The 144179-nt window shown below is 38.0% G+C and overlaps 10 protein-coding genes across 13 annotated transcripts in view; 8 read left to right on the forward strand and 2 right to left on the reverse strand.

Moving 5' to 3' along the window:
* The first annotated feature begins 1773 nt into the window (after positions 1-1773).
* Positions 1774-4972, forward strand: LOC130411907 (collagenase 3-like). The gene is made up of 10 exons (XM_056736908.1): positions 1774-1895; positions 1982-2223; positions 2364-2512; positions 3285-3413; positions 3498-3659; positions 3735-3864; positions 3946-4079; positions 4170-4329; positions 4415-4518; positions 4607-4972. The coding sequence occupies exons 1-10, from the start codon at positions 1794-1796 to the stop codon at positions 4705-4707; spliced, it is 1413 nt and encodes a 470-aa protein (XP_056592886.1). The 5' UTR covers positions 1774-1793; the 3' UTR covers positions 4708-4972.
* A 4241-nt stretch (positions 4973-9213) lies between these two features.
* LOC130411905 (collagenase 3-like) lies at positions 9214-12772 on the forward strand. The gene is made up of 10 exons (XM_056736907.1): positions 9214-9367; positions 9488-9729; positions 9813-9961; positions 10402-10530; positions 10622-10783; positions 10860-10989; positions 11086-11213; positions 11579-11738; positions 11908-12011; positions 12126-12772. The coding sequence occupies exons 1-10, from the start codon at positions 9269-9271 to the stop codon at positions 12245-12247; spliced, it is 1425 nt and encodes a 474-aa protein (XP_056592885.1). The 5' UTR covers positions 9214-9268; the 3' UTR covers positions 12248-12772.
* Positions 12773-13303: 531 nt separating this feature from the next.
* mmp30 (matrix metallopeptidase 30) lies at positions 13304-20028 on the forward strand. Its single transcript, XM_056736071.1, has 19 exons — positions 13304-13491; positions 13567-13811; positions 13889-14037; positions 14116-14241; positions 14321-14482; positions 14587-14788; positions 14885-15012; positions 15102-15261; positions 15359-15462; positions 15568-15626; positions 17653-17915; positions 18096-18244; positions 18321-18446; positions 18526-18687; positions 18822-18957; positions 19226-19356; positions 19437-19596; positions 19695-19825; positions 19901-20028. The coding sequence occupies exons 1-19, from the start codon at positions 13390-13392 to the stop codon at positions 20026-20028; spliced, it is 2823 nt and encodes a 940-aa protein (XP_056592049.1). The 5' UTR covers positions 13304-13389.
* Positions 20029-20943: 915 nt separating this feature from the next.
* Positions 20944-24345, forward strand: acat1 (acetyl-CoA acetyltransferase 1). The gene is made up of 12 exons (XM_056736520.1): positions 20944-21080; positions 21276-21323; positions 21482-21599; positions 21793-21888; positions 22287-22387; positions 22494-22637; positions 22920-23070; positions 23171-23266; positions 23383-23496; positions 23575-23639; positions 23720-23877; positions 23956-24345. Exons 1-12 carry the CDS (start codon positions 21030-21032, stop codon positions 24074-24076), a joined length of 1263 nt encoding a protein of 420 aa, XP_056592498.1. The 5' UTR covers positions 20944-21029; the 3' UTR covers positions 24077-24345.
* A 1756-nt stretch (positions 24346-26101) lies between these two features.
* Positions 26102-33617, forward strand: tmprss2 (transmembrane serine protease 2). 2 transcript variants are annotated; one of them, XM_056737358.1, is made up of 14 exons: positions 26103-26495; positions 26614-26685; positions 27940-28210; positions 28287-28379; positions 28474-28587; positions 29744-29873; positions 30089-30208; positions 30295-30338; positions 30440-30602; positions 30684-30853; positions 30950-31045; positions 31383-31525; positions 31624-31776; positions 31902-33617. In XM_056737358.1, exons 2-14 carry the CDS (start codon positions 26671-26673, stop codon positions 31908-31910), a joined length of 1521 nt encoding a protein of 506 aa, XP_056593336.1. In that variant the 5' UTR covers positions 26103-26495; positions 26614-26670; the 3' UTR covers positions 31911-33617. The 2 variants fall into 2 exon arrangements, with proteins under 2 accessions (XP_056593335.1, XP_056593336.1); XM_056737357.1 differs by having other exon boundaries at positions 26102-26495; positions 31624-33617.
* Positions 33618-42678: 9061 nt separating this feature from the next.
* On the forward strand, positions 42679-96570 carry dscama (Down syndrome cell adhesion molecule a). The gene is made up of 33 exons (XM_056736013.1): positions 42679-43295; positions 53226-53543; positions 53929-54075; positions 74823-74969; positions 75056-75334; positions 75453-75728; positions 75830-76126; positions 77007-77282; positions 77458-77736; positions 77817-77936; positions 78016-78195; positions 83713-83924; positions 84286-84382; positions 84497-84625; positions 84998-85165; positions 85532-85602; positions 87366-87606; positions 88001-88147; positions 90082-90237; positions 90463-90596; positions 91030-91183; positions 91672-91789; positions 92203-92363; positions 92474-92572; positions 92717-92905; positions 93034-93324; positions 93427-93603; positions 93762-93792; positions 94758-94873; positions 94978-95145; positions 95241-95438; positions 95551-95853; positions 95984-96570. Exons 1-33 carry the CDS (start codon positions 43253-43255, stop codon positions 96331-96333), a joined length of 6072 nt encoding a protein of 2023 aa, XP_056591991.1. The 5' UTR covers positions 42679-43252; the 3' UTR covers positions 96334-96570.
* Positions 96571-100546: 3976 nt separating this feature from the next.
* Positions 100547-113714, reverse strand: pcp4a (Purkinje cell protein 4a). The gene is made up of 3 exons (XM_056736016.1): positions 113571-113714; positions 103690-103738; positions 100547-101337 (listed from the first exon to the last, which is right to left on the reverse strand). The coding sequence occupies exons 1-3, from the start codon at positions 113712-113714 to the stop codon at positions 101204-101206; spliced, it is 327 nt and encodes a 108-aa protein (XP_056591994.1). The 3' UTR covers positions 100547-101203.
* Positions 113715-119432: 5718 nt separating this feature from the next.
* On the reverse strand, positions 119433-129443 carry igsf5a (immunoglobulin superfamily, member 5a). 2 transcript variants are annotated; one of them, XM_056736014.1, is made up of 10 exons: positions 127875-129443; positions 126910-126977; positions 126109-126417; positions 124955-125239; positions 123291-123581; positions 122355-122474; positions 121779-121806; positions 121542-121630; positions 121164-121216; positions 119433-121056 (listed from the first exon to the last, which is right to left on the reverse strand). In XM_056736014.1, the coding sequence occupies exons 2-10, from the start codon at positions 126950-126952 to the stop codon at positions 120988-120990; spliced, it is 1287 nt and encodes a 428-aa protein (XP_056591992.1). In that variant the 5' UTR covers positions 126953-126977; positions 127875-129443; the 3' UTR covers positions 119433-120987. The 2 variants fall into 2 exon arrangements, with proteins under 2 accessions (XP_056591992.1, XP_056591993.1); XM_056736015.1 differs by lacking the exon at positions 123291-123581 and having other exon boundaries at positions 119434-121056; positions 127875-129437.
* hmgn1b (high mobility group nucleosome binding domain 1b) lies at positions 122455-138214 on the forward strand. 2 transcript variants are annotated; one of them, XM_056736018.1, is made up of 6 exons: positions 122455-122592; positions 136702-136728; positions 136819-136848; positions 136943-136978; positions 137058-137168; positions 137260-138214. In XM_056736018.1, exons 1-6 carry the CDS (start codon positions 122578-122580, stop codon positions 137302-137304), a joined length of 264 nt encoding a protein of 87 aa, XP_056591996.1. In that variant the 5' UTR covers positions 122455-122577; the 3' UTR covers positions 137305-138214. The 2 variants fall into 2 exon arrangements, with proteins under 2 accessions (XP_056591996.1, XP_056591995.1); XM_056736017.1 differs by lacking the exon at positions 122455-122592 and adding an exon at positions 135325-135559.
* Positions 138215-139699: 1485 nt separating this feature from the next.
* mipepb (mitochondrial intermediate peptidase b) overlaps positions 139700-144179 on the forward strand; it is a 5925-nt gene continuing 1445 nt past the window's right edge. The window contains 15 exon segments of the mRNA XM_056737496.1: positions 139700-139993; positions 140286-140459; positions 140631-140719; positions 140825-140911; positions 141088-141151; positions 141267-141449; positions 141743-141899; positions 142066-142114; positions 142604-142664; positions 142751-142803; positions 142887-143040; positions 143399-143476; positions 143682-143886; positions 143969-144078; positions 144175-144179. The exon segment at positions 144175-144179 is cut by the window's right edge and continues 70 nt beyond it. Coding sequence (XP_056593474.1) covers positions 139868-139993; positions 140286-140459; positions 140631-140719; positions 140825-140911; positions 141088-141151; positions 141267-141449; positions 141743-141899; positions 142066-142114; positions 142604-142664; positions 142751-142803; positions 142887-143040; positions 143399-143476; positions 143682-143886; positions 143969-144078; positions 144175-144179 — 1595 coding nt within the window. The 5' untranslated portion in view covers positions 139700-139867.

Genomic DNA, 144179 nt, shown 5'->3' on the forward strand with positions numbered 1-144179 from the left:
TGCAAGTTAACAGATCTCTATTGATGCTCAAAGCGATGGTGCATCATAAAATGTTTGAAGTGAACCCCATATTGTTCTGTGAGGAATCCAGGAATCTGACGTTGCAACATTTGGCATGTCACCTTTTAACGGGAAACAATCATTTCAAAGGTTTACGCAATAATATTTGTGACATATGTGAAGCAATTTTAATAAACTGCAGCTGATCCACATAATTATTTTAGAAGATTAACTGTGTTTGATATTAAATAGTATTGACATCAAACAACTAATAGTTCAGTACTCTCTGTGTAGATCTAATGTCATATGTGGTGTTTATCTTTTAAAAAAATCATTGTGAATACATTGAATCGCAGAATGCAGCCATCGCTTCTTAAAATAAGCATTTACAAGGAAACTATGATGTTCATCTGCTAAAGTGACACTTTTAGTATAAGTAAAGATTCAACATCTTGGTGTTAATATATATCAGTCTAAAACAATAAAGACAACTGATTAAATTCAATTGTTTACAAAGTGATCTGTAGAAAGATGCAAAACCTGTTATTTCACAGCCCACTGATGAAACGCTGTTTCAAACCAGCTTATTCTGGTCCCCCTTACACACAGATGTGTCATGACCACATCTGCTCATGTAACGCATCTCATTACAACACTACAGATGACTGTCAGTGTTAAACACAATGGGGAAACCCTTATGTGGATGAACATGAGAAAAATAGATGTTTTACTAAACTCATCTGTACGTCACTCTTTCATTGTGGAGATAAATGACGGAATGAAAAATAAATACACTTTTTACTATATCACTTAACGTAATGCAAAATCTATTTTGGTTTTATATAATAATCACTATGTGTAGCAGGAATGTACATTCATACAAAAATAACCTGCATTACAATGTGACAATGGGCAATGTGGTGGTTATAGTTTTGAAATGTTTTATGAAACAAATTAAATAAACCATGTTTTAATGAAGCCAGGATTTTGGGAGTCCACAGATTTATATATAAAACATACCGCATATAGAAATGTATATCCAACACACTGGAAGAATTTTGTTGTCTTGTTTTCTAGTACATATATTTAAAAAAATCGTATAGAAATATATATATACTTGACAAAGAACGGTTTGAAAAATGATTGATTATATTATTGAAATATTATTAATTCAAGCTTATTTTCTTTTTTTTTAGAAAACAAAACTTAATTTCATAAATGATTTTGTTTCCGAAGAGAATCTAATCAAACAACACTAAGCCCGATGACTTCTAATGTATGGACACAAAACCAAAAAGACATTTCTCAAAATATCTTTTTACATGTTCCACGGATGAAAGAATCATGTATATGTTTTAAATGACATGATGGAAATACAGTTACTGATGACAGAATTTATATTGTTTGTGAACAACAATTTTTAATGTGTTTTTCTGGGTGCACCCCTAACAAGGAAAAAAAATCTAGGTCAAAACAATATACCATAAAGTACTTTTGTTTGTTTATCTTCATAATAAAAGTGACTATGCAGTGTTGCTCAGAAAGGTAGGGGTGTGTTTAAATCGAGTCACCGGTCCATAAAATATGTAAATATAGTCTTTGCAAAGCTTAATTTTCTATTTAGTTGATAAAATCATGCTATCTATGTTTATTCAAGGTACCTTATATGGTCGTATGTGATAGCGTAATGTGTTAATGTGACTCAGTCTTCTCTTGCACAATCGCTCATGCTGATGTGTATTTAAGAGGGGAGCAGAACACAAGCGGCATCAGTTTCTTGAAGGAGAAGCAACATGAAGATCTACAACCTGTGCATTCTGATGACTTTGGTGGTCGCTGGTCACACCAGCCCATTACTGACATCTATTGATGAAGAAGAAATAACCATGGCTGAGGTAACAATCACACTTTGAGTCTTTTCTGTTAGACACAAAAATGCATTTTATTCAATTTACAAATTAACTTTTTTCTGTTTTTTTAGGATTATCTGAACAAGCTGTATGCCCTGCCAAAGAAAGCATCTAACGAAAAGTTACAACGCTCCAGTTCAATGAGTATGAGACTGAAGGAGATGCAGGAATTTTTTGGACTTGAGATAACAGGAACGCTGAATGAAGAGACAGTGAACGTGATGAAGAAGCCCCGCTGCGGGGTTCCAGATGTTGCAGCCTATTCTGTTTTTCAAGGGAACTACAAATGGAAAAAACACGATCTGACCTACAGGTAAGAGCCACTTAAAAATACAATTTCGACTAAAATGACAGAAAACCTACTAAACAAGACCATCTTAGACCAGAATGAATTGCTAAGTTGGGTTATGCCAATATTGGTGATACCTTTGAACATTTATGTCTTTATTTTAGAATTGAGAACTACACACCCGACATGTCAGAAGCCGAGGTGGACGATTCCATTCAAAGAGCCCTGAAGGTGTGGGCAGATGTCAGTCCTCTGAGATTCACGCGCATCTACAGTGGAGTTGCTGACATCATGATCTCATTCGCGGTTAGAGGTCAGTTTTGTGAAATATCACATCAGAAGCATTACAATGTTATGTGGATGTATTTTATATGAATAATGTGCACGGATGTTAAATACGATGATGATCTTATTGCAAGATGCTATATCTACATGAGACAAATTTGATCTCATTTTATCACAAAAATACTGCACGTTTATTCAATGCTGATTTTAAAATACAATATTTTCATGTATCTTTTGTATAACAACACAGAAATTGACTTTATTAGCATTATGATGTGGGATTCAGATGGGTGAAATCAAATGATTACATGGCAAAATAATTTTATGTTAAAGGGACAGTTCACCCAAAAATAAAAATTCTGTAATCATTTACTCACCGTCAAGTTGTTGCAAATCTGTTCAAATGTTGTTGTTCCGCTGAACACAAAAAAAAGATATTTGGAAGAATGTTTGCAACTGGACAGATCTGGGGCACAATTGACTTCCATAGCAGGAAAACAATGGTAGTCAATTTTTACTGACAATTTTTACCTCATTGTCTTACAGTGAGACAAACTAATGTTTAAAAATAGAAATATTCACTTTATGAATACTGATCGGGGTAAAAAATCTGCATGCATAATAATTATAAAACAAAGTTTAGTGCAAAATATCTTACATAAAGTACAGCAGATAACAACTGTGTTTCACATACAGTCATTTTTGTTAAACATTTAGATCAATGTAAAATATTTCATAATTTGAAGTTGCTCACAGGATCGTACGATAATGGTTAAAAGCGAATATCTGCTTATTTCCAGATCATGGTGACGGTTACCCCTTTGATGGACCAAATGGTTTTCTGGCTCATGCGTTTCCTCCCTTCGATGGTATTGGTGGTGATGCCCATTTTGACGACGACGAGATCTTCGCCTACAAATCTTTTAATGGTAAGCACAGTCTCCTCTGATAAAACCTTCAAGTTCAGTGAGACGGAAAAAAAACACGTATTCACATATTCTCCTGTTGCACAGGATACAATTTATTCCTGGTTGCTGCCCATGAGTTTGGACACTCGTTAGGCCTCGAACATTCTCAGGATCCAGGTGCACTGATGTATCCCAACTACGTCCACAGAGACGTTGATACGTTCTCTCTCCCTCAAGATGACGTCAATGGAATCCAGTTTCTTTACGGTAAGCTTTTACAAATGACAAAAACACAGATGATGAATCAAAAATACATCCGTCTAATGATGGATTTCTCTGCAGGCCCGAACCCCGATGTCAACCCTGATGAAACAAAACCCACACCACCCACCACCCCAGACAGATGTGATCCTAATATGGTCCTGGATGCTGTCACCATGCTCAGAGGAGAGATCATGTTCTTCAAGAGCAGGTAAGAAAAGACAGAAAGGTTTTTGTAACTTCAGCCTGACATCATGAGGTCGGATCTGAACTGTTGGTCTTTTTATTGCAGCTTTATCTGGCGCAGTAGCCCCTTTAGCAACACAGTGGAGCAACATCTCATCAAAAGCTTCTGGCCAGAGATTCCAGACAACATCGATGCAGCATTCGAGAGTCCATTTGATGACAAAGTCTACATTTTCAAAGGTAAGAACCATAAAACCATACCTGACATAGGTTCATTAAATGCCATTAAAAATATAAGATGTATCATTTGGAAATATTGTCGTTCCCCAGGTCAAAAGGTCTGGGCTATCTATGGCTATGATGTGGCACAGGGATATCCCAAGAGTCTCAGCAGCTTCAATCTGCCGAATAAAGTGAAGAAAGTCGATGCAGTCCTTTATGATGAGGAGAGCTACAAAATCCTTTTTTTCATTAACAATAAGATTTACAGGCAAGTAAATCACGTAAACAGATCAATTATTCGAATTGTTGTTTTTTAAGAGACTGTGAAGTAATACGGTAAATTATTTTTGTAGTTATGACGAGCAGACACGGGAAATGGACAAAGGTTATCCTAAACCGGTGGAAAAGGTGTTCTCAGGAATGACAGCGAAGGTGACAGCCGCCTTCCAGTTCAAAGGTACTGGTATAAAAACACAACACAGCAAATCCAAAGTAAATTCTTATGTAGCCCTGTGTTTACATTCTGTCTTTTGTTGTCATTTTAGGGTTTAACTATCTTTTCAGTGGATCCAAAATGTTTGAGTTCAGTTCTTATCACAAGAAGCTGTTCCGCGTCCTGAACAACAACTATTTTCTGCCCTGTTAGTTTGTTGAGATTTTTGTCTTAGCACAGCAATACAATGTCTGCCTGCCTGAAGGAAAAACATACAGAACCTGTCAGTATTTTTAGGAAATTGTTTAAGTATTTAATTTATTATATTTATGTATTTAATTTCCTGAAAAGACTGATGTTTTGTACAGTGGAGGTAGTCTGTAGTAACCTTTGAAACATTGTTTTTGTACTCCAGTTTAAAGATCCTTGCTGTGATTGCCTTAAAGTTATCATTACAAAATAAACACTTTAATCTGAATATTGTGTGATCTGTGAATGCAATAGCATAAGACATTGTACAAATATAACATTATGCACGCACACAAACTTGTTTGGACATGATACTGCTGATGTCTATATATTCAGCCGAAACACTTTCTTGTTTCCAAAAAAGGACAAAACTGTATCATGTCAGATGATGAAATCATAGATTGTTCAAGGGTGCCACGCAAATGTCCTCTTTATTTACTGACAGCTACAAAAACACTACTGCTGTATACTTAATAAAGCTTGTTGTTGTCACAGGGGATAAGATAACTGTACAAATGCTTAATAGCCTTTCATGGTAAAAAGATCAAAGATAAAATAGAAAGTAATTTAATAATAAGATAGAAAGCAAGTGACAGTATGCCTGTTTGCCTACATTCAATAGCAACCAAATGAAAAATAAATGGAGACATTTACAACTCATCTTCTCAAACCGCATCACTTAAATGTCCCATAATTCAGTTCGACAACTGATGATGTTGAGTCATTTTCACAGTTCACATCAGATTTGCACTACATTTTTGTTCAAAAACTACTCGACAATATTCATATTCATATTATGTTTTTTTTAATTGCAGCATATGGCGAATTCAGGACATTTTTTGCAATTTTGAAATCTGCCATTTATATCGATATCTATCACATTGGATCAACACATAGACTTTTCTGAAATCCCTAAGATGTTTTCTAACCACACCAGAAGAAAGAATGTTTGTATTATACCCAGAGGAGACATGCCACATCGATCAGTGTTTTGTGCCAAAAAAATTAAATCTCCCTAAATTTGATAATTTGGGAGATGTCACTTTGTAATCTGGGATATATGTATTAGCCTAAAAAAGCCTATTTGCCTTACTTTATGCATGCCAATCACAATATCACCAATTTTTAGAAAGCACTATGACAAAAAATGACAAGTACAGAAATCTCAATAGGAGAATGTAAATACATTTCTATATTTACACAATTCATTTTAATTAATTTAAAACTCTCTTAAAATTGTATAACATCTGTTTAACATAGTAACATTTAAGCAACAGTAAAAATCAATTATTTATTGGGTTGTTCAAATTCTCCCTTAAAATTGTGGCTACTCAGGGAACAAACGCTATTTGCAGGCAATAGAGACCCATCATCATTTTTCTAATGTTATAACCTCCAGTAGTCCACATTAACACCCATTTCTCATTATGGCATACATTAGCACTGTCACTAGACTTATTAAATCCCTAAATGCATATTTCCCCCATTTAAAGACTGTCCCAGATTACCCAAAGCATGCTCTCACATTGTCAATCATATTTGATCATGTTGGACAACTAGAAATGTTTGAAAGAAAAAAGTTCAACACTTTAATACATATTTTGTTGCTAGCTAGAATAGATCACAAACCTAATTTGACAACAATTGGGAACAGTGTCATAATTTGACAGATCAGAATTCTACTGACCCTCTTGATGGACTGGTGCCCCGCCCCTTTCTGTGCAATCACCGCATGATTTCAGTCACATGACATCCATGCTAATATTACAGTAAAAGTCCCCCTGACTAAATTTTGATAGAACAGGAAATAAACACGCTGGAGTTTATTTACCCAATTGACGTGGGAGAGCGTGACAAGTCGTAAGACAACAGTGTGCCGATATGAAAATAAACAAAGCGTTGTGGGGTATTCGATTCCGGGTAACGTTATTTAGGAATCGACTCCCATTCTCGTCTCCCATTTTTAGAGTCGATGCAATTGACACTTTGGCTCCATTTCCTGTTGTTCAAACTGGGCTCAGGAATACGAATATAAACATTTTTTATTTATTTTCGCTTAAGAATTGTATTATTCTTGTCTTAGTTCAACTCTTTTTTAAAAGAGGAGAAAATACGTTGAGCCTTTCTTAATCTAGGCCTATATCGTTGCCTTTCTGTGTTGGGCATTTAACAATAAAAAGTATTTAAAACGTTTAAAATCATGATATGATAACCCAGCAACAAGAACGTAATATTTTGACTTCCTGGCTGTTGGTGACTTTTTACGTTTTTTAACCGGATGAAACGCTTTATTATTTGTTTTCACAATCTTGATTTTGCTCTGTGTTACATTTATGCGCACAGACTCACTCAACTTTCATTCAAAGCAACTTACAAAGTCTTAAAGGTTTCTTAGAGAAATACAAGCTTGAAGAAAGAAAGACGAAATAAGGATTTGAGAATTAATGTGATCGGAATGAAGGAAATTGCGCGTGCACTTTTGTGAGAGTACCAGTAGGTGTCGCTAATGCACTGATTTCCGCAGTGTTACAGTCAAAGAGAGAATGGACTTTTCCCTTAAACATGATTGTTTTTTTAATGTTATTCGTTGCTTTGCGCCCATCACAAAGTCTATTTAATCGAATTGAGTCAATGACGACATAAAAAATTATCGAATCTGACTTTAGGTACATTAAGAGTCTAGGAATCGACTCTTTTGAAGTGGACTCCCCATCCCTACCTTGTGCCAGAAGATGATCTGCACGAAGCTCCTCACCAGAACATCCAGAACCCATAAATACTTTAGCACAGTAACTCTACCGTAACATTCATATCAGTTACCCACCCCACTATTATCTGTTGAATCAATACTGTGAATGTAGTTGGTTAATTAAAGTTTGTTTCATATTAGGATCACTTCACAAATTAAGAAAAGGACGTGTTAAAAACTGTTTGAGCACATTGTGAATCTTACACCGGCTGTCGCAGTATTTATTTTCTAAATCAGCGAAGGCCCTGTCAGAGCTCCACATAGGCCATGTTTCTATTTAGGTTGTTGTGTATGGCTTTCTACATGTGATGAGGCAAGATGAATGTGTGCTTTCTAATCGAAACAACTTTATCTTACTATTTCATATCTCGACTAACGTTAGTGATGTAGGCTAAAGTAATTTGCATGAGGAAATGCCAAAATATGTTGCTATGACTTATCCGATCTTTCTTTTACTGAAAGAAGGAAAATTGCTGTAACGCTGTGTCCAGATTTCTACACTTGTGACTTGCTGCAATACCAAAAGGTGTAGAAACGCTGTTTCAGAATCAAAACAACAACACTGCAATAGTGTTAACCGCATATGTGCTAAACAGATACAAAACATGCATCTAAAATTGTCTAGATACTGCAGTAAATAAATCATCAACACAACTACAAAAATATATAGGCCTAACATTTAAAATGGTAGAACTTAGTATGTGAATGTACCATATCGAAAAATAACTGAACATAATAATGTTAAGATATCTTAAATAAATCAATTATATTAACATAACAATATAAATATAAATGTCTACATACTAAATTACAATACAAGCTCACAAGTTGCATTGAAACAATCAGAAACATTTCAGTTTTTTTTCTGGTGTTCTGGTTACATTCCACATAATAATTATCATAATCATCGTGATCAACATTAAATATCATAATTTCACTGTGACAATAATCTTATAGATAGTGAAGAAGACCTAATTTTAGAAATGTACCGCTCAGAGAGGGATTAAACAGGACTATTTGCGATTTATGCATTACACTTTATACATATTGTACAGTAGTTTGTGTGCATTTAAATGTATTCAAGTTCAATGATGTATCATTTTAATGAAATAAACGTTTAAAATGTTTTTTCAAATAATTTTTAATAATCTGAAAGTCATTTCTGCAAACCAAATTTGACACATTTCCTTTTAAGGATATTCCTAAACAGATTTTTATTTTTAGATGTAGTCACATTTACAGTAGAGGTGTTTCAGTATTTTTGTTTCTCATCATCATGCACCCATACAAACTGTCTGCCTCCCACATATTGTTGGCAGAGCTGTGATTCATAAACCAAAGTGATGAGAATCGGGTGAAACTTCAAAAGTCTGACTTGCTATCCATGGGTTGTTGTTTGCCTTCCAAAAAAGAGGAACAATAGTTGCATTATTTGGGTGGAATCAGACGGGGTTTAGAAATCAGTTTCACTTCTGCATTTTGGGTGTATGGACATATAGCTTTTTCTCATCAATCTTGAAAAATAAAGCCTTGTGTTTTTGCATATTAAGAAGCACTGGCGTTCAAAAGACGTATGAGGAAGAGAAATACAGTGTTATTTGAACAGGTTGGGTCAAGGAAGTTGAGAATGATTAATTTCATTTGGTGGGTTACTCATAAACCTGTGCCTGGTGATTTCATTGGTTGCTTAATACATTACTTCACGGTCTTAACTGCATATAATCTGCCACCCGAAACCATGTCAAACAAAAGAACCCTCAAGAAGCATCTATCAAGATGATCTGCTCCCAGTTGTGTTTCCTTACAGGTCTAGTCCTAGCGGTTCATGCTGGACCAATATCACAACCTGCCGCCACAGATCAAGGCGTTGCGGAGGTATAGCACAGTTTCATCAGTCTCTATTTTTATAACAGTCTTTCTTTTGATTTATATATGCATGTATGTTTTTTCAATCATACACTATAAAGTCTCTAATAAATCATTTATCTGTTTCAGAGTTACCTCAAAATGTTTTACAATCTAACCGATGAGGCTCCTGGTACCTTTCGCCGAGCATCCACTGAAATGATTGAGAAGGTGAGACAGATGCAGAAGTTTTTCAGGCTTAAGGTGACTGGAAAGGTGGACCAAGAGACCATAGAGATGATGAAGAAACCCCGTTGTGGAGTTCCAGACGTTGCCGCGTACTCCACGTTCGGAGAGAGTCTCAAATGGAGAACCAACAAGCTCACCTACAGGTGAGTTTATTGCTGTGAATCGCTATTGCAGTATAAGAATAAAAGACAGAGCAGTTACAGACCATGATTCTTGTTTTTCTCAGGATAGAAAATTACACACCTGATCTGTCGGTAGCCGAGGTGGACGATTCCATTAATAAAGCCCTGCAGGTCTGGGCCAAAGTCACTCCGCTGAGATTTACTCGTGTCAACAAAGGTGAAGCTGACATCATGATCACCTTCGCATCAAGATGTAAGTTCTGTCTGACTGTCTACACTGTAAAAAATGAATTCCAGCAGAAGTGAAAATAAAATCAAGTTACATTGACTTGACAAGCAAAATTACATACGATATTAAGTTTTGTTTTTCTGTTCTGATTATCAAAATAAAGTAAGTTGCAAGCTTAAATATCTGCCAGTGAGATAAGACAAATGTCAATTAAATTGAGTTTATTTTTCTTTTCTTGATGGGAGAAATTGTAATTAGATTTTTTTCTTCAGAAAACAAGATTAAACTTCAAGTCATTTTGCTTCTTAGATAAATCTCGACTTTAGGAAATGTGTTCATTTGTACTGGAAAACAAGACACAAATACTAAATTACACAAATTTGTTTTCAGTTTATCTGTGTACATATTTATCACAAATAATTATATATTTATCAATGACAGAAAAACAAATCTTTTATCTCTAGATCATCGGGATGCTTACCCTTTTGATGGACCTTCTAACACCCTTGCTCATGCCTTTGCTCCTGGCCCTGGAATTGGTGGAGACGCACATTTCGATGAAGATGAGACGTTCACGTTCCGTTCATCAAAGGGTAATTCTTACTTAATATATCCAGACTGAGTAGACTGCAAACCCATCTTTTAGATATGAACAATGTTTCCTAAATAGTGATGTTTCCGCAGGGTTTGTCCTGTTCCTGGTGGCTGCCCATGAGTTTGGTCATTCTCTGGGTCTTTCTCATTCAAACGTTCCCGGCGCTCTTATGTATCCCACGTACAGCTTCAAGGATGTTGATAGCTTCTCTCTGTCTTCGGATGACATCCAAGGAATTCAGTCTCTCTATGGTAAGTATATCTTGAAAAAAGCTCTAAAATCTTCAAAATATCCATTTTTTAATTTACTATGTGGCAATTCCATCAGGTCGAAACACTGTCGGAACCCGTGACGTTCCTGATGCAGAACCACCAACCAATCCTGACGCTTGTGATGCTAAATTGATCCTGGATGCAGTTACAACTTTTAGGGGAGAAACAATGTTCTTCAAAGACAAGTAAGGCACAGAAAGACTTTCTGTAAACCATACTAGAATTTACGTATGTAAAAGGTAAATGGAATAATCCCATGATCTTTTTTTGATCTCTTGCAGATATGTTTGGCGTAGCTCCCAAACACGTGCGGAGCAACATCTAATCCAAAGCTTGTGGCCCAACCTCCCAAATAATGTAGATGCATCTTATGAGAGTCCAGTTCAGAATAAAGTATTTGTTTTCAAAGGTAAAGAATGAAACCATCCAACATTGGGGAACCTCAGGGGTGTACTGGGACTACCAATTCAGTGGACTGCCGGGTTTGGGTGGTGCGGGGTATTCGTTGTCATCGGTCCTCCACCTAAACTGTTGATGGGGGGGGGGTGGCGGTTGTGGGTGTTGATATATGTAATGTGTGCATTGCGTTACATGCATTCTTACCTGAACGGCTAATGCCTTTGTGTTGCGTGCATTTGCGTTTATAATACGTCGGTGGGAAGGCCGTCCGGGACTTGACAGAATGTCCTACTGTTCAGTCCGCCCCTGGGCAGCCCACAATCTTTCTATCAATGCCTCGAGAAATGTCTTATCATTGCCTGTATTTGTTTACAGGTAAACGTGTCTGGGCACTTTCCGGCTACAATGTTGTCAGGGGCTATCCCACATCTCTCAGCATTCTGGGTCTGCCGTCATCTGTGAGAGAAATAACAGCTGCTGTCCATGATCAAAGAACTGGAAAAACCTTGCTCTTCACTGACAGCTATTATTATAGGTTGGTCAAGTGCTGGGCTTCACAAACAATAAAAAAAAGCATTGCTCAGAGGGTGCTCTTTAAGAGCTTAGAGGATGTGTTTGAGTCCTCAGGTGTTTTGGCTTTGAGAAATGTTGTATTTACTTTAAAAGAGCTATCAGAAAGTTAAGACACTTATTTTTTTGCATAGCTTCGATGAGAGAAGGCGCAGGATGGAGGCAGGGTATCCCAGACGAGTAGAAGATGGATTCCCAGGGATGGCTGGAGTTGTTACCGCAGCCCATTATTTAAGAGGTATGTGTGTTTATAACCCTTATTATTAAATCAAAGCTAAGAAATCACGAACCTTAAAGAAACTTCAGTGATTAAGACATTTCATTAAATGGACAGATTTTTTTCTTTCATCAGGTTACATATATCTCTACAGTGGGACAAACGTGTATGAGTTCAGCTCTAGAAGAAGGCTTTACCGGGTGCTTCAGAACAATCAACTCCTGCCCTGTGTAAATAAAAACTACAATTTGAAGTAACATGAGTGTTTTCAAAACTGTAGCATAACTTGAATGTATGTGTGCACGCTATTATTAATCTATTTAACAGTTTACTTAAATATAAATGTTGTAAGATTATGAATTTAAAATGTCTGTATTTTCAAATAAACCAGATTTCTTTGTTACCTAAAAGGCATGTGAGATTTTTTTTTTTTTTTCGTACTTGTTGACATTATAGTCACTGTGAAATCTTTGCTTCTGGCAAATTCATAAGTGCATGTCTTGACAGCACCTTGGGCATGTAAAAATATAATAAAAGGCTTTATTATTTTGGTGACTTACAGATAGGATAAAGGGTGTGCTGGAGCTCCTCTTGTAAACAGCCTCAGGAACTGCATGTATTTTCCCTTCATTCACGTCAGGATTTAGAATAAAGACTTTTGCGTAGGCACGTGATGTGCCCTGGGGAAAATGTGAGAAGTTATGTAACTCTAACAACAACTTTGCTACTGGCTATATGAGATGAGTTAATATGTGTTGACAACTATGGGAAACAGTTGATTGCAATTTAAAGTATTTAATGTGCATAATAATGTTTATTCTAAAATGTGATGAAAAGTATCAATAAAAAAGTTTGTTGATCAAAATAATTCAATAAATATATAAAGTATCAATAAAAAAACTTGCCAATGAAACACTGCATTCAATTTAATAACAAATTAAAATGTATGTAAAAATTAATAATATAAAATAATAAAAAAATACATAAATGTAATAAAAAGAAACAAGACAATCCTTCCAAAACAGAATTCGGGACAATAATCGATTAATCTCGATTACTACTGTGTTTTCGTAATTGTTGAAAGCCAAAATTTTAATGAAAAATAAATTATGTTTTATTGCACAGCCCTACTCGATATACTGTATGCAGTTTTACAGTAAAGCAATACCATATATGGGTAACCTCATGACATTCTCTGAAAGCCTCCTTCACCAAAACATTTTTTCAAACATGTTGAGACTCAACTAAGCCTTTCCCCTCCCTCACCCCATGGGCTCTGATCGACAGTGATAAGAACTAAACAATCCCTGAAAGTGGCCGACAGACACATAAAAGTCAGAAGAATAACGAGTGGATTCACAACGCCGTCGTTCCACGCAGAGGAAGAGAGTGCTGAAGTATGGAGCACCTGACAGTTCTTGTCCTGACACTTGTGCTATGTACGGCTCTTTGTGACGCTGCCCCGACTGTGACATCACTAGACGACCATCAAAAAGCAGAGGTCAATATCCTTAGAATCTTACAAAATATATGATATGTGAGCAATAATCAATGATCAACGCTTCTCTTTCTATAGGAATATTTGGCACAGTTCTACAGGAATCATGGCACCACTCAAGCACGTGGGAGGAGTATGTACATGGCAGATTTTGAGAAAGATCTGAAAGCCATGCAAGAGTTTTTTGGGCTGGAGGTCACGGGTAAACTGGACACGAACACTGTGGAGGTGATGAAAAAGCCACGCTGCGGAGTCACGGATGTGGCCAGATACGGTCACTTCGAAGGGAAGCCCAGATGGAAGCAGAGTGTTTTAACATACAGGTATGAAGAAATTTAACACTCAACCTTAATTTCAGTTTTTTTGTGGATTTAAAAGATGTTTCACTGTTGTCTTTTAGAATAACAGACTACACACCGCAGATGAGCAGGAGTGAGGTCGATGCCACTATCTCCAAAGCCTTCAAGTTGTACAGCGATGTCATTCCACTCGATTTCAAACAGATCTACAGCGGCACAGCTGACATCATGATTCTCTTCAAAGCTGGATGTGAGTTTGATGCGGCAGTATATTTGTTTCAGATGTTACATGTACAATGAATAACTCACTAACCATGCTTGCTAACAGATCATGGAGATTTTTACCCGTTTGATGGACCCGGTCAGGTTCTGGCTCACGCCAACTCTCCCGGTTCTGAACAGGGAGGAGATACACACTTTGATGAGGATGAGAAATGGACATTAAGCCCCCAAGGTGATGCACAAAGACATAAACGATCATTCCTTGTTTCTGACAGTAGGTTGAATGTTTATACTTGATAAATCTGTTTCAGGTATTAATCTGCTATTGGTGGCTGCTCATGAATTCGGTCACGCTCTGGGACTCGATCACTCCAAAGATCGTACAGCTCTGATGTATCCAAATTACCAGTATGTCAACACGAATGGCTATAAACTTCCCCGGGATGACCGACTCGGGGTCCAGGCTCTGTATGGTAAATGTCTTTGTTGTGAGAAGAGTAGTGAGCAAATGTTCATAGTATGATGACATATATTAGATCACATAACATGGTCATTTGTGTTCATTTTTTCTTGCAAGGGGTTCGAGCATCTACAGTTGAACCAGCCCCAAAACCAAAACCAAAACCAAAACCAGAGCCAAAACCTAAACCAAAACCAGAGCCAAAACCAGAGCCAAAACCAAAACCCGTACCAAGCGTCGCACCGGAACCATGCAAGCGTGACTTAGTATTTGATGCAGCAACCAGCATTGGGGGGGAATTGTTTTTCTTTAAAAATGGGTATGTATATACAATATTCATATAAAAAATAAATGAATAGTAAAATAGACAAAATATTTATTCAAATCAACCATTTATTTTTGTACTTTCTATCAGGTATTACTGGAAGAAAGGATATTACAGTGGACTTTCAAGGCATAAAGTAAACTCCATGTGGCCATCTATTGATTCTGTTGATGCTGCGTATGAATTAAGGAACAAAGGCATCAACTTCCTCTTTAAAGGTAAAGTCAGAATTCTTAAAAGTTTTGTGTAAAGCTGTTGTGTAAAGTTGTCAGTTAATGTGGTCTTAATGTGGTTCATCCGTATGCAGGTAAGCAGTACTGGGCCGTCAAAGGCCGCACAACTTTGTCTGGATATCCCAAACCCATAACCGACTTTGGATTTCCTCCTTACGTGAAAAAGATCGATGCGGCAGTGCATGTGGCATCCACGGGCCAAACTCTGTTCTTTATCGATAGCAACTACTGGAGGTAAGAGAAAATCAGAGTAAATGAACTCGAACAATGAATCTTTATTGTTATCTTGCATTGTTTTTAAACAACTAACACAATTTAAATGCTGATATAGCTACGATGAAAGTACTGGAACAATGGACAGAGCTTTTTTCAAAAGCATTCAGCGTAATATTCCTGGAATCGGTTCACGGGTGGACGCTGCTTTTGAAAATGCTGGTGAGGGTAACATTATACAAAAACACCAACTCTTTTTATTGATTTATTCATTTACTGTGTATCATAGTGGTGTCTTTTAATACATTTTTTGTATTTTTATTTTAGGTTACCTGTACTTCTCAGATGGTGCACGACAAACTGAGTATAATTTTAGTTCCAAACGAGTGAACCGTGTTCTGTTGAATTATGGATGGCTGAACTGCTACTAAACATAATGTACTATACACTGTAACTGAAAATGTACAGATTTCTCCTTTTTATGATTCGGAATTCAAATAATTCTCAATAAATATTCTGTTTAATATGAAAAAATGTGTGTTAAGAAAAATGTTTGCCTTTTTAAAAAAATGAAATGAAATTTTTTACTTATAAAATAAACCTATTACTGACTGTTGAGGATGAATCTTGTTGTGGCTCTTCTCATTTGAAAATCAGAAGATTGGACAAAAGATGGATTTGCCTTGCAGTATGAAACACAGGCTTAGAGTGATGAACCGACCGTGAAATAAAAAATCAAATCAACATTAAAAAACAGATTAGCTGTAGATAATGCACAATATATAACACTAAACACTCTTTTTAGTGTGTTTTTTAATTTTTTATAATTCTCCATGTCCGGTGTTTGTCTCTCAAACATCTTCCATGTTAAATGTGTCGAATGGGCATTGCCTTCAACACTTATTTTTCCAGTAAAGCTTTTAACCTAGTAAGGAATCAAAGAAGGGTTAACAGACAAATCAGAAAATTTATTTGGAACTAATATGACTGGAATATGACGACAATTTTAAAAAGCCTTCTAAATCTGGCCTAGATCACCACTATTTGTCAATAAACTGTCAAGGCATTATTCCTGGTAAGATGTTGACTCAAGAAGTGACACGTTGTTCAGAAGGCCATGGATGACTCAGAATGACCCATCTAGGGAGGCAGATCTAAGAAATATGTGGCCTTATTTCCTTTTATGGCTTGGAACATGACATGCAATGCCAATATGAAAATCCAAGCAAAAGAGATAAAGTAACCTGTGAAAATTTTACATTTACACATGTATGCATTTGGCAGACAGTTTTATTCAAAGTGCATTCAAGGTATATACACTCACCTAAAGGAATTAGGAACACCTGTTCAATTTCTCATTAATGCAATTATGGTGGTGTAATGGTGTGGGGGATGTTTTCTTGGCACACTTTAGGCCCCTTAGTGCCAATTTGGCATCGTTTAAATGCCATTTCCATCCTTTATGACCACCATGTACCCATCCTCTGATGGCTACTACCAGCAGAATAATACACCATGTCACAAAGCTCGAATCATTTTCAAATTGGTTTCTTGAACATGACAATGAGTTCACTGTACTAAAATGGCCCCCACAGTCACCAGATCTCAACCCAATAAAACATCTTTGGGATGTGGTAGAACGTGAGCTTCGTTCATCCCACAAATCTCCATCAACTGCAAGATGCTATCCTATCAATATGGGCCAACATTTCTAAAGAATGCTTTTAGCACCTTGTTGAATCAATGCCACGTAGAATTAAGGCAGTTCTGAAGGCGAAAAGGGGTCAAACACAGTACTAGTGTGGTGTTCCTAATAAACCTTTAGGTGAGTGTATGTGTACATGCATTCCCTTCCAAATAAAACCCATGGCATTTTAGCTGCTAACAACCATTTGATCTTCTCTTTAAAGTTTGTAATGGCATAAACAACTATATTAGTTGCTAATGACTGCTAATGACAAATAGTAAGTAAAACATTTTTATTTTTGGTTCACTAGCTTTTTATGTGTCACCGTGAGGAGTTAAAATGAAGGAATCTTAATATCTTCCTCTTTCTAAGAAACATCAGATCTGGTCAGATTCCAATGAATCAGGTGTAACTATAAAGTCTGTTGTTGAAAAGAGGAATTACATACTCTAGCAAATCCTATATAAGCCTGTCACAAGTGTTAAAAGGGTTGAAAGGCACTTGCTTCTGTGTTTGGAAGACACATTCAGCGCTGAATTATGATGCACCTGGCAGTTCTCTCCCTGACACTTTGTTTGGCTTTTTGTGATGCTGCCCCCACGACGACATCTTCAGATGATCATCAACTAGCAGAGGTCAATACCCATTTGTCTTATATATCTTAAAAGGCCTGTGTATGATGTTTTGTGAGAAATATTTATATATATGGATGTTCTTTTCCTCAGGATTATCTTACACAGTTCTACAGGGAACCGATCATCCCGGTCAGAGATCTGGTCTCAACTAAAGGTGGCGGAAGAAGGTACCATGGAGATTTTAGGAAAGATCTGGAAGTTATGCAGAAGTTTTTTGGGCTGGAGGTCACAGGCAAGATGGACACAAATACTCTGGAGGTGATGAAACAGCCACGCTGTGGAGTCAGTGATGTGGCCAGATACAACCTTTTCAAAGGGAAGCCCAGGTGGAAGAAGAGTGTTGTAACATACAGGTACGTACAGTTCCCTAAAATCCTATACTTAAATATCATATGAATAAAAATGTTTTAACTTAATAAGTAGCGGCTCAGTCCAAAAGTATGGTTCTGTCAAACATGGCAACACTGGGCTCAACCAATCCTGTAGTGATGGTAAGCAATGTTTGTTAAATATCTAAAACCAACCTTTTTTAGAATAACAACATACACATCACAGATGAATAGGAGTGAGGTGGACGTCACTATCGCTAAAGCCTTCAAGTTGTACAGCGATGTCATTCCACTCGATTTCAAACAGATCTACAACGGCACAGCTGACATCATGATTCTCTTCAAAGCTGGATGTGGGTTTTGAGCATCAGTAATTTTGTTTCATACAAAAACACTCAGGTGACAGATTAGTAATGTGTTTCATTATAGATCATGGAGATTTTTACCCGTTTGATGGACCAGGTCATGTTTTGGCTCATGCCTATGCTCCTGGTCCAGAAGTGCAAGGAGATGCACACTTTGATGAGGATGAGAAATGGACATTAAGCTCCCAAGGTGATGCATAAAGACATAAACGATCATTCCTTGTTTCTGACAGTAGGTTGAATGTTTATACTTGATAAATCTGTTTCAGGTATTAATCTGCTATTGGTGGCTGCTCATGAATTTGGTCACTCTCTGGGACTTGATCACTCCGAAGACAGTACAGCTCTGATGTATCCAAATTACCAGTATGTCAACACGATTGACTATAAACTTCCCCGGGATGACCGACTCGGGGTCCAGGCCCTATATGGTAATTGCCATTTTTGTGACTTTAATGGGATCATTTAATAATTTTTTAGGTTAAATACTATGGATTGCATAAAGTGTTCGTTATTAATTGTCATTAAATACTGTATATATCTTTTATCTTTTGTATTATATAAGGTGTTCGAACATCTAAACCAGTCCCGAAGCCTGAGCCTACACCAAATCCTAGACCGGACTTCAATGCATGCAGTCGCAACCTAGTCTTTGATGCAGCAACCAAAATTAAAGGAGAACTTTATTTCTTTAAAAAAGGGTATGCTTAAATACTTATTTAAAAAACACTGTACTTCTCAAAAAAGGCCTGTATTTATTTATTTACAAGAGAAATGTATTAAATGTATATTGTTATAATATTAAGCATCATTCTTTTAGAGCTTGGTATGCTTTTGAGCTTTTTGAACTTTGGTGTACTTTTTAAATTATTTTTAATTAAATAATTTTTGTTTTGTAATAAAAGAAAATACAATAAGAAATAAAATATTCAGATGCTTTAGGTCCAATCATGTCTTTCTCTCTATCAGATACTACTGGAAGAAAGGAAATAACAGTGGAATTTCATCATTGCTTAAAATAAACTCTTTGTGGCCAACTATTGATTCTGTTGATGCTGCCTATGAAGTTGAAGTTAAAGACATCGCCTACCTCTTTAAAGGTAAAGTCACACTTTCTATAAGTATAAAGCTGTGTTGTGTATATAATAAGACTTCAGTTAATATGGTCTTCCGCATGCAGGTGAGAAGTACTGGGCTGTTAGAGGCAGTACAATTTTGCCTGGATATCCTAAACCCATTTCCAAACTTGGGTTTCCCTCTTATGTAAAAGAGATTGATGCAGCCGTGTATGTGGCGTCCATTAGCCGAACTCTTTTTTTTGTTGGAAACAAATATTGGAGGTAAGAATAAATATGCTTTCATTATCTGTTGTTTATTGTGTTATAATCATTGGTTTGAAAACAACATCAGAACTAACACAATTTAAACATTGGTATAGCTTTAATGTAAGGGTAGCTCGCATGGACCGAGGCTTTCCTAAAAGCATACAGTGTAATATCCCCAATATTGGGTCAAATGTGGATGCTGCTTTTGAAAATGACGGTGAGCTTAACATTACACAAAAACTATGTTTCTATTTGTTTAATTAGTTAACTTTATTTTAATGGTGTCCTTTTAATAAATTGTATTCTCTTCTTATTGTAGGTTACCTGTATTTCTCATCTGGTGCAGAGCAAAAAGAGTATGATTTCAGGTCCAAGCAAGTGATGCGTGTTCTGATGAATAATGAATGGATGAAGTGCTACCCATCAAAAGTTAAACCTAAAAAATAAAAAAAAATGCATAAAATGCATTAAATCAAGTTTTCCCTATAGACCTCATTCCTAGATGTAGCTAAACACTGTTCCAGAAGCACTTCAGGATTTATTTCTAATTACATATGATACAAAATTTAAGATATTAATTTAACATTTTGATTTAGTTGGTTGTATTATGTTTCAACATCTGCGTTGTGTTAAAATTTTAAATAGGATGTTCTTCTGCACCAGCATTTCTTGTGTTTTCTGAAGTGGTTTATATGGTCAACTGACATGACTTACTTTTTTATTTATTTATTTAATTAATTAATTTAATAAATGATAAAACTGAAGTTAAATGTGTAAGTGTGTGTGTGTGTGTGTGTATGTGTGTCATACATAAATCTATGTATTTTCATGTCAGATTAGGCTGCAGCTAATTGTTTCCTAAAATCCATTAAATCAGATCATTCACATACAACACTTAAGACATTTGTACAAATTTCTTAAAATTGCTCCACATGAGCTAAATCAAACATTAGCATTGAACAAAATAACATTGAGCAATGGTGGTTCAAATATGGTGCATATAAAAAACGTAGCTTATTAATTATTTGTAAACGGGTTATACGGTGAATGTATAAAAACATGAAAAAAGTAGAAAGCTGCTCAATGTAGCTTTTCATTCACCAAACCCTTATAACTGAGAAAAAAGGGTACAATACTGAGACGCTAAATCAATAAATAGATAAATATCTATAGCGTGAAATTAAAACAATATAATAGACAATGATGTCAAATATTAGATAAAAGATCAAAACAAAATAGTTCACTAAAGGTTCTATCAATAAAGAAGTAACATCCGGTTACTTTCGCCACTCTGATAAAAAACAACATTACCCACAAGGCCTTGCGAGGTCACCATGTGACGCAGTCACTCCTCTCGCTGTGATTGGCTGTTCCACTGATACACACACACACTCAGCTGTGAGGGTTGAAGGTGAAATTGGTCGAATCTGAACTTTCTCATCGCGATTATGTCATCCTGTGCCCTCTACAGCACGCGCACACACCTGTGCAGACGATTGGTGAGTTTAAACAAAATAAACTCGGATCTATAGACGACGTCATTTCATGCTTCTTAACGAATGTCAAAGCACATGTAGCTGCAGGCCTCTTACATTGTTTACCATTTAAATACATTGCTTTTCACTTCATTAAACGTACTGCTTGCTATTCACAGCGTAAGAATGTTTATATAATGTTTAAATACACCGTTGCAGGCACAACAATACCAGAGCAGGACTTACACAGCACGATCATCTCTAAATGTGAGTAAATATGATGTATTCGTGCTTGGAAACAGTGTTCTTCCCATGGCTGTTATTCTATGTTTTGTACTGTCTAAGAAAATATTCAATACAAGAACAGTTCTTGTTCTTTTGGCTGTACATTGGATGAGTTTCCCGTATGATCTCTCTCTGGACAGGAAGTTGTCATCGTCAGTGCTGTCAGGACCCCCGTGGGGTCCTTTAAAGGATGCCTCTCCACTGTACCTGCAACCAAACTGGGTTCCATTGCTATAAAAGGAGCTGTCGAACAAGCAGGTGGGCATTGTCTGCAGAAATCTTGTTTAGGCTAGACTTGTTGGGTATTTGAAATGCATGCTGGGATGCTTTTATCCTTTGATACAGCGATACAAAGTTGTGAAAATGTGTTTTCCAAGTCAAATTCTTTTTGTACTGTACTTTCACGTATTTGTTCAGATGTCTCAAATGGGTTTTGTTGGTATTGTTGCAGGGATCCCTGCGGAAGAGGTTAAGGAGGTTTATATGGGGAATGTGTTGCAAGCGGGAGAAGGGCAAGCTCCAACCAGACAAGCTCTTTTGGGTGCAGGTGAATCTGTCATATCACACACAGACAAAACAAACGTAAAACACACACATTCAGCCTCCAGAACACATCTGTGTGTGATTGAGTGTCTCAAGAGATTATGATATTCCAATGAATGCTGGCTGCAGGTTTAAACATGTGGCATATGCTCTGAAAAAAATATAATAGTAACTTCATCTTTCCTTCGCGTGCAATGGCTTTCAATGTTTTCAAGTGTACATATCTTTTACTATTGTCCTTGCTGAGTCAAATTGTAAGGCTCATTTGATGTATTCATAATGATGCAGGCAATCCCATAATGCATTGCAACAACTTTAGTAAGAATAATCTTAAGATTGCACAGGAGAGTCAAGAATGAAAATGATTTATAAAATGTTCTGTTTGTGATTTTCTTCTCGTAGGTCTTGCACTGTCCACTCCAGCAACCACGATCAATAAGGTCTGTGCCTCCGGGATGAAATCCATCATGATGGCTGCTCAGAGTCTCATGTGTGGACATCAGGTAGTGTCAAAATCACATGATGAAAAACCGTAAAGTGGTTGACGAAATATACAAGAGCCTTTAACGTTTTAAAGAAACCAAATTAGTCATATGCAATGTCTCTTAGGATGTTATGGTAGCCGGTGGAATGGAAAGCATGTCTCAGGTTCCTTATGTCATGGCAAGAGAAGCTCCACAGTATGGTGGCGTAAAGTTGGAGGATCTGATCGTAAAGGACGGGTTGACGGACGTCTACAACAAATTTCACATGGTACCACTTCCTTGTGACTCACCAGTTAAACATTAAGAAAGAAATTGATGTGCTTTGTCGGTGTCATTTGTTAATGTGTTTTCAAGTGTTGCTTGAGTGTGACACTAGCAAAGCCAACAGGAACTCGCTGCTAAAATGAAAAGCTTGACTGTATTGTTAAGTTACTTTGGATAAATCTTTGAAAAGCATGACATTAAACCAAATCCATGAACCAGCTTTGAACTTTAAACACCAATGCATAAGAAAAAATGATCGTGGAAGCTTGTTTTCGTACTTTTGCAGGGAAACTGTGCCGAAAACACAGCCAAAAACAGCAAGATTTCTAGAGAGGAGCAGGATGCGTTTGCTATTAACTCCTACAGTCGCAGCAAAGCAGCATGGGAGTCTGGTCTTCTAGCTAAGGAGGTGGTTCCTGTGAGCATACCTCAGAGAGGTGCTTCTTAAAGTTTTCATTCATTTCTGTAGTGTGTTTATTATTGTAGTTTCGTTATTATATTTTGAACCGATGGCCTTTGCTAAAAATTGAATTGCAGGCAAACCAGACATTGTTGTGAAGGAAGATGAAGAATACAAAAAAGTAGACTTCAGCAAAGTTCCCAAACTGAAGACTGTGTTCCAGAAAGAGAACGGTACCCTCCCATCACTTCATTTAACAAAATATTGCGTTTTAAATTGAAAGAGAGAGACTTTCCTGAGAATAAATTTTAGTTCCAAAGACGATTGAAGTGTTTTTGTATTTGTGCAGGAACGGTGACGGCAGCTAACGCAAGCACACTGAACGACGGCGCGGCAGCTCTTGTGCTGATGACAGCGGACGCCGCTAAGAGACTTAATGTCACGCCACTGGCTAGAATTGTTGGTAAGGTGTTTTAATTTAAGCTAGTCAAATCATGCTTTTAATAAAGTTTCATAGGTTATAGGTTTATTTTTTTTCTAGCTTTTGCTGATGCAGCTGTCGCTCCCATCGACTTCCCTATCGCTCCTGCCTTTGCATTCCCAAAGGTAAGCCAAAGCTTGTGCATTTATTTTCAAGCTGATGCGCTCTTTAATTTATTTATCATATTCATTTCTGCATCGTGCAGGTCCTGCAGGCAGCCGGCATAAAGAAAGAAGACGTTGCTATGTGGGAGATCAATGAAGCATTCAGTGTCGTCGTTCTGGCCAACATCAAGATGTTAGACATCGACCCCAATAAAGTCAATATAAACGGAGGAGCGGTCTCCCTCGGACATCCAATTGGGTAATTTAAGCAACATCTCTTTTATGGATCACCAAATCGATATACCCATGACTAATTTGGCAATTTTGCGATTTCTAGGATGTCGGGGGCGAGGATTGTGGGACACATGGTGCACAATCTGAAATCAGGACAGTATGGACTCGCTGGTATCTGCAATGGAGGAGGCGGCGCCTCTTCTATTCTGATCCAGAAGTACTAGATTTTATGAAGTGAAATATGAGTTTGACATAATGTGTAGACTACACCAGACATATCTCCGAGAGCCTTTTTGTGAACTCTCTCTACAGACTAGATCACTCCTTTTTTCCACAAAAAAGTTTATGAAACTTATAACAGAGGCTCACAAAATGTTTGTTGAACTTGCAGCTGTTCTGAAATGTATTTATTCTCTTTATGTGGATGGTGTCTTTTCATAATGTAGCGATGAAAGGGTTTAGATTGTTAAATAAGAAACTACTTAAAAAAATATGAATGCATTGTTTTGTTTTTTCAATCGGACTGGATTCAAATTTATACATATTAGTATCTGAAGTAACAACAGCACACGATGTAAACACCTTGAACGAACACCAGATGGCGCTTAATATTTGAACTTTGTTCATTCGTTGGTCCATTTTGATCAACCCGGCTGACAGTGAACTGAAACTAGTTTGTTCTGCAAGAAACAATTTATAGCATAAAACTTGTAGGAAAACTTCGATCAATTTCTTGATATCCCTTCAAAGCTTTTGTTAACTATCCTGTTAGAAATAAACTCAATTTTTGATGGGAAAAATGCAGACATGCTGACCGTAATCCACCAGCAACATCCAGAGCAAAAAAATCTAACCCTAATTTCCAAATCCCACATTTGGTTTGGTTTGCTTTATTTCTTATATAGCACATTTCTGCTGCCACCAGGGCAGCCCAAAGTGCTGTACATTACATCTAATATTCAGACACACAAAGAAAAAATGATCTGGCAGCTGCGTTTTGCACGAGCTGTTGCCTATGTAATGCTGAGTGAGGAAGACCTAAGAACAAAGAATTGCAATAGTCCAGCCTGGTTGATTCAAATGCATGGATGGTCTTCTCTAAATTACTCATGGACAGCATAGGTTTTATCTAAACTATTAACCGAATAAAATAGAAGCATGTTTTCACCACTGAATTAACCTGTACAGTTCATCTCGGAGTAAAAAAAACCACCAAAGTTTTCAGCATGAGGATGAATGTTTTGAGACAGCGACCCTAGATGACTAGAGATCAATGGATTGGAGCTGAAAGGTCCAAACACAATCACTTCGATTTTAGACGCATTCAAGTGGAGAAAGTTCTCCGCCATCCATGCTTTTATTTCAGTTAGGCACTGGACCAATGTAGAGCAGGACTTATACACTGGGTTTAGCGGGGCATTCAGTTGCGTATCGTCAGCGTAGCATTGATAGGTAATCCCAAATTTCCTAAAAATAGACCCCAAGGGTAACATATATAAGGAGAACAGGGTTGAACAAAGAATTGACCCTTGAGGTAAACCACAGAATACTGCAAATTGATCACATTTCACCTCATGTGGTACACAAAACCTATTTAAACAGCTTCCCTATTTAGTTTCTTCCTTATACACATATTGATGTTATTGTGTTTTAACATCTCGGCGTCAAATATTAACAGGAACACATGAGTGCACCTGTAACGTCATGGATGGCAAAGTCTCCGCCCAGATCTCAGTTACTGAATGACAGCAGGGCCGCCGTTGACCCTTGTGTCAGAACAAAGTTAAGAAAACCACCTGATTTGAAGAGAGCTGAAAACATTGACTCTGTTTTTAATGTGTCCAAGTGTATACTGAACAGGAAGTGGAACGATATCTGATTACAGATTAAGCCTTTGTCATGTGACGCTTTCAATGGTGTTAAAGCTTCTGACGGATGAGGTCATTCTCAGAGGTCGAAATAGATTTCCTGCTTGCATAGTTGACCAATCCCAGAAAAATACATTAGTGACTATTGTTTATAAACGTTTTGTTCAATTGTTCACTGTTGATCTGCATCAACTGAATATGTCAAAAAGAAAACCTTTGTCATGTCATCAAGGTTAAAATAAAATCAATAACACTTCTCTAAGAATTAAACTTGAGTGTTTTAGATTAGTGGTTGTTTAGTTTTGACACACAGAAGGTTTAAAGGTCGTATTTGTTAGCTTTCAGTGTTTGCTTTAGTCTTTACTGTGACTTGAATGTCAATACATTCGGGATCATTTTTTAAAAGTATGTTCTCATTGGCAATATAGAAAACAATGGGTTTGAGAGTCTATCATGGTGAAGCGAACTGAAACTTGTCAGAGGAATGCTGATTTCCTTTTCAAGCGGAAGAAGATTCTGCTTTTTCCATTTGTTACTCATTTGGTTAGTAAAGTACAATGCAAAAATGCTGTGGGATCCATACTTCCGGTAGACGACTCGACAAGAACAATCGGCAGGGGGAACAAGTAACTCATAAGTTTCACCATGCAGGTGATTTTAGAGATTTGCATATCTGCATTTACCTGACTGCTGAAGTTTCAGAGGTGTGGCTTTGGCTGCTCATTACACATACAGACAGGGAATAGAGAGACTTAAACACCCAGAGTTCTGAAAGGTACGTTATCACACACACAATGTCTTCCTTTGTCAAATCCTTCATGTTTATGATCATAATGTTTATAATGTTTTGTATAATTTGAATAATGTCTTTTTTTACTTTGTTCAACTTTCAGAACTTGGTTTGAGGAATTTGTCGGCTTGAGTTTACCAGGAACCCAAAAGTGGAGAAGATGAATGACAATACGGTAATAATCCAGTTATTAAATGTGCTTTTTTGAACATGTTTCAATATTTATATTCTTATGTTACATCGTTTTGTATGGTTTCATTTAACCAAGAACCAGTTTTAGCTAGATGTGTAAGTTTATAAAGCATTAACCAGACTTCTGATAATGAACAGAAGATTTTATAAATGATTCATCAGCCTTTCTTTAGGTCGTTTCTCTTCTTCGTTTTTGACCTTAACATAAAATATTCAATCTCAATTCTAGCTGTTTCTTTCATTTAACGTCACTTAAAATGTTGTTGTATAATTTAGCTAAGGGAAGTCCGGCTGGTGTTTAGATTATAGTTGCTGGTTTGTTACAGGTCCAAGGTTGCCTCTTTATCAAGGTCTTTCAGCCAATCCTTTATTTAGATCACCTTGGACCATGCAAGCCATACTATCAGCGGAGTAAAACAAAACAAACTGGTCCATATCTAATCCCATAAAGCTTTTAGGGAATTTCTGGTCTCCAACCGTTCTATGAGATTGTTGTTTATACTGTATGACCTGATCATAATCATTATATCCTTTTCACTTGCATTGTTGGCATTTTTTATTTAAGTGTCCCTGTGTAAAATGCAAACAATAAGGAAATGTTTTGTTTTTCTCCACCCACTCAGCCCAGATTTGACAAGCATGTGACAATTTTTTCGTTACGTTTTTGCAAAGTCATTTATGTAAGGAAATATTTGCTGAATGAGCTACAGGAAACCTAATATTTTAAATCAATAGATCAAAATAGATCTACTTTAATTCCTCAATACATGTTTATTTCGTAATTGCATTTTATATTTTTATATATATTTAAATTGTAGAGTATACATAATCATTTTGTTTTCATTTTATAAATTTTATAACATAACATATAAAAATAGTTTATTACCTTTCATTAAAATCTAACTCACTAGATGATGTTACATTGAATTAACAATAACCGATAGAAAGGCTCTGTTTTAGGCTACTTTTTAAGCTAAATGAGCCTTCCTTGCAAGTAATATAAGGCTGATTCATGATTTTGATAGTTTTATATTATTATTATAATAAATGTCAGAGCAACAGCTAAGATCTGATAAAGAAGAGATACCAGAACACACTTCTTATTTCTCAAACAACGTGGTATAATCATAGGCGATTAAAAACAGTATAATGAATTTCACTTCATAATTTTACTTTGAAAAGATTTTAAACATAACAAATGTTCATTTTAAATGCAAGCCTTGTAATTTTCCCTCAGATCCATTCTCCTTATGTAAACTATGGATTTCAACACGAGGAGCGGCGAGCTCCTCCATACGCACCTTCACATGGGATGTACCCAACTTCACAGCAATACCCTGGACCCCCAAACCCTCAGCCACAATACCAGAGGACTTCACCCTCGTACCCTACCGAGATATACTCACCCGCTCAGAGTCTGCATCAGTACACACCTCAAACGGCACCTGTTAATACCCACTACACCGCCACACCTGCATTGCACCACGCTGCTATACCTGTCCATAAAGGTGGTATCTCGTTCTTACACTTTTATTCTTTCATGAGTTTTAGATTTGATGAAGTAACAGTTTGACTATGTGGTAGGTCCCAGAAGAAAAGTATGGCCGTGGGTGTTGGCCACAGTCATCATTCTCCTTGTTGTCTGCGCTGTCATAGTTGTATTGCTTTGGTATTTTGGTAAGATCGCCAAAATACGGATGTCATACAAATAATATTATTATTATTCAATTGCTTGTTTTTTTGTTAATATGCTGTGTTTGTCCTCTGGCAGGTCTGTTCAAGTGCAATGGACGAGAATGTCAAGTAGATAATTTATGTATTGGCCACTCAGACTGGTGTAACGGTGTGACGGACTGTCCGTCAGGAGAAGATGAAGCACAATGCTGTAAGATTCAACAGCTGTTTTAATAGTTTATGTTACAGAGCTTCTTTGAATTTTTCCCAGAATTTATCACAATGTGTCTAGAGAGGATACATTTATTCAGCAGTGTCTTAACCAGGGTGGGCGGGTCCTCGAGATGACTTGGAATATGACAAAACAAGCACTTAAATATAAGTTAAAAAAACACAAAAATGTGTATATATACATCTTTTAGCTATGCCAAGCTCTATTAGGTAGTAATTGTGAATCTTCAAATAGTGTTGTGGACAGCAGGGGGCTTCAAGTCAAAAAGGTTGAGACAGGACTGTAGTAGTAACATTGATATTCTGTAAAACTGATTTGTGCTAAACCCGGTTAAACAACAACCCGGTGAAAATTGACAGTCATTTTTTATAGATCGTTTACGTATAATGTAATAGCCTGTAATTTTACAGTTACTGTTTTTGAAATATGGTAAAAACCCTATCAAATTACAAGAAAAGACTGCAAATTTACAAGAAAATCCTGAGAAACTGAATTTTTCGTTAAAGGTGTGATATGACACGGCTAAAACGATGTTATCATTTGTTTTAGATGTAGTGCAATGTGTCTACACGATATAAGGTTAAAAACGCTGTATTTCCAGATACCGTGCATGTTTATATCTCCTCTTTGCCCTGCCTCTCTGAAACGGTCAGATTTTTAACAAAGCGATGTGTGCTATGATTGGCCAGTTAACCAGTGTGTAGTGATTGGTCGAATACTGAAAGCGTGTGACGAAAATGTAACGCCTCTTACCATATTTGGAACATCAAGTTCCAAAGCAATTGTGCCGACAGGTACACCCACCTTACTTGCGTTTACATTTGGTCAAATCATACCACGAGCTGACGTAGATTTGTGCGGGTGTGGGTGAGCATTTGCTTTGAGATCGAATGCGTGTCTAATACATGCATGGGCAACTTATAACACATGAAGGACACAGAAAAAAAATTGCCGCGCCAGGGACCCCTTTAAAAAAGTTTTATGTCGATTTTCTTACAGTGGAATACGGTAAAAAACTGTTAATACACAGATTTATAAGAATTTACAAGAAATATATAATTTGACAAAAAAATGCCCCTGGATTTTTATACAGTATGAATATCTGACTTCTTTATCTGTCGTTTTTTTTTCATAGTTCGTCTGTACGGATCTAATTTCCTTCTTCAGATGTACTCTAATGAGAGTCGGACATGGGAGCCCATGTGTTCAGATAAATGGAATGACGATCTCGGAAGACAAGCGTGCAAGGACATCGGGTACCCCAGGTGATGTTTTAGCTTGATTCTGTCAAGTCTGTTTTTTTCATCTGAAATTCTGTCTATAAACACAAAACCTTTTTACTGTAATTGTTGTGAGAAACTTAACATCTCTACACTGACATTCAAATTTCAGCAAATTTTTCTTGTACGATTTGATCATTTTGTCTGTGAGATTGTCTAAAACTGTTTGTTTGTGTGTTTGTTTGTCGTTTATGCTATAGTAGTACTTATGTTGGCTATGTGGAGACTTCTACTCGATCATTAGACTACATGATGGTGAAGGGAGAATCTCTTAATTTTACTGGTCTAAATAACACCACTCAAAGTCTTTTCACTAAAAGGTACATTGCAGAGATCGTTTTTTCCTGAAGTTCCTTATGTTCGTGGTTTAGGGTTTTCTTGTGATACTTTTTTTATGTTATTCCAGTTCAGACTGCCCGTCTAACAGAGTAGTGTCGCTCAAATGTATTGGTAAGATAACCGTGTGTATTTCTTCATTGCTATGTGTTTGTATTTTAGAGAGGCAAGTCAGTAAAGTATACAAGCATTATGTTCTTGCTTCTGAATTTTAGATTGTGGAAGGAACACAGCGAGCCGTATTGTGGGCGGGAGCACTGTGACTTCAAAGGGTGTGTGGCCATGGCAGGTCAGTCTGCAGATAAACAGGAATCATTTGTGCGGAGGATCTGTCATAACTCCGTATTTGATCCTCACTGCAGCACATTGTGTTGAAAAGTAAGTGCTCTCAATGAATGCGTCTCATTGAATGACTTTATGATGAACTATACTAAATGAAATACTGAACTCCCTTTGCAGATATTCAGATCCAAGGCAATGGACCGTGTTCGCTGGATATCTGACTCAAAGTGAGATGTTACATACAACTGGAAATAGAGTGGATCGAATTATTAAGCACAACTTTGATTCAAATAGTAACGAGAACGATGTTGCTCTGATGAAGCTGAACACTCCGCTCCAGATGACATGTAAGACCTAGTTGGACTTTATCCATAGTGGTAATATGCATAATCACATCATTTTTTTGTATGAACTTCTCCTTTAACACAGTGTCTTTTTTTCAGCTAACGTCAGGCCAGTGTGTTTGCCCAATGCGGGCATGTACTTCTCTGCCCCAAGAGACTGTTATGTCACAGGATGGGGGGCTCTGCGTAGTGGAGGTTTGAAACTTTTTTTTACAGAAACAGACATGTGTAGGAAACGTTCACCCCAAAATAAGATCATTACATGTTTCACTGATTTCTTCATTCAATTTGACTTTTTTTTTAAAGAATATTCACAAAAGCTTTTTTCCAAATGATGATTATGCGTTTAGAATAGCATCAGATGTTATGAGAATATTTAAAACAAAATTCTGTATTCCATAGAACAGCGTATGGATTTGAAATGTTTAAACCTTTTTCTATTTCTGAATGTACTGTCCCTTTAAATACTGGACAGAAATAAGATCTACTCAGTCAAACAGCTGTAAAATTGTATTTTTGTGTTTTCCTAAAGGATCTGGCTCTGAGACCCTGCAAGAAGCCAAAATCCAGCTGATCGACAGATCGACGTGTAACAGCGGGCAGGTGTACAACGGGCAAATCACAAAAACCATGATCTGTGCTGGTAAACTGGCGGGTGGAGTGGATTCCTGTCAGGTCAGAAACATTCACTATAGAACACAATTACTTGTTTTAAAGAGTAAATAAATGGAATATTTCTGAAGGCTAAATTAAATAACTGTGGTTCTATACAGGGGGACAGTGGGGGTCCTCTTGTCACAAATGAGAATTCTCTATGGTGGCTGGTTGGGGACACTAGCTGGGGTGATGGATGTGCGCTCAGAAATAAGCCCGGAGTCTACGGAAATGTGACCTACTTCCATGACTGGATTTATGAACAAATGCGGGTAAGATTTCAAATGTAATTCTGAATAGTGACACTGAAATGTATTCTCTTTTTTTATTGTTATCAATATCATTATTAATAATGCCATGCCAGAGAAAAAAACTCTCTTTCTCTCTCTCTCTTTAGAAATATTAGGTTACATATATTTATGTGTAAAGAAGGTTTGGGAAGAGTGACTGATCAAAACCACCGACACATCTTGGAATCTTTTTAAGTGCACATTTTTCATTTAGATTTTGTGTTGAAATATTAATCTAAAATAATTAATTATTCAAAGTATTTATTTTCAGTAGTGTAAATAATTACGTCAGATCCACAATATGCTATAATATGCACTTTGTTGTTTTGTATAAAGGACAGTTGTGTAATGTTGAACTGATGCTGGTGTATTACATCACAAACAATTCTGTTCTCTGGTTTTCTGTGGTTTGTGGCTGTTTAAATTTACAAAAGCTTCATTTGAATCTCCTCCTCTTTTTCAAACACACGAATACAGTCAGAGATCGTGTGTTTGAGCAAACAACAGAGAAGGGCAATCAAACCCACATCACTATAATCAAACGCGCCCTTTTTTAAGGGCTTTAGTAAATACTAAAGTAAAAAAAAAACTATTAAAAAAAGTTAAAAAGCATTTATGTACAAAGTCAAATTTTTTCTTTTTTACTTTTATTAAAAAAATTCCACTATTGATGTGTAATCGCACTGTATATAATGTATATATAGAAAATATAAATGGACATTATTTTGAAAACGAAAAGCCTTTTTAAACTTTATTGGAAATGATCATCTGGTGGAAAGTCCAGGAGACAGAAGAACCGGAGCAGAACCTCATGTTGGATAAATACAAGAATCTTATGAAACATTATGGCTCAGAATCATCTGACCAAACGGCAGCAGCAAAGCTCTTATGACCTGTTTTCCTTGACTGTTCTTCACACCAGAAAATATAAATTCACACCAACCCACGGAGCACCGCGGTTCCCGGCACCATTATGAGGTGTTATAGCATATTCAGCAGCGGCATTAAAGCCACTCCTTTCCATTTTAGCAGGACCTTTAATCACTGCTCATTGAATTTGCGGCTCTAATCGGCAGATGCTCACTGGAGAAGATCAGCGTCTGCTACCTGTTTGTACCAATTAGCAGATGCGTGACACTCGGCTGACGGCTCTTCAGAGGGTTAACAGATGTGGCAATTACAGACTCATTTGAATGAATGCTCAAGGGGTTCAGCATAAGGGCTGGGCAATTACACGGCAGCCTGGGAACCCATTTCATCTTCAGCTTTATTCTCAGTGTCTGTGAGAGCGAAGCGTTGGCAGGGAACCCACCGTGTGTTGACAAACAAACACGATCCTGTGACTTTTTTTTCCATCGGGGAAAAATGCTGAAAAGGGTCATAAAACTTAAACTGATTCAGCTCGCCTGATGGCCCTGTTGAAAAAAACATCATATGGACCAGCACATGACCAGCCCGGACCGGCATCAAAACACACCAAACCAGCATTTGGTGTTTTTTTCAACAGGGTGTTGGCAAGTTTTTCGACGATGAGCGGGAGCTTTAAAACAGGACAACACAATTTTATGGCACTTTATACATGTAACTATTGTAGGAGGTAATTCAATTTGTGCAATCACATTTGTACGTTTTAGTAGCATTAGGTTTAGAATTGTCAGATTCACATCATACAAATATATACGAATTATCCATCTTGTTAAATTACTTTGTTAAAGTATTGTAAGATCTGACAAAACTGGAAATCATTTGTGGCTGTAACTCTGTTTCGGTCATCGTGTCCCTTTTGGTTTGCATTGAAAAACCATTAAAAATGTGATTTTTTATTTCTTTCTTGTGTTTCGTTCTTATTTCAGATGTAATGCTGTTCTTTTGCTGTTCTAGTTTCCATTCGCCAGATAAAATCCTACCAATAGAACCCAACACCAGTAGAGAGCCACTTGAACCTTTATGGATCCCATTAAAACCATTGAATTAGTAGAATTTGTGGTTTCGTCAGCAGGATTGTCCAGGCAGTTATCTCCAAAATGTGTTGTCGTCATCTGCACCCATATGTCAAATCCCACACATAGAGTATTCTTGTGGTGACATTACTTTGTATTCCCTGTGGCAGAATACTGGTTTCTTCTATCAACATGAATTAATTGAAAATAATTACATTCTTGAGGTCGACTGTCCCTTTAAGGAGTTCTCCAGGTACCAAGGCACAGATTTTCCACATGCTGAGGTCATCGCTCGGCTCTCATGTGCAGTTTGCGTGTCTGCCGATCAAACAGAATGCGTTGTTAAGTCGGAGGGCCTGATCAAATACACTCGCCTCTGCAGCCAATGAGGGGGGAGAGCTTGTTACTGGGCAGTTGTGGGTCTCTCTCTCTCTCTCTCTCTCTCTTTCTCTCTCTTTCTCCTCTTGGGGTCAATGTCATACATCAGTGTTCATACATTCCCTGTACTAGCCGTGTGTAGTCTCTGCAGCTTTTAACATCAGCTAATAACATCAACTATCAGCTCACCTCAGCAACATATTAGTCCAATTGGTTGAACACAATCTGCTGACATTGTAGGAAATATAAAACAATATGTTTTATGCCCCTTTTTGGTATGTTCCTTTAACTCTGCACCATCAGCTTTAATCAGGTATTTATAGTCGTAAACTATAGTCGATTTTTGTAATGATATTGTTGATATTTGATCCGAGACAAGATGTGAAAATACGATGTGCTCGAAAAATCAAGTCGGTTTTCAGCTCATTTTAAGGGAAATACAACAGTGGATTGCAGTTCTCGTGATAAACAGACGGGGGCGCTGCTGACAGATGAAAAATCCGCCAACGTAAGACACGAGTTGTGGGGGTTCCCTTCATTTTTATTTAACATAATTGTTATTAATATTTAATAGTAGGATAAGTTAATATAATATATACATATTTTAAACGATAAATGAATTCATTGCTTAAATAAATATAGACAATTATAATGTTATATGGTAATTAGCATGTAATCGTTTGTGATATATTAAAGCCAAATAAAAGAAATACATGAATTCGGTTTTTGATGAGAAAATTGAGTCTGACATGAAGAGTTTGGTTTTCAGTCTCTGTTATTATTTTTGAAGTAAGAAAAGACTACAAACACTACCAGGCTGCTAAAACAATAATTAAAACAATAGCAATGAGAAATAATTTCACAATTATATTTTTAATGTTTTAAAATTTTGATTTCACATTTGAGCCTTTCATATAAGTATCACACTTCTTTGTCTTTGTCTTTATCAGAAATAATGTTTATTTAAAAAACCTTAAATGTGGTTTAATTATCAATTTATCATGATCCATACATTTGAATTTTTCATTATATTTAAAAAATGAAAATTGTATTCTGTATTTTACATGTTATCATGGGATGTTTGTTACCTAAAACCAGAATGTTATACCCTCATTTTTTGTACTGAATATTTTCAGAAATAAAGTATTTTTCTGCATGAATGGCATTTTGTAAGGCTAAGTTTTTTGTTATTCTGTCGATTCAAAGCATCATTTATAGATCCTAAAATGTATTTCTCATATATGCAACATACAAATCAAATTGTGTGCATTGGATAATCATCTATTTGAGAATCTATAGACAGAATATTCCCTGTGATTCTCTTCAGCCTGTTGGTCAGTTTTCTGTTGACAGTTTTGTATTTAGGTCACACTGGAGCCCTCGGGCCACAGTAAAGAATGTCCACTGCAGGAGTGATTGACACCCTTTCTGATAGTAAATGAAGTCTCCAGCATCTCTGAGCTCCAGTCACAATAATAAACCAGAGCTGCATACTGATGCCCTGCCTTTATTTGTTTTTTAATGTGATGTTTTATATAATAAGAATAAGTCAAATCATTTGATGCAGTTGTTGAATGGCACAATTAGTGTATCAATTCGTTTTGGCTACAAATGCCTCTTATTTCCCCATAATGATAAAAGACTTAATTTTATGACCTGCTGAACCAAATTGCCTGGGATTTTGAAGGCAAATGAAAAGCAACAAGAAAATATTTTTAACCCAAACTGTGGCATATTTATACCTGGCCATGTATCTCATGATAGAGAAACTGAGTTCACATGATATCCATTATAATCATAATAGGTCCATATTATTATATTCAAGCACACAGCACAGACGTTTAACTCTCTTAGCGGCATGTGTAACATCTGCATGTACTAAACTCAGCCCTGTTCTTTCAGCTGTCTGTCATGTTGACAGGTCTTCAGGCGAAACCATGTTAACATCCTGTGGCTGTTCTCCAGCAATGGGTCCAGATGGAGGAGATGCAGGTACCTGCCCTTGCCTTTTCACTGCCAGCCCATTCACATCAGCCCCCGGTACACCTCCACTCCACACCATCTGTGCCAACCTGCCGTCTCTTCGTCAGACAGTTGCGGGTTCTGCCATGCATGGCAGGCCTGCAGCTGTGCAGACAGCCAACTCAACATCTGTGTGTCCTGTGGGACAGATGGAGGGGGTTGTCCTGCTAAATTGATCAACTGCAGTCGGCCTTTAGCACAATGTATATCGCCATGTATAGACTATAATAATGTGAACAGAAGCATCGGGACGCCCCCTTCAAATGATTTTAGTCTTTAGTCATTTCCTTAATGCAACAGCATTTAATGATATTCTAGAGAAGTTTGTGCTTCTAATTTTATATAACACTTGGATCAGGGCCCTTTTCTAGGCCACGACAATGCCTCTGTTCACACAGCTAGATTTAAAAAGAAATGATTGATTAAGTTTATGGTAGAAGAACTTGACTGGTCTGCAACAAGACTAGAATAGAATAGCGCAGGGTAATAGACGGAATAGAATTGGGTAATGGTATAGAGCAAGGTAATAGAGTAGAGTACAGTTGAGTAGAGTAGAGCAAGGTAATAGAATAGATTAGAATTGAGTAATAGTATGGAGCAAGGTAATGGAGTAGAGTACAGTAGAGCAATGTAATGGAGTATAATAGAGTTGAGTAATAGTATTGAGCAAGGTAATAGAGTAGAGTAGAGTAGAGTAGAGTAGAGTAGAGTAGAGTAGAGTAGAGTAGAGTAGAGTAGAGTAGAGCAAGGTAATAGAGTAGAATACAGAAGAGTAGAGCAGAGCAAGGTAATAGAATAGATAAGTGTAGAGTAGAGTAGAGTAGAGTAGAGTAGAGTAGAGTAGAGTAGAGTAGAGTAGAGTAGAGTAGAGTAGAGCAGAACAAGGTAAGAGAATAGACTAGAGTTGAGTAATAGTATAGAGCAAGGTAATAGAGTAGAGTAGAGTAGAGTAGGGCAAGATAATATAATAGATTAGAGTTGAGTAATAGTATAGAGCAAGGTAATTGAGTAGAGTAGAGTAGAGTAGAGTAGAGCAAGGTAATAGAATAGATTAGGGTTGAGTAATAGTATAGAGCAAGGTAATTGAGTAGAGTAGAGTAGAGTAGAGCAAGGTAATAGAATAGATTAGAGCCGAGTAATAGTATAGAGCAAGGTAATAGAGTAGAGTAGAGTAGAGTAGAGTAGAGCAAGGTAATAGAATAGATTAGAGTCGAGTAATAGTATAGAGCAAGGTAATAGAGTAGAGTAGAGTAGAGTAGAGTAGAGTAGAGTAGAGTAGAGCAAGGTAATAGAATAGATTAGAGTTGAGTAATAGTATAGAGCAAGGTAATTGGGTAGAGTAGAGTAGAGTAGAGTAGAGCAAGGTAATAGAATAGATTAGAGTTGTGTAATAGTATAGAGCAAGGTAATTGAGTAGAGTAGAGTAGAACAAGGTAATAGAATAGAATAGAAAAGAATAGAATGGTAAGAAAGTAGAACATAATAGAGCAGCTAGAAGAGAAGGGTAAGATAAAATAGAATTCCTGTTTAGATATACATCAAAATATATTAGTCTAATGTAGACTTGCAAATATTAAGAATTGTTACTCAAAATAATGATATACAGTATCATATATGATAGTCACCGCACGTAGCTTGCAACCTGTCACAGAGACCTGGTCTACAGAGAATTGCAAAAAGTGAGAGCATGAACAAAACCGGGAAATAAATAAATAAAAGAACTTCATACATTTTTATGACCACACATACAAGGTCAGCCATGTGCTTTGGTTACTAAGCAACACTGCAAGCCCGTGTCTGAGGGTTTTGTCAGAAGTTGACTCAGATGTGTTTTATGTCTGTGAGAGTAACAATCAGCCTTTGATTACTGTGCAGCATCAAACCCAACAGCAGCTGCCCGGCAGTTCAGTTCTGTACCGTCTCGCAAGCAGACATCAGTCTCCCAGAATATTAAGTAAACGTAAATTACCGTAAAACATCAGGAAGTACATCTGTAAAGCATCACATTCTTATTATTGTCTAATAAATATCTGACAGACATCTTAAAAAGAAGAGATTTAGATACCCCATAAACATTTCAAAGATAAATAGATGTCTGGCCATTGTATGCGTGCCCTCAGGGACATATTATATATTTATGTGTTTTGTTGACTTTGAGCACTTTCGACTTAGTTATCTTGTATTACCTCAAGCATGTTCTTCATTCATTCTGTGGTTTGCTTGGCAACCAAGTTGACCGCCTTTCAAAAAATCTTTATTGGTTACTTCATTGGAAATGATGCCAAAGCTAATCTGCTTAATACATTTTCACACATTTCTATCCTGTGCCTATGCCTAATTCTGTTTTTCATATTTAAAATGCAAATTTCAGTGTTTCTGTTTGGTTTAATTGTTGTGTACATGAATCAGTAGTGAAACACACTAAGACCACGTCACAAAATAAAACAGTAATTTAAGTTGAAGGTACTGTTTGATGTTTAGAAGCCTCTTTCATTCAATGGTTCTCTCTCTCTCTCTCTCTCTTTATCTTACAGAGCACTTCTTTATTGTATTGCGTCTCAAGAGTCCTGCTGGGCGTGGAACGCGTGAAGAGCCAATAGCACACCAGCAGGAGGGTGGTGGTCAGTGGCCAATGAGACAGGGGGGTTTAGAGTGTCATAATGAGAGGGAAGAAAAAGACTCAGCGCTTCTATATTCACTATAATAGGCAAAATTACAAGAACGAATTGTATATTTTGTATCTTTAAATACAGATTCTCAGCTGCATGCATGTTGCTTTAAGGAATGATGTGTAGATGAAGATGCTGCTGAGCTTTTAGACCAGGAGTATTCAATATATATGATCAATACATGGATTCTCAACAGCAGGTCATTAAGACTGTTCAACCCAATAAAGCGCTTATTCTCTTGTGTGAGAGATTGGCCATTTCATTTAGCTCCCGGTGATTCATGGGACTTTGCTTATTAAGCGGGAACTCTCCTGTAAAACGAGCTCATTCATATTATCATACGGCTGTTGCCATTAATGAAATCAAACAGAGATCAAAGTATTTTAGACAAGTATGAGATTTTCTCATGAGGTCAAATGACATTTGTGATACCATTTGCGCCGCAAGATCCGACAGGCGGATGACATCAAAGTACCGCGAGAGCGATCCGAAAAAACATACAAAAGTCTGCTTTCGAATCGCTCTCGCGGTACTTTGATGTCACCCGCATGTAAGATCTTTCGGCGCCGCATCAAGTCGAACAAGCTGCGCGTTCCAAGGCATTGCAGTGGGCCTTTAAGAACTCCAAACGCAATGATTATTTAAATGTACCTGTATAATAGTGGATAAACATTGTCTTGTATAATTGCGTGAAATTTCTGAGCAAAAAAAAATAGATAATAGGTATACGCCACTATTAGTTTTGCATAATAAGCATTTATATTTATGCATTTGGCAGACACTTTCATTCAAAGCGACATACATTGCATTGTACTTTACCTGTCTTTCTGAAATATGCAATCCCTTGGGATAGAACCCATGACCTTGGTGTTGCTAGCGCCATTCTCTGACCACTGAGCCTCAGGAAAACATGATCACATAATGCACCTCATCGCTCTCCTTCTGAAACCTACAATGTCATAATTCCTTGTTTTTCGGGAAATGAAAAAACTGTATTTTTAAATGATTAAGTACTATGTTGTCAGAGTTGACAAGCACTTTTATAATATGTTTTGTTGGTTAGATATTTGCAAAACCCAGCGACAAACATAAAGGGTGACTAATAATAATATTTTACGGCAAAAATAAAAATAATGATATATAAAGTTACAAGGATTCTGAAGGACAGAAGTGACCTGTAATATTTATAATAAAATCTTTGTTTCCATGTACAATAATATTATGCGGTGTATGTTTTTGTCCAATGTATTTCTAATGCCACAGAAAATATATTATCCACAACTAGGAGGAAGATCTGTGTTTTCTAGGCCTCCAGTCAGAACCTGTCAATTTATTCTAATAGCATTATAGATGAAATGAAGGAGCGTGTGAGATGGGTCCGGGGAGAGCTATGTATGCTTTTGTAATGGATTCTCCAGCCCAACAGCTGAAACATTGCTGATGCTCGAGCAGAGAAATGCTTGTGAGGGCAAAATATAGCCAGAGCTCCAGGGACTATCCAGATGCAGTGACTATTCATAACTGTAATGGGTATCAACCACGTCGACAAAAAAGCCAGTAGAAGAGATGCTGAAAACACAAATTTATAGGAAACAGTTATTGTATTGAATATTTGAATCCGAAGAACGGTTTCATGCTGTCTTGAGATAAGTCTATAATGTTTAAATAACATTAAGTCAATTGACCGTTTGTTCTGAAATAAGATAAAGAAATGGGACAGCAATACATTATCATTACTTATTCTGATGTTGCATGTACCGCACAACATTTTGCGCCAAAAGTCAATGTACAAAAAGCCTCTACAGGTTGGAATAAAAAAAGGTTTTAAAACAGATGTGAACATGAGCATGCGCTGTTCTCTGTTTGATCCAGCCCCTCATGTTCTCCTGTATATCCTCTAGGTTGGAGTCACCAAAGCTCAAACCACAGGAGACGGGCGACGCCTTTCCACCTGGTGCACATGTCTCGCTCCCTGAGAGAGAACACAAAGAGTCACCTGGTATCTGCGATGGCAACCAACGGAAGACCCCCGGCTAAACCTGCTGCATGAACCGCCCTTCGCTGCTCCCGTGGGCTGCGCGGAGCTGAGCATTACCGTTGTTGCTGACTACAAAAGCATCTTTTTTCCTGCTTTTGATGCTTTGTGTGACATCAGCCTGAGCAGATGCTTGACACCATCCCACGGTACAACACCGAAGCACGGCTCTGTTGCGATAAACCAGCTCATGTACAGAGGGTATACACAGAGCACAGGTTTTCAAACACAGGTGCGGGTCATATAAATCGCAGAATGACATAAATGTGACGAAAAGGAAAATTTGCTATGGCAGGGAATCCTGGGAAGAGAGCTGTGTAATTCAGTAAATGGTGCAGAGGTTGTGCTGGGTATAGGGTGGGCGGCTGTGTGTCTGGGGGGGATGGGAGGGGTAAGATATGACTCGTGCAGCTCATGTAAAAACACAAATGATTCTTAAAATGTTATCAAAGCTTTGATTTCGCATCTTATGCTGCCTGTTGAGTTCATCAGACATGACTTTCTGAGTTACATTTGTTTTTTTTATGCATTTTAAATGTAGAGGGGTAAACGGGCGAGCAGATCTTGAGAAAGCGGAGCGGAGCTGAGCTGAGGGTTAGTCGTGTCCCGGTGGCTGACTCTAATGATGTGCTGTGGGTTTGACAGTGATGAGTGACAGCTTCTGTTATTCTGCAGCCATCACAGATCTGTGCTGAACCTGAAAATCACAGGCAGAGTCTGCAAAGACAGGACAGGGCCAGTTTGTCTGCAAATCACAGCGAGACAAAATATTATAGCTAAAGATGTACTACAATAAATAGTAATAATAGTTTTACAATGTAGCTTTGTGAAAAACTCAAACGCAAAAAATCTATCACAACTTATATAAAAATGGACAGAAATAAAATAGATCTATTTCATTTCATGTTTGTCATATCAATCCACAGTCATATACCATACAATTTTTATATTTGGATAAATGCATGTATGGAAAATTCAACATATATACAGTAATTGCATATACATCTATTTACATACTCACTATATACACTTAACACACACAATAGATAGATTCAATACAATAATAGGCTTTATGTTGGCTACATAATTATAAAAATACAAAATTATATAATTAAATATTATAAACTTATATAACACTATACATTAAAATATTACATGTTATATTTTACATATAACAATTCATACATTTACATATTACATTTGTTGTTACGTATCAAATACAACTATCTTTATTTGTATTAACAATTAAAAAGGCTGTTTTTCCTAAATATTTCAGGAACAACTCGTTGATTCTATTTATATCGGTCTGTGTATATGGCTAGTCAAATCTAATTAAAGGTTAATGTTTTTCCTAAAACGCAATGAGTCGGCCAAACGCCTCACTGCTCAAGAGGCAAATGCTCTGATTTGTCAAGGTCAATTAATGAAGGGAGCTTAAGGGACGGAAAATAACTCACATGCCCTCAGGGGTCCTGAATCCTAACGGAAATCACATTAAATGACATAAATTCATGTCTTGCAATTAAGATCATTTAGAAGAAGCCGTCACACACAACTGTGATCTTACCGTTAGTATTTGTCAGTTTTACATTGACAACAATGTGAGGCCAGCAATTAATTGATGTGTAGTATAGGTGCTTTAAACCTGTGATCATGTGATTATTTCTTGGTGTGTTTGGACCCTCTCTTTAAGAACAGTAGCCCTGCACCTTTAAGGCTGCGGAGGAGAGAGACAGAGGATGGAGAGAGAGAGAGAGAGAGAGGCTGTTGTGTTGTGTGATGCTGTGGTGCTGATGCTGAGCTCTGGAGTCATCAGTGCAGCAGGGGAAGATGCTTGCTGCTGACTGCTGGACGGTGCGAGGCGGTGAAGAGGGATTTTGCTCTGAGTACAGCTAACAGCCATCATCTCTATCCATTTAAGAGCTGGAATTTCAGGGCCTTTTCTTTTCTTTCTTTTTCGTTCTTTTTTCTTTCTTTTTCTGTAAAGTTTCTGATATGATTTTCGCCTGTTACTAATTCGACTGGATTTACTTTCCGCGTTTTAGTTAATTGGGCTTTCTCGTTGTATGAGGCTACACCTGTGCGCAGTGCTCTCAGTTAGCACGCGCTCTGACTCAGCATCGCACCTGCCTGCCTCGCACCATCTCGCGCCACAGCTGGAGCTCGGCTCGGCTTTTAACGGAGACGATTTGCCGGGAGCGCACACCTCAGCCACGCGTGCGAGCGAGCGACAGTGCGTGCGTGCGTGTGCTCGAGGAACAGAGAGTGAGAGAGAGCTTCGGTTCATATGAATCTCCTCTAGTGGAACTACTAATTAAAGATAATTGAAATATATTTACGCAAGGAATTGTTCGGAGGAAAAGTGCGCAGCGGTCAAAGAAAAACCTTAGTTTGGAGATAGAAAGGTCCGGGGCATGTGGATATTGGCCATCATCTTTTTCCAGTGCATTTTGAATGGTAAGCGGTCTGTTTTTTTATATGCACTTGAAAGAATTATATTTGCCATGAATTAAGTATGAAATCAATCATGTTGTGATGTTTGGAATATGTGATGCGTCCTGGTCCATTTCAGCGCAGCTCGAGTTCGTTTATCAGCAGGTTAATTGTATTCAACGCTACACACCATTTCACAGCACCATTCTTTTAGCTTTTTTAGGCTACAGTTTACAAAATCAAATACCGTTTTGCTACAAAAAGCATGCGTGTTATTTTGTTTGAAAGGTACACAATTAATTTGCAAAAGTAAATTACAGCAATTGATTCTTAAATGAGCATTTAATTGTCTGTTTGTGAAAAACCTTATCTGATGTCATTGTATTATGTTTTACAGTTTTAAATTCATAACATGCATGAATGCATATGCAAATCTCATCAAATGCATCATGATTGTCAAGAAATGGATGACTGATGACATGACGTAAAACTGACATTTTTTCTTTCCTTCTGTTTTTGCTTCTTTTTTCATGACCATAGATATTTTAGAATAGTCTTAAAAATGTGCTAAAATTCACCAGAAAGAATATTTTAAGGGTACAAGAAAAAAGAACACAAATCCAAGAGCAGAATTTATAAAGTGGTAAAGCTGGTTTAGTGATATTAAAGTAAACATTTTCTGGGAAATTCCTCAGAAAAAAAAATGTTTTTATTGTAACATCCTGCCTTAGCCGCCATGTTTCAAGAGGAGGCACTGAGGCATTGAATGAAAAAAACATTTCCCAGTCAATCAATTGCCACTTTATTTGAGACCTTAACCCTTTTTTCAAACATTAGTATTATTATTTTTATTTGGGTTTTCCAAATCCTATGACCTCTAAAATTCTACTGCAAATGCTCGACAGGAGGCGAATGTGTTGATGGTTTTAAAATGGAGAGACAGTGAGTGGGTGCTGGTTACTGGGCTAAATCAGGATGGGTGTGTTTATGGTGGAAGAGAGAGGTATTGGGGGGGTGCAAGCATGCGGGAAAATGGGGGCATTTAGATGGTTTTAACAGTGTAACACTCAGGGGCGTTTATATCCGACATGGGTCGTTCCACACTGACCGGTGATAACAGTGAATGAAACAAACCCAGAGATGCGTTTTGAGGAAAAGATAAAAAATAAAAAATGAAAGGACACAGCGATGCTTTAGCACAAAGGGTGTCGTAGAGCACTGGTTTACAGTTGAGACGAACCACGACGTACACTACGTTTTTCATTCGTGTTTTACGGAAGCAGATTAATCAACCACAGGCAGTTTTTGCAAGATAATTGTAAAATTTCAATCTTTTCAATCATGTTTTCACAAGCTTTGCCGGAATTCCGTTGGGCTGTGACAAAGCCTGAATGCACACAGTCATTTAACCTCAATTAATGGTATATCAATAAAATTGATTATCATCTCACAGGGATTTTTTTGCAGAATTGAGTGCCTGCTGAACTGGGTGTAAATGAGCATTCCTAAAATGCATTTTAAGAGTTTCTGCTTGATCGATATGTTTCAATTTGTTGCGTTGTGTTTGGTATAGTATATATAGGTATTTCGGATGATACATTGATCAGTTTTTTGATGCAGTGCTGTTTCTTTTAGCGCAGTGCTCTCTCTCTCTCTCTCTCTCTCTCTCTCTCTTAGGGCAGTGTAGCATGTATCTTGCGGGTGTGTGTGGGGGAGAGAGAGAAAAAGAGGCAATACAAAATGAGGCTTTCATGATTTGGTTAAGCTCACAGCCCAGTTCTCCACTGGTCTCTATGGAAACCCCTGAAATGTATGTTGGTGCAATGGCCTTGGAGCTTCCTGTGCAGGTGACCCCGGAAGTGTTCCGTAATGGCTGCCAGATGTACGGAGGAAAACACTGGGTGCTTGTTTACGAAGCCGTATGGGATCTTTATCTGAGTGTTAAAGATAAATTAATTCCCAAGCCGCTCGAACATCCCAGCTGGGATTTCATTTTCATCCTTGATTTTTTCCTAGACCGTCTTTTGGACAGTTGGACAGTTGTTCTTGTCCCAGATTAACAAATCAAATTAAAGCGATTAAAAGAGAAGTGCATCCAAAAAATGAACATTTCTTATGTTGTTCCAAACCTTTGCAGTAGGTCTTTCTTTCTTCTGTGGAACATAAAAGGAGAAACTGTGAAGAATTGTAGCCTATTCATACTCGTTTTTCCCCTTAAAATAAATGAGAAATTAGGCCTTTAAATTTCAAAAAGGGATGCAAAAGAAACAAAAAAAAAAAAAAACTGATCATTTAATAATTATTATAATCTAAATCTCTTTGAGAGTGGATTATCGAGTCAGGGACATGAATTTTGTGATCAGATGATTGAACTGAATTTAAATTACAGTAAAAAGATCATACTAAGAAAAGGATGCATTCATTATAATAAAAAATATTTTTGAGCTCTTCAACATCAAGTTTTAGCATTCCAATGAAGAAACAAAGTCATATGGGTTTGAAACGACAAGACGGTCACTTTAGGTAAACTATTACTTTAATAAAAATCATTCATAATATTTATTCCCAAAACAAACATTTTGACGATTCACTCCCCGTTTTCATAAACTCGGCTCCCTGGTATTAAACAACTAATGTTTTTGCATGTAAAATCACGCTGAGTTGTTTTCAACGGCTCTTGTGTTTTTGGAGAGCACTTGAGAGCGCGTGCATATTAACACACAAATGTAATTGGAACAGAACAGAACGGCACACAGACGCAGCAGAAAGTGGGAGTGCTGTTGTTTTTGTAAACTGATGCTAGGGGCCAGCTCTGACACACACTCAAATGGACACGAATAAACAGCGTGGGGAAGAGCAAAGTGCCCAATCAGCTGTCCCTTTCACCGAAACAGGTTAAGAGAGCTTTTAGTTGAGTCCAGATCAAACAGAGAAAAGCGTGTGGGCACATCCATTTGTTTTCCTTCAACTATACACCAGTGTTTGAAGACACACTGGTGGTACAGAAAAATCTGAGCTACAATGTTTGCGAAACTGGAAAAGAAAAGATTGTTTTTTTGTGAATATACATGCAGTATTTTAAATAGTCTGCAGTTCTCAATATACTTACACAATACTAGTCAATGTTTATGGTCATAATCTTTTGTCATGAAATCTTAGTTGCTACCATGTGCATAAACAAACAAACAAACATTTTATTTATAGACGGTTTCATCGGAGGCACTCGCCTGGCCTGAAATTATCTTTCTGTTTATTGGTCTGGCTAGTGTCTAGTAATATGCCCATTTATTATATTTAATTTATATCAATGGTTTTTATTTTATATTAACCACATTAAATTGAATTAAAACTACTCAACTGTTATAGATTCTTTGCGAAGGTCTACCGGAAGTTAAGTTTTTGGCACATAAGGTTTGTAAATGTTGTTGCCTCTGAAACCAAAGTTTTGCTTTCTGGTTAAATGCATCTAAGCGTGAATACCCACACACACATTTGTTTTTCCTTACATGTTTTAGATTTTCACGTAGACATCATGTATGTTATTAAGGAATTTTCTTATTTGGAGAACATTGGCCGGTCTCCACAACATGATGCACAAACACACACCGATTTACATGAAATATGTCTATACTATAGGCATATTTTCTGACAAGACTTTTATTTTTAATATAGAACTTAAATGACTTAAAACTACCCCGTGAGACAAACCTATCAGAATAATTCACTTTTATTTACAATTTTGGTTCCACGTTATTACTGAGTAAACAGACAAATTGTGTAGACACAATACCATGTGAAGGTGCCTTCAGTAAATGTGTGCGACAAAGATTTGCACACATTTTATTTTAACACTTTCCCCTTAAGCTCATTTTTCTCAAAGCATGAATCATTAAACAAATCATATACACCTAGAAGTAAAAAATAAGTGTAAAGAAGAAAATAAGTAATATAGTGGCACATAATACCATAGAAAATCACAACGTGTATTGAAAACAGACACAATTTGTAGGGTCAAACCCTGTATTGATAGCACAAAACACACACACTTCATTCTCCAGTGATTCTGCGAGTCGTTTGGCATAATGACATCTTGATGATCAGCTTTGCTAACTGTGTAATGAGAGCTAATGCTGATCAGCATTCATATTTTTCACTCGTACAGCTTACTGTCGTATAGCAGGAAATATGCCTGACAGACGGCCCTGTGCTTACAGCCATAATATGTATTTATCTCCTGATTTGATGACTTGGCAGGAAGAGCACCTTGTGTTTCTACTGATTAGACTTTTCAATCTCATTTTTTCAGCAAGGAAGCTTGATGACTTGAGCACGAAATGCTTTGTTGCTCATTAATTGTGACCATAATGAATGATGGACACCATGAATTTTCTTCGGAGAAAGAAAGGACAGATTGTGAGTTTTGGTTTGTACCGTGGTGAAAAAGCAGTACTGTAGATGAGATAATTTAGTGTTACAAAAGGTTTTCTGAGTGTACACAAAAACCGAATGGATGGTTCTTTGTGAGCTTTTACAAGCAGTATAAAGTGCTATGTCAGCTATCTGCCCAGTTTACGACCATATTTGTGCACTTTGCTGTTGCTAAAACAGATGCTATCATCAAGACGTATGACCTGTTTGCTGTGTGATTTCTGCAATAATTTGAGTTCGGTTGTACACATTGGGATTTATGATGTGGTGGCCATAAAGGGACAGTTCACCCCCCAATTTTTGTCCAATATTTATTCACCCTCATGTCATTCCAAACCGGTTTTGATTTCATTTGTAGAAAGAAGATATTTTGAAGAATGTTGTTCACCAATCAAGATCGACTTCCGTTATTTGGACACAAAACCACAGAGACATTTCTCAAAATACCTTCTTTTGTGTTCCACAGAAGTAATACTCATATACAGGTTTTGAATGACACGAGGGTCAATAGATGCTGACAGAATTGATATTTTTGGATGAACTCACTTTAATGTGATTGGGGATTTAAAGGGGTTTGAAATGAGTTGGTTTGTTGATGTCGCCCAAAAGTAGATACAGAAGGGGGGTGCAGGTTGATAATAAAAATATAAAAGAAAAAACTATTTTAAACCAGTACGCCTATAAGACAAGGTACATTTTTAATGAAAGTGTTTTATAATTATTATATAATGCTTTAAAAAATCATGTGTTAATTATATATTTCTTAACATATCTATATTTTGTATCTTTCATTTTTTATTATAATATAAATACAATACAATAACATTTTTGTGCTAAAAATAGGTTCTTCTATAAAAAACTAGTTTTTGGGTTCCCTAAAGAAACCATTCAGTCAAAGGCTCTTAAAAGAACCCTTTTTCACAACAATGAACCTTTTGTGAAACAGAAAACATCACATAATGGTTATTCTATGATATTAATAAAGACCTTTACTTTATTAGTGAAAAGCAAGTATAGCACAGCTCTGACAGCTCTCCAAAACAGGCTTTTATTAAGTTTTACACGCGCAAGTGTGAGCTAACAGTGATGGTTTGACCACATCATGTGTCCATGCATCGCAGCAAATTGCAACAAATTGGACAGAATTTCAACACGCAAATATGTAACATATTCAGATCCGGGCAAACGTCTCATTAAAGCTACTCGCGCCTCGGGCCCGTTCGGTTTCTCTTCCGTTCTCTATCGGCCCGTCCCCAGAAGTGATTATGCTAATTGCTGTTTGATCAGATGATTAAATTATAATTCGATTAATCCTGAGCACTAAATGCTCTGAATACATTTACATCTGCTTGGCTGCGTCGGTGCGCAGTGACGCGCGTTTTTTGCTGTTCTGCCGGAGAGATGACGACCTCGCACCCAAATATTAGCACACAACACGTTTACAAAAGAGACATAGCTGACATCACAGAAAAAGAAAATAAGTTTCTCTATGTTTTTAAGCCTTATGGGTATGATTCAGCAGCTAAATCTATAATCTGCCCTTGGTTAACAAATCCCACCCCACCAAAACCACAGCAATGGTTCGGTGTTGATATCACCAACATTCATCGCCAAAATGTGGGATTTAGTAAATGAACATAAAATACAAACACATTTCTTTTGCAATTAAATTACATTGAATGTATGTAGCCTACAGTGTCCAGGCAACATACTAAGTAACAGAACTGTTGTATTACGCACAAGCGCGCATTCGTTTAACGCCGCTCGCCTTCCATCATCCTCCGAGTCAGCGGTGCTGTAGATACAGACATCAACGACATAATTGATGTAGATCCACGGAGGCCGTTTGATCTCTTTCATACCACCGGGGAGCTCTAAACGAACGTTTGCTCTGACATTATTCAGATGATATTCAAATCATCTCACTTAAAAGATGAAAAAAAACAAGAAAGTCCGCTTTTCCAGTGGGACGCTCGCTGCTTCCTCTCTCGCCCTTCTCGGTATCTGGGGATATCTTGGGCTTTACATATTGGCAGAGAGCGGTGGTCCATTAACCCAGACACGCTGAGCTGTGCTTAATATTCATGAGAGCAAATTGCGAGCTGGTTAAATTGCGGTGCTCCGGTACAGCTCCCCGGCGCAGGGTTCGGTGTAGCCCCGGGGCAGGGACAGGATTTTTTACTCTTCTGGCCCATGTTCTGGGCTCCCCCTGCACTCGCTGGCTTTCCGCACGCCGTTGCTTTAATTACCTTGAGCCGGTGACGTCCTGTCAAGGTCCCGCAACCCACGGGGTGCTGAGGCCGGGGGGAATCTCTCTGCAACACAAACAGTCGGCGTGCAGCCAATAGAGTGACCCATCCACCCACAACAGGGTCAGGATTTCATCCTCAGAGAGACGGTGTGCTTGTTTTACTGGTGCACTGTCTGACATGATTCTAACAATCATTTGTTTTGTTTTTTTATAAATTATGCAAGCAATTTATCGCAGACGATTTCAGATCAGATTTTTTTACGAGAGTTCACCCCAAAATTGTAATTATTACTCACCCTCTTCATTTCAAACCTGTATGTTTTTTCCTGCAGAACATAAAGAAGATACTTTGAAGAATTTTGGTAAAGGGAACAACAGCACCCATTTACTTCTATGTGGACACAAAACAATGCAGATCAATGGGTACCGCTGTTGTTAAGTCACTAACATTCTCCAAAATATCTTCTTTTGTGTTCTGCAGAAGAAAGAAAGCAATACAGATTTTAAATGACAAGCAGTCAATGAAGACGATTTCATTTTTATGAATTATTAATTAGTCACATACTTAAAAAGGGACATGGCATACAATTTTGTATATTTGACATAAGCAATTCATCATGGAAATATCCAAACCATCCGAACATTTGATTTTGATGTTATGCTGGTTTTAAAAGGACAGACAAAGCATATTTTATAAACATGAATATAACAGTGTGATAGTATTACATTTTATTTTGCTCTACGTGGGAAAACATGCTTTTATGATCTTAGAAAGGTACAGGAGCATGCGAAGAGTAAGGTCGCTTTCCTTCCGAAACCTTGGATGACCAAATTCACAGTTTTTCAGGAAGTGGAAAAAATACTGTTATTTTTATATGATTTAATGTGGTCAAAGTTGACACGCACTGTTATTACCTTTTATTGGTTAGATATTTGCAAAACTCAGTGACAAACATAAACGTAAACAAACATAAAAAATTATGATTTCTAACCATTCTCAACATCTCCTATAATACCGCAACTGAATGCTATACAGTACGTCTACATAGACAATGTTGTCATGGTTTAATATGGCACCCCAGACCTGGTCCTATTCCAGATTTTTAAGGGTTAATTCCAGGGCTGTCCGTGCAGTTTGCCGGGTAAATATTGATTACATGTTACTTAAATAAATCGCCTGGCTAGTTTTGAAAAGGCTGTCTTGTGATGGCTGGTTACACACTATCAGTGGACAAATGCTAATGTGTTTTCAAAAGACAATCACGTATCTCTGCTCGCTCTAAATGTAACTGTCATTATGCTTGAATGCACCTCATTACAGACGTAAAGTCAGACCTGTTACAGAATTAGCAACCTAATGTTTTAAATAACAAAAATTAATTGATAAAAAAAATGTATAAATGAAAAAAAAAACACAGTTTGACCAAAGCTACATCACGTCATGACTTGTGGTTGATCAATGTGATTAATCAAAACGACGAGGATTAAATTGAGAGAATAGATGAGCGATGGCCAAGATGATGATAACAAAATAACAAAATAATTTAAAGCAAATAATATGTATATGTACAAATAGCCTATGTCATTTTACTATTTAATGTTTACATTTTTTCCAATTCCTTAAAATTATTAGCTAAAAATTGGCTCATCATTTGAATCATTGAACTCATTCTTTCATCCCAACGTGGCAAAATTGTATTATTTTTTTATTGACCTGGCCTGCGTTTCCCAAAAGCATCGTAACCTTAAGTTGATCTTAGAATCTTTGTCACCAATGGAGCTATGATCAACGTAGGCTTTTCATGCTTTTGGGAAGCGCAGCCCTCGACAATAAATACCTGTCATGACTTATGACAGGTAAAGTTATATCTCAATTTTAATATTTCCAGAACTTAGAAGATAGAGGTATAAAAAAGACATTCATCCTAATTGGTGGAGAGATTGTAAGGAATAAATGCTCCTACCCGACAACCCTGCCCCCTATATCAGCTTGACTTTAAAATGGTCTTTGCCCTTCAGTTGTCACATGCTCACCCCATAAATATCTCTCTGAGTCAAGCCCAGACAGGAGCACAGAGGGACGGCGTGTTAGAGCCTCTCGCTGGGAGAATTTACAACAATCACCTCTGAAAGGCAAAAAGGGAAGTGACAAAGAAAGCGTTCTGTCTGTTATTTAGAGTAGATAAGAATCACAGTTCATCAAGCAGCTTCGAGCGCCATATTCTGCTTTCTGTGAAAGACAGATTAATTGAAAATTAATGAATTTTATACTTGAAGAGAGTTGCCTGCCCGTATCTATCTTTTAGAAAACTAGACTGGGATGATTTTTTTGGGCGTTGGTTTTGGAATCTGAGTTTGAAAGAGAAATTCAGAATTTCAGCCCATCTGAGGTTAAATCTATGCAGGGAAATGGTTGTGATGGCAAGCCTGATATCTGAATATCAGATGCTGAGTTTTGAGAAACATCCTTTAGTTTTACAATATATATATATCGTATGAATATTACGTTATATAATAGTGAAAGCATAAAACAATAAATATATCAGTAATAATGTAAAATACTTTCTGATAGTACTATCTTTTGTGGCAATGTGCGCAATATTTGTTAAAACTCTGTGTATCTGTCGAGTATTGACGTGAAATCTTTTAATATTTAATGGATTGTCTTAAGATCTAGAGCTCTTTTGATCTTTTTTTCTGATGCTTAGCTCTAAATCAATAGTTGAGAACAATACATGCATGCACGCACGCAGGCTGAGGATACACAATAAAGTATCCTTTAACAACATTTAAAAAAAAAGTAAAATAACATTTAAATTATAAAAACGCTTCAATCTAAATTCAGAATGAATGCCATGTGGAGTTTAGCATGCCTTCATAAAACACTTTCAAATTTCTCACCCTTAAGGGATATCCGAAAATGCTGAACATATACTGTAAGTTAAAAAGGACAGAAACATTCACCTATAGTCAGCCATGACTTTTCCCATTGTGCATTGCTTTCCTGGTCTCTACCCCCATGTGCAACGTTGCGCCAATGGTTATATGTTTTGCCATGTTTGCAAATGAGCTGCCCAGATCATACAGTTTTGTACAGTTGTGATTTCATAGAATAGAAGTTTTTCTATGACCCACATTTTTTGTTTTTCATGTCAATTTTGATGTAAAAGACAAATTAAAGGTTTGGTCAGTAAGTTTCAAGTTAAATGCTGACAAGTTGTTTCATGTAAACACTGGATGTATACTAACCTCTCATCATGTCTTGTCTCCCGCAGTTCTCAGTGAAGATCTTCATTCCAGCTTGTATTTTGTCAATGCATCTCTGCAAGAGGTAGTGTTCGCCAGCACCCTGGGAACTCATGTTCCCTGTCCTGCTGCAGCGGTGCCGCCCGCTACCCTGCGCTGGTATCTGGCCACCGGCGAGGAGAGCTACAACGTCCCAGGGATCCGCCACGTCCACCCAAACGGCACTCTCCAGATCTTCCACTTTCCTCCGTCAAGCTTTAGCAAAGTGATTCACGACAACACTTACTATTGCACAGCGGAAAATCTTTCAGGGAAAATTAGAAGCCAAGATGTTCATATTAAGGCCGGTGAGTGTTTTTCAAAGATTTTGAAGCTATTAAAGTTTGTACCAAGTATTTAAAAAACGCCATAAAATTCTTCAACAATTCCTAAATTTCCATGATAATATACAGTATATATTTTTTATATTGTTCATATTATATGGTCATTATGTCTAAACCTCCAAACTACAGTCCTGAAAAGGCCAGAAATAAAATAATACATTTTTTAAGGCAAAAAAAGACTAAATACCTATATTTCACAACCATTTTTAGAGAGCAGAATCCCAGGGGGCAGTAAATCGGGCACCTAATTCACTAAATGGATGCGCCACTTTTATAAGAAATGTTAAATTGAGTTTCAGGTGCCTGAAACAAAAAAAGTTACTTCAAAGTTTTAATTCTTTCCCTGCAGTCTTACGAGAGCCCTATACGGTCCGTGTGGCGGACCACACCGCAATGAGAGGCGGTGTAGCGGTCTTCAAGTGCATTATTCCTCCCTCAGTGGAGAACTACATCACTGTTGTGTCATGGGAAAGAGACACGGTACCACTCGTCTCAGGTAGGACACTGGTTGTTTCTTTGCCTTGTGCTTTAAAGGACGCAATGATAGTTTGCTTTGAAGAGATAGTTCAAACAAAAATGAAAAATATGACTTTCTTTCCTATGTTGATAAGAAATTATGATTTTGTTGCCGTTTTCCTTAAAATGAAAGTGAATGGGGACTGAGGCTGTCAACCCCAGTCCCTATCCACTTTCATTTCAGCCCATTCGCACCGATTGCGTATAAAGCGCTGTGCATTACCGTATAATACGGACGCCAAATTGCGATTTTGCGTGCATAAATACGCCTTTTTTTGCATGCATATGATACGCCAATTAGCGTGTTTGCATATTAAACAGCAATTTGTCTCATTACCCTGTCCCCTAACCCAAACCCTAAACCTAATGTTAGTGTCCGTGCATATTATAACCTGTACCCTAAACCTAACCTTATTATTTTAATTATTTCAGTGATTCCTCTTCATGTACGTTTTAAAATGGCTGCTCTCCACCCAGGTACAAGCAAACATTGGCGTATCATATGCACGCAAAATCGCAATTTGGCATACGTATTAGACGATAATGCAACAGCGTGTTATTTATACGCAATTGGGTGCGAACAGGTTGTTCATTGACATGACAAAAAAAGCATTCATAAAAGTATTGTCTTCATTTTTGGGTGAACTTGTTCTGTAATATAAATGTTAATATTCAGTTGAACATCATAATATTGTGCGATAATAAAAAGTACTGTCTACACGCAACACTGAGGGTTTGGTGCAGTTCCGAGGAACAAATTTCAATGCAGTATCTGTGATTTTTGGTTTTGCATCACTTTAACAATCCCAAATCTGTTCCTAAAAACACATCTTTAAGTCATCCCTGGTCCTGTCGGTGACAATGTTAGATTTATTAGTCTCTAACTTGGCATGCTGTCACAGTGGCACTTCTATAAAAAAGGACTAATCCTGAAGAAACGGTCGGTGAAAACAGTGTGACCGAGCCGTACTACACTGACCCATTTCCCTTACAACGGCAGCCAGCGAAAAATTCGTATCAGCTAAATGGACCACTCGTCTACACAACTGTTTCCTCCCCTAAGGGTTGACGGCACTTTTATAGGGCATTTAGCAAATTCAATGAAGAATCAAAGATCGTTTAAACGGGGGTATTTTACATAGATGCGTTACATTTTTCTGTGAAGGAAAAGATACAGATGAGATATATGCATATTTTATTCTGCTTTAGGGAGTAATGTGGCACATTTTCACTCAGAGCTGCCGGAGAGGACAGTTTTCTTTAGCGATATCCTAAATCACAGTCTTTACAATTCTTCAGACGTCTCATATGTAATGCTCAGTCTCGACGCGTGTGAACATTTTATTCACTTATGTCGGAGCTAATTTTTATCAGGGATGGGTATGTCGAGTCAGAGAATGTGTAAAGGCAATGAATCTGACAGATGTCTGTCATTTGATAGGGGCTGTCACAAAACATTAGTTTTTGCCGGTTCTCCGCGCCTCTTTTTACTGCGTTTAATATTTCATGGAGAAAGCAATATTTCTTCAAACAAACACAGTTTAAACACAGTTCACTGCATGTGGAACACTTTTACCTTTCAAAACAGACTGTCAAACACATTTTCGAGGAATCGGTGCGTGTCTTGCACGATGGCCACTCTAAAATGTTGGTAGACCTTTTCTTCTCGACGTGATCTTATGAATAAATAAGCTTTCTAAGCGATCTCACATAAAGCTAAGTGAAGCTATTCTTCTTTTCTTTATAAAATATACATTTTCAGGCCACATTTCTGTCTGGTCCATTTGTAGCCTACTCCATCAGGTAGTAAAGCATGTTACGTTTTGAGATTGGTTTGATCTAATAACATATAATATTGAGAAAAATTAATAGTGCTTTATGCAAAACTTTACTTTGCAAGGTGATGGTGTGAATATATACAGTACATGTAGAAGTTTTTATTTGTATATATATATATATATATATATATATATATATATATACTGAGTATATATGTGCGTGTGTATATAAATAAATATATATATCGTAGCGGTCGGCTGTGGTGTCAAGACTGAATTACATTCAGTATTGTTTGGTATTGCACTGTTTTTTTTTGTCGCATGGGATTCTGGGAGGATCCGGTTGCAGGCGGCTGTGCTACACTGCGATAAACCACAGAACAAACCGCTACAGGCACTTTGGAGAGTCCTTAGCATTCCACTCACACCCCTCTTGCTGAGATCTCGGGCCAGAATAACCACTAAAGAGGGAGACAGTCAGACAGACACTATCTGTTTCATTCCCCCTCCTTTTCTGGTTCCGTTCTGCTCATTTTCCGCAGTTCCGTCTCCCTGAATAAATGCATATTGGTGCGGATTTGGATCGTCACGTGATCTGAACGATCATGAGAAAGGTGGCATTGTATGTGCATGCAGTAAAATTAAAAGAAACATATGATCAGACACGCTCGAATTGAGATTTATGGCGATTCGTAACTAAATTACGAGGTGGCTAATTTGTATGAATTTGTAAGAATTCATTTGTACGATTTAAGACGATCTGCTTTTGGTCAGCACGGCTGGGCTTAGAGGTGAGGTTTTATTTTTCCTTTTTCTTGCAATCATACATTCTTTTACAATTCACATTGTTTGAATTTATACGAATTAACAGCCTCGTGAAAACGTTACAAATTCATGTGAAATTCGTGGGGATACAGTTTGGATACGGAGTAAGCAAATCCCACCTCAGGGCTGGTGTGTCAACTGAAGCTGATGCCACGCCAGAAAGTTTCATGTTTTCCAGTGTGTGTTGTTGACATTTTGCAACCAATTGAGCAGCCAGCTGACCGTTCTGTGAAAATCACAAATCACAGAGAGAACGAATGTTTAACCCATCGCGTATTTAATGGGGTGAATCTAACAAGGCCCAGCAGTTACAAAGTGATTCATTAGCTCTAATAAGCTCCATAAATACTCATAAACTCTCAATATTAAGAGAGCCTTCATCCAGTTATACGCAAAAATTATTGAATTCCAACAAACGTGTAACTTGAAAGAGAAGAAGAACCTTACATAGGATTCAAAGTAACTGCAGCGCAAAGCTTTATATCAGTCCCCACTGCGGATTTTCTTCTTTCTGGGTGAGGCCGGGCTCTCTCCTCCGCGTGCTTCTGTGACAGGCACGATTGGGGGTTCTGGTTCTCGGTTTCCCTGTGATTGGTTGAAGCATTGTTATCCACAGGAAAATGGGTCAGCATGCCCGCAGAGGACAGCATGTGTAAACAGGCAATCCAGAGAAGGACCGGTGGGGAGCGATGCTCTTTCCATCGAAACTCTTTAAAAACCCTTTCCGCACATCAGCGCGCAGTGAACGGAATTCCCAGAATTCCCAGTGCTCTCTGATTCCCTGTGTCTTTTCCACTCAGACCAGAGAGGCTTAGCTAGATGAATAAAAAGGATATTCTGAAAAGGGGAAGAAAATCAATATCGTGTGCATTAATCATTCTGAGGTCGCAAGAGAGAATTATGGGTACACAGAGGAAAAGACACGTGTGCTTTGATAAAGAAAAGGTTCTCAAAGGCTCTCAAATCTCTTGGCTTTCAAATTAAGGTGATGGGCTTAATCTATTGTTTTCTTGAATATTACATGAATGTGGTCTGTTGTAATATTTCTCTACAAAACTAAAAGAGCATGCTGGAAAGAATTTTTTATTAATTTTTAATCAAATAAAATTATATTTTAATAACTTGTCCTATTTAGAAAATAGGTTTTAAATGGATTTGTCATAGATGGTTTCATGTGCCATGTGTGCACGAGCCTGGCCCGAAGTTAACCTTCGGTCTGTATTTGATACAAATATAATGTAATAATTTATTTTATATTCAAATTATATTCATATGAATTATTTATATTTTATTATGAATTGTATGAAATTAAAACTACTCAGCAGTTATAGATTCTTTGCGAGGGCCTTTTGGGGCACATAATGTTTGTTTATGTTGATGAGGCTGAAACCGTCTGTACTGCTAAGCAAAGTATACGGTTTTAATTTTTAAGGGTAATTTCATCTATAATCTATCCATCCTCTGGCCGATCAGCTCCAGACTGGATCACATCCAACTCACCAAACGCACCCGCGACACAGATTAACAATACGCACAAACCAAAAGCTAATTAAAACTAGACAGAGCAATTAATCCCTAAATATAAGCACTACCCGACTCACATAAAAAAAAAACATTTTATTTCCCTTACGGCTTACAATCATAATCACAAGGTAACTAGCGTTTGACCTTTGACTTCGAATTCTATATCCCGCGATCTGGAATTAGCTTCTTCATAGCAACGGCTAATCATGGTTGAGAAGTGCCTCCACGATCCCTTATCGACGACGGGCAGCTGCCGCAGAGCGTTTGAATGCTGCTTCATTCATTGTGTTCGTGACCACAGCCTCCGAGCGCACTGCTTCTCTTCTATTGTTTACAAAGAGAAAAGGGGATAAAACCTGGCAGGAGCTTTCACGGTAATCTCTGGAAGAGGGGATGCGTTTGAAATGCAAGGAAGAGTAAAACACAGAAGGTTATGTGCGTGACAACACCGTACTGTTCAAAACAAACAACCACATCTACACTGAATTTGTTTAAGTAGTTTAAATGAAAAAATATTTTTTTTCCACATGTAATAAACTTGATATAAATTCATACAATACAGGGTAAATGTGTTTAAAACCACAACGCCATTTGGCAGATACAAATATATACAAAAAAAGTTATTTGGGGCAATTTAATGCAGTCGATACTGAAGAGGGATTACAATGCAAAAATGTTCAAACATTTATCAGAAAATTGCAAACAGCACAAGATATAATCGTGTTTTCAAACGAGGTTAAAACTTCCGCGTTCCACAATAAATAGAAAAGCTGTTGCTAGGGTTGTCAGCTGACAGCAACGTAGGTAAATGATTGGTTGAACAGTGCATGTGCCTGCTATCGGTAGCCAATAAAATCTTGTGCATTTTTTTTGTAAACTGCCTGGAGAAATTCAACAAAATAACTGAGGGGGGTTGCGTTTCATCTAATTGAGAGCTTCATATTATCTGTGCGGAGAAGATAAACCCAGTTCTCTTAACAGTTATTACTCACTCTGTTTGTAAGTATGTTTCATCCTTTCTTGTGCGCTTTGTGGTTTCAGGACGACTATCTCTCTCTGCCTCTGCCAGTAAAGCTTTGCCGCTGGTGCTCAAACATGCAAACTCCAAAATGGAGGCCACGTCATGTGACCATGAGCAGCCATCTTCTGAGTGGCTGCACAGTTAACTTTGACTCTTCATTTACTCAATGAGAGAGTCTGGGGGATGTAAAAATTATTTTTTACATTTGACCGGATATTTGTACATTACCTATACTGCCTTAAAAAATTGGTTGTTGATACATCCATGTGTCCTATGGTCTGACATAGCAAAAATGTAGAAAACAAACTATTAATGTGTTCTATTCATATTATTATTATTTATATACATAATATAAAATAGCAAAAAGACAGATTTATATTCATTGTTAGTTTAAAAGAAAATGTGGTCACACATATAAGAAACATTTAGACGTTTATTTGTCAATTACATTAATGAAGATATTATTACAGATGAAAAGATTTACAGCTGGTTTTCCATGTGCTCATATTATGATCTTCTTAACGTCTGTTTGTCTTAAAATATTGCTCAATATATATTTAATATATCTCAAATAAATATCTTTAAAACAGAGGTTACTTGACTGGACAACTTGCAAAAGATATGACGACTTGTTTCAAGAGAATATTAGCGAATCATTTTTTTCTTGTTTTAGACACAAATCACAAACAAAATATAAACTTGTTGTAAATATAAATTAACACTTTATCACAATTAAAAAAACGTTTGAAATATTAATCTAATAAATCCAATTCAAAAACAACAAACTTATCTCATTTTAAGACAAGCTTTAGTAAAGAAACAATATAACAAAAAAATTTAATCCGAATAATTTTAATTTAATGATATACATTTATTTTTTTGATGTGTAGGTTCTGGCAGCATCCGTTGAAGCCAACGCATCAGACATCAGTTTATTTCCACTTAAGTGAACCTTGATATGAATATCATGAACATATGGTGCATTATTTATAAATGACTAACCCCAGACTCCGCACTTGTTAAAATGTGTTGAAATGTATAAATGCGTTCTCATCTGAACCTTGATTTATAACTAATGACACCTTAGTATTATTGTTGTATTTATTTCTAATTTTGCACAAGATGATTGGTTGATTTTTTAGGGCTATTGCATGAGTCAATGCACCTGTTATTGCTGTAGTGGTTTTTGGTCAAATAAGCACATAGACAGGTGTGTCGTCTGGCTAACAATAACCTTTCCCTATGTAATCAATCAGATCTTTAACTGAATGAAACAACTGTTCTGAAATCTCTATTGTCAGCATGTAGACACTGGACAAATATTGTTGTCAGTTCAGCGTGTGTTGCTGTTGTCATGGCTCTGATCTGCTCTTGTTTGCCTGGTGTTCTGCGTGGGGTGCATTGAGCAGATGGGTCTCGGCAGATTAGACAGACAGATGAGAGGAAATGGGGGGGTGACCCTTAGCAAGCTGACCTTTGAGGTCTAAGACTGAAAGGAGAAAGAAAGAACATGTACCAATTTGGGTTAATACAAAATTTCTGTAAACCTAAGCCAATATGTCATTATTTCATTAACAGCGGAGAAAATTTCTTCTAATTTTTTGTCATTACTCCCCAAAGGTCTCATTACTGTATCTAAGTTAACTTTAATGTTTTTTAACTTCCCAATATTTTTAGTGCTGATTTTCCTTGGATTCTTTTAACTGTTATGAGGTTATTTTCACAATTTCAAAAACTGTAATATATATTATATAGTAAAATAAATTAAAAATTCTAAACAATTTTAATTAAATTCAATTATAATTTAAATTCAATTATGTTAAAAAATGTGTGAAATACGTGTGCAGTAATATGTTCTATTATAAATGTAATTTATAATTATAATATGTAATTTTTCACTTTAAATCTCAAATCACTGGCAATCATTTCAAATCATCATACAGAAAGCCCCTTGACTATTTTAAATGAAAGACATCCTTCTTATTTACACCAATCGTTAAAAATTCTTCTGATCTATGCCACCGTTTCTTCGCTCTTTGGTCCCCAAAGATGTAGATGGCACAGTGTGTAGTTTCGCTCTGTAATGTTGATGCCACTTGTCTGATAAGTAGGTTGAAAATGGACCCCTGGGACACAATCCGGGGCCACACAGACAGGGGCCACGAAGAGTAATTAAAGCACCACATCCAGACAGCAGATCTATTGGGTGTGCGGTAATCCGCCTGGCATATGGAGATGAACAGAATTAACACAGAGACAAAAACAAATGAATTACAGCGGCCAGAAGCTTAAGAGCAAATATTTGGTTTTTGGTGACCTGTCAGGATTCTCCGCTGAGCTGAAGTGCTTCAGACAGCCGGCCCGCTGACACTCAAAAGTGAGGAGGGTTTGAAAGAATCAGTCTGCTTTAACCTTCCTGGGGTGTCTGTCGTAACAGGGTTGAATGCTATGCTCAAAGTGGTATTGCAATCGATCTGATGTTGCATGTGCTGTCTAATGGGGTGTTCACACCAAACGCGAATCAAGCGTTCTGCGTGAGTAAATTACATACAAAGTCAATGCAAATACGCAAATAGACGCAAACTCGCAGCAGGCGATGCAAATGCCGCAAATCGGGGTGGCGCAATTGCTGCAAAATGTGTCAATCTCGTCTTCCGCGCAAATTCCGCGGAATAAATAAATATTTAGTAATAAATAAAGAGCGTGGAACGTGATAGTCGCATTGGGTGTGAACCCATGTAATGTATGTTTTTTGGAAAAAGGATATAACTTTGACACAGTCCTCATGGTTTTTTATTCATACAAAATGTACGATTATTAGAAAACACAACACAAAAGTACAAAAATCATTTAAATGAAAATATTTAACTTTAGGCTACAGGCAAGGCTGTGGGAACAGCATTATTCGTTTTTTAAATCAATGACCAAAAACAAATAAAACAAAAGCCATAACTGTTAATGCAAAAATGCAAATGTTTACTTTTACATAGACAATATGGGTATTTTGGGTAATATTTGTCATTTAGCTCTGTTTATGACAACTGTGAAAACAAGGTGCTATTCATAAATCTATGAAAAATACTTAAAAGAATGGCAAAACATTTTTTTGTCATAGGTTGAAAAATCATTTTTGCATTGAAACTGGGTTCCACAAGAACGAGCACCACACAAGGGTAAAAGCAAAAATGTAAAGCTTGAATTTTTGTCAAATCACATACATTACAGCAACGTTATAGTATTTGATACTTGTTTGTCAAAATCACTCAAGTTAGGACCACTTTTACAGTTGGGGGAACATTACGCTTTAAAAAAACTTGTGTTTTATCTAATTTAAAAATTATTAATTTTAAAACATCAGTATCAGCCAGTGTTAAGTTGTGTTGACATAATAACTATAACTATAAACTATAAAAAATAAAGGAAAAATCCTTCTAGCCCTCATGGCTGGTGTTTGGCTATTGATAAACGCGACACAGAATAAAAGTCCGTAGTAGCTGAAAACCAGCGGGATATTATATACTGATGTACGCTTATGAGTAAGCTGGCAAAATATATGCTTTACATCCCGGACAGGAGCACCACTTGGAGCCACTTGGAGCACCATGTTGGCCTTCAGAGACTTTGCTATCATATTTTGGAGAAAAGACATTCGGTGATGAAAACAGAAGCCTTAGCAGCAGCAACCGGTCTTGTACAGTACATTTATTTTAGTGATTGGGAACAATGCAAGCTTAAAATAAACCTAACATTATCGTCCGCTAGTGTGGATGCAAATATAGTTACACTTAACGTTATAATGTAGACGAGCCTTTACTCTGAGGACAACTGCAGGCCTATGTGTTCAGTGTGTCTGGGCATGTATGGTGACCGGGGGCGGGCAGAAACGGATCACTGCTCTACATGGCAGTAAGTCAGGCCGTTAATGTCTAATTGGCACCTAATGAGGGACTGTGGTCTGACAGGCTCTGAAAACCCGCTCTCATTACCTCTTCAGTGCCTACAACATCTCTGACTGTAAAGAGCCGCAGTTCATCTTTACACTCTTTAAACGATCAGGCTGTCGTGCGAGTTTAATCTGCTCAATCAGGCTGATCAAATATTCAGCATTATTATCATCTGTTAATTCAGAGCTTCATAACTTGCATGCAAATACAGGAACAAGTACGTTTGTAATTATATCAGTCTTAAATCGCCTTAGGGATTTCGTTTGAAATATGCCAATTTTTGTTCCCCCAGAAAGCTCCTTAGGTTTATTTTAAACGTGTCTGTGACCCAAAACAAATATGCATCTGGTTACATGCAGGACTATAGGATTAAAGAGCTCAACCGTTCTCTGTGCCCGCCAAATGTAAAATCACATGTGTTTCAATGTTCTCAAACTGCTAATCTGACTATTTTTACAGATTTTTCACAGGATAAGACATCTGCTTTAAAAAACACACACACAATAATACCTCAATCTCTCTGGAGGATTAACTGATCCGAATTCAATCACTGCACAGATTTGTGTTGCTTTACACTGATTTAGACTGTAATGAACGTCTTAAGGATATGCAACGAAAGATAACACATGCACATTATTTAACAAATTGCTGGACCAGCCAAAGATTGTCAAGTTTGTGGCATCTTAGAAAGATATACAACGTTTAGGTTGAGGCAAAACCAGCATCTTAAACCTGTGTTATGCGGAAAACATAAGAATATATTTTGAAGAATGTCACAGAACAAAGGTGGTACCCATGTCACAGAACAAAGGATACCACAAAGGTGGTACCCTTGCATTGATTGTGTCCATACAATAGAAGTGAATGGGTACAGCTGTTGTTTCGGTTGCCAACATTCTTCAAAATATCTTCTTTTGTGTTCTTCAGGAGAAAGTCATACAGGTTTGAAATGACAAGAGGGTGAGTAAATGATGACAGCCTTTTAGAAAAAGGAGAGTGCTGTTCTTTTAAAGGAACAGCCTCCAGCCTAGCTGTAGGTAATGAATAAAAATAAGTTGGCAGGATTTCACGTATGTCTTCAAACTGATCTAATTCTCAAAAGAAGGTTTGCTCACAGACAGAGACCGACCCCGAGCTTCGGTGTTTGTCATCTGACTGCACTCCTAACTAAACTGTATGCATCTCCCGTACAAGTTCATCTGCATAAGATGATACAGAAGCGCCTCAGGATATGAACAGATGGGAGTGTTTAGCAAACTCACAATCCCACCTTCTCCCCCCGCCGCAGTGCGGCGCCCCCCACGGGTGGTTCTGTTAACCTGTCACTTGTCATCACAGGAGATCCAGGCACCATATGCCCAGAGCACCAGAACCTCACCAGACATGAAAGCGGATGTTCAGAGATGCAGGGGAGTTAGGTTTGTGCGGAGTCTGTTGTCCCGATCAAAGATCTGTCAGTTCTCTCTGCATAATGTCGAGAAGCGTTCTGATCACGCAGCAATGCCTGGATTTCAGATTGATCTCTGGAAGACGGCAATAGCTAGCGGATCTGTCACAGACACCTGTGAGAAACTCCTGTTGAATGTAGGTTTATGTTTGAGATGTTTCTTACCTCTTATCGTGTATTTAATGAAAAGGTGAACAAAAAAGTTTAAGTAAGAGTATTCACATCCACAGAGGAAATTAAGAGACCATTTAAAAAAAAAATCTGAATTTACTATTAATAGGTATGTGTTTAGGAAAATAATAATTTCTCCCAAATTTAATTTTTTTTTTATAATTGCATTTAAATAACAGTTTCTTCAGAAAACAAGTTTTCACTTTTAAGCAGTACAATAGTAATATTGTACATGTGTCTTGTCTTGCTGTCATTCTCTCACATTGCTGTTGGATGACTTTTTGTCACTCCTGAGGTTTGATTTTGTGGAAATTTGACAGACACTAGACTGAAATGACCACAATACATCTAGAAATGATGATTAAATAAAAATTCGGAAAGGTACATTTTTTTTCACGGCTGTATATTTTATGAGCAAGATTTGTGAAAAATATTCAAAGTATGATCAATATTGAAGAAGGTTTAATTCAACTGTAGTCTAGCATTTTTTATTGTTGTTTTAACTGGAATTTTCTTTTTATTCTCGATTTCAGTTTAATGTGGATAAAAAACCTGCCAGAGGCCAGATTTCCCCTTAAACATACATTCCCACACCGTCCAATTTGAAACAAGTGTGACTATCAAAAAAGCTCCATGTATTACATGTATAATGCAAACAAATTTTACTCCCAACGTTCATTCGGATGAATTCAGAGTAAGACATTGCTGGGGGCTTGACATCCTCAGAGGCAGGACCCTAAAACGAGATTTTCTTCTCTTGCGCTCATTCCTCTGAGAAGGAAGCAGTGTGGACGTCTTGCTGCAGTGGCCCACTGTCAGAACGCTCTGATCTGCTTCCAGCAATACCACCCCCCCAACTCCCCCCTCACCCGCTTCCTCTCCGTGCTAATGTCACAGCCTACGAGTCACTACGCTGGTTGCCACAGTAACCAGCTCACCTTCCTCTGCCTGTCACATCACACCTAAAGAGAGCAATATGTCTCTCGGTGGAGAGTCAGATAGGATGCAAAGCGCGCAAAATTGACGTCTCGGAAAAGCAAGAGAGCTTTTAGGCGCTGCATTTCGGGGGTTTGTTACTGGGAAAAGAACAGCTGTCAGGACGAGAAAAATAGGTTGTCTGGGTATAAAGTGGGGGTTTCAGACATGACAACCTGACTTTTGCAAATTTGCAATCTACGCTGGACAGCTGTACACTGCAGAAGCCCCAATCACAGACCGACTGTCTCTCTCTCCCTGCCGTCTGTCTGCTGCAGTGTACAGGGTGTCTGCGCATCACGGCGCTGCAGGCGGCAGCCGCAGAGAAAACACAGCCTTTTGGCACCTGGGCGTTTAACCTGCATTTTACTGCTTGTGCTGACAGGCAATTAAACCGTAGCTAGGGGCTAATTACCTCAGAAAGCGGCAGCTGCAGTCGGGACGAGAGGTAGAATTCGAGCACATCAAAAATGGCATTGTTCGCTAAAATATGAAGATAAGATCTAGAACGTCTAACAGCATAAGCATACAGATCTGTGATTGGAGGATTTTTATAGAGTAGATTCTAGGCTCTTTGGCACACTCTTTTGCGTGCGCGAGGGCAAACATGATTTTCCGGAGGAGGATGTAGAGAGCTAAAAGAACAATGTCAACTCTACAAAAGCATAATGGAGTAATTGTCTGTCTCCACGGTAACATTCAAAGCACATTGTTCAGGTGGAGCAGCTGACAGAAAGACCATTACGTACCCGCCCTGAGAGAGGGAGAGAGTGATGTTACTGTATTACTACTGTTTTATTTACTTTAGTCACGTGTCGTGCAGAATGGAATTCACATTTTGGTAGGCTTTATTGTTACTATTGATTTAACGTTAAGCAGTTCCTCTAAAAATAATTTGTCACAATTTGCTCACTCTAACTGCTCAACACAAAAGAACATAATTTAAAGGTTTTTCTGGTTGGGTGAATTCAAAACAATGGTACATCACTTTAACTCTTCCACAACTGTGGAAATGAAAAACGTTAACTGCTGGAGCCCTTTTTGAGCCTTCAAATGAAAACACATGTTGGAACTAAAATGGCGGTAACTCATGAATTCTTTGGAATACAGACTTACGGTTGGTCTCTTTTGAAAAAAATCACACGCAACAGGTACATTGTTAGGGTAATTGCAATTTTTTTTATAAAAAATGTTTATGTTTTCTTTGACTAAAAAATACATTAAAGAAATACCGGTCGAAAAAGGATAACAAAAAATCTAAGCACTCTTTATAAAAAAGAATAAATTACTCTCCCTACATAAATTATTTTAAAAAACACCAAAGAAATCTGTATTCTAGTGTCTTAGACCTTTCCAATGATATATAGTTTGTTATAATTCGATTAGAAATTACATGCACAATATTGACGCAATCTTGGGTGTCCCGTATACGGAACGGGTGACAGTTAACAGGCTACGCAGTAAAACATGCCCACTTCCATGACACCTCATGACATCAGTTGCGTTGTTTACGCTATCCGAATGTACTGCACCATAAACAACAGAGAGATTTCCAAAAGTTAAAGGTTACACTCTTAAAAATAAAGATGCTTAAAAGGTTTTTCACAGGGATGCCATAGAAGAACCATTTTTGGCTCCACAAAGAACCATTCAGTCAAAGGTTCTATAAAAAACCATCTCTTTCTTACTTTTTATAATCTGAAGAACTTTTTTGTGAAACAGAAAGGTTCTTCAGATGTTAAAGGTTCTTCTATGGTATCGTAGAACCTTTTGAAGCACCTTTTTGTACCTCGCAATACCCTAAAATCCATCTAGAACATCTTAGCAACCAAACAGCATCACACTACGAACACTCGACAGCGTAGCAACTGCATAGCAACACCCTGGCAACCACCTCGTGTATAGACCACTTTGGCAAACATAAACAACTCTGGTCCACATAAACTTCCTGTTTCAGTTTTTCATCACTACACTTAACATTTGAACAAGATACAACATTTATCATTGATTCAAAATGTTTAACAAATATCTTTGTTTTAGTATTTTATTATATGTAACATTTAAACAAAGATTAAAAAATTAACTGGAACTGAAAGTGCTTGTGGACCAGTGTTTACATCTTGCTAAGTGGTCTTTCTTAGAGTTTTTTTTATTTCTAGATTGTTTATTAAAAATATTTGTAAATAAATGTTTACTTTTTTTAAATAGACAAATGGTCAATTCAATTTGTTGTAAAAATTCAATCGTTCGGAATCGGTATGTAGATAAATGTGTCTACTTGACATGGAGAGCTGTTGTTTGGGAGTCCCAGAATGCACGTAACCGTCTGTTCCTGTTTACACAGACGACGACGGCAGTCATGCCAACAGTCACAGGGGAACGGAAACTTCCCCCCTGGAGCAATTAAAACCCGAGGTTAATTGACAGGGTGTTATCACACCTCATCTCTCCACTGACTCGCAGAGGTGCATGAGGATTATCCGCAAAGAAACATGGTCAAATACTCATTTTATAGAGAAAACAAGTTCTGGCACTAGTTACTTTAAAGCAAATAAGACCAATTCCAGAGCTGCTTCCAAAGAATATTAAACCCCTGGAGTTCTGATTCTCTAAACATTTTGTTAGTCATAAATGTAAATTGCTTTCTAAAAGGACATCAGCTTATTTATTTGCCTTAATTGCATCCATAAAGCTGTATTGTTTTATTGTCATCAACTCCTCGTTGTAAATAAAACTCATTTCCCAGGAAGCAGCGTTATAAAAGATTAACAGGATCTAATTTAGCACATGATTTGACATTATAGGCTTCAGTTCGCTGCCTTTTTTTACTTCCAGGAGTTTAATGAACTGAGAACAACAGCAAGGACATGTGTTCTCACACTCACTGTCGCAAGCATTCATCTGTACATCTATCTTTCAGTTGTCTTATTTTACTCTCCCGCTCTCATACTCGGTCCTGAATATTTAATGCCTCTGAATTATGGTCCCTCTCATCCATAATGAAAAGATATCAGAAAACTGGAGATTCTGTTTTCAATCCCTCGTCTCGCAGCTGAGCGCCTAAATGATTTTAAGGGTCAGGATTGTTTGAAAATGTAATCCAGATCCTGATGTGTGTTTCTGAGCTTTGTGAATTCTCATCATTTGGCACTTATGGTTCAGATGAGAAACAAATAAAACGGTAATTTATATTAGTAACAAATATAAATGATTTTATTTATGATACATAGTGTGATGCTAATTCACAATCTTATACAGTATATATCAATATACTATCAAAACTGATAATGCATTTCATGTCTTATTGTACATCATTCATCGGTAGTCTAGAAGTTATTAAACATATTTTTTCCTTCATAATATTATCACAATTTATTAAAACTGCTCCTCTGTTGCCCTCTTTACACAATCAGACCCACAATCAAATTCCTAATGTATATTATTGAGTCCAAGTTAAGCAAAATTATTATTTTTGAATCAAGGAAGCTTTTCTGTGGCTCAGTGGATGGAGCATGACACTAGCAATGCCAAGGTCACATAGTCCAAAACGAAAAGAAATGTATAATACAATGCAATGTAAGTCGCTATGGGTGAAAGCGTCTGCCAAATGCATAAATGTAATGTTTGTACGGTCTTTGTACAGCTTCAGTCCTCTTCAAATGTAGATAGAAGTGTACAGTAACAGGACAGACCACGTTACCTTGACAACGGCAGCTGCTGTCAACATCTTACCCTCTGACAAATGATGCTTTTTACAGCAATGTTAATTGCATTCCCTCTCTCCCTCTCTCTCTCTTACTCATTGATAAAGACACAGATCAGACTAAATCTCAGTTATTATCATGGTTAAGCATTTTATTAAACGCCTCTCTTTAAGAAAGACCTGCCCTGCCTATATGTATTATGATAAAAATTTAATTCGGGAGCGACTCGAATAAACTAATAAAGGTTTTCGTTCTCACGAACGATGGTCTTGAATAATCAACATTTATTCGATTTTATGCGGCACTGATAGAGTAGTCGTGATATCGAAGTAACACGAGAGTGAATCGACCGCGGTGCTTTACTGAACGCAGAACTATTCTCTCGCGATCCCTTGATGTCATATGCCGATTGGTCTGCACAGCTGCGTTTTACGAAGTCGAACGTACAAAGGGAAAGTCAAAGATGGCGACGTTTCGTTTCTTTACAGCTGACGTGAAGTATAGCGCTGTTTCGTCCGTTATTTCATCATATATTCATTTTTAAACACTAGGGCACGGGATTAAATAAATCATTTTATTTAAACACGCAGTCATGCCAACAGTTAAAAAAACAGACTATATGACGTAAGTTTGTGTGAATATTCAATAGTCTTTTACTAAATGCCACATCAGCTGTCAGTGCGCTACACATGGTTTCATTTCACAAGATGAGATTCTGTAAAAGTGAAGCTGGCATGCAGAATTGACAGTGTTTTAGATAATAAGAAAATAAATTCTGCAGATTTAGCGCATTTAAGAGATTTTATGAAGTCAGAATCCTCGAGTGAAGTAAGGACTTGCGAGCAGTTTCTCACTAAATGCTTGAGCTGAAAACAAATTTACTATGAGGCACCAGCCAGAATTAGCATATGAAAGTTCTGTGAAAAGGCCTCTGTGTACATTTGTGAGTCATTTTACACATTAAAAGGCTTTTGAGTGGGAAGGTTCTAATTAATTCTTTATATCCTTTTTGTTTTTGTTTATCTTACTTAAGTGGTCAATGTTTTATGCACTTGCTTTGGTAAAATGATGCATGTTTAAAATCAGTCTTGTGTGTTTTTGAAGGAATAGTTTACCCCAAAATAAAAATTCATCAATTACTCGCCATCGAGTTGGTCCAAACCTGTATACATCTCTTTGTTCTGATGAACACAGAGAAAGATATTTGGAAGAATGCTTGTAAGCAAACAGTTCCTGGACCTCCCTTGACTAGTAGCACAAATTACTTAATACTTTATAACGCATTTAAGGAGATATTTTGAAGAATGTAGGACAGCAAACAGTTCTAAGGCGCTTTTTTTTCTACCATTGTAATTTTTCCTACTGTGGTAGTCAATGATGGCCCAGAACTGTTTGGTTACAACCATTCGTCCAAATATATTTTTCTGTGTTCAACCAAACAAAGAAAAGTACAGTATACAGGTTTGGACCAACCGGAGTGTGAGTTATTCATGACAGAATTTTCATTTTTGTGAGAACTATCCGTTCAAGTACAGTTCTGAGTTCTCAAATATAATTGTACATTATGAGGTTAGTAATGTCATTTAAAACTGATAAACGATGCAATTTTATGCAAGCTATTTAAATGAATTGTAAAGCTTTCAGTCCTAACAAATCAAACATCTCGGTGTAATCAAATGCTTGCACCTTTGAAGTCTTTTCACTGCTGTTCACATTGCACACCACAGTCTGCTGTCAGAGGCGAACTGGATCGATAATATCGATCACAATACATTGTGCAGAATACACACACTCAATTAACTGCTCGGATACCTTATGGGGTGTTGTCAGAGTTGAGGAAAGAGGCCTTTGTTGAATGCGATGATAATGTTCCCATTTGACAGGTGTGTTCTGGAATACGTATTGAAATCTCTGTTAAAGGTGGAACTACCATCAGTTCCAGTTACATACTTGGGAAAAGCCTAAAATATGTATAAAACAACCTTTGGTTTAGGGTTAATTGAACAGTACATGATTAATGAAGTACTAATATTTATTAACATCATCATTTATCATATACTGTAGGCTAATTGAATGAAATCATTCTGAATTTGGGTAGTTGACCAATGGTGTCAATGATGACATACCTTGAAGATAAATCTCTTGTATGCTTTTTACATTATAAATATTAATAAAAGAAATGAATATGTATAAAAAACACATGTGATACAGTCTATTTGTTAACTACCCATTTGTAGTCTATATACAGTATACAGTACAAATGGGTCAGTCACAACAGCATTGTGGGATGCATGGAGGTCAAGGAGTAGCTTGAGCGCAGTTGAGAGAGAAAGCGAAATAGATAGAGAGAGAAAAAGAGAAATCTTCTATTACAGGAAACTAGTAACCTGTCGTCTCGACACAGTTAAAGCACCTGAAATCAGTAGGGATCAGATTAAGAAACTGGGGCACACAGCTCTCCCGTCAGCTCGTCTGTAAGTGTGTTCATCCCCAATGGCTGGCCTTTTCACGGCACCATCTCTGATACGAAAGCATCTTTTCGTCCTTCCGAAGACAAATACAGCAGCACATTAAGCGTGACTGCTGATAGAAATGTAATTTGCTTCTGCTGAAGTGTATGTTTGAGTAAATGGGAGATCTCTGAAGAAGACGTGTGCATGTGCTTGTCTGCTGCTGATCTCCACACGCATACACACACTTATTTTCTTGTTGTCGCTAAAGACAGGGCTGCTTATATACCAGCAGTACTCATATGCAAAGACTACAAATAACCATGTACTTCGCATTTAACTTCAATGTGATGTGTATTTGCTGGATACGGACTGAAGGAGTGTGGGAAAATAATTTTAATAAGAGTTAATAAGAGATCTGGGATGTGATGTTTAGCTTGTCTGGTCTTTGCTTGTCTAAGCAAGCTGTGTTATTTTAGTTTAAATGTGACCCTGGAACACAAAACAAGTCTTTTTGTGAAATTGAGAATAATATATCATCTGAAAGCTGAATAAACAAGCTTTCACTCGATGTATGGTTTTTGTTTTAGGATAGAACAATATTTGGCTGAGATACAATTTTTTATTTATTAATTCATGTCTTTTGTCGTGTCGCCTCCCGGTGTTGTCTCGGTTTAAGAAGAAGCGGGGTTGTCTTAACACTCACCACTGCAATGACATTGTGGAGAGCAGATAAATCCAAATGCAGAAATTCTTAGCTTTACATAGATACCAAACTTGAGTGGGTAATTCCCAAAGAGCGGCCTGCAGTATGTAAAGTTTGTTGACGTGTTTCCGGCCATTTTTCTTTTTTTGCGATTTTGCTGCGTCCACTCGCAAAAATACAGTTTTATATATTTACGGAAGAAAATTTCAAAACATGTTCATGGAATATGATCTTTTCTTAATATCCTAATGATTTTTTGCGTAAAACAAACATTGACCCACACAATGTATTGTTGGCTATAATTATGACTGAGGGTCACAAATATGTGATCTTAACTTCATGTATGTGTATACAGTATATATATATATATACACACACCGGATGCGCGCACACCTGACCACAAGTTTACTTCCTGTTTGTGTTTGGCTAGTCTCTAATAATTAAACAATTTATATTTTATTCATGTAAATATACATTTATATTATTATTTTATTGTAGAATTATTGTATTAAATAAACGATTTGTTGAAATTTGTTTATATGTTCATTTGATTGAATAAGCAATTTGTTAAATGGGTTTTGCAGTTTGGTTGCATTTAAACAAACCGTATGGTACATTGACATATAGAGGTTGAGCTTGGTTTCTAAGTCTAAATTCAAAATATTGGAGAGACAAGTTTGGCCAAGTAACGGTTCTTCTCGGTGTTCTAGTGCTTTAATACCTTTTTAAAAAATTAAGCAGCTTTATACAGCACTTTAATAAGCTTAATATTCAAGCAAAAATGGGCATTGCTACTGAAAAAATGTATCATTTAACATGTAATAAAAACTGTAAGTAATAACAATATCTAGGGTACCTTTTTGTCAAACAAAAGGCCCGAATAAATGATCATGTAATTCTAATTTAACTCTAATTTAATAAACTCGTTTTAAATTTAGATCTTTGCTTCTTCATGCCAGTAGTTTAAAACCAGACAGCTCATTAATCTTAGATGAAACTCTCTCTCTTTCTCTCTCTCTCTCTCTCTCTCTCTCTCTCTCTCCCCCTCTCTCTCTCTCTCTCTCTCTCTCTCCACCCACTAGTTGTGTAAATTGTAGCTCGTCACACACCACATTAAGACCACGACTGGCAATGCCTGCAGGTCCTCAGATCCGCTGTGTGTCATCTCTAACTGGGTCAGAATTACAATAGCAGCATCTTGCTCTTTGGCTCGCTGTATCTTCTTTTATTCATTGCTAAACTGTTTACTTATTGTCCTTGATTTAACACAAAAAGTATCAGTCTCACAAACACACAACTGGGCTTTCTTTTGGAAAATAGCCCAGTTGAGACACACGGGAGCGTAAGGCTGGTGTTGACTTGATTTTATAGGAAACGAAGTGTTCACTTATAAAAGGTAGAATTGTTAAATGTGGCACGAAATGTTTTGACGCTCTAAATTTGAAATGTGTGCAGACAGATTTGAGATTTACTGAAGGAATTGTGCAAATTAGTTGACACGGCCACGGAATCAGTTGTTAACAGAATTTGCCAATCTCTTTTAAATTAAATTTACATGCTGCTTTCCGTGCAGAGTAATTTCATTTGTTTATTATGGATAGGCAGTTCGCCTAATTTACATAAGGAGGTTTGTTCGAGCTATAAAGAATTGCAATACTTACTGCTCAACAGTAAATTCCACTTTGAGTATTACTCTCTCGAAATGACGTTGCAGCGTTACCGCCTCCCCAATTGCACAGAACAGACAGCAAATGGTATTCTCGATCAAATCTGACACGGACGTTTCCTCCGAGAGATCTGGCAGAGCGCGTGGCAGGCCTGCCAGCCATTATTCCTCATAAACTTTTATGACCCGCACGTTCTGCGCTATCAAACCATTAGCATAAAATCATCAGCGACTCGTACACGAGCTGTGGGCCAATCAAAACCGCACTTCATCGTCAGTGGTGCACGTTCTGCATCCGAGCGAGATCCTGTGGAGGGTGATGGGAAAAACAAGCTTGTGTTAACAAGGCTCATAATGTCTCATTACGACGTACAGATGCTACAGATTGACTTTTTAAAGCACGCCAATTAACACTAAATAGTGCTCGTGACTGTGCAGATTGAGTGAGATATTGCTGAATTGATACTTGCATAACACATAAACGTTATGTAATTATATCTTATATTGTCATTTCAGGGGCTCGATTTCTCATAACGTCGACGGGAGCCCTGTACATCCTGGATGTGCAGAAAGAAGACGAATTATTCAACTACCGCTGCATGACGAGGCATCGCTACACATCCGAGACCAGACAGAGCAACAGCGCACGTTTATTTGTACCAGGTGTGTGTTTTTTCTTACGTTTTACACATCCATATTTTTTTACAAATCGTTCTAGCAGAACTAACAGAAACTTTTTTTGCCAAAAGATCCATCGAACTCTGCGCCCGCCATCCTCGATGGGTTTGAGAGACGTGAGGTCATGGCATCCCACCGCGTGGAGCTCCCGTGCAAGGCCTCCGGACACCCGGCGCCAAAATACCGCTGGCTTAAAAACAACAGACCGCTTGAGCCGGACTCCCGTTTCCGTCAGAGCGTAACGGGGTTGCTGATCGAAAGAGCCCAGCCCGTCGACATTGGCAGCTATGTTTGTGAGGTGTGGAACAGCTATGGGAACGCAGAGGTCGTGGGGCGCCTCATGGTGAAAGGTATATTTAGTTTCATGTGCTACAAAAAGGATCATGGTAGCACGTGATTTTCAATCTGAACAGTTTTAATATTTAAATTGTGGTTTGTTGTGGTATATAAGTGTGTGTCTCATTCCAGAACCTTTGAAGGTGGTGGTGAGTCCCCGCAAGGTGAAAGGCAGTGTGGGTAGTCAGGTGTCGCTCACATGCAGCGTCACTGGCTCAGATGATTACGAGCTGTCCTGGTACCGCAACGGCGACAAGATCTCCACCGGCGCCAACGTGAGAATGAATGGAATTAATAAGGAAAACCTTGTGATGGATGGAATGGCAAAGAGCGACGGAGGAGTGTACCAGTGCTTTGCCAGGAAAGGCAAGATGTCAGCTCAGGATTTTGTGCAAGTCATTTTAGAAGGTCAGTATGTTATTTTATGATGCAATGCAGAAAACTTGACCCTGATTGGTCAGTTTTTCTCAAAGTTCTTAAAATGACGAGCAAACCCTTTATGTCCGCAGATGGGACCCCTAAGATCCTCTCTGCTTTCAGTGAGAAAGTCGTCAATCCGAACGAGCTTGTCTCCCTGATGTGTCACGTCAAAGGAACTCCACAGCCGGCCGTCACGTGGATGCTGGACGACAACGTGGTTGTGAAGGACAGTCGGCATCGCATAGGTCACAGCATCACTGCGGAGGGGAACGTGGTCAGCTACCTGAACATCTCACACACCCAGGTCCGCGACAGTGGGGTATATCGCTGCACCTGCAACAACTCGGCGGGGACGGTCTCCTACCAGGCTCGAATAAACGTAAGAGGTGCTTGTCAGATCGGCTCCTCCAAAAGCACACACACTTATTTCATTCTGCTCATTTGAACTTCATGTGTGAGATGAGGGTCTGAACGACATCAGGGTTTAGTTTTTTAGTTCCTTGGTGTGTTTTACATTTACATATTTGGCAGATGCTTTTATCCAATGCGACTTACATTGCTTTTTATCCTATACATTTTACATAGGTATTTGCAATCCCCTGGGATCAAACCCACAACCTTGCTTTGTTAACCCAATGCTCTTACCACTGAGCTACAGGAAACTTTTTTGTTTTTTTAATTGGTTTTACCTCTAGTTTTTTTAACCTCAAGACCGTTTTCAACTTAAAACCGAAAACCTTATGCGTTTTGACTGTTCATTTACACGAAAATTGCATTTTGGGGGACGGAAACGCAAACTTTAAAAATAAATAAATTGTTTTCAAATGACATTGCTTTGGTTACAGATAGAAAGTAGTGTTGCTAGGGGTTAAGCAATTAACTATGTGATGTATTTCCGTTTAAAACAGGAAGTTGTAATCTGATAACTAGGCATCAAAAACTAAGTATTTGTAGAATGTTATCACGATCATCATTTTTGTTAATAAAAATTTGGATCAAAATTAATAAATTAAAATGCTTTTTGTGTCTCTTCCCAAGAAACTAACAGTTCTTTTCAATTCAGTTTGATAATATAGTGAAGCTGAAAAAAGGTGAAGTAGGATTCCATGTATTACTTTGTGTTGTTCTGTTTATCTGATTAAGACCCTCATCCATAAACCATCAATCTACATTTCTTTCTTTCTTTTGATACATTTAGTGCAAATCAAATTTTACTTTCATTACAACTTAAATGTGATTTTAATAGAAGTGTTTTGGTCCCCGAAGGTCCTGCAGACATACGACCAATGAAAAACCTCACCGCTATTGCTGGGTGGGACATGTACATCCACTGCCATGTGATCGGTTACCCGTATTACTCCATCAAATGGTTCAAGAATTCCAACCTGCTCCCTTTTAATGACCGGCAAAGGGCGTTCGAGAACAACGGCACGTTGAAGCTCCTCAACGTGCAGAAAGAACTGGATGAAGGAGAGTACAGCTGTCATGTGCTTGTTCAACCCCAGCTTATTAAGAACCAGAGCGTCCACATCACTGTGAAAGGTAGTGACATCAAAAAGACTTACAAATTTTCCTCATATATGGTTCCCCACAGATCCTGGCCTACCATTCATAATTTTGACGCTGAACAGCATATAATGGCTTAGAATAGCTTAAGAGTTCAAGTCTTGTTCGTCTGGTCTGTCAGTGTTTGACATCGTTCTCTGGTTTTCTTCAGTGCCTCCCTTCATTCAGCCTTTTGAGTTCCCACGTTATTCCATCGGCCATCGCGTCTTCGTGCCCTGCGTCGTGCGTTCGGGCGATCTCCCCATCTCCATTACCTGGGAGAAGGATGGAAAACCCATCAACGCCAGTCTCGGCGTGACCATCGACAACATCGATTTCACCAGCTCCTTGCGCATCTCCAACCTCCAGCGAATCCACAACGGTACCTACACCTGCATTGCCCAAAACGATGCTGCCGTTGTGAAATACCAGAGTCAGCTTATTGTTAGAGGTAAGACGGGAAAATCCTCTTATAGTTTGGTGAAGAACACAAATCGAATGCCAAATTATAAATATTTTGATATTGTGTAGTTCCCCCAAAGTTCAAAGTACAGCCCCAGGACCAGGATGGGATCTACGGTAAATCGGTTACCCTCAACTGCTCGGCTGACGGCGAGCCACGTCCGGCGATAGAGTGGAAATACTCCAAAGGTACATGCGATGATCTGCAATGCTGATGATGCTAAGCTATACTCAGGAATTTAACTACAAGACGTTTTTTTTATGGCAGGTGCTGGGGTGCCCCAGTTTCAACCCATCGCTCTGAACTCGGGCTTCAGGGTCCAGCTGCTGGGGAACGGCTCTCTGCTGATCAAGCACGTTCTGGAGGAGGATGCTGGATATTACCTGTGCAAGGTCAGCAATGACGTGGGAGCCGATGTCAGCAAGTCCATGTATCTCAACGTGAAAAGTAAGAAGCCGCGATCACAGTCGATCGTTTTGTTGAATTGTGTATTTTTTTATAGGTCACAGAGGTCACAGAGTTGAGATGTATTTTTGTAGCAAATCTGTAAATATTATTCAAACGTGTTCCAGGTGAGAGGATTTCTGCAGCGAAATCTTTGCTGAAACAGTGTCGCCTTAGCAAACACATGTGGGTGTTTATCCTCGAGTAGCCAAAAACCATTTTCCCCTTCATTACACTGTAAACTCCTGCTGAAGCTGACACGTGCAAAACTGTGTGCTTTCAATGTGCAGATTGTGTGTGTGTATCTTTTCTGTTTCCGCCCACTCTCTGTCTCATTCTTTCAAACCACACACAGAAGCAGAAAGAGATTATGCGACCGATTATTTTTTCGTGTATTTTGATAGTCTGAAAATCCTTCGTGATGGCTGTGTAAGAGCTTTTAAGTGGCAAATGATCCAAAATAAATTCAGTATTTCAAAAGATGCAAGTGAAAGGATTTGTTTTAGATGTCCTTCACAGCCCTATCAAGGGATAGTTCACCCCCCAAAGAAAATTATTGCATTATTCATACACCCTCATATTATTTCAAAAGATGTAATGACTTTCTTCTGCTGAACACATAAGAAGATATTTTGAAGAATGTTGGTAACCAAACAACTTTGGACCTCATTGACCACAGAGGCATTTCTCAAAATATCTTCTTTTGTGTTTTAAAGGTTTTAACACATAAGAGTGAATAAATGATGAAAGAAGAAGTCTTGTTTTTGGGTGAACTACCTCTTTAAATCGTGTAATAATACATAATTCTGATTGAAAGATGTTTTGAGAAAAACATTGACTTTTAACTGCAAGGAATTGTTGAGATCTTTTACAGACAGTCAATTGTGATTTAAGGAGAAAAGGCAAGTCAGTTTTAAGATGCAAACAATCTGCACGCGAGATATCTTCTTTTTTGTTCTGCAGAAGAAAGGAAGTCATACAAGTTTGACATAACAAGTGGGCATGTAAATGATGACATTTTATTGATATGATTTTATTTTTGGCGGAACTATTGCTTCAACTTTTTCATTTTAACATTTTGTGAAACATCTGAATCATAAAATTCCTCGTTTCAAAGTGTGTTTTTGAACAGCATGCGACACAGTCGCTAAATGAATTGTTTTAATGTCAGGTTATCCAGCTAATCCCCGTCTGCTGCTCGTATGCAAAGGCGACGGCGTTCTCATTTAATCAGAGTGTGATGTTAGAGAGTCTTATTTTCACACCCTGCTCTTATCAGCACACAGCAGGAGCTTCCCCACAGAGCCGCACTCTCTGCCCATTACAACCTTCTCTTCATCATCTCTCTCTCTCTCTCTCTCTCTCTCTGTCGCTCCGTCTCATTTTGTGTAAGAACACACACACAAAACTGTTCTCAGCGAGATCGATTAAGCTGACAGGTGAGATACTGTCATATGCGCGTGTTGTTTGTAAGATGTTCCGCTCCCCGAGGAACGCTCATGTTGTTGTGGCTCGCTGCGGTAATATGAATCTCCCTGAGAGGTTTGTCTCAAAGTCCACTGTGATCTCTCCAGTTCACCGCAAACGAACTCCTCATTACGCTCGTCTGTGATCTGCACTGAGAGTTCAGACGTCCCCAAAGCCATAAAGGAGAGAATTTTCCGCTTCTGGAAGATAAGAATTCTCGCATTCATTAGCCGCTATCCAATGCGTTTAAAATGTTACATTTATATTTATGTATAAATTCTGTCATCATTTATTAACCTTCATGTGGTATATGACTCTTTTATGTGTGGAGCACAAAAGAAGATATTTTGAGGAATGTTTGGTTTTGTGTTCATACAATGAAAGTCCACAGGGACCTGACATTCTTCAAAATCTCTTCCTTTTGTGTTCTGCAGAAGTCATACATGTTTGAAATTACATGTGGGTGAGTAAATGATGACATCGTTTTCATGTTCGGGTCAACTATCTCTTTAAGACAATGTTTCTTTTTAAAGAACAAATACTATCTATATAATGAAAAGAAATGAAGCGTGACATCATTAGCCGTTTAACCACGATCCCTCCCCTCCTGCGCTCCTATTGGATGCACGCTTTTCCATTTTCAGCATCATGATGCGGCTCATTCCCCAAGTGAAGCCCAATGGTGCAGTAAAGCAGGATATCAGGCTGCAGTGAACACAGCCACTTAACCAGTCAGATCTCTGTTTACCCCGGTACATCGTGGGGCAGGAGCTGCCGCACACATGCGTCTCATCTGCCCGCCGGCTCAGTGAGGCGGGAGGTCTTGGCCTACATCCCCCACCCTGAAATCCTCGAGCCCTGATGCGATAGGGCGTGATGGGTGCCCTCAGAAAGCCTGCAGGGAACCAGGAGCTGCTATGAGACCACGAAGAGAAAGATATGACACTCCGTCTCAGTTCCAAGTCGGTTTTATGTTTGGCACATAAATAAAAGGGATAGTTTGCCCATAAATAACAACTCTGTCTTCATTTGCTTACTCTCTTGTGGTTTGAAACCTGTTTATGACTTGCAGAACACAAATTAAGATATTTTGAGAAATGTCTCAGTGGTTTTGTGTTCATATAATGGAAGTCAATGGGGGTCAGTGTTGTTTGGTTGCCAACATTCTTCCAAATATCTTCTTTTGTGTTCTGGAGAAAAAAGGCAGTCATACAGGTTTGAAATGACACGGGTGAATAAACGCTGAAACAATTTTTATAGGTGAACTGTCCCGATAATGTAAATTACAGTATATTGATTTTTTGCTTACAAAATATTTTGCAGATGGTAAAAGAATCGCGTTTGCGTGTCTCCGTCAAACATGCGGCAAACGTGTCTCCGATTTACCGATTTACACTGGGATTGATGGTTTGGGGTCAAATGGTGCAGAGACGTGCAAAGCAAGTTGTCAATTCTGACCCCTCGTGACCTAATTAGACTGATTGCTTTGACAACCCCTCCAGCCTTAGACACATCAAGACGATAATAAACACAATCTTTTGCTTTTTTTGGTCCTGTTAAGATAAGATCACGATCGTCATTTTCCCCGAGAAAGATATTGCCGCTCAGATCCGCGCTACAAACATCCAGGCTGGCAACTGCTGCGCTCTGAAAATCAATTCTGGATGTTTGTTCTATTCTTGTCCTCCATTGACAGCACCCTCGTTCAGCTGGGGGAGAGCAGGCAGGCCGGAGCTGGTTGGCATGGTAACGTGTCCAGGTGAAAGGGAGATGAGAAGAGGGGGCGCTCTCACGGGAGGGAGGGGGGATTTGAGAGCAGCCAGAATTCCCTGCGGGCTGGATATGAACCAGAGACCGATGACTCCTAGCGCGTCTCAGTCAGACTATCAAGGACACGTCTTTAAAAATGAGATGTTTTTCGTTTATATAATAGATCAATTATTTAACGCTCCCGTGAAAAACAATCCAGAATGCCTTTCTACTTCCACACATGCAAAAATAAAATAACGCACACGAGGAAACCAAACACGGATCATTTCGCTCCATTTACGACCCCTAAATGAACGAGTAAAACGAGCCTGATTCAATCACGCAGGATTCGAAAGAGACATAAATCACTCCTACAGCCAGTGAGGAAGCTCTCGCCCAGCATCGCTCTGTTCCTCCCGCCGGATCTCGGGAGGAGAATTAGCACCTTCCCTCTCAGTCCGACTGCTGCTTGTAATTCTGCTGGATATTAAAGAAATACATCAACATAGCAATTATGCAGTCATGATAAAGACAGCTCGCAGCCTGAGGGAAGATACAGCTGCCGCTCCAAGACAGAGTCTACTTTCGGCTGTAGTGTTTTATTCGGGATAATCACATAAGGACCGAGCGCACGGCCGGGATAAGAAATAGGATGCCAGTTTAAGCTGCCTGCGTCTTTTACCTGGGGACCGTACAGCTTAATTTTTAACCTCTGATCAACTCAAGTCGTTTTTACAGACTTTGTACTGTACGCAGCTTCACAGTGTTTGATGAAGGATCTTTTAGAACATGAATACAAAATACATACTTTAATAAAGAAGCAAAGATCACACATTTTTAAAGTTGGGCATCACTTTTGGCCACAGCTTATGTTGCATAAACATGTGATCCTTTTATGTGGTGCAAACAATGATCATCATTGTTTTTTTAGTTTAACTAGATTCCAGTCATCTTATAAATGAATTTATGATGTTAAAGAGTACATAACATGAGAACATGAAAATGATATTTCATGCAGTGTGTAATGTTGCCGTGTTTGAAAGTAAGCAGTCTGCCTAGTTATAAATCCGAAGGTAAATGAATAACAAAGTTATTCGCTTAGAAAAAAGGGAGTCGACTCTGAATCACGCGTTCACTGTCCGATTTGCGAACTGCCGCCGATGTACGTCACTACATATAGTACCCGCCCACATTTTGCTAGGACTATTCATGGTAGACCAATCACAGAAGACTAGACCATCTGACCAATCATATCAGACTAGGATAGCGGAAAGGAGGGGATTAGACAGATGAATGACGCAACGAATAATTTGAGAGTCAGTCAAGAAGTAAGGTGTGAATAACTACCTACTATTACAAAATAATAGTGTTTTTACACCTTCTATGTACATAAGCGTGTTGTTGGACACTCAATAAACCAATGTAGTTATGTACTCTTTAAATTATGTTATTGGGGTGGCAGCACAGAGACTTTATGTACTTGCTCTGATTTTTGTTTCTTTTTTTCTAAAATAAAAGTTACGGATTGCAATTTACATTTTTAAGGCCAGACAGGGCGTTTTATTCTTTGTCACGTAAAATGAAGCAATGCATCTCTAGGAGTTGTTAATGCGTTTTTAAGTTAATGTTTCGACAAATAGCACAAAAAAACATCAGCATCGGCTCATACAGATTATGCGTTAACTTGATGGAAAATTCGATTCCACTTTCAAGAACATTTACGGTTAAGACATACATAATTTGAACCTAAAAATGTACTGCATAGTATGAAACACTCCTTAATAAAATATGCACAAATCATTTAAAGAAATAAGCGATTTTCTTCATTCAAGGATGGGGAGATACAATGTAACACAGTTTTTATTTGCTGCTGGGCTGAGAATTGCTGGAGTGAATAAGAGATGACATGTAAACGGTCGAGACTCTCAACCTGACAAATCAAATCAAATCACACATTGTACCGGAGCCTCCACGTACCCGTCTGGTGCTCTGCTCCACCAATAAATGCCTCTCAGGAACTGAGACACGAGCGTGTGTGGCCCTGTCTGTGTGTATGTGGGAGAGAGATATTAACCATATCTCTGTATGAAGCATCAGATTTAATCGTGTTACTGTCGTACAGCCGTGAAAAATTTAGCTTGTCTGAAGTCTTCTGATTCTCAGCGTTTTAAAACACCACGTCGAGTATGTACGGATGAAAGTTAAAAGTCGCTGATGTCGTTTCTGGGACAGATGTTGAGTTTTATTCACACTGTTGTCATATTGGTCTTCATAGTGCGTCTTTTTCGTCTCTGTCTCGCTCAGTTCCAGCCATGATCACGTCGTATCCCAACAACTCACTGGCGACAAAAGGAGAGAAGATCGAGATGAGCTGTAAGGCTCACGGGGAGAAGCCCATCATGGTTCGGTGGGAGAAGGAGGTGGAGAAGGAAAAACAGTCGCACATGATCAACGAAGACATGTGGCGGCACACGATATCGTTGAAGATCGGTGATGAGGTCATCTCTACCCTGCAGGTCTCACTTTTTATTTGTACATTCAGTTTTGACCTCTGCTGTGCTCGAATTTTCAGCACGGACAACATGATTTTTAAATCAGACTCACTAGCAGAATGTTTGCAACTAACAGCCTCAGTCACCATTCACTTTCATTGCCTTTTCCCTATAGTGGTTACATTCTGCTGATTGTTTCCACAAAGGAAGTCATACAGATTGGGAAAATGATGAAAGTAAAATAATTTGTATTTTTGGTTGAACCTTCCCTTTTAGTTTGGCATTATGCAAATGGGCAGTGATTTATTACATAAGATGTGATAGTGCACAATGCATGGTTTTTTTTTTGTGTTTGCTTATTCACACTCTGTTTTTCTGAATTCAGATCTATCCAACAATGCGAGAAGATTCTGGGTTCTACTCTTGTCATGCCATCAACTCTTACGGTGAAGACAGAGGCATCCTTCAGCTGACGGTTCAAGGTGGGCACCTAGAAAATCATCCCGGTTTAGGTTTTATAAGCCATTTCAATGCTCTTTACTAAAAAAATGCAAATGCCCAGAGAATGTAAAATTGCTTTGTTGTTAAATTCTAAGAGCCACCAGAGCCTCCAAAAGTAGAGATTCGTGAGGTGAAGGAGAGGACCATTGCTCTCCGCTGGACCATGGGATTTGATGGAAACAGCCCAATAACTGGCTATGACATAGAGTGCAAAAATAAAACAGGTACACAGTTTTTTATTTACACTAGTACAGAAATTTACAATAATGCATTTGAGATATGCTTTTATCCAAAGTAACTTGTAGTGCATTCAAATTACATTTTGGCAGTGCATATGCATGTGTGCTCCTGGATGTCAAACCCACAACGCAACACACTCTGATCAAAGCTAGTCTTCAGTTTAATGACTGTTCATAAAATTTTCCAGTTACCTGCTTTTAAAGCTGAGTAAATATTGAGCAAATACTGACAGGTGAATAGGCCCTTTGATGTTGTCCAGGATACATCAGGATGGATTAGTGTTTACGCTATGTAATGTGGTCACATGCATCTATGAATACGGTCTTAGTCATCTGATCACATGTTACCTTGTACAGAAAATTGGGAAAGAGCACGCAGAACCAGAGATGTTTCTCCAACCCTCAATCAGGCCACCATCATAGAGCTCCACCCCTCATCCACGTACAACATTCGGATGTTCGCCAAGAATCACATCGGAGATAGCGAACCGAGTAATGAGCTCACCGTAACTACTGATGAAGCAGGTGAGATCTACGAGCGAAAGCTCAAAGTTGCTTAAATGGAAGAACTTGATCTGGATATTGCTAGCACCATGCTCTACCACTAAAAACATGTTTTTTATTTTACTTAGTGTGTTTGTTAGTTTTTTATAGAACTTATATTATCTATAGTGGAAACATAATACTTGTGATATATAATGTATTGATGTCACCTGCTGTGCTGTTAGACACAGAGAAAGTATTATGTTACAGTACTGCCCACTGGTGGTCAAGATTGACATTACAGAAGTGTGAAAGCTACTGATAACCACTTACAAGAAATATGATGCCAAATATCAAACAGGCCAATTTTATACTTGAGTAAACACATTGAATGTTTAACCACCGTAGATCCCGAGGGGCCGCCTCAAGACGTGACTCTGGAAGCCATCTCTTCCCAAAGCATCAAAGTTACATGGAAGGTATGGCCAGCAATTTTTAAATGCATTAACTGTTTATACATACAAACATATACATATATAAAACATAAATAGTATCACATTTGTACATGTATGCTGTGCGCTAGTTTCCCAGTCATTCCCATCAATTTAAACCCAAAACTTTGTTGGGTTGATTTGTAAACAGAAACATGGGCCTAAAGACCAATCATAATTTGCGGATATTTAGAAGGTTAAATAAATATGATTTCCATTGATGTGTGCAGTAATCAAATTGAATCGAGTCTTATGGGGGGAGCCCATTTGGTGGGGGCGGGGGTTAGTCTTGCAAAATACAATTTATACAAAATACACATTATATTTGATAATAACATGCATAACTATATAATATTTATTAAAAACAGGCTAACGTAAAAGAACAGGCTTCTTTTACTGTATTTTGGATCAGATCAATGCAGGCTTGGTGAACAGAAATGACCTTTGAACATAACAGAATGATTCTAGCATTATGTAATACTGTAGAATTGACTATTTTTCCTAAAAACAACCGGAGGATTGACAATTTGTGATAATAATGTTTGTTACAAAAGACTTGTTTAAATAGAAGAAACTAGTTTATTAGATATCAAAAATATAAATTGTGACAAGACCGTGTGTGTCAGTCTGTGTGATGGATTTAACGATTTCAGTGCAGTCTACATAGTAACGTCCAGTAGGTGGCGGCATGGGACTGTTATGAGTGAGTCCATATGTCAGCAACCATTTCAGTCCAAAAGTGCTTTAGTCAGGAACTAACTATTGCTATGAATATGTAAATCATAGCTATTTCAATAGTGACTCCCATATTTAAAAGTCGATGTAATTCCAGAAACTTTGGAGCGTGCATGTGTCCGTTGGTCTTGAGAAATATGTTTTATACAAGTCTGACTGGGTTATATATATCACAGAAACCACACAACTAGCAGTCTCTTTTGATCTGTCACTAAACAAACTTATAAAGAATATTGTTAATAATTAATTCACGAAATTTACCATATCCATTGCATGAATTTAACCACATTTGTCATAATATCGAGGGACCCCCTTAGTCTATTTTTTTACTTCTTATGGGGGTCCCTAATGCATTATAGGGGGTCCCGGATCCCCCCATCCAACCTTGAAATCGAGCACAGGTATGTATGGTTTGTTAGAATTTGGCCACATTTGGCCTAAATACAACTATTTAAAAATCTGAAATCTGAGGGTGCAAAAATAATCTATATGAGTGTATAACAGTGACTGTAGTTTGTAGGTGTGTTTATTGACATTTTTGTCAATTTGGCGATACTCAAAAATAATGTTTTTATATATGTACGGTAGGAAATTTACAAAATATCTTCATGGAACATTATCTTTACTTAATATCCTAATGATTTTTGGCATAAAATAATAATAGATAATTATATTAGATAGTTATATTGTTATAATAGTTATAAAAAATAGATAGTTATATTGTTACAAATATACCTTTGCTACTTATGACTGGTCCAAGGTCACATTCTATTTGTCCACAAAAGGAGTGGAGATAGTTTCGTCATGTGACATAATCGTAACACTGGTGGTGGGTGAGCAGAGACTCCCCTCATATGATTGTAAAGCGCTTTGGGTGTACAGCAATACACAGAAAAGCTCTATATAAATGCCTCATTCATTCATTCAAAGGATATATAATAGCAGACAAAATGCAGGTCTGATACAGATAAGTATTTGAATTGTGAAGTTCAACATCATACTTTGATCATCCACAGGCCCCACAGAAGCATCTTCAGAATGGAGTGATCAGAGGTTATCAGGTGTGTCACAGAGAACACTCTCTCAATGGCAGTCACCAGTTCATCTGCATCAGCATAGAGGCCACAGGAGAGACTGAGTCCTTGAGTCTCAATAATCTGAAGAAGTTCAGAGAGTATGAGGTGGTGGTGCAGGCCAGTAACAGCGCCGGACCGGGACCTGCTTCCAGTGAGGTCCGTGCTACAACCATGGAGGACGGTAAGAGACTCTTATCTTCTCATGATGAATGGTTATTGTTACTGAATGACCTGTAAAATGATGCTATATCTCCCACTTTACATACATATATAAACATTAGTAGAAGTAGTATGTTCATTTTAATATTATTGTTATGTTTGAACACATTTTATTGCTAAATTAAATTCCATACAATTATTTTTATATAATTTCTCAATAGTTTGCATTTTGTGCAATCACATTTGTGTGATATGGTGTCATCTAGTGGGTACTAGATGTGTTTACAGTGCTTGAAGTAGTTTAAAACAAGAGCCATTCCAAAATAGACGTATTAAGTCAGTTTCAGTGGGTAATTTTAATTGTCATTTTTTCAGATGTGGGTTTTACAGATGTTTTTCTTCATATGTGTTTTTAGTACCCAGCAGAGCACCAGAGAAGGCGGTGGCCATCGCCGCTTCACCCGAGAGCATCTCTCTGTCCTGGCAGACACCGCCCAGAGAGGCTCTCAATGGAGTACTGCAGGGTTTTCGTATCATCTACTGGGCAAATCTACCAGATGGAGGTACACACCTTACTAAATCTGAGATTGGTTGTGAGCTTCATTTATACAAACAATAAAACCTGTAGAGGCAGCTGAATTTTGATTAGAAAGTTGCTTACTGTACCATATATTCATGTTTACTTAATCTTATAGAGTACATACAAATGCAGGAAATTCTTTATAGCCATACAATGTTTGTGTGTTACACCTTTTAACCACTAGGCGGCAGAATTTAGCTTTTCAACTGGGAATATTCCCTAATGGAACCAAAGGCCGAAAAGTTTTTTTTTGTTGACATTAGTAAATACATTAGCTAACATGAACTAAAAGTGATTATATACTATATAATATATTGTTAAAGCATTTGTTTATGTTAGTTAATGTCAATTATATTTATTCATTGTTTGATTTTTGTTGATTAACTAATAGTAACAGATACAACTTTCCATTCAAAAAAACCTATTAATTATTGTTAATATTAACATGTATAAAAAATAATAAATATCGTATGTAAGTACTATACAGAAACCAAATTATGAATATTACGACCCCAAAAAATTTGTATTTGCATACTGTTTGCTGTGGATGTCTTTTTACTTTTTTACTTTACCGCATTCCAGAACAGTATGTGCATCATAAGAAGTATGCACTTTAAGATTCAGCAGTTGTTTCCTTTGAGTGTCGAGCCAGCACACAGATGTAAAGTGGGTGAGAAAGGTCTCTCGTGAGCGATGTTAAGCGTGAGGTTCGTTAATCGATCAAATATAGCTGCAGCACGCAGACCACAGGGCAACATTCCACACACTTGTTTAATTGGCTGCTTCTACGGCTCTGAATCATCTTGTGCTCGGTAAAACAAACTCACAGCGCACATTATGTCGATTCTGCTCTTTCCAGGAGCTATTTGCTTTTAAATTGCCTTATTATGAAGCAGAATTCAGGCAGCGCAATCCAGCGTTGAGCAGCGGAGAGAGTGGCTGCCTTCAAGGCTACAGCAGCACAGGGACTGCTTATAGAATTAAATATATTTTACAATAAGGGAGACAAGAAGCAGAAAAAAGTGCAGACGTCAATCATTTAAAATCTGCAAGTTTGCTGGAAAACAATGGCGAATCGGGCAAGGTGATCTGGATCTCGATATGCGGTCCTAAGTCTCAGAAACCAAACACTGGTGTGTGTACACCTGAATGTGTGTGCACTTTTGATCAAAATTTAAGGAGTATAGCAATAAAATCATATTTTATTTCTGACATTCACTTCTGAATACAGCATCCATTGTGGTGTCTATTAAATGTATTTATTTATTTATTTATTATCTTTTGTATATTATAATCTTATTTCAATTTGTATATTACCTTTTATTACCGAATTTTATTTCAATTTATTATCTTTTGTCCTGGAATTTTATTGAAACGTATACATTACGTTTTATTCCGGAATTGTATTTACATTTAATTCTTTATTTTATTCCGGAATTTATTTAGATTTATGTATTAAATGTTATTCCGGAATTTAATTTAAATGTATACGTTATCTTTTTATCCCGAAATTTGATTTAAATGTAAATATTATATATTATCCCAGAATTTAAGTTACATTTATTTATTATCTTTCATCGCAGAATTTTAGTTAAACTATGCTTGGAGATCTGTTGGTATTATTGTGTCGTGTGTGGATCTTGGGGGTGGTATTTGTTTTTTTTGTAACAGACAGCCCGTTGCTCAAGTACCTGTTGTTATTTTAAATTGTGCTTTATAAATGAATTGTTTTGCCATACATTGTATTGTTAATGTATGTGCTGAATAAAATGTTTGTGACTATTTTCACTTTTTTATGCTATTGACAATTTTATTATTTCCCTGATTTGTACTGTATGTACTTTGTTAAGTATATACTTACACATGGTCTTGAGACAAATGTTTTTAAGTGCTCTTGATCTTTTTCTGCCACCACAGAACTGGGGGAAATTAGAAATGTCACCACCCAGAAAACGCCACTTGAGCTGGAGGGTCTGGAGAAATATACCAACTACAGTATTCAGGTGCTAGCCTTCACCAGAGCTGGAGACGGAGTACGCAGTGATCAGGTCTACATCCGCACCAAAGAAGATGGTAAGACCACAGTGGTAGTTTCAGATTAAGACTTTAAGACACAAAACGAGATAGTAATTGTATGCGAGTGTATAGAAATTAATCTAAATTTCTCCGCCTGTGTTTCTTGCCTCTTAGACGTCATGAGTGAATAAATACAAAATATTCATTTCAAGTAAACTGTTCCATTTAGCAGTCTCTCAACACTGTAAAATACTTAAACCAGCCTGACTTTTTTCTCGGCAGTGCCCGGTCCTCCCGGCGGGGTGAAAGCAGCGGCGGCTTCCAGCTCTGTGGTGTATGTGTCCTGGCTTCCTCCGCTGAAGCTCAATGGTGTCATTAGGAAATACACAGTCTTCTGTTCCAGCTCATATCCCACGGTAACACTCGGCCAACTTTGGTCTCATATTAACAGGAAGTGTATCAGGCTGGCTATTAGCACGGTGTTAAACAGAGTGGGGATGTGTAAAGCTTTTTAGCGCATGACCGATGATGTGTCATCAAAGTTAAACTACATTCTGTATATTGTAAATAAGTACTGAGCAGACGGATACGTCATTGCATGGATGACACAAATAAAACGCACAAGATCATATCAGAAATAAAAAAGATTCAAATTAGAATGTGTGTTTGTTAAAATGTTTACTCCATCCTATCCAAACTAAAGCAGTATTTCATTAGAAATTACAATTTTAAGAATTGGAAATTTTAGAACCCACAAGCGTGATTATGCTCAATGTTATTGTCATATCTCTAACTGCCCTATGAGAGTTACATCATTGAATTTCTCTGTCCACTGTGGGTCTTTTTCAGGTGGTCAGCGAGTTCGAAGTGGCCCCAGATGAATTCCTCCACAGGATACATAATCTGAGCCGGAACAGGAAGTACAGCATCTGGGTGATGGCAGTTACTGCGGCTGGGCGGGGCAACAGCAGTGACATCATCACCGTGGAACCTCTTGCCAAAGGTCAGCCAAAGATTAAATATATATGGAAATAAATACACGGGGGGAGATTGGGGATAGTTTTATTGCTCGGTTTCCTGTAAGGTTTAAATTCAAACATCCGATGGCTTTTTTCTAATTGCTGCGGGGTCAAATAAAGCCTTCAGATTAGTGTAAAGGAAATAACAGGTTGAGTTGAGCTCTTTGCACAAGGCTGTTTTTTTGATTGGAACATGATGTGTGGTATATAATTCATAAATGACAATGTCTGTTATACTGTATGTTGCCATTCACATTGTTCATGTTCATGACTTTTATTGTGTTTGTAATTGTTTTACCGTTTACATTGTATAAACAGCTTATAGTAGGCTGTTTGCCATACAGTGTTGTATTGTGTCTTGCCATAGGGGCATGTTGTCACAAGTGGTATATATCAGGGATGCACATCAAAGAAAATTTAATTGTAAAATAACTTGATCAGTTTAATAACATATATTTTTATATGTACACAGCTCCTGCAAAAATCCTCACCTTCAGTGGCACTGTCACAACGCCGTGGATGAGGGATGTCGTTTTACCCTGCAGGGCAGTCGGAGACCCACCACCTGCCATCAAATGGCTGAAAGAAAGGTAAACAAACCAGGATCAGGGTCATCGCATCCAGAATGTATAGAATGTACACTCTCAAACACAATATTGATGAATGAAACGTGAGCAGATACATTCAGACTAAAGGACAGTTCAGAAGGGTAGGATATCCAGATACAATGACTGTATCAGACAAACCAAACAGCTTTGCTAATAGATGCACAGGATTCACTTTAAGGGTAAAGGTAAAGTATCATGTTTGCCTAAGCTCCTTGTTAACAAACATGAAAAAATGTGAAAATGTCTTTGTGAGCATTTCGGGGAAAAATATACGGCGGCTCTACCCTTTTGTAGTAAAAGCAAACATAACAATCTGAATACTTATGAGTGTAATCAGTCACCCGGGAATGCTGGCAAATGTCAAATCATTGACAATTCACACCATGTCTCGCCAGCGGGAGCCTGGCCCCTGCAGTTATTGATGGAAGACGCAGTATCCATGGCAATGGCAGCTTTGTCATTAAGACTGTGAAAGCGGAGGATTCTGGGTACTACACGTGTGTCGCCAGCAATAATTGGGGGTCGGACGAAATAACTCTGAACCTTCAGGTGCAAGGTGAGACTGGAAGCACGATGCATGTGGTCAATGGTCAATTTAATGAAATCTGTGTGTCAACATTATAGAGATATACGCAGGATTTCTCACTGTCTTAATATCATCTTCAGTCCCCCCTGACCAACCTCGTCTCACTGTGACCAAGACAACCATCACGTCCATTACCGTATCCTGGATACCGGGAGACAACGGCGGCAGCTCCATTAGAGGTTCACTATTTCCACCTTTCTTATAGGGAAAAAGAAAATAACTTTTAATTGTAACATTTTTATGCAGTTTTTATATATAAATTTTATAGTTAATTCTTTAGTTAATGCGACTTATTTTTCTTTCCATTGTATCACTTTACGCAGGATACATTTTGCAATATTCAGAAGACAACAGCGAGAAGTGGGGAAGTATTTCCATTAGTCCTAGTGAACGTTCTTACCGTCTGGAGAACCTCAATTGCGGCACCTGGTACAAGTTCACGCTAACTGCCCAGAATGCTGTGGGGCCGGGCCGAATCAGCGAGATAATCGAAGCTAAGACTCATGGAAAAGGTATTTATTGAAACATTTGTTTCTGCAGTTCCTAAAATAAACTGATTTCGTCATGCACTAAGTCAAAACAATAAGCACTTTTTTCACACACTTCCCATTTTCTTTCACCCACTTTTTATCCATCGTAGAGCCACAGTTCTCCAAAGAGCAGGAACTGTTTACGAGCATTAATGCCACCAGCGTCAAACTCAACTTGATTGGATGGAATGATGGCGGCTGCCCAATCACCTCCTTCACCCTGGAATATCGGCCAATAGACAGCCCCATGTGGGCCAAGGCTAAGCGCACCTCCCTTACTAAGAGCTACAATCTACTAGACCTGCAGGAAGCCACCTGGTACGAACTGCAGATGAAGGTGTACAACAGCGCCGGCCTGGCTGAGAAACGTGTCAAATTTGCCACTCTGAGCTACAATGGCAGTAAGTGTGGATGATTATTCTTTAGAATTGTCTATATGCATCTTCACATATTTTAAAGAATATGTTTTAGTTGCATTTTAATGTGAATCTCCATTTGCAAAGGCACTATTCCTCCACTGGTGAAAACGGCGGTGAAGGACCCTGTGAAGAAGAGCAACAACGAGGGAATGAAGATGATGGTGACGATCTCCTGCATCCTTGTGGGAATGGTGCTGCTCCTCGTCCTGCTGATGGTGCTGAGGAGGAGGAGGAGAGAGCAGAGGCTGAAGAGACTCAGGGGTCAGATGCTTTTCAAAGCTCTTAGCTGTAGATCAATGTTTTCAAAGAGAAGGTGGAGATTTGTAGGCGTAAATGTAGACATGATGCCAGAGATTGAATTTTAGTGCTGTAGTTTTGTCCTTTTTTTATGTTAATAGAGATTATTTTTTGTTCCACAGATGCAAAAAGTTTGGCTGAGATGCTTATGAGGTAAACTTCAATTCAATTCAATTCAGGTTTATTTATATAGCGGTTTTCACAATGTCTATTGTAAAAATACATTTTCTATCAAAAGATTCATTCTAGAAATGAAAATACTGTCACTGTTAACATAAAGGAACATACATTAACATACTGTACATACATAAAAATAAATAAAGTTAACCCAATAATGTAAATCCTGTCATGATTTACTCACCCTCAAATTGTTCCAAATCTGTGTATATTACTTTGTTCTGTTGAACACAAAGAAAGATATTCGGAATAATGCTTTTTACCAAACAGACCTGGGCCACCATTGATATCCATAGTAGGAAGAATTTATTGGTGCTGTTGAATACAAAAAAGTAGATATTTTGAAGAATGTAGGAAAGCAAACAATTCTGAGGCACTTTTGACTACCATTGTCATTTTTCCTAGTATAGAAGTCAATGGGGGGCATGAACTGCTTGGTTGCAAGTATTCTTCTAAATATATTTCTCTGTGTTCATCAGAACAAAGACATTTATACAGATTTGAGGTTGAGTAAATGAAGACAGAATTTTAATTTTTGGGTGAACTGTCCCTTTAAATGTAATGTCTTTCAAAAGTCATAAAGAAATAAAAGTCATAAAGAAATAAATAGATTTAAAACAAATGGTTCTGTTAGTGAAATAAATATTGACTTTTATTTTGAAAGGATTCGCAATAACAATATTATGGCAAAATCTCTTCAAATGTAAAAGAAATTTACAGAAAAATAAAATTAAAGAAATTAAATGCTACCATTTAAATTCATCTTTACTTCTATTTATTTAGGGGTATTTTTCTTCATTTTTTAGGTCAATGAATCTCACTCAAATTACGAATGTAGCACTCAGAATAGAATTGACAACGCTAAAATTTTGACGTCTTTCATACATGTGACCTTGAGAACGTCAAGATGTTATTCACAGTCTTATTGTGTTTTCCCGCAGTAAAAACACAAGGCCATCAGACACCATGAACAAACAACAGCAGACCCTCCGCATGCACATAGACATTCCCCGAGCCCAACTGCTCATAGAAGAGAGAGACACCATGGAAACAGTGGGTGAGTTGCGTTCGCTGAACCGTATTTCGACTTCAACGTTTATCTGAAAAAAACAGAGATGCCATAAGAGCCTCTAATAGCTCCCTATCTTCCTTCCCTGTTAGACGACAGATCAACGGTGCTGTTGACCGATAACGATTTCGGAGAAACTGCCAAACAAAAGTCAGCAACCGTAACGCACTCCGTCCACTATCAGTCTCTGTCGCAGGCCACTGGACCTCTGGTGGACGTCTCTGATGTGCGACCGGGGACAAGTAAGAGCAGTCTATCCAGTAAGCAACATTTGTTTTTATGTAACATTTCAAATTGAAGTATACAGTGAATATTTAATGATGTATTTAACGGAAGGTCTCGTAACTGTCCACAGACCCCACATCTCGGCGTACAGCTAAAGCTGGTCCTGCGGCTCGTAATCGCTACGCCAGCCAGTGGACTCTGAACCGACCCCACCCTCCTGTCTCCTCGCACACGCTCAGCACAGATTGGAGGCTGGGAACACCACGAGTGGCCGGCTCGGTGGACAAGGAAAGCGACAGCTACAGCGTCAGTCCATCCCAGGACACAGGTCAGTCATACAACAACGAGACGTTTATGTATTCTGTATGAATATGATGTCATTCAGTCTTTTTGGAATTGTATACATTGGTGCTGTGATCCATTGTGTCTCGTGTTTTCAGATCGCGCTCGCAGCAGCATGGTCTCCACGGAGAGCGCATCGTCAACGTACGAGGAACTGGCCAGAGCCTATGAACACGCCAAGATGGAGGAGCAACTGCGACACGCCAAGTTCACCATCACCGAGTGCTTCATCTCAGACACTTCCTCAGAGCAGATGACCGCCGGCACCAACGATTACACGGACAGTCTGACATCCAGCACGCCGTCAGAATCGGGCATCTGCAGGTTCACTGCCTCACCTCCCAAACCCCAGGATGTTTGCAGGGTGATAAATATGGCCGTACCCAAGGCCCACAGACCAGGTGAGACCACTGATTTCTTTGTAGCCTTTTGAAGAACATTTGAGCGGTTGCCAGGGTGTTGTTAAGTTCACCTCTAAATGTTAATTTGGAGCTGTCATACAAGTAAAACAATCTGTCTCTCTTTCTGCAGGAGGGGAGCTCGTTCACCTGCCTCCGTACCTGCGGATGGATTTCCTTTTGAATCGGGGCGTTTCCGGAGCATCTCGGGAGGTGGCGATGGGCCAGGCCTGTTTGGAGCCACAGAAGATGCGCTCGCTGAAGCGCCCCGCCCTGCTGGAGCCGACGCCCATGGAGGTGCCAACCAGCAGGGATGTGCAGCAGTGGCAGCCGGGCACGGCCTCCACGCTTCCGCAGAGAGAGGCCGGGTCGGACTTGGCACAGGCTGCCAAAATCAGCACCTCCCAGGAATCACTGCTGGACTCCAGAGGACACTTAAAACAGAACACCAATCCCTACGCAAAGTCCTACACGCTGGTATAACAAAGAACGGACAGCACCGAACTCAAACGAACATCTCATGAGCAAAAAGTGTGAACTCTTCACGTGCGGTTGTACATATGTTTCCCCTTCGTGACGGAAGGGCCACTTCTACTCCGAACAGTTTCTTTATTTTATGCTTTTATAAACGGCGAATTCCCTTCTTCAAGATGACTCCAGAGATTGCCAAAATGATCTTATTATTATTATTATTATTATTAATAAAGATGACGGTGATAATTTACTAATTTATTTATTTTAGCGATTAGTGTGCACAAACTAATGACTGGGAACTCCTTTTGTTTTCGTTTTTTCTACTGAAGTTTTTTGTGTACTTAGTTTGCGATGACGAAGTGCGCGAGTGAGAGCGATCAACACTGGTCCAAAGTCATCAATGTTCTCGGACTGTTCTGAAAATGAAATCTATTTCCTGGGAGTGCATGGGGACAAACCGACCTAAGACAAAGATGACAGTATGAATACCAACCGCTGGAAGGTCCAGCCTTGAATTTTTTCACTACAAAATAATCAAATGTGAAGATTTCGTATTCTTATGAGTATAAATATATAAAAAGATATATATAAAATGATAAATCACTTTTATTTGTGGGTATTACAGGGAAATCATTTTTTTTAATTTGGTTAATAAAGTCCTTTAGTCATGTTTGCACATATCTTGTTTGACTTAGAAAATCAAGTCTTGATCGATGATTATTTCTTTCCATTCTCTAATGGTGCAATATGAAATTCCATGATCCGCATTTACTTTCTACTGTACTGTGTGTCACCCGCTTCTGAGATCTGGAGCTGCCGGAAAGATAGATTCAGGTGTAAATCGGCTGCGGTAGAAGTAAAGGTTGATTTAGCATGTTGGGGAAGATCTGACCACCTACCGCAGTCTGACTGTTTGACCCCCATTGTGTGTAATGCACTAAGAAGGTGTCTTCAGGGCACATGCGCTATCTTGTCTTCACTAGATTTATTTTTGCTGCATTGCAGTAATGCTCCACTACAGGGAAAACTGAGACAATCTAAAGAGATCCCCTAAAATAAATAACAGATATGATGATAATAAAGAACCATGACTATGGACCGTATGGTAGCAATATGTTATTGTTGCCGCTCTGCACCAAACTGTCTTGCAGAGAGAGTTATGATGAAGAATTCTGAGATGTTTCGCTATATTTGATTAGATAAATCTATTGTCATCACTATATTCATTTTATGAATGTTTTTTCTCCTTTTTCATTATTCCTTATTTTTGAGCAGAGTGCTCGCAGTTGTGACACTCCAGAAAAGATTTTCCATGATAATCCTGTCGACTAATAAAAGGTTGATCCCCAATTGATTCTTGCAGTTTGGTCAACACATTTCATCTTGCTGTGGGATATGAAGATGGAGATAGAAAGCACACAATGAAATCGAACAGATTATTAGCAAAAACTGAGAGCGTACATTTTTATGTTTGGTTCCTGTCAGTCAACCCTATTGTTGAAATGCAAACCCTATGTGTGATGTGACAAAAATGACATAATAAGTGCAAAATCACTCATCATCAAATACTTGTTTATATTTAATCATAAAAATAAGACATGGTAAGTTCAGCAAAAATTAACAACACAAATTATCCTGAATCAAAGCCGTATCTGTGGTTCTCCAGCCCTGCCTGAAGCTAGAAATGCATCAAAAATATAAAATATAATGAACACTTAAGTATTCTGTGATCAATTACTCACTCTTCTGTTGTCTCACTTATCGTTGTGGTTATTTGGCGCTTGACGGCCACCGTCCCTGTTTTCCAAAAGTCGCCTGTGAAAAACCGTTAGACTGACTTGTGACATCAAAGTACCGCGAGACCGAGTCGAATGTTTCCGCAGCAGCCTGCTCTCGCGGTACTTCGTTGTTGAATATCATTTGGTCTGCGCAGCGCCGCATGAAGTCAAGCACACCTGTGTGTTAAGCGACCTGAGGTGAGTAAAACATGCCTGAATTTGGGCTAAAAACTGTTTAATTTTTAAACTATACCTTGCTTTAAACAACTCTGCTGTGAGTGGTATGGCATGCAGAATGAAAATCTTTTATATAAAACTATTATTACCATGGCAACCCGTCGTAACGTCAGTTACTATTGCTACTCCTTTGTAATGTAAAGAAATAACACACAGTGGTGGTTCACATTTGTAACCTTTCTGCCACTTTAACATTTTAAGTCGATGATTGGTGGTGGTTAAGTTCAGGTTAATGCTGTAGTAACTATAATCTCATATATTGGCGCTGCCTTGTTACCATGGTGAACTGCTGCAAGGAAAATATTTTTACCCGTTTTTTTCTGTTGCCTTTTGCAATAATTCCGTTATCACTTCTGTTGCTATTTTCGGCGAGTTGTGCCCCTGAAGACCACCTCACGTCACAGTCGAGTCTAGTGAGGGACTCTCTTAAATTGCTCTATTGATTTAGAGGTTTTATGCGGGTGGCCGGGGATTGCGGCTCTTCCCTCAGCACTCGGACAGAAATTGGTTTTATGGTGCTATGTCAGCCCGGTGGGTTATGGGGACACACGTTAGTCACTGTGACAACTATATTCTCCATCTTCGTCTGAAGTGCACAACAAATTAAGCGTCGCTGGCACATATTTAGGGACTGTCAATGCTCAGCTGTTATTAACCGCTGTAATAAATAATGCAGCATCCGCATGGATCCCGATGCTTCTCAGAAACACGCGGCTGTCAGACAGACAGCAACTCAACTCTGATTGGATTTAGCAATGAAGAGAGAGGTTGACTCTACATTCTGTGTTTTGTGTGTGATTTCTGACCATCAAACTGGTATCTATGTTCAGATTGATAACGACATAAAACCACACTGTGTTCTGTTAATATACAGGACGAATTCTGGTTGATTGAGACGTTTTGCTATTCACCTCAATATCAAGTAGTCCACAGATAAACTGCACGTGTCCTATGGTGTGACGGCATAATTTAGGACAAAAAAATTAAAAAGCTCTTGTGCTTTTTTATATTATGAAAATTAATAATATTATATTGTTAAACACAATTTTTTGCTGTCACACCATAGGACACATGGTATGGTTTATTTGTCACTCATGCATTGGTTCTTTAACACTAAAGGGAAAACCTACTTGCTTAAATTTGCAGTACCACACTGCAATTGTTACGTAACCTTAACGACACATGTTTAATATGGAGAGTGTTGCAAAAAGGTTTTGCATATTTAATCAAATTTATTTAAAGCACTGAGAAAACATTATGAGGCTGTGTTTAGAATAGAGAAGTTTACTGTTAGTGAACTGTTCAGTAAAATCTCTGCAGCCTATTTATTTGACATTTTCTATGTATCCCTAAATATGGAGTATTCATACTCCATACTGAAGTCATAGTACAAGTAGTATGGTAGTATATTTAGCTTTATCTGGACTCCATAACAAGAGGGATCTTGGTTTGCATGCACAGAAGGTGGTTAACATTTCTGTGCCAGCGATTCTCCAGTCCAAGCTGTATTCCACATTTAGAATCTGTTTTGACAGTTCTCACATGATATTCAGAGTGTGAATTTACCAGATTGAGCGATATTGCCACGTTTTTTATTTCCAGAGTTGTCTATGCGAGCATTATCTTTTGGATCAGTATGGATCCCTAGTGTTTTCTTTCTATAGTGGGTACATCAGCTTCTCTTTCCTATTCCTCAACCCCACTGAGACCTAATGAACCTGTTAGACTGCAGCATGTGGATGTGAACAGAATAACTTTAATAATTAGACCCCTAACAGAGCGACACTAAAAAAATCTATATATTTCTCAGAAAGCTCAGCGACTGTTGTGTTTACTGGAAGGACACCACATTACCATAGTGTCATGATGGTTGGCAGGTTGATGAGACGAGCTTCTGTCACCGAATACTCTTCATTTTAAAATAATTCATTTAAAGTAATTAAGTCACATCCACAGATCAATATGCCACTACAGGATCCAGAGTAAATTTGTTTCTAGTAGCCGCATTTGAATCTCACTCCAGCTAGATTTATAAGCCATTAACATCTTTAATGAAGGGATGTTTTAAGCAAATTGGCTTCAGGCTGGCTTACAAGATGCTACAGTATAACCCATGATATACTAGCACATTTATGTGAATGTTTATTGATTTGTGTTACAAATTTAGGACACATTATTCAAGGGTTGCACAAATATTCAAGGCAGAGTTGTGTAGGTCATCCCAATATTTATTAAGTTTACATATGGTTATTATTTCCAACTGTTTGGTGTCAGGAATATTACAACACACAACACATTTGCTGACAAAAAAACAGACTCAGGATAAAATGATAATGATAAACAACAAACAAAATAACAGTTAATTTATACAGACAAAAAAACAGTAGAAGAATGCAACAGAGGTGAAAGGTTAAATATGTTTGTATCATAATGATCTTTATCTGAGTTTCAGACGCCGGATGTTTTCCTTAAACAACATACTTCTGCTTTCGCATTAAACATAAGCACATCAGGAAGTAGAATCACAAGAGTGATTAACACTTTTAAGTGGATATTTTCAAACACTACATTGAGATAATTGTTACATCTGTTTTTATCAAAAAATAACAAAAAGCATTTTAAAAGGAAATAGTATTGTATCGAAAAAAATCTATATACTAGGGGGAACCAAATCACCAAAAGACCACATTTTATTCCTGACAGCTGAAAGGCAAATTGCCATTTCACCTGTCATCCGCCACCCCCCGCCCCTGTCTACCCAAGACCCCCTCCCAAGGACAGTGCAGTTTATCTGACATGCATCTCCCTGCCCTAATGGCGCCATTGGGCCCGCTCAGAGCCAGGGCTGCCCTGCACGAGCATGGTTATGATTTCACCACATGTTTCTTCTTTTGGAACTTTCTGAACTGGGACTGGATGGCGACGGCAGCCTTCTCCGTCTCTGCGGCTCCCATGTCGATGTCAAAGTCTTCTGCGGGGACGTCCTTCTTGGACGGATCTGTAGGAAGGACATATTGTGTAATGAATAATATTGCATTTTTGTAACTATGGTTTTTGACTAAGTATGCCTTTTAAGACTTCCGTGCATTCTACTTTTTTAGGGTTGATTAGGTCGATACTACTTTTTCCTTTCCGATCCGATTTCGATATCTGAATTCTGCGTATCGGCCGATTCCGATTCTGATCCGATACTTGCACTGTTTTTCATGATCAAAGTAGACTTGCATATTTTAACTTTTATTGCCAGAGATGAATAGTTAAGCATGTTTACTTTCAAGTACATTTTAAACTATCTGTACTTTATCAGAGTACTTTGGACAAAAAATGCTTTCCTACAGTATGAATCACATCATACTTATTCCACTACAGTCCATAAATAAATTGTTTTTTTTTAAAATTTAAATCCATGAGTACATTAAAATCTACCATTTTCCTTTACTTAAGTATTTTTACTTAAAAGTATGATTTTTTTAAATGTAATTAAGTGCTGTATTAAACTTAAAAATACAAACAAAACAAAAATGTGGTCTCATAAAGCACAGATACTTACAAAATATTTAACAAATAAATCTCTGTTTATTACACAAAGCTATCACATTACAAAAGTGTCCAAACTCGCTCATGCACATCCTGGACACAAAATGATGCGCTTAATACATTCGCTTCTACGTTATTTAAAGTCATGCGCATTGGACGCAGAATGATGCGCTTAATGCACCCGCTTCACTCACGAGCATCCCGGATAGAGATGATCCTGTTGTCGCGGGGATCTTTGCTTCCCAAGTTCAAAACAGTTATAACACAAAGAGAATATATATGTTATGTGTTTAAATCATAGAAAATTGAATCCATCCTAAAGTTTAAAGTTATGTATGAATGACGCATAACATAGACCGCTTCCAGGGCTTGAATCTAATAACATTACACTCAGCGAGTACCGTCTCCGGCAAAATGTGTTTTAAACAAAACCACAGTCTACTAACTAGTGATTATTAAGAATATTGAAAACATTGGAACGAGAAACATCCTGACTGTTCCCGGACACACGCATGCTGGATTGAGATTGACAGATGACCGCACCAGCGGAGGTCAGAGTTTTATAATTATGCTATATTGGTTTATTCCTCGCATAAAGCTATCGAAATACATGACATCGAAAACAGTGCATGACAACGTTTATGGTTATTTCCTGATAGTTAGTCCTTTATGAAGCTTTATAGTAACATCCACGGGTATCGCAACGGATCGGACTAAAGAGAACCCGTCAGTCCGATACCCGATCCAGCTAAAAAGACCCGGATCGGCCTCAATTCCGATCCAGAGTATCGGATCGGTGCATCCCTTTGCTTTTACCTTGCTTTTGTGTTCACTCAGTATCTCATCGTTTACTAATAATCTTGTCATTCCCAATTTATATGATTTTCTACATTCAATTTCTTTTTTTGAGGGATGTTTAAAGGTCCAGTGTGTAATTTGGATTGCAGGATCTATTGAGGGAAATGCAATATAATATACATAACTTTTTCTTCCGAGGTTAATAAAATGAACTTAGAAAGAGATATTTCTATCTACATACACGGTGGGTCCCTTAATTCAGGAATTCGCCAGACAAACTGGTTTACAGAGCGCGTTTTATAAATATGTTATCTCCTTTGGCATAGAAGCAAAAACGTGTTGACATCCCCTGTCAGCCACCGTAGTGCTTTGAAAGTGAGGGTTATCAGTGGAGTGAGCAATTGGATGTAATTCGTAGCCTTATCGCTAGATGCTGCTAAATTTCATACACTGGACCTTTAAAAACCAATAGAAATAGAAATGCATTGTCTTAAAAATAGACCAAATTTTATAAGAAATGTCTTTTCTTTTAGCTCTATTTGAGCAGATCTGCGTTTTTTAGATTAGGTGTTACACTTACCTTCAAACATTATATAATTATACAGTATTGTTTACAAACATTACAGAGAGAAATACAAACAGATGAAACAAGTCGTCTTAAGATTTCTAGATATCACAAACACTGCAAAAAACGACTTTCTTAAAATACAAAAAATTATCTTGAATTGAGGTTTACCTTTTTCTTAGTAACTAAATTCAAAACTCCTTTTCGTAACCCACTGGCAGATTTTCTTTGCTTGTTTTAAGCAGAAATTCACTGAAATTTCATATTTGTTTGTCTAAAAACAAGACTTATTTTCTGAGGTCACCTTGCACATCAAGAAAATGAATCTTGATTCAAATTTGTAGACATTTGTACTGGAAAGCAAGACAAAAATACCGAGTAAGAAAGTATTTCTTTGCAGTGAAAGGAAGCCGGCAGTATAATTGCAGATTATAAAATTGTAAATGGTACCTTGTGCATCTGATGGCTTGCTGTTTACAGCTGATCCGGTTTCTTGTCTCTGTTAACAAATAAAAGATGAAACTAAGATTAACGTGCAAGATCCTTACCGGATCCAAAAGAACCATATCAACAAAACTGATGATACATTTACAACCTCACATACCCCTGATGTGTAATTAACTGATCAGAATTGAGCACTTCATGTCCTGAGTTAATAACTGAATGTACTGTGAACTTCAAACACTTGATGTGCTTTGATGCGGTAATGCTAAAGCAATCTTCTTCTTTTTTCCCCTGTGTGTGTGTGCTAATGTTTGTGCATGACTGTTTGTTCGCGTGTGTTTGTATATGTGTGTGTGTGCTTTTGGTTTTCTGCTGATAGCACTCTGTATGGATCTGGTTACAGTGGAAAGCGTGTCATTATATGCAGAAGGATTATTACACACACACACAGACACATTTTAATCATATTATTCCCTCTCTTTCTCTTCTTCTCTCTTAGTCTACCTCAATCAGTCCTCTCGTGTTCAGTTCTATCTTTGTCTTACAGACTCTGATAAACGTGTGGAATTTGCATAAGAATGTTTGGCAGGGGGTTGCCAAAGCTTATGATACAAACGGCTCGGTTATTTCTCCGCGTTAAAAAGCAGACGCACAGAAATAATCCTGCTGGATTGTGTGCCGTACAGTTTGTGGCTGTCGGTGGAACTGTGAAGGGCGCTGCTGCATAAATTACAGTCATTGGAAATGTCACACAGCGTCGAACACACAGAACACTTACTGTCACATTACACGATAAAAGGTTGAGAAATGAAATATGAATAAAAATGCAAGGCCAGATTTGACAAGCACAGTTTTTGTTTTTGATTTGATGTTTATCCTGAGAGTTCAGGAGGGATGTGTGAAGGACCTCATTATTCTTAAGCAAATATTGGCTGTAGGGTTAAGTGGTATCAAGAAGACGGGTGTTTTCATTCTCCAGAGCATTTGATAAGATAAAAAGGCCCCCTAAGTGCAAGATAGTATTTTAAAAATCAAAAAAATACATTTGAAATAAAATCAGGCATACAGGGCATTTTCTTGGTGAGCCAAATAAACCCAGTCCGCACGCGGACGGAACCGCTGGGCCACTATAGGCAAAGAAGTCTAAGGGCTCTTTTTTCTCCCAGTCCACCCCTGGCTCTTAAGTTTTGTCAATTTTCTGAAGCTAGGTACACAAAAATATGGAAATATAACCTATAACCCAATTCTAACCACACAACCCAACTCTATTTTTACTTGGGAAGTGGTGTGATGCAGTAAATCTGCAGAGAAACTCTCCTGTCTCTAATCCTGTTTATGTGAGGCGTAGCATCCGGCAGCATCAGTACCGGCGCTGTTACATCTCTCTGTCCTGACAGTCTCAAACCACAGAGCCTCAGAGCTAATGCCATTAAACTTGGATTATTACATTGGGCTCCAGGGAGCCACAAACAAACTCATTAATTGGAGTGAACTGTCAGTCAATTGTGTAGCACCGCTCAGAATGAAAATCGGTGTTTTTCATACTTTATACAGAAATAAGTAAAAAGGAGAGTTTTTCTTCAATTTATTTAGCTTATCAGTATAAACTTATTTTTTAAAGAGGTTAAAGGTCCAGTGTGTTACATTCTAGCGGTGAGGTTGCGAATTCCAACGGCTCACTCCACCCCTCCCATTCAAAGCACTACGGAGAATGACACTGTGCTAAGATGTTGTTGCGTTTTCTCTTCTTTGCTGAAAGATATAATGTATTTACGAAACACACTCTGTAGAGCAGTTTGTCCCTACAAAGAAACAACTACAGTAGAAACAACATGGTGAATTCCATGTGTATGTAGATAGAAATAGCTCATCCTAAGGTTAATAAAAACTTAAGCTTCATTATGTAAGGTCTTTATACACCTCTGAAGACATAGTTTTGTATATTACGTTGGACTTCTGTCAATAGGTTCTACAAAAAATACACAATGGACCTTTAGAATCAAAACATCATTTGAACTATGCAGACACATTTGTCAATGTATTTATCCATTGTAGATTTTCTCTTCCATTTAAAGTACTTTCAAGGCAAAGCTACATTTAGGATCCTGTTTAGTTCAAGTTTGTTTATTGTTTTTACAGGCACTTTTCTGAATAACCACACATTCAATTCAATGACAGATCCATTTGAATGTAAATACTGAAGTTTGTATTTATCTCATTAAAACATGTCAAGTACAACGTTGCAATACGTCAGCCAGAGTAGAATTCGCTTCTACGCTTCTAGCCTCACCATGAACACAGCAGCTAAATTACGAAGAGGCTTTACCAGCAAATCGGAGGACTGCAGTTACTGCTGTGTGTTTAGCTCACTCTGTTTGCAAGACCGAACGGTTCTGCTCTGATGAGCAGGGGTCTGCAGTAAGTTGCAGATGAGGTCATAATTCTTTGGGAAAGACCTGATCAGCAGAAAACGCCAGCAAGTGAAAGAAGAACGACCTTTCATCCGCTGAACCATAAATTAACTTTGAGAGCTAGCAATAATGCTGCCTTTCATTCCATTCGTATGTGGAATATTCTTAATATCGCCGACTGACCATATAGCGCTCTGTTCTACAATCCTCAGATAAAAATTTACTGTAATAAACTGTATATATATGAAAAAAGGGCTATACAAAGATCTTTTGCATGTGTATGTGTACAGGTATTGAATGTATCTTAGTGTCTGTCTCTATAAATGTTTGGTAAACCGTTTTTATAATATTTGAGTCGGAATATAAAGGGACACAGGTATGCCAAACATCTGTCTAAAATCATGGTGTGATGTTTTAAAGAGCCACTGAAGTGCCAAGAAATGTTTTTTTTTCACAGGCTTATTTTCTTATTTCTAAATGCAATTTTTGTCTGTTTGGAGCACACTAGTTTATCCTTAGCTAACAGATTTATACTGAAAGCCAAAAATCTTCTATTTTGATTTCATGAGGACTTAAATAACAATTTGCCATGAGGCATCCTCGGTCCAATGGGCCCACGTCCAAATGCTCATCTCTCTGTCCTACAGTACTGAGAGACAATGAGAGCATTCATTTGTTGAATTGCAAGAAAAGTAGAGAAGGTATAATGTTTAGAGAGATTGATTGTAGGATATAATTAGTTAATGTCTAAACACTGGCCACGTTTGGGATGGACAAGTGGTGAGCAGTGCGATTTTTACTTCCTTTTGTTCCCTCTTCAATGTCTCTCTCTCTCACCATATGTCTCTCTCACAATGTGGGTGTTCATAATGAACCGTGATGAAAACGCTAATCACAATCATCATCTTCCTAAGCTGCAGTGATGCAGGATTGGCAATGAAACCCGTATGTACGACACAGGGCAATTAAAATTTAAGGGAATGCAGCCATAAAAAAAGATTTCTATCTCTATGGACAGGAGCACCCATACCACAAAACAGCTGCATAAAAACTAAATAAAAAGTATGAACCGGAGCTTGGACATGCATATATCCTCCGAATGTAAAATACCCCCTTGAGTTTTGAGTGGCTTTGAGCAGATTTCTTCCAGGCCAGAGGCCACGTATGGTACGTCGTAAAAAAGTAGGAGTAAACCTTGACTCAAGTGTCACAAGGCATGCTGGACTTGTTCTTTTCTGCAAACGCAATGCAGAGCCCGACTTTGCAGCACAGTGCAGTGATTTTAACTTGATGCCACAAAGATGCCCAGAGCTCAGCACTCAGTGCCCTTCAGAGCAGAGCTTTGCGCTTCAACCCGACGCCACGGCAACATCCTTCTCCTCACTACTGAGACGCTTATTTCCACTGTCTGAGACAGCTGGATTCACTAATTAATATAAATGCGCTTTAAACCCCATGCAGACGAGCATTTAACCAAACGCTGACAACTTCCTCCTTGAAGGTGATTTATGGACTTTCTCATCGTTTCCAAAAGCACATTCTCGAATGCTTTTTATTAAAGAGCTTTTCAAACCAACAGTGAGGACAAATGATGCAGCTGATAGTTGTGATCTATTAAAATGCAAATGAAACATGCCCAAAGATTCGCTTGCATTTAAAGCGCAGCAGTGCAGCTCATTCAAATTCCTGTAATCTTCAACGAAAACTGTAGTCCATCTTTTTTATTCAAAGCCATTTGGAGAGCTATTTTTGTTTCTTTTGGCAGCTCAAGATCTCGAAGCGTGTTCCAAGCTGTTCTCAACATCTATTAAGAATTTAAGGGAGAAACACACAACTAGGCCACAGACGGCTAAAGAAGGAAAAAATAAAAACTCGGATCTAATGCGTCATATTTGAAGGCAAACAGATGCTCGGCTCCATGTAGGAGAGCAGCTTTTATTTGAGCGCCTCACCACCCAACCACACTGCAGGACGTAAATACAGAACCGGTGAAAGTGTGAAACCACATGCGGACGATTTTACAAATGAATATCTCCAAGCAGAGCTCGCTGTTGGATCAGATCGTGAGATATTTATGGCACAGAAACTTGTCACATTCCACGGTGTGTGGTGAGGAAAAGTAAACTTATCCTGATGGGAGTAAATAAGAATGAAATAATATCCTAGTGGAAACCCGGCTGAAATTCTAGCATAGAAATAAAAATTTACTCAACCAACCAATTCCATCAGCAAAATATTTCTGTTGTGCACAGTCAGAAACCCACACCCAGTTGAACCAGTTCAACCACTAGCAATTAAAAGGGTCAGTGTTTTTCTTTTTCTCAAGCACATATCTGCGAGTTGTAATAGAAGACGAATCACTTCTACTTCAGTGCAGAAGAATCTGTGTGATTTATAGTATCATCTGCAGGGATGTCCCTATTGCCGATGAAACACTCTGTTCCAGAATGTTGCACATCATTGCTATCATTCCCTATGCCTAATGAATAAACATTACAGAGGGATTTAATAAGGGAGGATTAAAAGAAAAACAAAGCAAGATATGATAAGAGTTACTGACACTTGGGGAAACAGGTGCCAATGATTGACAGCTGATTTTTTTAAATGGGCAGGTGATGTGAGAAGAAGTTGGATGAGACATATTGTAGCATGATTGTCTTTGATGTTAATAAATAAAAGGAATCTTTTCAAATAAAATAGCGCATTATGTTGTAAGGGTCTGTTATATCCAAAATTGGGTTTTCTTAGGGGATTTTTTTTGGTACACTCTACAGTTAAATTAATTTAGAGTGTCGGATTTTTAGACTCACAGTTCTTTGGGCACACAAACTGAATTTAATTTGGAACCTTAAATGGCCATATTGAAAATAATTGTATTTGAATGTTTTCTTCTTACTCAGATTTCTTCCATTATTGCTTTAAAAGTATATTAATGATACAAGAATGATACAGAGTCTAAGCTATACAAATGGCAACTTAAACAACTTAAAACAGTATTATAATATGCTCACTTCTCTTTCCACCAGCCTGCACTTTAGTAAAAATTTTGCAATAGTGGAATCTATTTTTCCAGCTGAGATAATCCAAGCAAAACTAATGACGTGGAGCGCATGCACTCCTCATCAAATATTTAGCGTCATTAATGGTGCGGCAGTCCGCATGTGGGTGCATCCCACCATGCGCCTGCTTTTCCCTCCATCAGAAGAGCCCCCCAGCCTCCCTCTGAGCAGAGAATTTCATGGCATAGTTCTTTGGCCAGTAAGATTGTACTGTTCAATAAAATGAAAGCGAATGGGGACTTAAAATTCTGCATAACATCTCTTATTGTGTTCAACAGAAGAAAGAATGTCATATGGTTCCACCCATCCACTCCTGAGCCTTGAGTCGAAACCTTCCTTATGGACTCTTTAATGGTCTATTTTCTCTCGATCTAATCCTCCTCTTGCCCTAATATGCCTTCTTCTTTTCATTCATTCCCTTTTCTATCCCGTTCAGTAACATTCTCCTTTCGGATCGGCTGCAGGGATTACCGTTCAGCTGCTGAGGTTGGGCAGAGAGCTGGAGTCAAGACTCACTATGGCAGTTTAGGGGGATTACTGAAGATCCGAGCGAAATCTGTGTGTGCTGTCAGAATGATTACGGTTGGAGAGCGTGATATACAGCAGACACATTACAGTGGACATAATTCATCACAGGTTCTGCGTCTGATATTATCGGGTGGGCTTAGAGATAGAAGACCCATTTCACGGGGTTTAAAATGGAGTGGGTCACAGCTAACATTATATTTCACAATGTAGGGCAGCATGAAGATGTCTACACCGTCACGTGTAGCCAATGTACGTTTGTTTAAACCATTCGCATAATAATTGTTTTGGAAAATAATTGTATAGGCATGTACGTTTGCTGTCCAAAAAAAAAATTCTGACACCTTTGACACATTGTATGTAATAAACTAGAAAATATATTGCCAGTTAGGCTATTTATTTAAAAATATTAATTTATGGGGTTAGTTTAAAGGGATAGTTCACCCAAAAAATTCACATTTTGTCATCATTTATTCAACCTCATGTCATTCAAAGCCTGTATAACTTTCTTTCTTCTGCGGAACCCAAAAGAAGATATTTTGAGAAATGTCTCAGTGGTTTTGTGTTCATACAATAAAAGTCAATGTTGTTTGGTTACAAACGTTCTTTAAAAAATGTCTTTTGTGTTCTGCATAATAAAGTCACACAGTTTTGGAATGACAAGAGGTTGAGTGAATGATGAAAGAATTTTCCTTTTTGGATGAACTTTCCCTAACCCAGAATATCTCTTTAAGAACTAATGAACTCATTCTTCCGGTATCCTTAAGAACTGCATCTGAGAATTGCTGTTCTGTCAAATTCGCTCAGCAATGTTCTCCAACAGCGGGTGTAATAGACTCCTTTAATCTGCAAATTGGGGATCAAAAAGTTGAGATGGATGTAGTCAGCCAACCATCCTTCTCCTGGTCCACTTTCCGTGAATCAATAGTAAAGCCTTCAGACTTCCAGCCTGTTCCGAAGAGAGAACGGTGCAAATCCCTTTCTGCCATTAATGGCTTCAGGATCTGACAGGCGGTTCAATATAGTGTACACATTGCTGAGACATCAGGGAAACAGTGGAATGCTGAGTTGCAGGAGACTCCTGCGATTTTGCGCTCGACTCCTCTGAGGGCAACCGACCAAGGAAATAAACAGTAAATCTGCTCCTCGCAATGCGGGACGCGTGATCTAGTGCAGCGCTGTCGGATGTTTAATGCGGCGAGAGAGATATGAAGATATAAACGGGCAGGAGGGAAGATGCCGCGTGCCCGGACTTCGTTCAGGGGGGTTGTTGTTTACCCGCGTGTCCCGTGAAGTCTGGTTTCCCCAGCGCGCACAGCCGAACGCACATTTCCTCTTTATCCGTGTGGAAGATGCAGAAGCGCTGGGCCGTAATGTATAAAAATCAATTGTCAGGCCTGATTACATTCAGCATTTCCACCTCGAGGGCCAGAAGTTGCTTTTGATCTCCATCAAGTTCTTAAGGCAGCACATAGAGCTGCTCAGTTCATATGCTTCTCATAACCACCATGCAGATCGAGAGTGTTCGCTTAGATTGTCGAGGGTAATCTTGTTACTTTGTGTTAAGATTTTTAAAAGATTGAGTCTGATGGTACGCCTTTTTGCTGGGTCTTGTGAAATTTACATGCGACATAAATTCACCGGCGAATGAAAAGAGAACAAATGTTTTGCAAAATGATGTAAACATATTATTAGGCCTTCATTTTATTGTTTTGAAGCCAATTTAGTTTTGTTCATGAGGAGACAGGCTTGAATGAGAAAACTACATTACCCATAATTCTTTGTGTCAGCTTCCTTTGCTTCATTTTGTTGCATTAGTGTAAAAAATATTCATGTCTTTGATTGCGAGTGAAATTTATTTTTTATTCCAATCAAAAATCACATCCCATGGTATGACTAATTATGATCAAACTCATACAGCGGGTTGAATTGCAGTAGATTTATGCCAGATGTCAGAACATGTCCCCAGTCATTAGTCCAGAACAAAATCCATCCTGTTACATAATCCAACATGGCAACAAAAGTCATGTACAAATCGGCTTAATATCTCTGTATGGACAGTGTTTCAATCTCTGCCCTCCAAATCGGGACCGTCTTGATTTTAGTCCCAATGTCTCATTCTGTAGTTTGGAAATGTCAGAGATACCCTTTTGTTTATCCAAGAAACTGTATTTGTTTTTTCCGAAATGATAGAAAGCTCAAGGTAGAAAGTGATTGTTCGACTCCAAATTGTCATGAATTTTATTAAATCCCTGATTTATTTGTCTGATCACTTTACTTTCGGTCTCTGTTTAAACTAAACTGCAATATCTAATCGATTCACTGTCAAGAATCTGAATTAAAGTACAAGAAATTACACAAACATAGTTATAAATGCAAACGTAGACAAGTCTCATCTAATTCAGGCACACTTTTGAGAGCTATTTTTTTCTGTGCTCTCATTAAATATTCCACTTCACATTTAATCTACATATCACACGCTCATTAATAACAGGCGAGGTGGTGTTAGCACACTGTCTTGTTATGAACATCTAATGAGAACCTTTTTATTATAAAGAGGACCCTACTTACCCACACCAATGACTTAACATCAGACAGATGGAAATTCTGGCAATATTTGAGGACGTGCAAAGCTCTTAAGTATGTCTCAGACTGTCTTGGATCAATCGTTTTAAAAAGCATTTTAGGAGGAGGCCATGGGAATTGTTCATTTGGCTTCTCCGAGAGGCGAATGTCCTGGTGTAACGGGTTAAGGGAAGATCTTTAATAATTCAGGGACTGTTCCATACTCTGCACCTGGGAGTTTCCTATTATGCTCCAACATTTCTGGATTCCAAAGCTGCCATGTCTTCATTCTGTTTAGTTATCTGATCAAAATACTTATCAGTCATCAGATTTTTCTGAGGATGCGAAGTATGCTACAGAATAAGCTTGGTTGAGGCGTTTGGTCAATATAAGCTTTTTATAAAGAGATCATTTATAAAACATCCCAACTCGTTCTGACCGTGCTCTCCCGCAAAAGGATGCTGCAGTGGGTCGGCGCGCGGTAAACGCGTGCGCGCGCTCAGCATCAAAGGGAAGACGCGCGCGCGCGCTTCTGGCATCTCGAGCGCTTCCAGGCAGATGCGTCCGCGTGTTCGAGTTTTATAGTCAAACCAGTTTTTTTATTGAGAGAACGCATTCACATGTTGAAAACATGGTCAGCTCTGAAACAGTCCGCGGGAAATATTTACATTTATGCGTTTGGCAAATGCTTTTATCCATCACAATACTATACAATTATCATTATTTGTGGGGACCGAACCCAGAACCTTTCACGCCGATAACGCAATGCGCGTGTGTAAATGTAACACGTTCGATGTGGCGGTACACTATATACACTAAACTGCAACAAAAACAACGGTTTTGTACGCGCGTCTTATATAAAACAACATCGATTCATAAACGATTGCATAAAATCTGAATTAAAAAAAATATCATATGAACTGTAAAGCACCCCACGAAGTCAGTCGAGATTAATGTCACAGTCTAGAGTGACAGCTGTCATTTGTGGCATCGCGATCATAATGCTGATTTGACAATCCACCAGCGCGCGCAAACGCAACATGATCGTAACGTCGCTCATTTTTGTTTTTGCGAAACATGTTGATCTAATGAACGGACGGTATTTCCGTCTAAAAACAGAAAATATCAAACTGCTCATGATGAAAACGCGCTGAAACTCAACAAATGTCCGTAATTTTCTAAGCACAATTCAATGCATTGTCTTAACGTTGCCACTTACACTTCCGTCCGTTGAGCTGAAAGAGAATCTCCATTTAGGGAAACCCGTTACCTCATTTCTGAAGCGTTCCCCTGTAACAGTAGTGGGAATGTTAAGAGGGGAGCTCACCTCACTCATGGTGGAAGATGAAGGTGATGTTGTTGGGTGTATATTCGTCAGGAGAGCAGCAGTGATGCAGTCCTCTAGTCCGTGCGCTGCGTGGGTTTGTGCGCCTGCTGGAGTTTTATACTTGGAGCTCCAACTCCCTTTCATGTCATCACGTTTGCACCAAACCAATGAAAAGCTGCCGGTGACAACCGTTCTAATGTCACCAGTTCAATCTGCTGAAAAATTACAGAAGCGCACCATTGCAGGCTTTGGGATTGTATGGAAATGTAGGTTCAAAATCATACATTTTTGTATCTATATATTATAAATAGACTTTGATCCATTGAATCCACCTTGTTTATATTTTATATATGGCTATATATATTGGCGATATTGACCTACAAATATGTTAACAACCTTCGATGCATTAACATTAGCACATCTTGTTTACACCATAGCCTATATATGTATTGTATAAACTAAAATTGTTGAATGCATATATGTAAGCCTTGAACGGCTAATGTAAATTCTATTCATCAAAGAAACGTGGCAGATTTTGTAAACCTCATTAAGTGGCTGCCAAGCAAAGACCCCAGTGAGATGTATTTAGTATTCAGTTTGCACCTCTGTGCCTTAAAGCAGAAATTAGTTGGTTTAAGGCAGGTATTCCCTCTATATTCTGAGAGCAGCGCTGTGTGCTTATGCACCTGGATACAGACACGGCATCTCCCAGCATTCAGATTCCAAGGCAACAGCTTCAATGCAGCAGTGGTTCTTGGCATATGGGCTTTGGATCAATGTAATCTTTAAAACAGAAGCGGGGAGATGCCTCCTCAGCAAAAGACCATAAGTTCCTGCCCTGCTGAAAAGACAAGAGCAGCCAATAATTGCAGGAGATTTGAATTTCTAGGCTTCTTTGCTGCTTGAATGAATGTGTTTGGCATGTTTCTGCAGATCGCCCAGTCGTGTTCATGAACGTGAATAGCGTCTTGGGTTTAATACATGCGGCTTTAAGCTCTGCACACTTTCTGGGAGCATTCCTGCCACCCACAAACTAACACAATTTCAAATCATTTTCGGCTGCAGATTCACACAGCGCCTGTATAATCGCTGAGCAGCGAGTTTGATTATCACAGATGTTATCGTTGCTCTCAACAGATGAGCTCCATTTAACACAAGCTATTTCTTTGGTGCCATGGAGTGATGCAGCTACATTCAAGTCGTGTAATTGTATGGCGGATTTCTCATCTCTTTATCCTTTTGTAATGTTTTCACGTTTAAAGTCTGATAAATCAATTGATTGTCTTCCTTCACGCTTAAAAGAGAACATTCACTTTAGACAGTTTAATTGAAAATACAAAGGTATTTTCACTAGTTCACTCCAAACCAGTAGAACCAGTCTGTTCAGGGCACGTGTCACCATGAATTTGATGATAAACTTGAGATAACGTTTGATCCTGCTGTGTTGAATAAAACCATCTCTGTTTTTGCATTCTAGCATTTTAATTCAAATCACATCTTTCTTGAAGGTCACCGCTCCCCTTTTACATAAGACAATGTGCTCCTCTTTCACATAAGACAATTGTGCTCAAGACTGTATTTTTGGTCTTTCCTGAATAAACAATGCGGCCCATTTTTAATGGTGCTGCCTGGTGTCATATAATGTCTCCGCTGCCCCCGAGCTACGAGTTAGATGTCTGATAATGACCCACGCTGCCTCAGAGTTACATTGCAACACTTTAGTTGGATCTGCCTGCTGCTTTCCCCCAAAAATGAAAATTCTGTCATCATTTACTCCCCCTCAAGTTGTTTTAAGCCTGTATGAATTTTGTTGTTTTGCTAAACAGGAAAAAAGATATCTGGAACAATGTTTATATCCAAACAGTTCTAGGTCACTATTGACTTCTATAGTAGGAGAAAAAATTGTCATGGTAGTCAATGGTGCCCCATAATTGTTTTGCCTCACTCATTCTTAAAAATATGTTATTTTGTGTTATACATAACAAATACATGTATGAATGTTTAAAACAACTTGAGGGTGAGTAAATGATGACAGAATTTTCATTTTTGGGTGAACTTTCCTGCTTTATGTTGTGTATTGTGTCCTATTAGAAACAGACCTCTGGCAGAAATACCACACAACTGCTTATATTCAAGGGGATGTTTAATTAAAGTTTACTTCTTGTGATTACTTTTCAACTGTTCTTTACACAGACGGGCCTTTGAGAATGCGTAAACGTTAATTAAGGCCCTTGCTGATAGACTATCAATGACCATTAACAGAACGCTGTGAATCATCTCCAATGCATTGTTGGCACAGAAACTGCCTACACAGAAATGAGCGCAGGAGGAGGGGGACGTGTTCATTGCTATTGATGCGGCTCGGACCTTCGAGCATTTGAAACCTGTGACTAAGAGAGGAAACCCCTCTCAAAGATGCCCTCTGATCGTCTATTGTTAGTATGCCTTGCTAATACAAGCATCACCACTTGTATTGTTCATACTTACGCTATGTCCTAACCAACATCCAGTTTTGAGTTTATCTGTGCATGCTTACAATGACATGATAAGTTAAATGTACAGTTTTAAGGAGCAGGCATCTGGACCAATTCGATTTTAGAGTGGGCGGGGCTAGCCAGCATAACATCAGAAGTAGAAAACAATGAGAACATGACAATCTTCATCTGTTTATGTACACTTTAGATGTTTGACATTAATGATGTTGTGACATTTCTTCATAAGAAAGACACATATGAGATTGTTTTAATATTTCAATTTTTCCTGGACAAGCAATCAAATGAAGAGCTAACGGAAACTTTTGTTTAAAGGGACAGTTCTCCCACAAATGAAAATTCTGTTTTCATTTTCTCACCTTCGAGTTGTTCCAAATCTATATAAATGTCTTTGTTCTGACACAGAGAACGATATTTGAAGAATGCTTGTAACAGTTCTTGGCCACCATTGACCATGTAAAATTTGTTCTGTTGTACACAAATTAAGATATTTTGAAGAATGTAAAGCAAACAGTTCTGGGGCACCCTTGGAATTTTTCCTACTAGGGTAGTCAATGGTGGCCAAGAACTGTTTGATGAAATGTTTTGGTTAACAATTGCCTCATTTATCTCTGTTCTCATGTCTTCTAAGCAATTTTAGAAGGAAGATGAGAGTCAGTTGATACATAAAAAAAACACAACAGAAAACCTCCACAAATCTCCTTTCAGAGCAACTTCCGACCTGTACATTTTTTTCTCTAAGTTATTCTAAATGACTTGATGGTAACGGTGAAATTTGAATAAGCCTTCGTTAGAAATGAAAGGCAAAAATGAGGGAATTGTACTGTATGAGGTAACCTGCTGAGATGAGAGAAAATCTCGACCGCGGTCCATTTGCTTGTGTTTATTGGACTAGAAATTTACCATCATTTTAATTTATCTCTTAATTCAAATGTTTCTATTTAAACTAATTTATTCAAGCCACAGTGCATGAACAGTTATGTTGCACACAACATCTATGCTATTAAAATATGTAAGCTTAAATCTAAAATCTACCTTTAGTAAATCGATATAAATACGATTAACATTAATTTGTCTCCTTTTAGTGCTTATGAAAATTTTCGGAATGAATTGAAGGAGCATTAGTTATTTGGACAGCATTTCACCATAGTGAGTCAAATTCTTATCCATAAAGCAATTTTCGAGCTCAGAATTGAATCTTAAGGCATAATTTGATTATGAAGAATCTGTCATTGACGTCATCCCGCTAATAAATTCATTTGCGAGGTCCTGCTGATCAGTGTAGATTTTTTAATGTGACGCACAAAAATAGCACAACATTTTTAATACTACGCTCAGAGTTGAGTTTTAAACGCTTGCCCCATGCAGCACAACAGAAGCATTTACTTACAGAGAGAGGAATAAAGATAGCTTTGCTACTGTCCAGAGGCTCTATTGTAAAAATCATGGTGTAGATAAACAGTGTCAAAAGCTTCTAGCAAAGGTGACAATATTTCTTCTCCAGTCATTAGCTCAAGTAGTCTCGCCTAAGAACATGCTTTGTCTTCTGGCAAAACCACCCGCTTGTCAAGTTTTTGAGGTTGCCATCTTTCCGTCTGGTCCTCCAGAACATAAGGGCGCATCATTAACTTCAATAATGCCTTTAGGAAAATCTCCTTCAGGACTATGCAGACAGATAAACTGTGAAGTCTGGCTGACCTTTACAATTCTCATGATCATTTGCTTCAAGATTGGACAGCCATTTAGACCAACTGAATTGAACAACTAATTCTGAGAGATTGTGAATAGTGAGCCAAGCATTGTAAGGGCTTCTCATCTGCCCTTGATAACACAAAGAACTTATTAATGAATAAATATTTCATAGCAGCACCTTAAAAAGTCCATGTTTGTTGGGCTGAAGGCTTTTAAAAAAAGAGTTTTGCTTTAATGGCTGTTTTGGGGTGTTTTTGGGTGCTGTGCTTTGATATAAGCACAGCAATTCAAATTCATTATCATAGTCCAATTAGAGTAAGATACAGTGATTGTGTTTTGTGGATGTTTAGGATTAAAGAACCAAAAGAAGATACTTGGAGAAATGTCTGTGGTTTGGGTCCATATAATAAAAGTCAATGTAGGTCATTGTTGTTTGGATACCAACATACTTCGAAATATCATTTTTTGTGTTCTGCAGAAGAGAGAAAGTCATATAGGTTTGGAATGGCATGAGGTTGAGTAAATGATGAAAAGTTCACATTTTGAGGTGAACTATCCCTTTAAATCTCATGCCCCATTGACTTCCACGGTATTTATTTTGCCTACTGTGGCAGTAAATGGAGAATGAGATCTGACATTCTTCCAAAAGTCTTCCTGTATTCTGCAGAACAAATAAATGTATACAGGTTTGGAACCATCTTAAAGGGTGAGCAAATGATGACCGAATATTCATTTTTGGGTGAAGTATCCCTTTAACATTGTTTTGTGGACATTTAGAACCCTAGTATTCAATCTGATACTGTGGTTGTCGTTGTTTTTGGAAAGGTTCTCCCTAACATTACGTTTCATGCCAGAATCAAACTGGAAACGTTCTATTTCTGTGTGGTTTTTAAGGTACACAGAGTTGGTTACATAACTGTAAGTCTTTGGTGTGGCCGTAATGAGTGGGAGAATATCAGCTGCTTGGCCAGCACAGATCTGGGTGGAATGATGCGTGAGGAAGAGGAAGATTCTACAGTTTATAACAAGCCATGAGGGAATAGATGCCAGCATACAGCTGGCCATTAACTCAGCTTTATTTATTTATTTATTAACATTCATTATTTTTTTAAGGGAAAAGATGAAAGAGGGCTAATATTCACACACTGCCTGCAGAGCTCTTGACTGAGAATGTGAGGTGTGTACAGCAGCGGGATATTTTACCAAAGGAGCATTTTAAAAAGAACCATGACAGTCTGAAAGCTAGCAGCACTCTTGGAAAAGCATGAAGATCTCCTTTAATTTTGGCTTGTCTTTATTTTTGTGGCTTGTGAAAAAGTGCAAAATGCTTAATTCAGTGTGTTTGCTTTGGAAGGTGTTGAATAAAAACAAATACTGTGCTTATACAAGCTACAAGTGATAGGTCACCCTAAAAAAGAAGATATTTTGAGAAATGTCTCAGTGGTTTTGTATCCAGACAATGGAAATCAATGGGGTCAATTTTGTTTGGTTTCTGACATTTTTCAAAATATCTTCTTTTGTGTTCTGCAGAAAAAAAGTAATACAGGTTTGAAATGACATGGGGGTGAATAAATGTAAAATTAAAAGTTTTTTAGCTTTTGGATTTTTTTTAACTTTTTATTTTAAGACAATATAATATGACATAATTATTCATATATAATTAAAATTATATACAAAGTAGGAATAACAACACCTCATATACAAAAATATATTTCTTGCTGAATACAGGGTCACATATTAAAATGAAGTCCATTGAACATCATTAATTGCTCCAATTTTTTTAAACATTTGTTCAAAAGTGCCGATAATACTCATAATGATCTTTCATACACAACCAACCCCAGTTACAGAACAGCTTGGGTTATAATGGTTTAACCAGTAATTGGTTAATTGAAGATAATTTAACCTCATATAAATTAATTACATTTACACAAAATGTAATAGTCTAGCAGAAAGGGCTTGTAGCTGTCAGCTTTTATGGATTTTCCAGCCGTGAAAAGATAGGAGAAGCTCAGGTGGGTATTTGGAAGTCTAATCTGAATTGAATTTTATTGATTAAGAGAGCGATTTATGGATTAGCAGCTCATAGCTTCAGCACTTAAGCAAAAATTTTTGCATTTAAACAGTTGTTACCCAGTGGGAGTTCAAGATCAGTGGATTAGATTTATTAAGCACATTATGATATGTCATAAAACGATCCTTTTAAAACATTTCTCATCATTAATCTGTGGGTAAATTGTAAGCAGCTAGGCTATAAAAAACAGTTTGCTCTCATGGGGTGTCATACGCGGATGATTTTCTGATGCTGGAAAAACAAGAAGTTACAGTCAAACCTGCTGTGCAATGCATTTGATTACAGTGATATAAGAAAACAAAATCCCTCAACCGCTCGCATTGAAGTGTCAGCATGTTGAAATCTGAAAGACCTAAAAAAGTCTAGATGTTACACAAATTGGTCAAAATTGACAGTAAGACATGGGGTCCAACAGTCTGAGAGCAATAGTGAAAAATGCTATTTTTAGAAATGACCTATAATAATGTTATTTAACAGTTATTTTAAAAAATATATACATTGATTGCTCAATACTTTTTTCATTAATGCCATAGTATGTTATCTAAGAAAGATTTCATGAACACCATCTTATGTGCTTCAATAGAAGCAAGGAAATTTATAATTTCTAAAAATCACATTGACTTAGAAATAATGTTTCTTAAATTTTATGTCATAAGCTTTTTTTTTAATGTCGGCTTAAATTCAACCCTGTGGTGGTTCCAAAAACGCAAACCCAACCGTTGGGTTAATTTAACCCAGAAAATGTTTGTATTTCACCCAACATCCCACCATTCTGGGCTGAAATAACCCTACAAATGTTAATTTATAACCCAACAGTTGGGTTTGTCCCTTTTTGACCCAACACTGGGTTGAAAATATTCTTGCATTTTTAGCATGTCTTAACATGAGGAAAAAATCCACGATTCAAGCTTTTAAGTGTGGTCACAGAATTTTGGATCTCACAATTTATCTCAGTTTACTGTGAGATCAACGCACTACTTCCCTAAAAAAAATTGTTTGGGCGAAACAGAAACAGTCTATATTCATCCTTCAGTGCTTGATGTCCTCGTCTCTTATTCTTCTGTAATTAAACCTAAACTTATGAGTTCATGTACAAGACCAAGCACGAAAACAGGAAGACCAGCTGACCGAGAACTCCACAGCGTAGTCTTTACATTCATTAAACCATAGTCATGTGTCTGTGATTTTTGTAACCATCATCAAAAAAGTCATCTTTTGGATAGGACCTCTGGAAAACAAAATTGTGCATCAGAATGAGTTTTGCTCAGCAAAATGTGTGCTGATAAACTATGTACAAGTATATAAAAGGTCAAAAAGTTGGACCTGAGACATCACCTGCGGTTTGGGGGAATAGTCGGTGTTCCAGACTGCACCGTTGTGATTTCCTCCTATAAAGAAAAGCATTTGCATTTGTCTTAACCATGGTGGTCTATAACAGAGTTAGTCTCATACGAAATACCTCATTTGAGCTGTTCTGAATCTCACATTTAAAAGAGATGACAGCAGGGAAAGAGAAATGTGGGTTTCTTGATTCGCCAGCAGATTTGAAAGTGATCTGAATTGTCTGTGTGTGTGTGCATATTTAACTGTACTAAGGAGCTAACTTTGACAAAGTTGCAAAAATATGTCATGAGTTTTCTGTTAGGGTTTGTCTTTAGTTGTATACATTGATGGTATGTCTATGGTTTATCATTATTTCTGCTGAGGTCTCACCATATCGTCCATCTGTAACATAACCTCGGTTGTCACGTCCACGTGCATCTGATGTGATAGTTGCCATGTGCTGGGACTGCAGCTGAGCCCTGAAAAATGAGAATAAACCTGTTCACAAACCACTCACATAGGTGTACACAGTTAATGGAAGAGTTTTAAAATGTTCATATTTGCACTTTAAAATCATTGTTAAATATATTTAAAAAATATATATATTCCTATGGTCTTCAGTCTCACCTTCTGACCTCCTCTTCGTAACCTGATTCTGATTATAACGAAACAGAAATATAAAGAAAAACAGGGTTATATATTAGTGAACATTCTGGTATCATGTACACACCTGTCGATCCAAAGCAGACTTTTTATCTGTAAAACACTGAAGGAGGAATGTTATCGACTCACAGACTCAGTCACCATTTACTTTCATTGCACTTTTCTCTCTACAGGGAAAGTCAATGTTTACTGAGTCTGTCCGTCATTAACTTTCTTCCTAACATGTTAGTTTGTGTCCTGTTTAAGAATGGACATCAAATGTGTTTGAAACACCCTGAGGGAGAGTAAATAACAGACTTGACATTTTTGGGTGGACTGCCCCTTTAACTCACATAAAAATCCTAACAAGGATGTTATTCAATGTCTTACTTGAGTAAATAATGTGAAACTTATAGCAAATCCCTTACTTGTCTGTTGTGCAGATATACTATCTGGACATTTTCTTAATATATAATGCTTAATGTGTTTTACTATATTCAGAGAGTATTACGATTTGAATGTTTCTTGTCTTTAAAACAGGTGCACACCACAAATACTCACTTTCTTTCTTCCTCCGCCTACAGAAGAAGAAGATTCCAAAGATGAGAAGAAACAAGAGCGCAGCCGCACTGAAAGCGACAGTGACTGCTATCAGAATAGTGTAATCTCTGGGCTTAGGACCTTGAAGGGAGAAATAAATGTTTTGTTTTTTTTAGTAACATGCACAGAGTAAAAAATTCTGGTAAGACGCAGCGCCCTCTAGCAGCAGGTGGAAGCAACTGTAATGGTGCTTTTAAAGGTAAGATAGACAAAACCTCAGCATGTGTTTCTGGACTTATTTGAATAACTTAATGTTGCCCAGTATTTTAAGGACAAAAACAGAACAGAAACATCACATTGAATTGGTTTGATACATAATTAACTCTCAAAATGTATCTTATTGGAAGAAATTGGTTCTAAAATCAAATCAAAAATCATGTTTTTTAATGTGTTATCATGTTTTTATTGTGTCTAATTATGTAAGTTAGATGTATTTTTTAGTAATTATGCCTTAAATCAAAACAAACCCACTGCAGCTTGATTGATATAATGATTTTTAAAACAGAGTTATCTCATTTTGGAATAAAACTCTTCATTTATTTGCGCTGTGCCACGTCCTGTGTGGACAAAATGTAAAATTATAATGGGTTCTGAAGGCACGTTCACAGCCAGAGACTTTCTCGCTTTGAGTCGCTTGTCTCTTGCTATGAGATCGCTTTAAGGCGATTATGGTATCTGACAACAGTGTTTTTCCTCAACTAAAAGTATTTTATTTCTGTCTATGAGAAACAAACGAGACATCAAATAGATCTACTTTCTGGTTCTTCTTCCTTATGTGCTTGTGTATTCAGGGCTGAGAATTTGGATTACAGATCAAATCACCAATCCTCTGTTTGCAAACATTGATATAAATATTCAATACATTTTAATAATCGTGCAAATTAGAAATGCCCTTACCGACTGTAAGAAAAATTGTGCTGATGTCTGGTGAACTCATGCTGGACACTTTTACCAGGCACTGGACAGAAGAGTTTATGGTGGCTGTCACTGGCAGCGTACAGATGGTGTTAAACACATTTCCTTGTGCTACAGAGCTGTTGGTGCAGTTTTTTACCACCACACCGTTTACAGACCAGGACACATTGGGTTCAGGAGACCAGGCGAAAGCCTGGCACTGGAACTCCGTCTGAACTCCTTGGATCACAGTTCGATTTCCACCTATAATGGCCACGCTGCCACGTAGATACACTGAAAAAATTTGGACCAACTTAAAAAAAATCTTTAACTTGTTACCAGCAATTTTTTTGTTTCTCTCAAATTATATTTATGGTTTGGTTCACATCAAAATCTATACATTTCCACAAACCAGCATTACTGAGATCGATGTTTGCTTTAGTTGGGTTTTTGATCCCTGCATTTGGTTAAACGAAATCTCTTTTGTCTTTAAGTGTTTACAATAGTATTTCAATAAGAACACTTGCGCATTATAAGAAAAAAAGAGATGCTTTAAGGTTACGTTTTTGTAATGTCTATCAGGCTTTGAGAAAGATGAGAATTGACACTAAATAATGTGGAAGCTGATCTTTTATGACTGATTCGAATGTCCTGGTTCACAAATGCAAAGATACTGTGAAAAAAATAATCAGACAATTGTTTTGGCACACTCTTAGACATCAACAGTCATCATACGAACCTCAACAATGCTGACAATCATCAAACTAATTCAGAAAATCCGATCAACTGCAATGCATGCTGGTAGTCATGAATGAGTTTGTACTATGATGTTACCCGGCATGCGTTGCAGCATGAAGTTTTCTATTGTTGAATGTCACCATTGTTGAGTTTCATACACTGATTCTTGATGTCTAACTGATTCAGCAATTTACCATTTTTTTGAGAGTTTTCTATTAGTTCAGATTGTGTTTTAGTACCACTGTTTTAATCTCACACTGTAGGGTTGCACAATATTCATACATTAATAACACACTCATGAGCAATTATTAAAATAACTACACAATGATAACAGTCACCAATCACTTGATCCCAATGGTTCTTAGTTTTTGAATTGCCTCAACAAATGTATTTTAAAACACATAACATAGAACGAAAACTTATCATTAAAATATAAGCGTCAAGAGCCCAACTAAAGCAAACACTGATAACAATGATAGTGGTGTGTTGAAATGTATACATTTTGATTTGAACCAAGCCATAAATATAATTTGAGAAAAACTAAACAAATTGACGTCATTTTTTTGAGTTCTCCAAAGTTAAGTAATTTTTTTTAATTGGTCCAAAGTATCACTTTTTCCAAGCGATCTCATATAGCAAGAGACAAGCGACACAAAGCGTCAAAGTCTCTGGCTGTCTTAACGTGCCTAATTAGAACCCATTTTAATTTAAAAAAATTGTCCACACTCGACAACAGTGTTTTTCCTCAACCAAAAGTCTCCATTTCATTTTATTTCTGTCTATGAGAAACAAACGAGACATCAAATAGATCTCCTTTCTGATTTTTTGTGTATTCAGGGCTGAGAATTTGGATTACAGATCAAATCATGAAATATTGATATAAATATTCAATCAATTTTAATAATCAGGCAAATAAAAAACGTCCTTACCGACACTGAGAAATACAGTGCTGATTTCCGGTGAACTCATGCTGGACACTTTTACCAGGCACTGGACAGAAGAGTTTATGGCGGCAGTCACCGGCAGCGTACAGATGGTGTTAAACACATTTCCTTGTGCTACAGAGCTGTTGGTGCAGTTTTTTACCACCACACCGTTTACAGTCCAGGACATATTGGGTTCAGGAGACCAGCCCAAAGCCTGGCATTGGAACTCCGTCTGTGATCCTTGGATCACCGTCCGATTTCCACCTGTAATGGCCACGCTGCCACGTTCTAGATAGAAAAACAAAATTATCACATTATGTAGAGACACCTCTGCCCTAATCGCTACAGATTTATGTGTTTGCTTTAATTATGGTTTAGAAACATGCTCCATTTTAATTAGGAAGTAGATTATTATTGATTATCTGCACTTTGAGATGCAATCGTAGCTATAATTTCCCTCGAGACGGCAGGACAGGTGAGAGCAGTGACCCGGAGGTGTGCTGGAGTAAATCTTTGTTTATGCTGAAGTTTGTACTTTTTGTACTTTTTTAAAAAAAAAATGGTATTTGGTAAAATAAATATCTATTCTCTTAAATTCATTTACAGTATATAGCAATTCTGTACATTACTTTATTTATGTGTTTTGGCCGTATAATTGTGTTTTTAGGCTGAACATTTATTTGAGTTAATTAATTCACAATTTAAGACGTAAACAAAAATAGCAATAATAGCAGTAGATGTGAACTTGTTTTTGTGTTTCACAGAACAAGAAAAATCATCTATATTAGGATTTAGGACTAACATAAAGGTAAGGAAGTAGATTATGACAGAATGTTAATTTTCGGGTGAACTATTGCTTTTATTGCCAACTGAATAGTACAGATTAAATATTTAATTGAACAGAAAGTTTAATGTACAATTCTTGACTACCATATAGGAAAAAATGTGAATTATAAATGTCTTTTATATATTTATTTTAAATAAAAAAGGAATTTCGGGGGCAATTTTGACTACCATTGTCAGATACTATGATAGTCAATGGTTGCCAAGAACTGCATGGTTACAAGCATTCTTCCAAATATATTTCTCTGTGTTCATCTGAACAAAGACATTTTTGCAGATTTGAAACGATGTCATAACAAAACTTCAAAACTCACCTTGTACAGACAGACGAGACACCCCAAATGGCCCACCCAGAAACTGGCATGAAACTTCACCGGTATCACTTCTCTTAACCTCGCTTATATTTAACTCGGTGTTGAAAATTCCAGATATGTTGTAGGTCTTAGCAGAAAAACGTGGATCGAGGGGCACAACGTTTCCCATCTGAATGCTCACTGCAAAGATCCCATTAAGCGACCATATCATGGCGGGCTGAGCCGAAGTTGTGCTGCAGTTAAACAGGGCCTGTGATCCAAGGAGGACCGCCAGGTTTTGAGGTTTTAGCTCCACTTGAGCGGCTGCCCCTATGGTGTGAAACAATCAGAATCAAGATTCTAATAGACTTCATCAAGGTTGATGGTATTTTAGACACATTAAATAATGTGCTATTAACCTCTCTGGATCATAACTAAAAAGAGAAGAAATTATTACTAATTATGTGTATGCAGTGTCCACTTAAGTCTTGTATCATAAAACAGCTTTCAGGATTATGGGATATCCTTATTTTCATATACAATTAGGAAGAAAAACCAAATTCTCACATCTTTGGACCAATGAATTTTCCTGACTTTCAAGTCATTCGACATTACTAGATAAGATAAGGATGTTTGAAAATTGGGTATATTGTTGAATTTACATATATAATGAGCGATTATAATTTGATTACAAATTTGAAACAAGAGCAGATCTAAAACATGTTTTTCTTTACCATAGAAATATCAATGATGTGTCACAGTACAAAAATCCCTGATCTTCGCCGGTTTCTTACTGTGAAAAGTTCAAAAGTTACAACTCACCTCCGATGATGAGAGGAATAAGAACCAGTCTGAAGACAGCCATGTTCCTCAGATTTCTTGAAGTAAACCTTGGAAGAAAAAGCAAACGTCACAATAACTGCTATGCTGATTGTCTTTTAGACCACAGGAATTTGGGCAGATCGTTTTGATAGGTGTGTCCTTGTTATGAACATTGTTCAGAAATATCGTTTTTTTCAGGCTATTCGTCACCTTGGATATACATTTACATTTACATTTAGTCATTTGGCAGACGCAAGCGACTTACAGTGCACTAATTACAGGGACAATCCCCCTGGATCAACATGGAGTAAAGTGTCTTGCTCAAGGACACACTGGTGGTGGCTGCTGGGATCGAACCAGCAACCTTTTGATTACCAATTCAGTGGTTTAACCCAATAGACCACCATCTAGACCTACATTTTGGGCAAAATTTAGTTGTTCACATATTTACATGATGTGATGTTTCTTCATTACATTTTATGTTTCGGGCTTTTAATTAGAAAACAGGTTAACTCTACAAAATCTTATGTGAAAACATCATCTCAAAACAAGTGAAAGTTCATTGTCTCAAAATTGCTCAGAATGCAGGCAGAACTTTATGATTCTGAGGTGACAAATTGTTTAAAACATTTCAGTTTTACATTCAGACTAGTAAAATATTCAACCGTTCAAATTATTTTGTTTCTGCTTAAACATAACAATCCAATTATTACCCAAAATAATAATCCCATATTTATGTAAAGTGTTTTGATCCTTTTTAAATATGTTGTAAAAGAACCATTTAATTGTCCATGAGTGCAAACTTTTGTGCTTTCTACCACAAATTGTATTTAGAACACCGTCTACTGCTGTCAACAGACCTGTTTTCATTCAAACACCTGCTGGTTTAAACAATAGAAGGAACGTCAAATGTAATATATTACAGAAAGCCATAAAGAATAAAATAAGATAATAACTAGACATACCTCAAAAAGATCCAGGCATTAAACACTGTCTTCGTCAGACTACCTGTATCACCTGTCGACCAACAGAAAGGCCGAAGTCCAGCTGACTGCCGGTCAATCTTATCATATAAAATCGGCAGATTCGTCTATCCACACAGTCGAAACTCATTCAGCATGTCCGCTTTGCATATCATCGCTTTAGATCTTGGAATCAAATGTCAAACAAGTCTGTGTACAAAATGTTTACTGTCTACTTCTGATACCTCTGAGCACGGCCGATGTTCAAGTTATGCCGTGTTGATGGTAGTTCCTTTAAATGTGACACAGACACACCCAGTTTCACTGACGCACTGAATGTTGGTATTAAAATAGAGCTGACAGCCAGTACACCGGTGGTTTGCGAAGCTCGTCTGACTTGTCAAATCTATGGCACTGTATGTGTACGGATACACATTTACAGGTGATATTTGCTGACCTGGAGGTGAACAGAAAGGCCTTGACAAAAAAGGAAATCTTGAGCTATGATTGTGTTTTAGTTAAGGGTTCTTTTGTTACCTGGGCACCAGCTGCTTTACGAAGGTCAGGAACAACCCATGTAGAGATAGAGTTATGCAAACAGACATTGATGACCTCATACTTGAAACACCTGCAGTGTTGTTGTCGTGAACATGTAATCATATGCATTTTGGCTGCTATATTTGATTTATTGACCTACCAGGCAGGAAAAAATGCCTCGATCATTACAATAAGTGAGAAATACTAACCAAAATCGTACTTGTAATGTAAATAGATGAGAACTTTATTGGAATAGTTCAGGTGTTATGCATTAAGAACTCATTAAACCTGTTAAACACAAATAAGACTTTGGAGCTATAATGGAGTGGAAGATTTTCTGCAGATCTATCTGCCTTATAAAATTGATGTCATCATAGAAAATTAATTTAGAACAAATATTTTAAAACAATTGTTTTGCTTGCATGTGTGAGTCAGCAGGGAGTGGGGCATCGGGCAGGTGTGAAGCTCTTTATTAGCGTGAGCTGCACCTACAGTGTGGGGAGTCGTTGGATGGCAGATCACACATTTGAATAGAGTCAATGGGAGGGAGAGACAAAACAATGTCAAAGATTAAGGTTACAACCAGAACACTTGAATAACAGATGCTCTTTTCATGGTCCCAGTTTTTCAGAAATACTTGAGATTATTTTAAGGCCTTTATCTGGTTTTGTAACAGTCTTGAGTGACAGTGATGAGTGTTGTGTGGAGATGTAATCAACCTTAACTATTCTTGACACACCTTTCTCTGCAGCAGATTTAATCATCTTTTTAAACAGATGATGTCGGTGTTGTACCGGCAGGACAGAGTAGATGTTGGTGTTGAAAGCTGCAGGCTGCGCTCCATGCAGTTTATGCTCATTTAGTCTCTGAATTGCGTCCCTGCATGTCGTGATAATCTCTTTCTAATGTGTTTTTGTAATGTGGAGTTCTGTTTGACTCTTCAGTTGGAGTCATCTTTTATCTGTGTGTTATATCTTTTTTCTTTTAATCTGTGTATGTTTTTTTTCTTCTGTTTTACTGACCACAGCATGGTTCTCAACTGCATGTCAAAGCACTTTATTTTTGCTGGTTTTAGAACATTTTTTCTTATTCTTAGTGTAACATTTCACTGTTCTCATGGATGAGGTTATGCATGAGATGTTTACTGCATTTTATAATAAATACTGTCTTTGGAGTAAAATGTAAATCCAGAAATCACATATACATACAGTAGATTATGCATTGTCTGCTTTAGTCCATGTGTGATGTCAACACACCCTATCACATTTTCAATAATAAAACAGATATAAAAGGTTATAGCCAAACACATGATTAATTATTGTGCATGTATAATAAGACACAGGATTACGTCTGCACATATTTTTCTGTGTATTTGTAAAGCACTTGCCCTTTGCTTTATTTTTTTTAGCTAAATTGTGGATTAGGAAATTATTCAATAATGGTGGAGGGCCTATGAATGTCTGGCAAACAGAAAGATTGTAACCCACCTTATGATTAGATAATTGGATGTTATTGTATAAAATAAGAGCTGAAACTTAGATTGTAGGAAGATCTGTAGAAATCTCACTTTTTTTGTCTTGTTGGAACCATATATCTGTGCCAGAACCTTGTTTAAAAGACTTTTCCACAAAACCATGCAGAAGCGTTTTGAGGCAGGACATTTTTAAAGTCAATGAAGCGTAAAATTATTTTAATTAATTGAGAAATGTGAATGTTTTGCTACTGTCTACTTAGTAAACAAAGTAAGAATTCATGCCCTTTCCAATATGGCGGCGTTGAAGTGCGTGTGGTCAGTGCGGATGGGAAGAGTGCCTGGACGTGCCTGTGAGTTTGTCGGCATCTAGTGGTGAATTCATAGAGATATATAAAAATACAAAATATCCCTTTTTTGGCTTGTGAAAGCCAGTTTATGATTGTATAGATCAAACGTGTCATTGTGCACAGTGATAAAACATGCAGCTATTCAAAAGGACTTTGACCATCATGATCAATTCTATGAGGCTCTTTATTTATTCATGAGAATACACAATTAAATGACATTTTAATACATATATTACATAAAATAAATATGTAACATTTATTTTGTCTCTATTTTAACATCTAGTTGTTTTCTGAAATGTGATCTATACATAAAAATATCTGTTGTAACACATATACAAATATTGTATCATAAGCAAGTGGTCTGATGAGGGCAGTCAGGGGTTGTTTGGCCCTTATACACAAACAGCACTAGAAAGACCCCTGTGCTCCAAACAGGAAATAATCTATAGGGTGGGGGAGGGGAATCCCTAGACACCCCTTGGCACTGACCGCTAATACCACTACACTGTTTATACCCACTGCTGCATCCGTCATTGTTGTGTAAAGTTACTAACTTTAGGTTCTTACATTAATCTCATTACTTTACCCATGATTACACCAATTGTGTGTGAATCACTACAGTTTGAGGGGAAAGGTTGACTACAAAAGAAAGTTGCTCAGCCATGATGTCATTGTTTTAGACACACCTCTAAATTGCCCGCGAGCTGTTAAGGGAGTCGGCCCGTCAATGAATGAAAGCGATACTTCACAGCAGGCTTTTGTAGTCAATTGTTAACATTCTCATAGCTACAGTTGTGTCGTGTGCTGTGTTCACGGTGTATTTTTCTGCCCACAAATTTGCCATCTTTATGTTTTTATTTTTTTACATTTATACTATGAATAATAGTGTTTTGTAGAGCCTGATGCTTATAATGCAAAGGGTTTTAATCTGGGAGAACAAATTATTTTGATAGAATAGATACAAGACATTCACTGTATGCCACTTTAAATGCAAAATGCAAAAATATGACGTTGCAAATTATTATATTATGAATTTTTTGGTTTAATGTATCCATACCAAACAGCTCTCTCCGTAAATCTCCTCCCCTCTCAGTGACCCCTTCTGTATCTCGCCGTTGCTTTGTATAATCTGGGCTTTACATGCACGTCCAGATGGGTGGCCGTTCATTCGCTCGAGGAGAAATCCACTTACTCATATAGTCGCTGCTTTAAACTTGCACTTCAAAAATGAGCTTGCTGCCGTCTGTGCGCATCCACCCTGGCTGACCACGACAGTAGTGCTGAGGTTATTTAATCTCTCTACATGTGTACGATAACTGCTGTATTCTTTATCTAGGTCACTCACAATACATCAAACTCTGCTCAATGTTTCACGTTCAACCCTTTCAGAAAAACTGAATAGTTGGACTTGGCACCACAAATCTTGTGTTCGCATGTCTGTGCAGGTCTGGGTTCGACTGGGGGAATATAAACATCTTCAAACCAGAGCTGAAGTCTGGTACATTTCGTGCCGAAGTTATTAGCTGTAATTAGAATACTTGTGTTTAGATTAAATGATGATTGAGAGGGAGGAAGATGTTGTGGTAGGATAGAACCACAGGATGTGTTGCCCCTTAAAGAGGCTTTTGTTCAAGCTACTGGAAATACCTCAAGGTGACCTATGTATCTTAATCTCGGTCATCGTGCGCATCCCACTGAATATCTATTCATACCCTTACAAAAATACGTTTTTTAAATTTTAATGTGGTGTGCGTGTGCTTCTTTTATTAGTGTCATTGTTTTATACTCAGTGTACTATTTATGTACTTCTCAGAAATATACTTAATAAACTTAGTATATACTTGCCTTAGCTGTTTTACTCTTTTTATGTGCCTGTTACATACTTTTTTCACTACTAGTTGTTTACTGAGAGAATACTTCACTGTACTTCCAAAACTGAAAATGTATTGAATTGGTAAACTATCAGAATACCTTAAACATAAGTTCACTCAGAGTTACACTATGAACCGAAAGCAATTGCTAAGTAGTTGTGGACCTTACTAATGTTACACTTAAAGAAAACATGAAAATATACTTTTATAAATTAAAGATTGGGCCAATTTTCCAGGTATAAAAAGTACACTAAGTACACTTTATTTAAATACACCCCCATAATGTAATTAAAGTGCTCTATCACATTCATTTTTTACTTAATATCCTAAAAATATAGTTTTACTTTTGATCTTCTATATAATAGCGCTTAGGAAGTACTAAAAACTTTTTTCTATATTAAATATGTGAAAGAACACTTTAATAGAGTACATTTTACACCATGTCTACACAGGACATGACACGGCACGGCATGACACAACAAAAGACAATAGAAGCCATTATACTTTTAAATTTTGTCCACACTGGATGTAGTGCAACACGACAAAGACAATAGAGCCCATTAGAACCCATTATAATTTCCATTTTTGACCTGAAGCCTCAAGTTGTACTAAAATACAATACTACTTTTAAGTAAACTTACAGGCTTTGAGTACACTTACAAGTATTGATATGGTGTACTTAAACTCGTAAAAGTTTGCAAGTATGCAATACCTTTCTTACAATCATTTATCACAGCAACCATAGTTTCTGACAAAATACTATGAAACCGTGGTAACTTGCTATTATACATCATTGTTATTAAAAGAAAAAGAAAGAGATTCTGTACAAATGTCTAATCGGTGCTGCATGCAAAGTGCAATGTTAGAAATCTACTAAAACTTTAATACTGATTTAAAGGGATACTTCACCCAAAAATGAATATTCTGTCATTATTTATTCACTTTCGAGTTGTTCAAAATCTGTAAACATTTATTTTTCTGATGAACACGGAGAAAGATATTTGTAAGAATTATAACCAAACAGATCTTGCTTATGACCCTTACTCATATTAGGAAAAAAACGTGTTCTGTTGAACACAGAAAAAAATATTTTGAAGAATGTAAGACAGCAATCTGGGACACTTTTAGCTACCATTCCTACTGTGGTAGTCAGTGGGGGGGGGCAAAATATGTCTGGTTATACGCATTCTTCCAAAAAAATGTATCCGTGTTCATCAGAAAAAAGAAATTATCCATAAACCTTTATCACCATTTGAGCAAAAGCCATCACTGATAGGCCTACTTTAAATAATTTTGCTTATTCGGAAAAATAATCAAACTCTGTAAATAATGTTAAAACGGTCAAAGTATTCTGAAGTCTTTTGTCAGTTTGGTACGCTTTTAAAGTTCCCAAGTTGAGACATAAGAAACATTTCAGTTCTTTGTGAAATGCACATGTGTGATATAGGTGTCAAACATGTGACCAAAACCACTGAGATTAACACCAAACAGGCAAACGCTGAGGACATGCAGATAGTGTTTGTGCCTTCTATGGACCTCACTGTTAAGCTGATTGTGTGTTTTCTCACTGTTATGCAACCAGATGTACATGCAGAGTGGTCTCTCGCCCTCATACGTATGTGAAGTGACTCATGAGCTCAGTAATCAGGAGCCATACAGATCACCTCATGCCCCTTCCCTTCCTGTCTCAACTCCTGCAGCTGGATTTAAGGTCAGAGGCTCCCAAACGGAGATATGTTATCTGAAATTCGGCGGCCACACCCACTACACCCACCCCCATCCTAATTGTGTAGGAGCAGACACGTGCGTACGAAGACAGGAGGACAACATGAAGCAGGACCCCTAGAGTTTCCCGCCCGGATGCACTGCCTATAGAAACGGGGGAGGGGACCGGCGGGGGAGAGAGGGGCTGTTGTCCTGCTGTGCGACCACAGTGGTGTTGACGAGGAGATGAGAAGGTCGGGATTTTTTATGACGATGTGGATCCATGAACCAGCACTTAAATCTTCACGATTGAAGATTCCATACTAACATCAAGAACCTTAAGAACCATCTGACCAGCTCAAGAACCCCAATGTTAAGAATACACATTGTAACCTTTTCACAAAGAGAGATTTTATTTCTTATTTTAGGTTACAGGGCCATCACACACGCATATAACCAAAGGAATATTATTAGAAGTGTGCATCTGTGCATGCAGGTAAACATACTCCGTGTGCATTGGCTGTATCCATGTCATGTGTCATGCCCTCGCTGGCATAGCAACTGTCATGCATCTAAATCAGGAAACATGCTCCGTGCTTTGCCACATGCATGTTGTGTGCATGTTATGCACTTTATTCCCTGGTGGAAAAAACTTGTTATTCTCTGGTGGAAAAACATTTTAAACGCATTAACTTGACATGCTATTAAATAAATTTTAATTGCATTTAATTCCTCATAGATTTTCTAAAATTTGTGTTAATTAAAAAAAGAAAAATGAGAGAAATATGGTTTACTTTTTACGACACACTTGCGCTGTTGCGCAGAAATGTTTTGGTGTCACACAACAGAAACGTTTCTGTGTCCAGTCGCCATTTTCTTCCCTGCGAAACCTTTACACGCGGGTCTTTAAAAACACAACATCCCTGCGGTCCATTTCAAATCTAGTTCCTAAAATAACTCGCACACATCTGGAAACCATGAGGGGGAAGAAAAACCTCGGATTGCGTAACATTGATGATCGAATTGCATTGCAAATGACTTTGGATTTATAAACATTTTAAGAGTGTTTTGCTCAACAACAGCGTCGAAAACAATATCCAAATCGTTGCAAAAACAAATAATATCCAAACTGATTGGCATGCAAAAGTGTCCACACAGGTTTCTTGCTATGATTTGAAAATGTGCTGTGGGTCTCCGCGGGCCAATCACCGGGAGCGGGAGGCGGAGACTTGAATTTGACAATCCTACCGTGGCGAAGGCTCGTCTCATTAATATTAATCGAGCATCATACAGTCACCCAGTGCGCCTTTCTGATTGGCTGATTTGCCGTCGTTGGCAAGGGGGCGCCAGTCTGCTGGCCAATAAGCGAATTCCACTCTCGGTTTATGAATATAAATAAGAAACGTGATTGGTCGCTCCATGAACATTCGCAGCCACCGTAAGCGAGGTTAATTAATATCCATGAGTTGAGCCTTCGCCATAGTACGATTCCTAAATTCGCTGTCAGGTTGGCGCTGCGAGCTTGTGATGAATTGAATAGGGAAGAAGAAGGGGGAGGTGGAGAATCCAATCCGGTTTGAGCAGGTTTTTGTTTCGGAGGAACATTAACGTCTTCCTACACTGTGATCCTACCTACTGTGTGAACCTTTAACTCACAGTGGCTGCTGTTTTTAGAGTAAATCCGCGCATTTCTTACACCTTAGATTTTATTGGGGCTTGTTCTAACGATCCACAGCCATGCCTAAACGGAGCAAAGTAAGTAGCGCATTGGTTTCTTCATTTATCGAGGCACCATCTTTAATACATAACATGCAGTAATGGAAAAAAAGGAAAGCGCGCGAATGCGTTCCCTTTGCATACACGTGTCGTTTATTTTTCATCGATTTGTGCGTTAAAAATACTGCAACGCTTTGCGTGTAGCGTTGCGTTCTCCGATTTGCGTTTTAATATACGCGTGTTTTGATTTGAGAAGAAGAGACTGGGTTTTTTTTCTCCGTCTGAGTTAATTAACGCCAGTGTGTTTTGCATGCATACGTATATATAAAACGTAAGTATTAGTTATGTAACATTATTTGGTATTTTTGTTTACATATAGATACCCGTCTACATGGATCAGACAAAGGGGGTGTAACGATCTTAGTTATCGTTTACATGCAGCTCGCCGTCTCGCGCGCGGGGCGAGAAATCACGTCGTATTGCACGTGTATTTTTAGACGCGGGATGCTTATTTTTAACCACGGTTCGCTGAAATCGCACACGCATGAGTTACGCCTGCTCGGTTTGTAATGGCACGGGTTTTTTTTGTGTGTCATGGCTGCCCTTGCGATGATTTAAACTCCGTGGGTCTGTAGGCACCGCGACAGACGGTGCGATTTTTATCTTGCAGCTCGCAGACGCGCGTTAGGGATTTCATTAGTGCATGTGATTCGCGGTAGTTTTGTCCGTCCTAGTTGCATATTATGCAATGGCGATGTTGCACATCAGCACAGCGCCTCTGTTTGGTGTATCCTATTATTCTGGTAACGTTATATGCCTTTTCCCGTCGCGATGTTGAGTTTGAAAGTGAATGGCGGGAATGCAGCGGGGTCGGAGGGGCGAGGGCAGATCTCCATTAATCTGCGCAGAATGCGCAACATGGAGGGGGCGGTGCGCATACGACTGCAATGCAAACGGACGGAGGGGTGCAATGTGGGCAAATGGAGGCAGGACATAAACATAGATACACTGTAGATTTTGGGAAAGGGGCGGCATTTATTATGATTATCATGCTAATGCATTTAGATTTTTCCTACATAGTAACCAAATGGGTTTTTCTTTCAATTTTAATACTTGTTTTGTTGTGACCTTTAGTATTGATTCCATTTATTTATTGATTGGTTTTATTTCCCACCATATAGGCGAACAATGATGCAGAAGTCACCGAGGTAAGCTGTAATTTATGTATGAACTTCTTAGTTTGTGAGGAGCAGAAGTTTTTATTTGTTGTGTTTGACTTTTTCCTTGTTGCATTTCAGCCTAAAAGAAGGTCGGAGAGACTGGTAAATGTGAGTATTTGTGTTCTTAAGTAAACAGCCCTTGAACGAACGTTTATATTGATTTATTTGTTGAATTAATGTTTTATAATTCTTGGCTTTTTAGAAACCCGCACCTCCAAAGGCAGAGCCGAAGGCAAAGGTAAGAAAATAGGATATTTGCCATCTTCTTTATGAATTATAACCTCGTTATAACCTTAAAATAATTTGTCACATGATAGAAGGCACCTGCCAAACCTAAGAAAACTAAGGAACCCAAGGAGGCCAAGGAAGAGGAGAAGAAGAAAGAGGAGGTGCCCGCAGAAAACGGCGAAACAAAAGCTGAGGATGAGGTGAGATACAATCAAAAATATGAAACATCAGCGTGTTAGTGAATCTACGTGAAAAGCGGGTCAAATAATCACTGTGATTAATGTTTTTCAGGCATCGGCAACAGAAGACGGTGACAAGAAGGAAGACGGGGAATAACTTTGCTGAGTTCTCATCTTTTACCAGCACTCCCTGTACCTCTTTTCTTGTACAATTCAGGGGAATATTTTTATCTACTATTTTCTAAAGGCAGGTTTTTTAGTAGTTTGATTGTAGAGACACATTTTTTATGGAAGAAAAGAAACATTTGGAAGTGATCTCATCGTATCCAGCGTTTTTACATTGGGCAGAAAAAACTACCATCACCGTAAATGTCGACAGGCTTTTTTACCTCTTTCTCTTAAAGCGAGAGATCGAGGGGCAGGTTGCAAGAATGTCCTTTACAGACAGCTGGACATCTTAAATGAGCTTGTCCGAATGACTAACATTCCATTGGCTCTATAAGGGATTTTATTTTTTGTTTTGTGTTTGTAACCTGTAATATGTGTGTGTTTAGGGAGGGGAGGGGAGGGCAGGGGTGGGCAAATAATGCATTGTTTTATTGTTTATAAAGCGAAAGATTACTTGTAGAACGTTTGTAAGCTGTGTTCCATATGTTAACTGCAGTTCTTCATAATCATTTCTGCTAAATAAACATTCTCTAGTACTGGAGTTCATGTCAGGCCTGTGCTTCGTGTGTATTGATTTTGTCTTTTCTGTGATAGTACCGCAATAAATTTGTATAACTGCTGTGAAAAGATTTTTGGACTAAGTCCAATGTGTGTTATGGTACAAATGGCAAACACGGGATGTTTATGACCGAGAGGCGTAGATGAGATGGTAAATTGGGGGAAAATGAGTAATTACATGTAAAATCTCTTCAGCTGTTAAGCATTTCAACCAGCAGGAGCAATATTTTTGTGGGACTTAGATATCAAATATAAATGTACAGTTTCTTTTGATCATTGTTCATAGATGTATCTCTGTGTTATGGTTCGATAAAATAAGCCAATAAAAATCAGTTGTGATACCCTGTTGTCTTTGTTTCTAAAAATTATATTAGAAATTGTTATGTTTCTATATTTGCTCAAGAAAATGTGGGGAAAAATGTTAATCTCAAGTTTAATATACTGATGCATATCAAAGTAATTGTATAAGTAAAAGATTTCTCTGTATCACTTTACAATAAGGTTCCAGTCATTAACATCACTTACTGCATTCTATAGCGTGAACTAACAATAAGATCTAAAGTTAACACAAGGCAACTTGTAAAGTGAGGCAGAATTCTATCCATATTCAGTGATCTAATCATTAGTTACATTTGTGAGAGCTAAAATCTGTGAATTTCTCAGTAATATATTTAATTTGTTCTATCATATGTTTTTTCAATACATCTCAAACATTGTTTCCTCGTGTTCTAACAATGCCCTTGTTATATGTAACGGGAAATGTTCAGTGTCTTTAATTTATTTCCCCTAAAAGATAAATTTGCACATATATCATTTACATTTTCGGGTTATTACCAGGGAACATCGGTATACTGTCGTGTATATACTTAATCACTAAATCAAAGGAAAGGCAGATGGATTTGAGCTCACAAACAACACCTGTTTAACACAGGATGTGACAGCAACAGTCACTTTGTTCCCATAAGAAAACAGAAAAACTGTCTAACAAGATATATGGATAAGAGACTGTTAAAAACACATGGTCACAACGTGTGAACCTAGCAGAGATACCTATACGTGACCTTTAACCCCACCCAAACCTTCTCTGCAATGTTTTCTCCAGCTTGACGACAATGTTTGCCATAGGAGTTATGTTTATACCTCACAGGGCAAAGGGGTGTCGGATTTTGTGTTTGATGCTTTATTCCCGATTAAATGTGTGGGATTGTAAATGCAGTGCTGCTGATTCTATTCCTTCATGATAAAAAGAGCCCGAAACCATCAGCACAGAAAAGATAATCTATCTGTTCTTGTTTTAATTAGGTTTTAATAACCGACTTTCAAATAGTATAACTGGTTGTAATACTTTTATAGATTAAACAGTAATGTAATGAACTGGCTCTTTGGTCAAGACGGGCTGCAGTAACGTTACGTAAATTAACGTAAACCTAATCTGCGTAAAATAAAAAAGGCGACTGTATATAACGTTACCCTCCATTAACCCCCAATAACAAAACATAATCTCCGTGTGAAATATTTACATGAATAAATTGTCAGCGAACACTGGCATGAACATCTTCAGGTTTGAAAGACTTATTTACTTTGTCTGCGATTTACGTCACGGACGTATTTTGGGCGACGAGTGCACAGTTTCGTCCTGCACGATTACAATAAAAATAGCTAAATCTACCCAAATTATTTCTAAATGTTAAAATAATTATATATTCATTATTTTAAGTTACTGTATTAAATATCATTGAATTATTATATCTTGTTTTCATTGTTGTTCCTCGAACGTGCTGAAGCGAAACTATAACTGAGTCTGTCTGTGTTCTATTCATGTGACGTCAAACGTACAGCTGATCTCAGCCTATGTTGTCAGCAGATTTACGCTCCGGAAAAGTACGATTATTAATGTTTTCATAACACTACACAAGAGCCAGACTACTGTGCGAGTGTGCCCTACCAAGTGAGCTGATGTTGAGTAAAAATAAGTAGAGATTCGTGTAGCAGCGATGCGCTGCGCTCGGCGCGTCCTTCAACGCGCAGACGCGCTCTACAGACGCGTCAACACATGGTCTGCTGTCGGAGCGGCATTTAACATCCATCACCGACGACTGGACAATGTGGAGAAAAATGTGGTATGAATTATAAAATATGTACAATGTTATAATCTGTGTATTATTCAGCTCGTATTCTTTTTCCAAAGTTGTTTGCCCTCCACCTCTGTGACAGAAGGTCAGAAGTTGATATCGTTTTATTAAGTAATATCTTTTTTTCTAGAGAAGTTCTTTATACTCCCAATTTGTTGTGTATGTGTCTGTATCTTACTTTAAATCTTATGTAATTATACTTTATTGCTATGGTGACCGGTGGCTGCTGTACTGGTAAAGTGTAGTTTATGGGACACAATGAAAGTCTTTCTCTTCTCAGGGTCTGTTTGGGGTGCCAGAGCTCAGCAGTCCCGCTGGTTTCCAGGTGGCCCAGCGAAAGGCTCTCCGCGAAGCTGAGTTTCTGGTCCACAGAGCCTGCACACATCCTCCTGATGCCATCACCGTGGAAACGTTTGACCAGCTCTCTGACAGCTTGTGTAAAGTGGCAGACCTGGTAAGCTCAGCATTACCCACCGTTTCCAAACATTGATTTTATGTTCCTGCGATTGAACAGAGTTCAAGTTTCATATTCAAACCAGCCATTATGGGCAGCAAGCCACATATGTTTACCTTCTATTTATATATTCTATTTATTATTATTTATTAATTTGTATTTGTTTTGCAGGCAGATTTTATCAAAGTTGCTCATCCGGATGCTGCGTTCCGTGAGGCTGCGGAAAGGACCTGTGTTGATATTGGAACTGTTGTGGAAAAGTATGAATCCGATCTTCTGCTTTTTAATGTCATTCTGGCTTTACTTTAACATTTGATTACTTTTAACTCATATGAACATTAGTTGTTTATGATCGTGTGTTGCAGACTCAATACAAATGTTGATTTGTGTCGGAGCCTGAAAACTTTGTTGGAAAATGAAGCTGTTTTGGCCACACTGGATCCAGACGCAAGGTTGGTGCAATTTCTGCGTAAGCAAAGGATCATCGGAATTTCTTAAACCTTTTTGTGTATCATTGAAATCCTCCTAAAAACGCACCAATTACATTTTACATAACCAAATAACATTACAGGCATGCACTTTATCACACAGTCATTGTGTTTCTTATTCTGTTGTGATGGTTTCTTAGGAGAGTTGCAGAGCTTTTCATGTTTGACTTTGAGATCAGCGGGATACGTCTAGATGAATCCAAGGTCAGTAACAACAATACTGTAAGACCAAGCCATCTTATACAAAATGCACATAAGATGCCTTGCTATAATGACATTGATAATGGATCTTTGACCTTTGTTTTTTTTATCATCACAGAGGAAAAAAGCTGTTGCATTGAATGTGAAGTTGCTGGATCTTTCATACGAGTTTCTGAACGGCTCTTAGCTCCCAAACGCTATAGACAAGCGGGTTCTACCGGAACACATTCGCCACTGTTTCTCCATAGACGGGAACCGAGTTCAGATCGGCGGGCTGTGTGCGGATTCTCCCAATGAGCTGGTGCGGGATTCTGCCTGTTTTGTTGCTTGAGCTTCCGGTTTAGCCATTGTTTACAAATGAATGAGCAAATCCTTTACTCAGCTGCAGCGTGACAGCCACTTGGTTCTTTACTGCTCTGTTCTGATAGTGTTGCGGACAGAAGGGAATTTTTTTTGTAAAATTAGAAATCAAACTTAGAATTTATATGTCGAGGGTGCAAACAAACTGATCAAAAGTATAACTTGAATGCATACATGTTAATTGAAAGCATGACTTTTGTTCAGTACGATGTTTTATTTTCATCTCTCTTGTAGGTTCGAGAAGCTGCGTATAAAATCTTTTTGTACCCCAACACTAGTCTCCTGATTTGTTTGGATGAGCTTCTGGCTTGTAGACATGAGCTGGCAACACTAGTGGGCTATGAATCATTTGCACACAGAGCTTTGAAAGGAACAATGGCTAAAACTCCAGGTAAAAAATGCTTTTTTAGTCCAAGCACCATCTGCCGTTTCTGTAGCTCAGTTGGTAGAGCAGTGTGGGTTAAATTCCCTGAGAACACATACTGGTGAAAAAATGTATACCTCAAATTTATTGTGTCTGCCAAAAGTATAACAGATTTGCAAATGTTTGTTTTCAGAGACTGTGATGAACTTTTTGACGCTGCTTACGGAAAAGCTCTCAGACAGGTACATTACACACACTGGCAAGGTTGTTGCCATCACAACCTTTGATGTTGTATTAAAGTCCCAGCGAAATAAAAAATTACAATTCTTATTCTTCATGAAATATTGCAGCATTTAAAGTAAATAGCTTATCGATGTGGATAATTTTCTTTTTAAATTCATGCATCCTCATAATCTTCAGTTAAAATCTAAAAATGCACTTTCGCCCTGAAACGACTATCCATCTCAAATGATGAAAATCAGACGGCTTGGGCGGAGCATCCGCTAACTCCTCCCCTTCAACTGTCAGTCTGCTGCCAGTTTCATTTCAAAATGCAACAGCTGATTTTATACATCCGATCAATTTGCAGTGAAGACGCAACACGGACACTTATTTTTTCCTTTGAAATTGCTATTCACTCGGAAAGGTTTCAGAATACGCAAGTAAACACGATCGCAACTTCCGGTTCACCGGGACTTGGCGTTTTTATATTTCTTGCTATTATAATACAGGACATCAAAGGATTTCAAGATGATGAGAGAAATGAAGAAGGAAACGCACTTAATAAATCATGTAAGTGTTTATTTTGTGCACCTTGTTTTTCGTTTCACTGAGCAGTCGGAATGTTAAGACCTGTTGTATATTTTTTCATGTGCTAGGAAGTGATGCCGTGGGATCATGCGTACCTCAGTAGTGCCATCAGGACAGAGAAGTATGCATTTTACATATATTTAGAAATATAATAATAAAGATTCCCCTTTCGACTCGTATACACCTACGCCGATGTGTCTTTAGGTTTAATGTAGATTGCAGCGTTTACAGCCCATACTTCTCTCTCGGTGCTTGCATGGAGGGTCTCAACCATCTCTTCACACAGTTATTGGGTGTCTATTTCCAAGCAGAGGACCCGAAAATGGGAGAAGTTTGGAGCGAAGATGTTAGAAAGCTGGTGAGCTCCTTTTTCTCTGTTTGCTTTTGCTCGGTATTCAAGGTCAATCCTTACCCACGTGGGATAGTTTACCCAAAAGTAATAATTCTGTCATTATTCGCCTTGTTTACCCTTTCGTCTGTGGAACACAAAAAGAAGATATTTTGAGGAATGTCTCAGTGGTTTGTGTCCATACAATAGAAGTCAATGGGGAACAATGTTATATAATTGGTTACCAACATTCTTCAAAATATCTGCTTTTGCGTTCTGCAGAAAGAAATTCATACAGGTTTGACATGAAAGAATGATCATTTTTTGGGTGAACTATCCCTTTAATACACGGATAGGTGTCTTGACTGTGCTTTTGTTCTGCAAACAGGCGGTGGTTCACGAAACCGAGGGACTGCTGGGATATATATACTGTGATTTCTTCCGTAGACCTGATAAACCTAACCAGGTAAAGCTTACCGCTCTATGTACAACATTCAGTCTAACGGTTGATTGTGAGTTATGTACATATCAAATTGGGATTGACACACATACTGTAGGTGAAATTCAATGAACATGTATAATTCTGATGGTTGGTTTTGGAACTAAAATCATGTAAGTATATAAACTGGACCATCACTTGTTGTGAACTGACTGCTGTTTCCGTATGGCAGGACTGTCACTTCACCATCCGTGGTGGGCGGTTGATGAAAGATGGTGTTTATCAGCTCCCTGTTGTGGTGCTGATGTTGAGTTTACCTCCACCCAATGGGAAAACCCCATCACTGCTTACTCCTGCCATGGTGGAGAACCTCTTCCATGAGATGGGGCATGCCATGCACTCAATGTTAGGCCGAACACGTTATCAACATGTCACAGGTCAGGATTCATTATTCATCATATTCTAAATTACAACATTACACATGACATAGTAACTGACCAGAATGTGTTTACTATGAAGGAACCAGGTGCTCTACAGATTTTGCTGAGGTTCCTTCTGTCCTCATGGAGTATTTTGCATCAGATTATCGGGTTGTGAGCCAGTTCGCTCGACATTATCAAACCGGGGAGGTGAGCGAGTCATGTAGCTGCTTCAGAGATTTTTGGTAATGTATGTCTATAAGGTGTATTTTGGCTCGACCTTCATCTTTCGTCTGTCGTCTGTAGCCCCT

This window comes from Triplophysa dalaica, chromosome 22 (assembly GCF_015846415.1).
Source record: "Triplophysa dalaica isolate WHDGS20190420 chromosome 22, ASM1584641v1, whole genome shotgun sequence".
In the NCBI taxonomy this organism is placed as follows: domain Eukaryota; kingdom Metazoa; phylum Chordata; class Actinopteri; order Cypriniformes; family Nemacheilidae; genus Triplophysa; species Triplophysa dalaica.

Excerpts from the sequence above, each read along its gene's own strand:
- LOC130411907 (XM_056736908.1), top strand. The coding sequence starts at position 1,794 with ATGAAGATCTACAACCTGTGCATTCTGATGACTTTGGTGGTCGCTGGT. Across the intron at positions 1,896-1,981 it reads AAGAAATAACCATGGCTGAG|GATTATCTGAACAAGCTGTA; the intron begins GTAACAATCACA and ends CTGTTTTTTTAG. Across the intron at positions 4,330-4,414 it reads ATTAACAATAAGATTTACAG|TTATGACGAGCAGACACGGG; the intron begins GCAAGTAAATCA and ends TTATTTTTGTAG.
- LOC130411905 (XM_056736907.1), top strand. The coding sequence starts at position 9,269 with ATGATCTGCTCCCAGTTGTGTTTCCTTACAGGTCTAGTCCTAGCGGTT. Across the intron at positions 10,531-10,621 it reads CACGTTCCGTTCATCAAAGG|GGTTTGTCCTGTTCCTGGTG; the intron begins GTAATTCTTACT and ends ATGTTTCCGCAG. Across the intron at positions 10,784-10,859 it reads AGGAATTCAGTCTCTCTATG|GTCGAAACACTGTCGGAACC; the intron begins GTAAGTATATCT and ends CAATTCCATCAG.
- mmp30 (XM_056736071.1), top strand. The coding sequence starts at position 13,390 with ATGGAGCACCTGACAGTTCTTGTCCTGACACTTGTGCTATGTACGGCT. Across the intron at positions 18,688-18,821 it reads CGGGGTCCAGGCCCTATATG|GTGTTCGAACATCTAAACCA; the intron begins GTAATTGCCATT and ends GTATTATATAAG. Across the intron at positions 18,958-19,225 it reads CTTTATTTCTTTAAAAAAGG|ATACTACTGGAAGAAAGGAA; the intron begins GTATGCTTAAAT and ends TCTCTCTATCAG.
- acat1 (XM_056736520.1), top strand. The coding sequence starts at position 21,030 with ATGTCATCCTGTGCCCTCTACAGCACGCGCACACACCTGTGCAGACGA. Across the intron at positions 21,324-21,481 it reads CAGCACGATCATCTCTAAAT|GAAGTTGTCATCGTCAGTGC; the intron begins GTGAGTAAATAT and ends CTCTCTGGACAG. Across the intron at positions 23,071-23,170 it reads TGTGAGCATACCTCAGAGAG|GCAAACCAGACATTGTTGTG; the intron begins GTGCTTCTTAAA and ends ATTGAATTGCAG.
- tmprss2 (XM_056737357.1), top strand. Across the intron at positions 28,211-28,286 it reads TGCTATACCTGTCCATAAAG|GTCCCAGAAGAAAAGTATGG; the intron begins GTGGTATCTCGT and ends ACTATGTGGTAG. Across the intron at positions 30,209-30,294 it reads CAAAGTCTTTTCACTAAAAG|TTCAGACTGCCCGTCTAACA; the intron begins GTACATTGCAGA and ends ATGTTATTCCAG.
- dscama (XM_056736013.1), top strand. The coding sequence starts at position 43,253 with ATGTGGATATTGGCCATCATCTTTTTCCAGTGCATTTTGAATG. Across the intron at positions 83,925-84,285 it reads AGGTCATCTCTACCCTGCAG|ATCTATCCAACAATGCGAGA; the intron begins GTCTCACTTTTT and ends TTCTGAATTCAG. Across the intron at positions 88,148-90,081 it reads GGCAAATCTACCAGATGGAG|AACTGGGGGAAATTAGAAAT; the intron begins GTACACACCTTA and ends CTGCCACCACAG.
- pcp4a (XM_056736016.1), bottom strand. The coding sequence starts at position 113,714 with ATGAAAGGGAGTTGGAGCTCCAAGTATAAAACTCCAGCAGGCGCACAA. Across the intron at positions 103,739-113,570 it reads CATCTTCCACCATGAGTGAG|AGACAAGAAACCGGATCAGC; the intron begins GTGAGCTCCCCT and ends ATTTGTTAACAG. Across the intron at positions 101,338-103,689 it reads CAAGCCATCAGATGCACAAG|ATCCGTCCAAGAAGGACGTC; the intron begins GTACCATTTACA and ends TCCTTCCTACAG.
- igsf5a (XM_056736014.1), bottom strand. The coding sequence starts at position 126,952 with ATGGCTGTCTTCAGACTGGTTCTTATTCCTCTCATCATCGGAG. Across the intron at positions 126,418-126,909 it reads TATTCCTCTCATCATCGGAG|GGGCAGCCGCTCAAGTGGAG; the intron begins GTGAGTTGTAAC and ends TTCACACCATAG. Across the intron at positions 125,240-126,108 it reads GTCTCGTCTGTCTGTACAAG|AACGTGGCAGCGTGGCCATT; the intron begins GTGAGTTTTGAA and ends TTTTCTATCTAG.
- hmgn1b (XM_056736017.1), top strand. Across the intron at positions 136,849-136,942 it reads GGTCGGAGAGACTGGTAAAT|AAACCCGCACCTCCAAAGGC; the intron begins GTGAGTATTTGT and ends TTGGCTTTTTAG. Across the intron at positions 136,979-137,057 it reads AGGCAGAGCCGAAGGCAAAG|AAGGCACCTGCCAAACCTAA; the intron begins GTAAGAAAATAG and ends GTCACATGATAG.